The sequence below is a fragment of the Canis lupus genome, chromosome 4 (genome assembly GCF_003254725.2).
Source record: "Canis lupus dingo isolate Sandy chromosome 4, ASM325472v2, whole genome shotgun sequence".
NCBI lineage: Eukaryota > Metazoa > Chordata > Mammalia > Carnivora > Canidae > Canis > Canis lupus.
In genome coordinates, this window is record NC_064246.1 from 9947897 (window position 1) to 10071993 (window position 124097).

Here is a 124097-nt window from a genome sequence, read left to right on the forward strand (position 1 = left end):
ACTGAGTTTTGGGGTGGTTAATTATGCAGCCAAGGCTAACTGAAACAGATTGTGTTCTGCATGTTTCATAGAACTGCATATCGTCATCCCCCCCCCCCGCCAAGTTATTAATATATTTATTAAAATTCTTCTGGTTGCAACCATCTGAAACCAACCCTGGCCAGCTTAAAAAGTGAAAAGCATGAGAAAGTTCTTGGGGGGTATCTCAAGAAACAAATGTAAGGCTGGGAAGAGAAGTCAGGGCTACTGTAGGGAAGTCTACAGTGGGAGTCCACGAAGTGTCTGTCCAGAAAAGTGCCATTAACACTCCAGTGGCAATGACTCCTGGACTGCTAACTTCAAGTTCTCAGGACAGTTTGACCCGTCCCACTTGGGCAACGAGTACCTCTGGATCATTCAGCTACAATGAATGTCTGGGGCAGAGCACGAAGACAGAAGCAAAAATAGTAGGTGAAAAACCATAGTAGGTGAACGGGGGGAAATCCCAATATAGAAGCCAGAACCCAGTAACTCATTCATGGCCTCGGCCTGCTTTTCAACTGCTAATTGATTTTTCAAAGCTTCTTTCAACTCTTTTTGTAAAGACTGTATCGAGGCTCCTTTTTAATAGAGGGTAACAATCTGCGTGGGGTCATTCTTGAAAGTGTAACAACTAGAGCAACACTGTATACCCGCCCAGCGCCGCTGAATCCGCCAAGGTTTCTTGCGCAAAGGTCTCTGAGAGGGTGGGTTGGCGGTTTTAATTAAGTTTAAACATGTTTGGGGTGTGTCGACCAGAAAAGAATTGTGCTAAAACGTAAAAAGGGGTTAAAACCACAGTTAACAGGTGCCGTGAACACAGAAGGGAGGGAGGCAAGAGCCAACGCGTGGACCGCTTTCTGGGAAACGTGAGCGGCGCAGGTGCGTCCGGAGGGGAGCGCCGAGGGTCACGGTCCGGGCCGCCCCTCGGGCCCCAGCTGACGCCTGCGGTGGCGGGCGCGGGGCGGCGCGCACTGGGGACATGGGTGCGCGAGCGCCTGGGCCGGGGGCCGGGGGGCCGGGGGGCCGGGGGGCCGGGGGCCGGGGGCCGGGGGCCGGGCTGGCAGGCGCGCCGCCTCCCCGCGCCTCGCGCTCTGCAGCGAAGCAGCCGCCCCCACGCAGCGGGGCGGGGGCCGGGACCGGGAGCGCGCGGGGGAGGCGTCCGCTCCCGGGGACTGAGGCGGCGCCTCGGGTTCCCGGCTGCCGCAGGGACGCGGGCCGCCGCGCCGTCGGCGACATCTTGCTCGGGAGGAAAGCGCGGGGAGAGCCGGCCGCTCCGAGCTGCTGCGCCGAGCGCACAGAGGGCCGGCCGGGCGCCGCGGCACCCAGGAGGTAAGCCTGCAGGGCGCCCCGCCCCCCCCGGCCTCCCGCGGCCCTGTCACCCGGCCTGCAGCCTCTGGCGGCCCCCCCGGGTGGCCCCCGCGGTCCGGGCCGCTCCGCCAGCCTGCAGGAGTCTCCCGCCCGGCACCCGCCGGGGCTGTCAGGACTGGGTCACCGGACGCTACCTGGCGGTCCTCCCGGGACCCGCCCCTTCCCGGCCCGGCCGCCCCGCGCCCCGCCCCCTCGCCCCCGCCCCTCGCCCCCGCCCCATGCCCCCGCCCCGCCCCATGCCCCCGCCCCGCCCCATGCCCCCGCCCCCATGCCCGCCCCGCGCGGGCGGGGCTCCGGGTTTAAACGTCGCGGCGGGCCGGGCCGGGCCGGCGGGAGGGGCGGGGCTGCCTCCGTCGTGTCCCGGGTTCCGTAGGCGGCGGCGCGGAGCGGCTGGCGCTCGAGCCGGCGGGAGGCACCATGTCCCCGGGCAGCGGGGTGAAGAGCGAGTACATGAAGCGCTACCGGGAGCCGCGCTGGGACGAGTACGGGCCGTGCTACCGCGAGCTGCTGCACTACCGCCTGGGCCGCCGGCTGCTGGAGCAGGCGCACGCGCCCTGGCTTTGGGACGACTGGGGCCCGGCCGGCACCTCGGACGACTCGGCGTCGTCGGCGTCGTCGGGCGCCGCGGGCCCCGCGCCCCCCTGCGCCCCCGCCTCGCCGCCCGCGCAGCCCGCGGCGCGGGAGGGGCCGGAGCGGCGGGCGCGCGGGCCGGCGGAGGAGCAGGGCGCCGAGGCGGCGGAGGCGGCGGAGGCGGCGGAGGCCGAGGAGGCCCGGGACGCGGAGAGCGCGGCGGCGGCGGCGGCGGCTGTGCCAGGTACTGGGCGGAGGGGCTGCGCCCGGGTCCGAGCGGCCCGGCTCCGGGTGTCGCAGCGCGCGAGGCAAGCCCTACCCCCCCCGCCCCCCTCCCCGGGGTAGAGGAAGAATCCACATCCCTTGACAAAATAAGGATGATGTCAGCCCCGCCTCCGCCCTCCCACCCTTGATTTCCGTCATCGGTGGCTCTGGGTTGAGCCAGTTGTGAATTCAGTTGAGGTGCCGCTCAACTGCAGGTCTCCTTCACCCCAGGGCCGTGGTCGCCTTCGTGAGCTCTAAAACCCCATCTATTTATATCTTAGCGCCCCTTTTCCCCGCCGACTAGCCCAGCTTTCACCCGATTCTCCGAGAGCACCTGCGGCGACAGGTTAAGAATCAGAGCCAGGCTTTCAGTCTGGTGATTGGGGCCGCGGTTTTCTCTGTTAACTCTAATCTCGCTGCCTCTTGCCTAAAGAATATTTCGAATTTGTTTACGCAGGCTGTTGCGTAACTCCTAGTTGGGGGGAGAACATTCCTTGCAAGTGCTCGGCCCTCTCCACCCCGGGCCCATCCACCCCAGAAGCGCATCCTGGTGCAGAGGCAGGGCGGCAGCTCTCCGGGGCTGCGTGCCTGGTTTCAGCCGTGGCCCGGCACCTTCTCTCCTGGCCAGACGGCTGCGGAGCTGGGGGCTCCGCTTGAGAGCCGGCTGCATGGTCGCTGCTGGTGCTCAGGGCCAGATTCAGAGCCTCAGGCAGGATACAGCCTGCAGTAACCAGGGTCCTTCCTGCTGCTCCCCAGCCTTGGCCCCACAACCTCTCGCCCTCCACGCCGGGCCGGGGTCCCTCGATTTTAAAAACCCCTCTGGCGATTAAAACAACCAAAAATTATTGAGAGCTTATTATGCCTCCAGTCACTTAGAGGACTTAGAATATGTATTTTCCCATTTAATGTTCAAAATAATTCTAAATGGTGAAATTTTAATCTCAATTTTATAGATGAAGAAATGGAAGCTCGGTAAATGATTAGTGGCATCTTGTTGCTTTAGGGCATTGTGAGTGGCAATTAATCCACTCTTTTCAGGTTGTCCTCCTCGCCTCTCTGTAATAGGCCGAGGAGGAGAGGAGATGTAACCTTTGAGTCAAAGAGCCAGGCTACTGTGCTCTTCAGTTCTTCTCAGTTCAACATCTGTGCCAGAGCTGCGCTCCATCCTCGGGTTCCTTGTAAATTCCCAGAGGTTGCCGAATATCTAGAAGCATGAGTCCTAGCTTCAGGGATCACTGGTAGGAATTCCAATAACAGAAGGTGGTGGGGGTAGGGGAACGGGCCTTCTGGTTTATTCCTGTGGCACAGATCTACCAGCTAAGTTGTGAAATGTACTTTATCAGACGGGACATGCTTTTCTCCTTCTGGCCCTTCCTTTCCATTGTTTGTGAAAGGGGTGTCAATTATTTCTGTGGGTATATAAATGCAATTTTTAGATAGCATTGTAGTATGGATGGTGCCTGTGTTTGCCTGAGTTCCTGATTATTTTGGTTTCCTTAGAGACACTGAATCCTACCAGTGGCTAAGGCCAGTTGTTTCTTCTCTGCTAATATTCTGGTTTAAGGCATCAGGCAGAAGAAAGGATGTTTGCTGAGTCCAGGACTCCTAATTGCAGGATCATTTGCTCTGCTCCCGCCTGATGATTCCTGTGTCTGGTGGGACTGAAAATCCTTGTTTTCAGTGGATGGTTTTATATACTAGAATGATGAGCACTCTTGAGTTTCTGTAGAACATAAACATTTGGTTCGTGTTTTTACCGAAGCCACGTGTGCACATAGGATCCTATAGTTCTGTGTGGCCTATTACAACAATCCAGCAGCTCCCTCGCCAGACACAGACCAATTACCTGTTCCTTAGGGGTCCACTTTCTACTCCTCTGGTTTTTCCCTTGGTGTTGATTTCTGTTTCTCCAAGTAACATGGAGATTGTTACTTGTAAATACCAATAAGTAATTACTATTTGCATTTAATAGTATTGGTACTTAATTTTTTTTTTTACCGGTTTTTAGCATTATTTATTGGCTTTAATTCTTTTTACCCCCTCCTAACCCCTACACATGGCCCCTTCCCACATCTTCGTAATATGTCAGCACAGAGTTTTTAGATTACAATTAGCGTCTGCAGTATGGTGCCTGGAAAATGTTGCTCAAAGCTGCCCAATATTGTTTGCCATGACTCCCTTTTCTCTCTTTCACAATACAACCAACACATCAGGTTCACTATCACTCTCGACATCTTAAGACATCCCTCCCCGGGCCTCTGACCTACTTCCTATTGGCCTGGTTGCTGCTCTTGCAGCCTGCTGCCTGCCAGTTCCATGTTGGGAGGGCTCTTGGCCACCACCCTGCAGACTCCTTGGCTTCTCTCTTGGGTAGGAGCCTTTGTGTGGCCCTTACATCATCTTCCATCTTGCTTCACCCCTCCTGTTGGAGTTGTCTTCTAGTAGCTTCCTGAGAAGAAGAGTACATAAGTTAATTTTCTAAGACCTTGGATGTCAAAAAATAGCATTAATCTGCCCTCATGATTTAGTGGGTTTGTGGCTGAGGATGGAATTCTAGGTTGGAAGTATTGTCTCTAAAAAATCTGGAGGCAGGGGATCCCTGGGTGGCGCAGCAGTTTAGCACCTGCCTTTGGCCCAGGGCGCGATCCCGGAGACCCGGGATCGAATCCCACGTCGGGCTCCCGGTGCATGGAGCCTGCTTCTCCCTCTGCCTATGTCTCTGCCTCTCTTTCTCTCTCTCTCTCTCTGTGACTATCATAAATAAATTTTAAAAATTAAAAAATCTGGAGGCATTGCTCTGTTGTGTTGTAACGTATAGTATTTGCTGTTACAGTCCCAAGTCCTCCTGATTCTTGAGGACATGTCTCCACCCTCAGGAAGCTTTTAGAGTCTTCTCTTTGTCCTTTGCGTCCTGAATTTTTTCCTTGATCTAAGTCTGTTTTCCTCCAGTGTGCTTGGTGAGTCCTTACAGTGAAATTCCTGCTTTGTAATTTTGGTAAGTTTTCTTGGATTGTTTTTGTTATTTCTTTTTTTTTTTTATGCTTTTGTTATTTCTATTTCTGTTCCTGTTCCTTTTTTTCTAAACTCCTTAGTTGGATATTAGACTTCAGGAATTTATCCCCTGATTTTCTAATATGCACCCACCCCCTATTTTCATCTTTTTCTTCTGTTTTTCTGGGTGATATTCTCAATTATATCTTCCAACTCTTCTATTACATTTTTAAAAAAATATTTATTTATTTATTCATGATAGAGAGAGAGAGAGGCAGAGGAGGAGGGAGAAGCAGGCTCCATGCCGGGAGCCTGACACGGGACTCGATCCCGGGACTCCAGGATCGCGCCCTGGGCCAAAGGCAGGCACCAAACCGCTGAGCCACCCAGGGATCCCCTACATTTTTTTCTTTATTGGTGGGATCCTATTTACTTTTAAATTTATTTAATTTTATTCTCTGGACTTGCTTGCTTTCTTCCTGCCCTCTCGCCCCCTCCCTTCCTCTTTTTATTTTTTCTTAAAAAATAGTATTCTGTTCTTGATTCATCCACATAGTATTTTCTGTTATCTTGCGGAGGATATTACTAGAAGTTCTTTGTTTTCTTCTCCGTGAATTTCTATAGCATAGTCTCTGGTTCCCCACCCTATCCCCATTTTTGGTTCTTTTTGCCTATAAACCTTTATTTCATGTTACAGAGTTTTCGCAAATGTCTAGTGATCCTTGACTAAAAAGCTGTCAGGACATTTTTTTGTGTGAGGTAAGGGTGGTAGTCAAAGTGTTTACGGTGACATGCTTTGAAGAGGTCTGGACTGTCTCTAATTCCTTTTTTCATTGTCACATTTCTTTTTAAAATTTTTTTTAAGTTATACATATGCATAATTTTAAAAAATATGCTTAAAATGAAAAAAAAAAAACAATAATTCTGACCTATTTCCCACCCATACCCCTTGCTCTTTTCAGCCTTGGCCGCCCTCTTCTTATCTAGACTTATCTGTCGGCTTTTTTATTTTAAATATTATGTATTGACATCCCATCATGGGAGATGATTCAGCTTAAGATTTTAGCTCTGCCACTTCTACTCCCTGACATATATAGCAGCACCCATTTTGTTCCACATTATTAACTATATGACTATTTTGTTGAAACACTGTGTTTGAATTATGGTGGCTATGTAAAATAGTATTTACATGTGGACCATGTAGTGTATTTAGACTACATTTTCTTTTCATTTATGTTTATCCTGAAGTTAATCATTGTTTCTTTTGTTTGTTTGCTTATATATTTTTTATATTCCCATCACTAATTGAGCTTGAAATAGTCTGGTAGTACTTCAAAATTTGTCATATACTAGACACATTAGGTATTCTATTCATTTAATTTCTTTTCCTTAGAGTTTTTTTTTTTTTTTTTTTTTTGAACCCAATCCTCCTATTCCTATTTAGGCTGCCCACATCTGACACAGCTTCAGTCTGGGTGTTCTCTTCACTGTTTGCCTGAGTATTCCTTTTTTCGCTTACCTCCTTTATCTGATCCATGTCTTATAAATCTCAAATGCGGGGATCCCTGGGTGGCGGTTTGGCGCCTGCCTTTGGCCCAGGGCGCGATCCTGGAGTCCTGGGATCGAGTCCCACGTCGGGCTCCCAGCATGGAGCCTGCTTCTCCCTCCTCCTGTGTCTCTGCCTCTCTCTCTCTCTCTCTCATGAATAAATAAATTAAAAAAAAATAAAAAATAAATAAATCTCAAATGTTCCTTTGTGTTGCTAATCCCTTCCTTTTGGTGTAATCCATACTCCGTAAGTCCTGAGAAATGTTGCATGGGAAGTAATAATTTTGTGACCTTGCATGGCTGAAGATACCTTTATTATATCCAAAGTTGGATTGGTATTTTGCAAGGTGGAAATTTCAGTGTCTTAAGGCATTATTATACTGAATCCTAATTTTTGGTCTGTGTTTTATTATTTTTTAAATTTTTTAAAGATTTTATTTATTTGAGAGAAAGAGATAATGAGAGAGCAAGCAAGAGTGGGGGAGGAGAGGGAGAAGCAGGCTCCCTGCTGAGCCAGGGAGCCCCAGTGGGACTCAATCCCAGGCAGATGCTGAACTGACTGAGCCACCCAGGTGCCCCTGGTCTTGCATTTTACAGTACTGTGCCATTCTGACCCAATGTGGTTTTTTGGGTTTTTTTTTTTTTGTAGCGGGGGCATTTTTTAAGAGATTCTCTTTATCCTAGGTGTTCTAAAATTCTACGTTTTTTGTTTTGTTTTGTTTTTTTGTTGTTGTTTTGTTGTTGTTTTTTTTAATATAAGCTCTATACCCAGTGTAGGGCTTGAACTCCTCACTCTGAGATCAAGAGTTGCATGCTCTACCAACGGAGCCTGCTAGGTACCCGATATGTGTATGTCTTTTATCATTCAGTGAGGGTGACAACTTGGTGGGCCTCTTTAGTCTGGAAAGTTTTCTTACAGTTCAGTAATATTTTCTAGCATTCTTTTAAATAATTTCTTGTGCTCTATTCATTTTTTCTTTCTATAATTTTTGGATGGGGTAATTCCTGGATCAAATCTCTAACATTTTTATTTAAAACTTCTTTGATATTGGAATTTTGAGTTCTGTGTTCTTGGAGAACTCACCAATTTTATCTTCCAAACTTTACACTAAAATTTTTAATTCTAGCATCTAGTTTTAAATTTTGAAGAGATCACATTTTTTTGGTCCCAAGTGTTATTTTTAAAAATTAAAAATAAAAAAATAGCATCCTGTTCTTGGATTTCTTTTAACTCAAAAAAAAAAAAAAAAAAAAAAGAGAAAAAGCCATAAATATCCTTTGAGAGCTCTGTTACATTTCCTAGTCTTTTCTGTATATTTTGGTCTTTTTCTTTTTAGAGGATATACTCACATGCTTGCTCTTAGCCTGTCTCCTCATATATAAGAGTAAGGCTTGAAGAGCTTTTCAGGAACTCTATATGTGGGGGTGCTTATGGACTAGAGGGAAGACTACACAAGAAGTATCTACAACTACATAACAGAATTACCCTGCAAACTAGTGGCTTAAGATTCCCACACTTGTTTATTATTGCCCATGGTTTCTGTGGGTTGAAATTTGGCCTGGGTACAGGGATTTGCCTTGTTTCTACTCTTTGCTGTCTGCAGCCTCTGCTGGAAGGTGCCAGGCCTGGGGGCTGTCTGCTAGGACACTAGTATGTGACATCTTCATGCCCCTGGCCTTTCTCATAACATGCTGGCTGGCCAACAAGGGCATGGGTTCCTGAGAGAGAGCCGGGCAGATGCTGGATTGCTCTTTATGACTTATCACTAGGAGCCTTGTAGCACTCCTTTTACCCCATTCCCTGCTTACAAAAGTCTACGCAGGTTCAAGGGGAAGAACCGTCCACTACCCCAATTCTCAACAAGCATGTTCATATTCTGTTGTCAGAAGAGCATGTGGGCTGGGGCACTGATTAATGCAGGACCTTTGGAAAAGGCAATCTGTTGCTCTAGCCTACTACTTCATTTTCCAGTTCTCTGGGGTTCAGTTTGTGTCCTATGGGGCTTTCTTGTACAGGGAGTTAGGATTCATCCTATTCAATTCTGCAAGGTCACTTCTACATCTTCATCTACTTTCTAGCTTCCAGAATTTTATTGACGCCTGATAAATTGCCTCCCTTGCTTTTTATCCTGTGAGTTCTTCCTTTTTTCCTTCACTCTAGTGGGCTTTTGGGATGAAGGGACCATATGCGCATGTCATTGGTGTATATTTAATCTAAATTCTATTTGTTAGATTTTTACTTATGTTTATTTTTTACTTTTCTTTCCTATCCTTTACTTTCCTTTTTTTTTCTTTTCTTTATTCTTTTCTTTCTTGATCTTGCCAGAAACTTATGAATTCTATTAGTTTTTTTTCCCAAACTAACTCTTGGCTATGTGGATCTTCTTTATTATGTGTTTTTATTAATCCATGATCTTTTTTCCCTTATTTTAATTTTCTTTTTTTTTTTAAAGATTTTATTTATTTATTCATAGAGACACAGAGAGAGAGAGAGAGAGAGAGGCAGAGACACAGGCAGAGGGAGAGGCAGCCTCCATGCAGGAAGCCCGATGTGGGACTTGATCCCAGGTCCCCAGGATCATACCCCGGGCTACAGGCAGAGCTAAACCGCTGTGCCACCGGGGCTGCCCTTTTCTTTTTTTTTCTTAAGATTTTATTTATTTATTTGAGAGAAAGAGAGAGAATGCATGTGCGAGCTGGGGAAGGAGCAGCAGGGGAAGGAGAAGGACAAGCCAACTCTGCACTGAGTGTGGAGCCCAATGAGGGGCTTGATCCCATGACCCTGAGACTATATGACCTGAGCTGAAACCAGGAGTCAGACACTTAACCAACCAAGCCCCCAGGTGTACCCATAATTATGTTTGAAAAATTACTTGCAGGAATAATTTAAGGCCTTGGGTCTCCAGAGAAGAGTGTAGTTTTTTGTGTTGGGTGCCTGTGGACACTCTGGATTATTAATAGCAGCCTTTATTTATCCATGGTGGGGAAGGTTGGTCCAGGAGCCCACTGTTATCAGAACTGAAGTCTCCACTCTGTTCACCCCATAACCCGCTGTGGTCTGGTTCCCTAACCCCATGTTCCCTTCTGTCAGCCATGGGACAGCTTGCTGGCCAAATGCCATGTCCCTTCCTCCTCATCTTACTAACCCTCCCTGTCGTATTTGGCAGTTAATTGCTATCTCCTTTATCTATTTATCTATTGCTATCTTCTTTATCGGTCTTCCTTAGTTGTTCACCTGGTTAGTTTTTATACTTTTCTGGCAATTCTTTTTTCCTTCTTGGGCTGTCCTTCCTCAGCCTGGCTGTTCCTTAAATAATGGTGGCCCCAGGGACCTGACTCTACTCTCCCCTCTGACTGCATTGCTCCTTGGGTAATCTGTTTCACCTTCAAACCTCAGCTCCCACCTGCTCATTCACCACCTTCTCTCCTGGGTCACAGATGAAGTGTCCAGTGGCTGGGTGGCTGCTTGGTTGTTCCAGAAGCATCTCACATCTGAGGCGAGTATCTTTTCCTTATTCTGTGGTGGGCCTTTTCTCGGGGGATGGCCTGACCATCCACTGCAAACACTTGTGGGAGCAGTAGACCCCTCTTTGCTCCCAGTGCTATGTTGTGTCTGTGTTTACCTGTCAGTCTTGCCCAGCATTGCTGGGCTGTCTGCCCTGGAGAGGCTTTGGCACCACCTCCCTGCTGTTCTGATGAGTGTGTAGTTCACAAGTGCCCAGTGAGTCTGAGCACCTGCCAAGCCCAGTGGGTGCCCTCTGGTCCTTTTTTGCCTCTCCACCCTTACCATGACTATTGGTCCCCACTTCCCCCCACTTCCCCCGCAACCTCCAAGCTTTGCCATTATTTGGTAGCTGGCCTTTCTGGCCTCACTTCTCTAACTCATCCTTCACTTTCGCAGGAGGCCTTATTCCTAAAATGCAAATAGGGCATGTCATTTTCCAGCTTAAAATCCTTTAGTGATTCTTCATCATTTTCAGGATAAAATAAAATTCCTGAGTTTGGCATAGAACGTATTTCACCCTTGCTGCCTGCTCCGTGCCTTCATCCATAGACTCTCTGTGTACTTGTCATTTTGAACTATTTATATTCCCTCTTCTCTCCAGGCCTTTGAACAAGACATTCCCCCTTGCTGAGATTCTCTTTTCTATTTTCCTCCTGGCTAGCTTGTCCTTTAAATCATTTTTACCTTCTCTGGGTAGGCTTCTCTGGAAGACCTAGGTTAGTCTCATATGGAGTAGGAGAGGAAGAGGAAGAAGAGAAATGAATCAAGGAAGATGATTTAGATTGTTTTCCTTCTCTTTCTCAGTTCTGTGACTGCACATGCTTTGCCCCCCCCCCTTCTGTTTCCCTTTGTCTTGATCTTGATGGGCTCCTTTCCCCCTCTTCCTAGAGCCAGCAAAGAAGAAAACAAAGATGGACACTTCACTCAGAAATGTTTGAGCAAGGAATGGATTTAGATCTCATGGTAAAATGGAAAATTGGCATCTCAAGTGCTGTGTTTAAAGATATGGCACAGTGGTACAAAGGGTACAGTGGTACTCCAGGGTCAGTGCATTGTTTGTTTCTTAAAATATATAGTAATAAATGAAACAGTCTGGTAGAGTCAAGGTCATTGCTGAAGACAGAAATGACAGATGATCTATTGAGGCTCCTTATACTTCTGCCCTGGGATCAAGATTTCCTTTTCAGGGGCTCACTCTAAAGGGAACATGGACAGAAGCAAGAAAAGAATCACAACTAAAAATAGTAAGGGACAAGGGGCACCTGGGTGTCTCAGTGTTTGAAAGTCTGCCTTTGGCTCAGGGCAAGATGCAGTGTTGAGTCCTGCATTGGGCTCCCCGCGGGGAGCCTGCTTCTCCCTCTGCCTATGTCTCTGGCTGTCTCTGTCTCTTGTGAATGAATGAATGAATAAATAAATAAATAATCTTAAAAAAAAATAGTAAGAGACAAGAGCATGTCCTAAAGAAGTGATGAGGTTTTGGAATAGCAATCTATAAAATCATCAGCTAGAGACAAATTCTGGAGTATCTGAAGTGAGGGGTATCCTTAAGACCTAAACAGCTGGAGTAAATGAAATGGAGCCCTAGATGCATAAGGAGCTCTTATTCAAAATAATAAAACTAGATCACAGTCTTATACCAGACACGAAAAGTAACTCAAGTATATTAAAGACCCGAAACCATGAAATGCCTAGACGAGGACATAGGCAGTAGGCTCCTCATAGCAAGGTGTTTTTTGATCTGATTCCAAAGGCAATGGAAACTAAAGCAAAAATAAATGAGAATACAACAAGCTGAAAACTTCTGCACGGTGAGGGAAACCATCAACAAAAAGGCAACCTATTGAATGGGAGAAGATATTTGCAAATAAGATATCCCATAAGGGGTCAATATCCAAAATACATAGAGAACTCACACAACTCAACAACAAAAAAACCAAACAACTCAAATGAAAAAAAAAAATGAGCAGAGGATCTGAATAGACATTTTTCCAAAGAAGTTATACAGATGCCCAATAGGCATATGAAAAGATGTTAAACATCAGTAATTATCAGGGAAATGCGAATCACCTCACACCTTAGAATTGCTATTACCAAAAAGATAGGATAGAAATCTCAGGTGTTGCAAGGATGTGGAGAAAAGGAAGCCCTCATACACTTGGTAGGAATAGAAGTTGGTACAGCCACTGTGGAAAACAGTTTGGAGATTACTCATAAAAGTAAGAATAGAACTGACCATATGATCCAGCAATTCCACTTCTGGGTATTTATCTGAAGAATACAAAAACACTGATTTGAAAAGACATAGGCAGCCCTATCACAGCATGAGTTACAGTACCCAAGATAAAGAAGCAACCTAAGTGGCCATTGATGGATGCATGGATAAAAAAGGTAAGGCATATATTTACATACAACGGAATATTACTGAGTAGCTACAAAAAAAAAAAAGCCAGGAAATCTTCCATTTGTAACAACATGGGTGTTTGTTTCTTCCTCTCTCTCTTTCTTTCTCTCTTTTTAAAAATTTTTTTACTTATTCATAAGAGACACAGAGACATAGGCAGAGGGAGAAGTAGGTTCCCTGTGGGGAGCCTGATGTGGGACTGGATCCCAGGACCCCGGGATCATGACCTGAGCCGAAGGCAGACGCTCAACCACTGAGCCACCCAGGTGCCCCAATATGGGTGTTTCTAAAAGGTTTCATATTAAGTGAATAAATCTGATGAAGAAAGGCAAATACTATTTGATCTCACCTATATGTAGAATCTAAAAAACAAGACAAATCAATGAACAAAACAAAAGCTCATGGATACAGAGAACAGATTGATGGTTACCAGAGGAGGGCAGAATGGGTGAAGGGGCTCAGTCACACAGTGATGGATGGTAATAGGCTTACAGTGGTGATCACTTTGTAGTGTATTCAAATATTCAAATTATAATGCTGTACACCAAAAATTTATATAATATATACCAATTTTATGTCAATAAAATGTAAATTTAGGCCGAAATGAAACATGAGCTTGCAAAAGGTTTAAACAAAACAGTATAACTTTTATAAAAAGTTTATAAAAAACAACGAAAATCATGGAGGACCTGGGTGGCTCAGTGGTTGAGCATCTGCCTTTGGCTCAGGTTGTAATCCCAGGATCCTGGGATTGAGTTCCGCATCAGGCTTCCCACAGGGAGCCTGCTTCTCCCTCTACCTGTGTCTCTGTGTCTCTGTCTCTCTCATGAATAAATAAAATCTTTAAAAAAAAATGGTAATGAAAATTATAAAAAGTAAGGGAAGTGGGTGTGTTTTAGAGTGTATTCTTAATGTCCAGTGTTCAACCCAGATAGGGCAGTCCCATTTTCCTTCAGAGTTTTTCCCACTCTGCTGACAGAATTTAGGACTGTGTAGACTGTGGATTCTGATTCATTTAGTCATTTCTATTGCAAGTGTTTGTTGGGGAAGCCCTCAGAGCAGGAGCCCTCCTCTCTGGTTCTTCAGGCTGGGAATGCGTAGCTGTGCACCTAGGTAACTATGGAAACCATTCCCTATTGTGACTGAGGACTTTTCAAATTACGGTCACCAGCTCTCTCTCACAAGGAGCATGTTAGAGGTTAGAGGCATAGGGAGCTCTCCATATTCATGGAACATCAAAAAGAAATGACATTGAGCATGTAAGAGCCATCGGGAGCTCTCCCCAATCATAGTGCCGTCAGGAAGAAATGGAATCCTGGAACTCCAGTTGAGTGGCTTAAAAACTAACTTTTACAGCTGCTGAGTGATTACCACAAATCCAGATCTTTATCTGAAGCAAGACATTGATGGCTGGGCCTACTTTGGGGTTGTGGAGAAAGCTGTTAGGCTCTGGTGCTTTCTAGCTTTTAATTTAATTGAGATGCTTAATCTCAGAATATGAATAAATGGGGGTGCCTAGAGCTCTGTTGAGCATCTGACTTGTGATTTTGGCTCAGGCCATGATCTCAGGGTCTTGAGATGGAGCCCTGTGTTGGGTTTTGTGCCAGGATTTGGAGTCTGCTTGGGATATTCTCTCTCTCTCCCCCCCCTCCCCCCCCATGTCTGCACCCCCCCCCCCAAAAAAAAACCGGATCTTTTTTTTTTTTTTTAAATTTTTTTTTTTAATTTTTATTTATTTTATGATAGTCACAGAGAGAGAGAGAGAGAGAGGCAGAGACACAGGCAGAGGGAGAAGCAGGCTCCATGCACCGGGAGCCTGACGTGGGATTCGATCCCGGGTCTCCAGGATCGCGCCCTGGGCCAAAGGCAGGCGCTAAACCACTGCGCCACCCAGGGATCCCAAAAAAACCGGATCTTAAAAAAAATAATAATATGGAGGCACCTGGGTGGCTCAGTTGGTTAAGCATCTGCCTTTGGCTCAGATCATGATCTCAGGGTCCTGGGATCAAGCCCCATGTTGGGCTCTCTGCTCAGTGAGGAGTCTGCTTCTCCATCTCCTTCTGCCTGTGCCTCCCTCTGCTTGTGCTCTCTTCTCTCTCTTGTGCTTTCTCTCTCTCAAATAAATAAAATCTTTTTTAAAAATATGAAAAACATCTGTTCTTTCGAATAGGCTTGGTTCAATCTTGGTGTATTTGTTGATTTTAAAATGGGATAGACTGAAAAGTATGGCACTAACTTGTTTCTGTATTTCTGCTTTCCAGGAAATTGTGAATTGAGCTATCAGTGAAAAAGTTACTGAATTAAGCATTGTGAATTTTACAACCCAAATATTTAAAGTAATTCTATGTAAACATGATTTTACAACATTCTCATTTTGTTTTATCTCCTTTTTTTTTTTTTTTTTTTTAGCACTGGAAGTGAAAGATCTAAAAGAAAAACCTGAACAACAGATCAGAACAAAAGAGACTGACAAGTTACTTAACAGTACTGAACCTCGACAGCAACAAAGTGCCTTACTTGCTAGAGGAAATAGGAAAGCAGTCAAAAGTCCTCAAAGATCATCAAGTAGAATAAAAGAGAACAAGCATCCATTTGCCCTTTACGGGTGGGGAGAAAAACAGATGGATACAGGAAGCCAAAAAACTCACAACGTCTGTGCTTCCGCCTCAGTGCATGAGGTGGGTTCGTGTGCACCCAGCTTCTCTGCCTTTCCCTGGAGGATGGGGGTTGGGCTGTGCTCCTGTAAACAGGTCCTGTGCTCACTGCAATGCTTTGGGTCATGGTAGGTCTAGGGGATGGTGGGGGCAGGTGGGGGACAAGGAAAGCCCAGGACTGGGCATCTCTCTGGGCGTTACCTTCCCAGCAGATTGAGGGATTTTGCTGGGAGTTAGTTGGTGTCTGGAAGGTTTACCCAACTTGGAGCCAGGTGAAGAAGTGGCTGGAGTCAGGGTTTTCAGGTTCCTAGGAGGCCAGTTGGGGCACAGGAGAAGCACAACCAGGGCTGGCAGCTGCCCATCTGGGTTTGCCATGGGCCTCTTGAGAGGTTTCCAGTTCCTTTAGGATTGATCACTGGTATCCCTTGACTCCTTTGTTTTCTCCTGTTAGATGGCTTCTCCTCTCATTCTTGGCATCTGCTATAGACTCCCTTTTGTTCTTTGCATTATATTTGGATGATTATGTTTTCCCCTGCTCATCCACATCCAGTGGCTTTTGCTCCTTGGAACCTTGGTTGTCTCATACTTAGTCCTGAGAACGTGTCTGGCAGGAGGTCTTCATGTGTGGAGCCCCAGAACAGTGATGTATGTTAGTGTCAGCACAGCTCCCACAGCCTAGAGCAAAGAGTGAATGGAATGAAGCAGAAAGTACAAACAATTTGAATTCTGATGAAATACTATAATCAGACTTTTACCGAACATACTTCTGAACGAACCCTAGCAGATGGTGTTTTTTGGAGTGATATTTGAGACAATGAAGCTGTGGTTTAACAAAAGACTATGGTAATTCCATGGGATTAAGTTTAACAGAGTTTTGTTTTGTTTTGTTTTAAGTTTAACAGAGTTTATAGTGTGAAAATGTCTTTTAAGTGGTGAAATCCCTTGAGACTTTTTAAAAAAAAATATATTGCCGTAAAAATACTTAAAGTCTTTTAATGGAATACTTATCCAGGCTTAATGCTCAGCTTTTTCAATAACTTTCCAGAGCCAATTTCTAGGGGCATGTTGCAAATTAGTTGTTTACCATTTCTATCTAAGATTCAGTCCAGTGGACATCTCTTGTGATTGCCTGTCTCTGTCACTTACAGTGGGCAAGGGAACGGCTGTTCCCAAGGAGCTTTTACACACAGGAATGTAAGGAGGCTGGGCTTGCCTCTGCCCTGCTTCGGGTGACCTGGGGGTAGCTTCACTGCAGGAATTCTTGAAAATTATTGCAAATGCCACATAAGTTTTTATACTTTTATTTTGGAAGTAAGAATAATTTTTTACTTGTGACTTAGATTCATGAATCAGCATTACGAGCCAAGAACAGAAGACAGGTGGAAAAAAGGAAACTGGTCACCCAGAGGCAGCGTGCTCACTCCGTGGAGGTGGAGAAGAACAGACGGGTGAAGCCTTCCGCCTCCGAGAACCCGTGGATGACAGAATATATGAGGTGCTATTCAGCACGAGCATAAGCAGACACGGTTGCTGGGACAGCCTCTTTGAAAAGGTATAAAGAAAGAACAAGAGAAAAACCATCAAAAGAAAACAGAGACAGGTTTAAGAAACCAACAGATTATTTAAGGTTTTTCATAGGGAATTTCCTAAAGACTGCTCTGTCTCGACGGATCCTGGTCACCTACCTCAGCCGTAGGGTGACAGTTGAAGCCATAGACATTTGGTTATTTATGGAGATAATTCCCTAAATATTTGATATTCTTATAAGGGTTTTGTTTTAAAGCATCTTAATCTTTTCAGACACCGACACCGAATGCCTTTAAATGGCTACAGATGCTTAACATTCAATATTTTCATCAGTTTAGCCGGAGCCTATTTTCATCCTGTTCTAATAACTTTCAGATTCCATAGCCAGTAAGATCATTCCAACTTGCAGCTTAAGACCCATTTTCCTTATGTGGAGTTTTCTATGTGAAAGAATAGCTTGTTAAAAGTGAGTTTCAACACTAATACTGACTCCTGTGTAGTGAAACCAGAATCTTGGTAGTTCCTGAAAAATTAAACTTATTTGTGTTTCAGATTCGGCATCACGTCACGCAGACTGAATTTAAGAATTATCTGGGTTGGGTTGAGGGTCCTCTTTTCTCTTTAAATTGTCATTGAGGCACTTATTATTTCATAGTTTAATAGATCAAAAGCATTCCAGTGAATGAAGTGCTAGTGCCATGTATTTAGAGTAGTACTGAAGTTTCTTTTGAAACTTTTTTTTTATTATTGCAACTTTTTTTTTTTTAAAACACATAATGGGGAATCATTCCTTGCTGCAGTCTGGCCTTTTGGCACATATGCACTGTGGATTTTTGCCTCTTCTATATATAATAGTTGGCAATGATGTTTAGAACTTACAATGTGAAATTTCATTTAATTATGCTGAGATTGTTTTGCTCACTGGGGATGGGGGACAAATGTTTTGATACCAATTAGAGATGTGGCCCACCCCTCCTTTCTGCACTTCTCCCCTACAGACTCATTTATAACAAAGCCTCAATGATGTACATTATTCAGACTTCTGGCTGAAACACATGACTAGGCAGCAGGTGTTACAGAGAACTTACAGTGGGAGAATGGTGGTGTGTGTCTAGGCACAGATGTGAGTATGTAAACAAAGTGCTCCTTCCCTGGTACAATTGCTTTTGGGGTAGAAAAATGGTTTTAAGAAACCCTTGGTTTCCATCCAGCAGATAGAGAAAAATCTACAGGAAGGTTGAGTGCTAAATTCTCTGTAAGAGACTCCTTTTGACTAGGCCAGGCACCTGGAGATGGGCAGATAAAGTTTGCTGTTAGATGTGAGGTTGAAAATTTCCTTGATATTTTTTACTCTGGATCTTTGAAGTATCATGTTCAGTTTTAACTTTTTTATTTTTATTTTTTATTTTTTATTTTTTTTTTTAAGTAGGCTCCACAACCAACATGGGGCTTGAACTCATGACCCTCAGAGCAAGAGTCACATGCTGTACTGACTGAGCCAGCCAGGTGCCCCCATTGTCAATTTTTAGAACACAGATATGTTTTATTCTACATAAAGTCTTCCCACAGTATCATTGTAATACTGTAGTAAACTTTGAAAACTCACCTAATCATGAGCTTTTAAAAAAGTACTTTTTAAATGTTTGCATCATTTTGAAATGAATTCTTTTACATAGAGAGCTCTCCTAATCTTTGAGATGTATATTTAACAAGAAGTTCTATATGTTGGTCCAAACAACCTTGCTAATAATTCTGGTGATTGTTGCCGTAATTATTGTTCAAGTCCTTAAACACTGCAGGTACCTAACAATCAAAATCATGTGGCATTGTGATGGTGTAGCTGACTGTAAAAACTGTTCCTTTCAAACCACTTCTTGCATGTTTGGTTTTAGCCATGAAGCTCAAGCGTTCCTGTTGCACCTGACAATCTTAGGGAAGCTAGCCTTGGGGGTAGCTTAGGCCCCACGCTGACAGGCTGCCTTAGAAACTCAACTTTCTCTAGGCTTTGACCGAGCCAGACTCTCTCTCTCCTTTAGAGAACAGACTCGTATCTAACATTCTTACTACTGAAAACTCCAGATGGAGATAAAACCTAGGAGGCAATATTGGCCAGTTTCCCCCACCCCCCCCCCTTTTTAAGTAGAGGACAAGTGATCACAATTTTTAGAGTACTTTTAATATGCATGCACAATGAATAAATCAATCTGAATTAATTGTGAGTGCCCTTCCTATGCCCAAGTCATTAGTTAGTTAGGGTGTCTTTTCTTTTTAGAGGTGAAAATTACCTTTTGAGCCCATGATGTTTTTTTAAGTGATAACAATTTGATGGTCTTTTTCCTTCTCACTCTAGAAACTAATGTAGTTTTAATTATGTTTCTAATTCATGGGACAAACTGAAAGACAGTTTAAAATTACCTTTCATGTTGAAAAGTTTGAAACTGTTGAGAATCCAGTGACATTTAAAATGAAAGATAGAATAATTGCTACATAAGACTCTTTTAAATTTTGGTTTTAAAATTAAAACAGTTTGCCATAAACATGTTTTCTGTGTTACCTTTATTAAAAGCAGTAATACAGTATTGAATAACATCTAGCACTCTGCTGGACCAAAGTGAATGAGAAGTAAATAGGAATCTATTCTTTCTTTTAAAACCTAAAAGGCAAATAAAAAAATAAAAAAATAAAAATAAAATAAAACCTAAAAGGCTGCTCTTATTTAGGAGGTATCAAAACACTTGGTACCTCTGGTTTTTTATATATATAAAAATATATATATAAACATATATATATATATATATTTGTTCCTCCATCGCCATAACATTTGTAAGCACACACATATATTTTTTTTAAAGTTTACTAAACACATAATAGGATGTAGGTTATCTTAATTGATCATGATGTAGTACACGCATATTTATGGCACTTCATATGTAATAGCTTTGTCATTGTTACATTAAATAAAAATTGCTAATAACTTGAAAGGTGTGGTTGTGAGATCACTCCAAGTCAGTTAACTAACTTGCATGAAAGGTGTCTGTGAGTTTTTAGAAGTCACCTTCCAAAACAGAATTCGGCACTCTTGGCAGGGTTAAAAAGAATCTGTAGTGATTCCCCTCCTCCTTTAACTTGAAATGCTATACTGAGCGTAAACTTTAAAAATGGAATGTTTATAGTAGTACGTGGTATTTAAAATGTTCAAAAGTATTATTGGCAAAGAGGGAGAGAGGCAAAGCATATGTTAGAAGTGAAAACAACTTTTCTTGTTGACTACTTCAGTAAAAAATAGTTTCATGGATAGTTTTACCCTGGACTAAAGTAAAAATGGTGCTAATGTTTGTTTATCTTGATTCTGTATTTGGTTTGATATTAAAATGCTAATGCCTGACTCATAATGTCCTCACTATAGTCTGGTGATAAGTTCCATAATATGTAAAAAGGAGTCCTAAAAAAATGACCTGATCATTTCAAAATATTTGCATTTGAAATGGATTTTTGTACAACAGAATGAATAGGGAGTTAACCGGTGTAAGTATATGCCTAATACCAAATTCTTTGCAAGGAGCTATGTCTAGATACCCAGATTTGCTCCCTTCAAGCCTATGAGTGTGAGATGGAAATAAGTTGCTTCTTTTAATACTTATTGCCATTTTGAAAGTCAGGACACCTGCATGAAGACATCAGAAGCCTCTCTTTGGATTTCTTTTATAATTAGCAAAACTGTACTTAAGAACAGTCTCCCCCTATAGTTATATGTTTATTTTGAGTACAGACTTCAATTTAACATTCTGAAGGAACAAAGGCTGGGAACCTATAATCACAAAGCTCAGGCAATGAGAATTTTGGGTTGTATTTTCTAAGAACTATGTATTGCTTTTAGCTTATATTTAATATTGCAATTTCTTGGAAAAATGTGAATAAAGTTAATATTACAGACTGAAATTTCTGTTTTGTGGGAAATAATTCTGATTAGAAAAAAATGTATGATCATGTTGACTCCTAAATGGATATTTTAGGAGACAAATGTTTAATAAGATATTTTGTACCCAGGAAAAGATACTTTCTGTATATATACTTTGAGTTGAACTATGAAGTTTTCCTAGTCTTTTCCTCACACTTTCCTATTTTGAAAATTACAAAAGCAATAGTGCCTAGTTAAAATAATTTAAAAGAAACATAGAGTAAAAAAGTGAAATTTCTTTCAGTACCACCCCATGACCAAAGTTCTGCATCCCTTCTTAGAGGAAACCAGTGTTAGGTATGTAAGCTCGCAGACCTTTTCTCTAAACACTTATCTATGGAGTTAGATGAATGTTTTTTGGAGGGTGCACAAGTATGTAATGCCATACATGTTCTATCATATCTTTCTCTTAATATCGTAGAGAAGGTTTGTGTTCCAGATTAGGTGGAGTTAACACACACCTTTTGTTCTCACTGAACATAGCAATAAAACAGAATGGACAGAATGTATGGCACAACCATTGGAAGACTTGAAGAAGTAAACAACACCAAGCAGGTTAGGGAGAACGCCAGAATTCTAAGTACAACTGAAGTGGTGATTTCACCAGTTTGTATTTCCTCTGGTATCTCCCAGCCAGAATGCAACATGGCCCCAAATAGAGAAGTGAGCACAATGGTACAGAGATCCTAGAGAAGCCTGGCTTGTGGCACAAAAACAAGTGCGAGAGCTCAGAAGGAGTGGGGGCAATGCCCTCTTCTTGGTTGCCTCCATTTTTCATGCTGGAGCCCCAGGCCAACAGTAGCCTGCAAGAGCCTTCTGAGGGAAGGGAGTTTCTTTTCCATTTGGTAGAGGCTGTGGTACCAAGGAGTTGGGGCTGGGACTCACTTACTGGAGTGGGGTGGAAGTGTTGGGCTAGAGGACCCAGGAAGTACTGGAGTGAGCATAGGGATTCTACAAAGTTATTTATGAGCTTTACTCACCCATGACCTGCTCACCTGGTTCACACTGTTCACCTGTGGAGCTGACCCCAATTAGCATACCAAACATTTGAGACCTCAGCTGATAGATACCTCCCACATTTCACGTTGATCGCAAGATGGTGACAGATCCAGATCCAAGTAGCACTGGAGAGGGTTTGAAAACTGAACTGGTGTTAGAATCAACACCCAGGGCAGCCCTGGTGGCTTAGCAGTTTAATGCCACCTTCAGCCCGGGGCGTGATCCTGGAGACCTGGGATCGAGTCCCATGTCGGGCTCCCTGTGTGGATCCTGCTGCTCTCTCTGCCTCTCTCCCTCTCTCTCTCTCTGTTTCTCATAAATAAATAAAATATTTTTAAAATCAACACTCACAGAAATTGTGGCCTGAACCCAACCAGATTGCTTGCTAAAACAAAGATATCAATATTCTCCATAGGATTTGCTTGCATCTCCTCATGTAACTTTCAAAATGCCTGGGATACAATCCTGAATTACCCAATATGTAAAACAAACAAACAAACAAAAAAACACATGAAAATAACTCTAATTGAAAAAAAGACAATAGATACCATCATAAACTTTCAGGAAGCGATGATTAAAATGTTCTAATAACTAATCACAAGACACTCTTGAAATACGCATTAAAGTAGAAATTATCAGTAAAGAAATAGATGGTAGATGAACCAAATGAAAATATTGGAACTGAAAAGTACCTAACCAAAATGTTTAAAACCTCACTGGATAGACTCAGTAGCAGAATGGAGATGAAAGAGAAAGATCTAGATCAATACAAGTCATCCAATCTAAACAACATAAAGTTTCAGGATCATGTCATAGGAGTTACAGAATGAGAAGAGAAAGCATAGTGCTTTATTTATTTATTTTATTTTTATATATTTTTTTAGCATAGTGCTTTAAAAACATCTGCAGAAATGATGGCTGACAACTTGCCGAGGCAGCTGAGTGGACAGGAAACAGGTTCAAACCAAAGAAATCCAAGCCCAGACACATCACAGACTGTTGAAATCTAAAAGACATCTTGAAAGCAGCCACAGAAGTGAAATATTACCTATAGGGGATAGTTCCAATAACAGTCCATTTCCTCATCATAATATGAATTTCATTATGCTTGATGAAATTCTCATTTTGCATAATTTTTTTCTCTCACCTGCTCAGCTTTACTACTTTCTATTACTCGGTTTTCCAGGTATTCATTCTTCTGCTTCGTCTAGTAAGTTATTTCATCTAGTGTATTGTTTTTTTTTTAATTTTTATTTATTTATGATAGAGAAAGAGAGAGAGGCAGAGACATAGGCCTCTATGTAGGGAGGCAGGCATAGGGAGAAGCAGGCTCCATGCACCGGGAGCCCGACGTGGGATTCGATCCCAGGTCTCCAGGATCGCGCCCTGGGCCAAAGGCAGGCGCCAAACCGCTGCACCACCCAGGCATCCCAAGTGTATTGTTTATTTCATTTATTATGTTCATCTCTTCTGCTTTTCTATCTCATTGTTAAGGGTCTCACTGATGTCCTCCGCTCTTTTCTCAAGTCCAGTGAGTATCTTTATGATCATTAAATTCCCTATCAAGCATATTATTTCCATTTTACTTAAGTCTCTTGCTATGATTGCTATGATTTTGTCCTGTTTTTTCATTTCGGACATATTCCTCTGTCTCCTCATTTTCGTAACTCTCTGAGTCTGTTTCTCTGTGTTAAGAAAGACAGCTACATTCCCTGCACTTGAAAGTAATGACCTTATGAAGAAGTCCTATAATGTCCTGCTGTGCAGGACCACCAGAACTTGTTGCTTCAGGGGTGTCTTCTATGTATTTTATATGTATTTTATATGCACCCTGCTGTTGTGATTGAGCCACTTTTTCCTTCAGTCTGATTGTCTGCAATGGCTTTCTTTGCCTGTTGGACAATGTTTGGTACCTGTGGTGTTCATGAGCCAGTCTGGGGACACCTTGGTCTTGAGTCAGACCAAGCATTTTCCAGAGATGCAGTAGTACCAAACTGTGGGGTACTTTCCCTGTGTTGTCCTGGGAAGCTTTGGTTGGCGGGTCAGGCTCAAAGTCAGAATAATTGTCTGCCTCCAGTCCATCGCTAGGGCCTCTGACTAGTTTGTATGATGATCTTTTCCTCTACCTGAGGCAGGAGACGCTGTGGAGTGGTGCTGGTCAATGCAGGGGCTGCTTGCACTCTGCCAGGCCTGTGGCAATGCCCTATATAGGCTCTGGTCAAGAGCGTGTTGGAGAGGGCACATGCACCAACACACAGCATGGAGGTGTTGGGGTCGGGGTGTGATGCTAGCCCGCTTCGTGTCCCTGCTGTGCCTGGATTAGGTGGGCTGTCCAGAAGGGTGGATTAGTAGAAGCACAGTGTGTGTATGGGGGGGAGGGGGCAGCAACGCTAGCAAATTAGTGCTTTCATTTGCTTTCGGCAGGTGGCTGTGTGTTTACACTGGGGGGTGGGGGAGGGAAATGGTGCCTGCCAGTTCCTTTGTTCCTAGAGGAGTTCCCCAGGGATTTCTGTCCCTCCTGACAGGTACGTGCTCCAGTGCTCCGAGATTAGTAAACAACTCTCCCTTCTGTTTGCCCCAGGCATTTTTCAAACTGCTGTCCAATCTCCAATCTCCATGGGCGGTTTGTTGTGCTCTTTTTAAAGGTGGGGGTTCCATTTCCTCTCACCCACATGGTCTCCCAGAGCCAAGCCTGCTTTGTTTTTTAAAAAAGATTTTATTTATTATTTATTTATTTATTCATTCATTCATTCATTCATTCATTCATGAGAGACACAGAGAAAGAGGCCGAGACAGAGGCAGAGGGAGGAGAAGTAGGCTCTGTGCAGGAGCCTGATGCGGGACTAGATCCTGGAACTCCAGGATCACATCCTGAGCCAAAGGCAGACCCTCAGCTGCTGAGCCACCCAGGTGTCCCCCAAGCCTGCTCTTTAAAGATTGCAAGTTTAAAGTCCCTCTGGTTGTAAGAACTCATGAAATTTGGCCCCTCTGGTTTTCAAAGGCAAATGTTATGGGGATGCATCTTCCCTCTGTGGGCTCCTTGCTGTGAGGGGGTCTGTTTCTCTCCTCTCCATGCCTGTGCAGCCCCCTGCCTCCCACAGTCCCCAGAGTCCATTTAGTTCCTGAGTCTCCTCACTTCCTACCCTCTTTGGCCTCTTCTCTACTTTTAGTTGTGGAATTTGTTCTGCCAGCCTTCAGACTGTTGTTCTGGGTTATTTACACTGATGTGATCCATGGGATGAGGTGGGCCTGGAGCCTCCCTACTCTGCCATCTTCCTGGAAGTCTGTTTTTTAAAAAACTGAAGTACAGTTGATACACATTACAGTAGTTTCTGGTGTACGACATAGCGATTTGACAAGTCTGTACATTATGCTATACTCACCACAAGCGTCGCCACGGTCAGTCACCATACAATGCCATGACCTTATCATTGACTATATTCCCTGTGTTGTACCTTTCATTCCTGTGGCTTATTCATCCCACAACTAGAAGCCCATATCCTCCCACTCCCTTTCACCCATGTTGCTCACCCTCTCACCCCTTCTCCTCTGACAACCAGTCTATTCTCTGTATTTATGGGACTGTTTCTGCTTTTTGTTTTATTGGATGTTATATTCCACAGATAAGTGAAATAATATGGTATTTGTCTTTTTCTGACTTATTTCACTTAGCATAATACCCTCTGGGTATTATCCAAGTTATTGTCAATGGCAAGATCTCATCCTTTTTTTATGACTGAGTAGTATTCTATTGTGTATACACCATGGATATGTGTATATCCATTCATCTGTAGGTGGAAACTTGGGTTGCTTCCACATCTTGGTTATTGTAAATAATACTGCAATAAGCATAAAGGTTCATATATATTTTTGAATTAGTGTTTTCATGTCTTTTGTGTAAATATCCAAAACTGGAATTACTGGATCATATAGTATTTCTATTTTAAAATTTTTGAGGAACCTCCGAACTGTTTTCCACAGTGGTTGCATTTCCACCAACGGTGTATGAGAGTTCCTTTTTCTCTACATCCTCATCAATACTCGTTATTTCTTGTATTTTTGAGGCTAGCCATTCTGACAGTTATAAGGTGATATCTCACTATGGTTTTAAGTTGTATTCCTTTGATGATTAGTGACATTGACGCTCTAGCAATTTAATAGACCCAAGGAGGGTCATGGAACCTCCAATTTATAGCTGCTCAGACAGAAGCACAGGTAACAATCTGGACTTGTGATCAGCATCTGAAGTGGAAAAGGAGGGTAGTCTTAAGTGACTGAGCCCTTACACTGTGGGGTCTCATGCTGTCTTCAGGTAGGTATTGTCAGAATTGAGTTAAACTGTAGGATACCAGCTGCTGTCACAGAATTGCTTCTGGTGTCAGAAGTGAAGTGGTGTAGTATTGAGAGGAGACACACAGCAGGAGTGAATGTTTCCTTACAACCCAATAACAGTACTTCAGAATATATGTGCTTCTGTCCTAATAGTGCTGTCATGTGCATGTGAGTGTTCCTAAAACCTGGTGAGCTTCTAGAAGAGGTGTGGCAAGGATCATCCCTACAAAAATTACAATGAGCAAGAAGAACAAGAATTCTCTGTATGCCCAGGGAAAGCAGAACTATGACAGGAAACTTAGTGACTATGGTGGGCAGACTAAGTTGATCTTTGAGAAAAAGGCTAAAATTACAAAGAAGATCATGTTTGGGCAAAATATGCAGGAAAATCTGAAGATTGAAAGGAAAATGACAAATTTTCATTTATAGTTGGAGACTTCAACACTATCAGTAATAGAACTAGTAAACAAAAATCAGTGAAGATATAGAAGAGCTAAACAACATCATTGCCATCAAATAACTGGCATTTATAGAACATTCTACCCAACAACAGAAAAACTTTTTTTTTTTTAAGAATTATTTATTCATGAGAAACACAGAGGGGGGGGGGGGGCGCAGAGACACAGGCAGAGGGAGAAGCAGGCTCCATGCAAGAAGCCCGGTGCGGGACTCGATCCCTGGTCTCCAGGATCACACCCTGGGCTGCAGGCGGCGCTGTGCCACCGGGGCTGCCCAGAAAAACATTTTTCAAGTGCATATGGAACATTCATCAAGATCATATCCTATTTATAAATAAACTAACAAATGCAAAATGAAATTATACAAAGTATATTTCTGACTAAAATGGAATTATTATTATTTTTTAATTTATTTATGATAGTCACAGAGAGAGAGAGAGAGGCAGAGACACAGGCAGAGGGAGAAGCAGGCTCCATGCACCAGGAGCCTGATGTGGGACTCGATCCCAGGTCTCCAGGATCGCGCCCTGGGCCAAAGGCAGGCGCCAAACCGCTGCGCCACCCAGGGATCCCCTAAAATGGAATTAAACTGGAAATCAGTACAGAAAGATAACAGGAAAATCCCAAATCAGTTGGAAATCAAACAATACACTCATAAATGATTTCCCAAAGAGGTCTCAATTAAATATTTTAAATGGGAGAAAAATGAAATTACAACATAGCAAAATTTGTGGGCATAGCTAACACAATGTGCTTGAAGGAAATTTATAGCTTTGAGTGCTCATATTAGAAAGTTCTCAGATCAATAATCTAAGCTCCATCTTAAGAACTGGAAAAGGATGAGCAAAATAAACCTACGTCTAGTGGAATGAAAGACAAAGTAAAAAGTAGATATCAATTAAATGGGAAACTAAAATGAAAACAGCTCATTCTTCAAAAAGAACAAAATTGATAAACCTGTAGCAAGACTGGGCACCTGGATGGCTCAAGCATCTGCCTTTAGCTCAGGTTATGATCCCAGAGATCCTGGGATCCAGCTCTGCATAGGGTTCCCTTCCAGCAGGAGCCTGCTTCTTCCTCTACCACTCCCCTTTCTTGTGCTCTCACTCTCTGTCAAATAAGTAAATAAAATCTTAAAAAAAAACAACAACAACCCAAACACCCAAAAAACGTATAGAAAGAAAAAAAAAAAAAAACGTATAGAAAGACTGGCCAACACCCCCCCCCAAAACAAAACAAAACAAAACAAAAACCCACAAACTAGTCTTATATTACCAAAATCAGGAATATTATCTTAATTTGCATTTTACCTGGTAATAGTGAGGTTAGCATCTTTTTCATATTGTTAACCACCTATTTCTTTGATGAATATTCTGTTTGCATACTTGGCCAATCTTTTAAAAATATTTTGGAAAAATTAGAAAAATGCACCTTTTTTTTTTAAGTGCATTCCTGTTTGTGTAGCTTGTTAGGATCTGTATACATCTGGCATCAATTTTCTGTTAAATGTATTGCAAATGTGTTGTCATAGCCCATCGCCAAACTTTATGCTTTCCTTTTTCTTATAGGAAATAAAATAATAATCTGCAGAGTCAAACCTCAAACCTTTTCTTTATAGATGGGGGATTTTGTGTCACCTTTAGAGAGATTCACCTTTTGATCATTAAAAAAATTATGTTCTCCCAATATCTTAAACAAATAAAACGACTGCCTTTTGCTTTCAGTTTTTTAATCCAACTGGAATTAATTTTTTGGTGACTATGAAGTGAAAATTGAATTATTTTTTCTCCCTATTAAATGAGTAGTAGATGGACTTAACACTGTCTAGTGAAGAGCCCCTACCGATATAAGATGTCACATCATCTTTTTTGTAAATTGCCGTAGATTCATGAGGTTTCTAGATGCTGCTCTTCTATGGATCAATTTGATCAACCTGAGCTCATAACACTGTTTAATTTTGTGGTGTACTTTAGTATTTGGTATGGCAAGTCTTTCTATGCCCATCTTGTTCTTTGCTTTTCTTGGCAGTTTTCTTTCTTTGTTTTTATACTTGAATATTAGAATGAACTTACAAATCTATTAAAGTTCCCATTTGGGAGTTTTACTAAATTGCACTGATTTTGCTAATTTTGGAGGACTCACATCTTAATAATACTGAGTCTTTCTATCCCCAAACACAGTAGGTCTCCATTTAAGTTGGTCTCCTTATATTTATTTCAGAAGTTTTCATCAAAAATTTCTTGCACATTTCTTGCTGAATTCTTCTCCCTTTCCATCAAATTTTGTAAATGATTCTTGCCTATATATAGGAAAGGGGTTAAACTGGAAAGAATGTTACTACTTTTTCTGATAAATAGGTTAGGAGAATGTGGTGAAGACTGAGACATTAACAATGCTGTCATTAATTAAATATTTTGGAATTACTTCGAAAGAACCAGAGACTTGGAAATTACCCAGTTGTTAACCAGTAAGGAATGGGTTAAAGAAAACATGGTCTATGCACACAATGGAACATTATGTAGCCTGTACTGAGAAGAAAGCTCTCAATGTACTGAGTGATACTTGCAAAGAGCTCCAAGATACATTATAGCTGGAAAAAAAGATAGTATGTAATATGTTACCTTTTGTTTAAGAAAGGGAAGAGTAATAAAAAAAATCTGTATTTACATCAAGATGCTGGAGGGATATACAAACTTACAAATGGTTATATAGAGAGGTGAGGGAAGGAAGGGAGTATGTGTGTGTGTAGGGGGGAGACTCCAATGTTTATTTTTCATACTGCTTTGATTTTTGAACTGTAAAAATGTATGTTGTTTTTAAAAATCCTAGAGAAAACACAAACTAAATACCCCTCTTCAAAGATATGTCCACCACCTAAAGATTCTTTTGTCTTTTTTAAATTTTAGCCTTTCCATATGTACTGTAGTAGTTATGAGGAAGGTAGACTTTTACTCCACAAACAGTAGTTTCTGGCCACTGTTATGAAGTATACAATGAGATTTTTTAAATTTTATTTTATTCATTCATGAGAGACAGAGAGAGGCAGAGACATAGGCAGAGGGAGAAGCAGGCTCCCTGCAAGGAGCCTGATGTGGGACTCAATCTCAAGACCCTGGGATCATGACCTGAGCTGAAGGCAGACACTCAACCACTGAGCCACCCAGGTGCCCCTACACTGAGATTTTTGAATAGTAAGATATAAATCCTAAAGTTTCACTAAAAAGACTAACTTTTCTACGTTAGTAAAGACAAAGTATAAACCTCATGTTTGTTTTTTAAGTGCAGATTTAAGTCTGGGCCTCTTGCTCTATTAGTGGGAGTATAAATTGGCACAAAATCACTGGAGGGCAGTTTGGCTTTATGAGTCTTAAAAAGGAACACATCTTAACTGGGCAGTTCCACTCCAAGAATTTCCTGATATACCCATGTGTGCAAGTGTGTCCTGACCAAGGGAGTTCAAACCGTGTAGGATAGCGGCAGACTGTGGCCCAACCGCATTGTCTGACTCTAATCATGAGCTAGACCTACAGGGGAGGAATGAAGAATGCAAAATGCAGAACAGTCTTGAAGCATATACAAAACCCAAGTGGAAGCCCTCTTGCTCCACTGATCACCATTGCTAAAGACTCATGGATTCAGGGGGTTGCCTGTGGCAGGAATCTTGCTGTGTGTATAGTTTCAATTTAAATGTAAAACGCTGGTTTTGTTTACTATGAAAGACAGTCCAATCTAGGTAAGAGTAACTACTTGTGAACATTGACTTTACCATTATCTTTTATTGTTTTTTTATGGCCTAGGTGTTGACTAACACCTGTGATGACAACATCAGTTTCTCTTTTTACATTCTTATGGCTTTAGGATTTCAGAACTGGGGAGTCCCTTTGTCTCTGCACTGCTTTCTGGTTATTGAGAGGATCCCTGGGAAGTCAGAACCAAGTGCTTGCTTCTGCCCCAGAGCCTCCTCGAGTGGCTCACCTTGCTCAACTGGCCACTTCCTTCTCCTTCTTCACGGCATCTGGCTCAGCTCCAGGGTCCTTTGTCCCATGCTCATTTCTGGATGCTTCCTGACACTCACCCTTCTTGGTTGCCTTCTATACTTTCTACAACATCCGTTGAACTAGACTTTTACTTTATCCCCAGCAGACTACTCTGCTGTGCAGTGTCACCAGTGACAGAACAGACTTGACACGTGGCTAAAACATTATGTCAACAGAAGAACGTTTTGAGCAAACACCAGACTTGGCCTAAAGTTGAGGCCACTACATGGATCCTGAAATGTAACTACATTTGGTGAAAGTGTGAAGCAACAGGTGATATTTTACTAGCATAAAGCCAAAAATATTCCGGAAATAAAAAGGAGAAAAGAGGGCTACAGTAGAATAATCTGATGGTTACAGATTAAGTTAAAAAAAATTCCAGAGTAAATAATATAATTTTTCTTTTAGTCTTGCTCAAGGACTGAGTTAAATAGAGATGAGAAGCAGCACAGGCCAGGACTAGCCTGGGTCAGCAGTTTATTGCACACATACAACACAGGAATGTGGCCATGGGAAATACGTGCAATGTTGCCATGAGGGATGCAAACCCCAGGGTATAAGGTGAAGCACAATCTCCCCACGAGGGGGGTGACAGCCACTAGCACAGGCCTCACATTCTTACCTTTAACCTTACCGTTTAACTCACAAACAACTTCAGCTCTGGACAGCTTAAAAGCCAACGACAAGAAGATAGTGGCAAGCATTCCAAAAACCAGTTAGCATGCACTTTGAGTCACGCACTTTTAACTTTATACTGTTTTCAATTTACAGAAGGCAGGGACAAAAAGCAAGTTACCAAACTTGCAAGGGTTTTTTTTTTTAAACCAAGACATGGTTTCACGGCGATGAAATCAACATATTTCCCACATCTAACAATTTAACACTAAAGATTATTTTTAGAATAAAAACTACTCTCATTAGTTAAAATAAGAACTTAATAGTTTTAAAAAATTCCAATAAATGTGTGTGTGAAATTTTCATAGTACATTGTGAGGGAAGAAAGGATTCTGGTCAGTAGAAACCCTAGTGCCTTGTCTGACTGCTGAGTGGTGGGGTCCGCAGCCCGCCCCCCACCCCCCACCCCCAGGGCCTCCGGTTCACCTCCTAGGGGTGGCCAGCTCCTACTCTGTCTTCTGGGCCCTCAGTGGTGAGATGGGTCTTGTCATCTGCTCTGTACCACTGCAAAGGGCTGTTTTCAAAGTTGAATCAGGGTTAAATGTGAGAATATTTTTAAGTTGTAAAAAATGCAAAGCCCTTACAAGGTTTTATTATAGACGTTTTAATTGACAGTATTAAAAATGCATTTGTTAAACTAAAAGTTTTCTCGTAATTTCACTAATAAACTGTTTTTTAAAGAATCTGTGGCTATCCCCTTGGCTGCTAGCTATCTGTGGTTTCAGTTACCTGTGGTCAACTCTGGTCCATAATTATTAAATATAAAATTTCAGAAATAAATAATTCATAAGTTTAATTTTTTATTTTTTATTTTTTAAATTAATAAGTTTTAAACTGTGTTCTGTTCTAAGTTGCATCGTGCAAACTTGTGCCAACCTACTCTGTCCCACCCAAGAGACAAATCATCTTTTGTCCAGCGTATCCATGTTGTATGCAATACCTGCCTGTTATCGATAACCTGGCAGACGTGGTTACCAGATTGGCTGTTGTGGTATCATGGTACTTGTGTTCAAGTAACCATTATTTTACTTAATAAAGGCCCCAAAGCACAAGGGTGGTAAGGCTGGCAATTTGGATATTCTCTTATCTAGCTATGTGTGTATAGGAAGAAACTATATATATAGGGCACAGTACTCTCTGCAGTTTCAGGCCTCTTGGGGTCCTGGAGTGTGTATACACCATGGAAGGGGGCGGGCTGCAGTACTTTGATCAGAGACACAGTGGGCAACGAAGCTGCATTCAGCAACTGGATTTCTCCAAGTGCAAAAGTATAGTTCTCATAGCTTAGAGTGAAAGTTTGAAAAATCAGGTAAAAACCTGTATAAACAACTTAAATAGATACAAAGTTCAAGTTTCAGGTGAAATCATTTAATCTTAGTATTACAGTAGAACAACTATTTGCCATTCCATTTGAAAAGACAGCAGTTTCCAAGTTTTCAGGATCTGGCTTCTCCAACATGGGGACTTGTCAACTGTAACAGAGTACGTAATTAACAAAACGGAGAGATTTGACACATTTCACCCCAAGCATTTGTGACCATCATACAATACTTAGATAGCTGAGCACATCTAGGCCTGAAAGCAGAGGCTTATTAATAATCACAACCTCAATTGCTTCTCACAGTCCTCAAGCCTAAATCTCCGTTCTTATAGCAGCAGGTCATGAAGATGGAGAGCATACCTTGAGTACCTGCCTGCCCACGGGTTGTACCCCGAGGTACTAAGAGGCCAACCAAGAGTACAGATAGAACTCCCAAAAAATACTAATCCTAACAAGAAAGGCTCCTCTCCAAATGTCAAAGCTCTTACCCCTAGAATGTAAAATAACTGGGTAACTCTGTTTGTTACCCAACATTTGGAAAAGGAGTATCATATGCATGAGGACATAGAATTTTAGACACTTTTATCATAATGTGTCTTGGAGAAGACAGTTTTGAACTGAAATTTTGGTGTGACTCATCAGCTTCAAGAACTTGGATGTCCAGATGTCTCCCCTGGTTTGGAAAGTTCTCAGTCACTACTTCTTTATTTTTTAAAAAGATTTGAGAGAGTGAGAGAAAGCTCACACAAGTGGCAGGGAGGGGGAGAGGGAGAAGCCTACTCCCCGCTGAGCAGGGAGCTTGATATGGGGCTTGACCCCAGGACCCCGAAATCATGGCCTGAGCCAAAGGCAGCCACGTAACTGTAACCAACTGAGCCACCCAGGCACCCCTGCCACTACTTCTTTAAAAAAGCATTCTTGGGCAGTCTGGGGGTGCTCAGCAGTTTAGCGCCACCTTCACCCCACAGCCTGATCCTGAAGACCCGGGATCAAGTCCCAGGTCAGGCTCCCTGCATGGAGCCTGCTTCTCCCTCTGCCTGTGTCTTTGCCTCTCTCTCTGTGTCTCTCATGAATAAATAGTCTTTAAAAAATAAAAAATAAAAAAGCATTCTCCTCCTTCTCCCTCCCCTTCTTCAGGGACTCCAAAGCCATGTATAGATTTCTTTTTTTAAAAAAAATTTTATTTATTTATTCATGAGAGAGAGAGAGGCAGAGACATAGGCAGAGGGAGAAGCAGGCTCCATGTAGGGAGCCTGATGTGGGACTCGATCCCGGGTCTCCAGGATGCCGTGGGTGGCGCTAAACTGCTGAGCCACCGGGGCTGCCCTAGATTGTCTCTTAATGGTGTCCCATATGTCCCATAGGCTTTCTTCATTCCTTTTCATTGTTTCTTTGCTTCTCTGACTGGGTAATTTCAAACCATCTGCCTTCAAGCTCGTGGATTCTTTCTTCTGTTTCATCCAGTCTGCTGTTGAAGCTCTCTACTGAATTCTTCGTTTTAGTAATTGTATTCTTCAGCTCCAAAATTTGTGGTTATTGTTATCTCAACTCATTTTGTTCTTGTGTTTTTCTGATTTTGTGAAACTGTTCACATTCCCTTGTAGCTCTCTGAGCATTTTCAGAACACTGTTTTTAATTCTTTATCAGGTAATGCATGTATTTCCATTCCTTTGGGGATCAGCTACTGGGAGTTTATGGTGTTCTTTTGGTGCTGTTATGTTCCCCGATTCTCTGTCACCTTGTGTAGGTGTATGTGCATTTTAAGAAGCAGTCACCTCTTCCAGACTTGATGGACTGGCTTCAGTAAGGAAAGACCATCACCTGTGAGTGGGGCCTGCTGGAGCATGCTCTGTCTTCAAGAGCAGTAGCTCAGGGTACCAAGAGCAGGGCAGCATGGCAGCTCCAGGTCTGATGCTGCACTGGTTCAGGCCACTGTGGTCCATAGCATCAACTGTATGATCCTTTGCCAGTGCTGCAGAGGCTTCAAGGGCTATTGGGATCCTCAGTGATGCCTTCAGGTCCAGTGGCTAGGGACCAGGGCAGGCAGCAGTGGTGGCTGTGCACATACCTGGCTGTGGAAGCCAGCCACAGGGGCTGGGGCCAGAGGAAGCAACTAGCGCTGGAGCCAGCTGCAGGCTCACAAGCAAGCAGCTGGGGGACCCTGGCTGTTGGCGTGCACTTCTATGATTGCAGGACTGACCAGGGATTAGAGTCAGGCTGGTGGCTTGCAAGGGCACAGCTGGAGGGGCGAGTGTGCATGTGGCATTGGGGGTCAGGTATGGGGTGTGTGTGTGGGGGGGCTGTCCCAGGCTGGCATCCTGCACTTGTACAGCTGCAGAAGCCTGGGTGAGCTGCCAATGCAGATCTCAGGCTCCCGCAGGGGCACTGGGAGGGAGCAGAAAGGGACTCAGACTTGGTGGTGGGGCAAAAAAGGAATGAAATCTGCAGGGGGGATCCCTGGGTGGCGCAGCGGTTTGGCACCTGCCTTTGGCCCAGGGCGCAATCCTGGAGACCCGGGATGGAGTCCCACATCGGGCTCCCGGTGCATGGAGCCTGCTTCTCCCTCTGCCTGTGTCTCTGCCTCTCTCTCTCTCTGTGACTATCATAAATTAAAAAAAAAAAATAAAATAAATAAAAAATAAATCTGCAGGGGATCCACATGGTGTACCGGCTGTTTATTTCTTCAGTGGTGAAAGGTGTGGGGTCCTCTGCAGAGCAGGTCACTGGCCACCATGGTTGCTCTTGCAGAGTAGCTGCTGTTAGCCCTTGGCCCTCTTCCTTGTTCTTAGTCATACCAAGTTCCCAATGGTATGGTGATTATATAAAATTAAAAACAAATCATTTTCAGAGATGCATAGGTCTCAGCATTGCAAGCCTCTAAGTGGTGTAAAACTGAAGTGGGTCCTTTGTGTGATGCCCCAAAAGGTTAGGGAGACTGGCTGCTCCCCCGACTCTCCTTTCCCTGGTGCTGAAAACTCTTTGTAGCCAGGGAGTTCTCTCGGTGCTGAGCAATGCTGGTCTGCAAGATGAGAGAACACAGGCAGGATGAAGCTGTTTTTCCTTCCCTTTATTTGTGGTTATTCTCAGGTTTTTTGTCTCATTGTGTTGAAGATCTTCAGTGGACTCCTGAGCTGTCTTGGAGCTGATTTAGCAGACAGCTGTCTGATGTTGTCCAAGCTGATCTGTGTGGGGAGTTGGGGGTGGGGGGGCAGAGGCTGGGACCTTCTACTTTACCATCTTGGTGATGTCATCTGGAAAAGGGCTCTAGGAGTTAGAGCCCTGTCTCCCTCCCAGACAGGAAGGGATTTAGCAGGATCATATGACCATCTTTCAGGGATTTTGCAAAAAGGGATCTTGCAGTGCATAGACTGAACATCTGACTATGTTAGAAAGCATTGGGGACAGAACTGACACCTCATCTGTCCTTTCCACAGGTACTCCCATGTACTGGGCATTGGGTGTACAAAAGGCAGCCTGTCCTAGGGAGGTCTCAGCCCATGAGTGAAGACAAATACGGATAACATACAGATAAACGTGACAATATCAAAAGTTAGGAGAATGACAAGAGCAGAATGTGTGGGCCTATGTCCAGGGGTGGGAAGGGGCTCAGAGAAGGCTCCCAGCAGAGAAATTCTACAGTGCAACACCACAAGACAGCAGGGCTGCAGCCTGACAGCCTGGGAGAGCAGGTGGGGTGTATTACAAATGAGGAGAACACACAGTCCACACAAAGCCACAGAGGCAATGGGAAAGAAAGCAGGGGGACATTCAGAGAAGCACGAGTGTCTTATCAGAGCATCACTCTCCCCTGGAAATGGGTATACTATGTACTATGGGGTATGTAATATACACTTATGGCCATGGAAATGAATATGATGACTTTTCTGGAAAAGGGAATAATGTGGGAGACTTACTCTGAATTACTTATATTACAAAAAAAGAGAAAACTCAATGCAAAATTATTGGAGCCCCCCCCGCCCCGCCCCTCAGCCTACAGAAATCAGCATCCTACTTTCACACATAGTTAGCTAGGTCCTTAAATATTTAGTGAACACAATTATCTCCATGATATTTTGGAATGCAAATTTGTTTACTTAACACTAGTTTTCTTTAAAATGAAACTTATCTATGTCGCCCAGAAGTTAGAGAAAGAAGTTGTCAGAGCAGCGGCTTATCTTTTCATTCAGTTCCCCACAGAGGTCTAAGGACAAGGTCTTCTAGCAGAAGCAGCTGAGATTACTGCAAGTTTATGACATGGCTCAACCCACCTCATACTTGGTTAGCGTAAGTCAAAGTTAAATACATTCTTCATAATGTGATACAAACACATTGAGAGGATTTAAATGAAGTATGCTTCTTGTTACTACACTGGCAGAGGTGATACTGAAAATATTTACCAACCAACATTTACCAACCGCTCTGATGCTGTGCTGGCCATGGGTAGCAGGCTGGCTGCCAGGGTGTTCCTGCCGCAGGCACGAGTGTCCCTTGCACCACGGACAGCACTTCTGGTACAATTAGCCACATGCCCCGAAAATACTGTATGAAAGATGTACACTTTGTTTTTTTGTTTGTTTGGTTTTTTTTAAGATGTACACTTTGCTTTCTCGTTATATGCTTGAAAACTTTATGTAACTCCAAGATAAGAGAAACCACCATTCTTGGCTTTGTATCAGTATCTTTTAAGAAGTTCCCAATGGTATGGTGATTATATAAAATTAAAAACAAATTATTTTCAGAGATGCATACCAGATAGTTTTGGGTGCAAGGACAGATGCCTTGGAGGTTTCCAAATGCCACAGAATTGAAAAATGGGGCAAAGGTAGAGCAAACGAAGACACACACACAGATGGCCAGATCCCACTACTGCCTTCTCACAGTAAGCAGTATTTTCTAACTCGATAGGGTGATGGCTAACACTCAGCAATGGGTCTTCCTGAATCTGTTGGGTGTTCTCAAATCCGTTTAAAGGTCTAAAAACAACTCCTTGAAGAATTTAATGCAATTGGGAAGTAACCAAGCAACAACTAGGACAAACTCCGATTATTTGTATATGAACAGGTAGAATAATTAGGAAAGAGGTTCACTTTACAACTGGCACACAAAAAAAATTACTAAGAATTCACAGGTGTTTTAAAGTCCCTCTAAATCTCCCTTCCAAAAAAAGAAAAACAAAAGGATAAATTTGACAGAGAATGAAGAACCACCTACTATGTTGCAGTATGAATTGCTAATGATTTAAATTTCTAATTTTAACATCAGATTCTTCATCACTCCGAATAATACTGATCTGCTAGGAATCAATGTTCCTTAAGATTTCAAAAACTCTTACATAAGTCACAAAAAACAGATTTTCAATAAAACCATGACTGATGTGACATTCTTATTTTCACTAAATACTGGACTTGTAAAAGAATAAACAACTTCAAGTCTAAATGGAGTTTAGAATATTTTTCCAGGAAGACTGAAAAAATACTTTTCTAGAAATGTGAATTAAGAACATCCTGAAAACTTAGTAAGTTGTGGAAAATGTATGCATAACATTTACTGGAGTATGATATAATAACATATACTTGGTTTTTTGTCCCTGATCCCTGGCACAGAGCTAAATTCCTGGGAACCTCAGATTTCTAGCTGGCTGGTCAGAAGCACAGGTAACTTGCTTGTTACTGACGCCTGAAGTGTGTATGTGTGTTAAGGGGCAGGGCAGACAAAGCCTGTAACCTGCGGAATCTGATACTATCTCCAGGTAGAAAATGTCAGAATTGAATTGTAGGCCACCTCGCTAGCATCTCTAGAGACTCAGAGAATTGGTTGAGGGTGTTGGAAAACACTCCACTGACCAATACTAAATTATCCTCCTTCATTTCTCCTAAAGGCCTTTATTAAGAACCACCATAGTTTGGTTCTCCAGCAACTTTTATTGGTCAAAAGATGTGGAATTATATGCAGTACCTGTGGTTTAATTAATAGGCTCATTTATAAACCAACTTAACATCTTATTTTAAAAATTCTTGCTTTTGAATAATCCACTGTGGTAGAATAGACATGCTTCTATCCCATGCAAAAAGCTGTTCAAAAATGAGCAGTCTGCAAAACTACCATAAATGAGACATTGAATCGAACGTTCTTCCAGTGAGGTCCAAGAAGTAGTTCAGTCTGAGTATTTCCTTCATATTCTGACTTTTCAAAAGAAGATATCCAAAGCATTAAAAAAAGCAAAATTAAAAATACCTAAAACAGATACATACTGATATTTTTATCCAAGTCACTTTCCAGAGTTTGTAGCGCCACTGTGCTCTGTTGATAACTAAAACAACGAAAGCAGTGGGCAGCTTCTAACTGAAAGGCAATGAAATCTACCAATCAGTCTGCAGCTAAAAGTCACAGTGAAAGAACATACAGATGGTGAAGAATGCTTTTTAACCATTTAGCCTTAAATAATACTGTATTTCAACTTTAAAGAAAAGTTCTATTACATGTTTTTTGCATCAACATTTTAAAATATTAGAACAAGTCTTTGTAATACAATATATATTATACTTCAATATACCTTAGGTGAATTAAAAACATGTCAACTTGATAACTGTAGTAAGGCATTTAAGTATTCAGCGAAAGCTATACAGAAATTTCTTAATGAGTGGTATTCCTTTAATATTAACTTCATTTAGTGGGCTTCCTTAAAATGAAAACATAATAAAAGACTTAAAAAAGAAGCAATGACATCATACACTGAATCCCAGGAAAAGCACAGTAACAAACAAGTTTTCCAACAGGGAGACCAGATAGAGCAGCAAACCAGCAACAGGTGAGCAGCTCCAAATTACACGGTTCATTGCATTTACAGACAGCTGAAAGCAGAATCAATTCCTTAGTAGTAAGTTTGGGTAAAGATAACAGAATCCTTGGTGCTGATCACAGTGCCTAAAACACAGCAGGTACTCAGGCTATGTTTCCTGAATTGGTCTGGGTGAAGATACTTTAAAATCAACAGAGTGCTGGACAGTGTAAAGTTCATGGAAAAGCTTTACTTTTCATTTTATTTCCATACACGAGTAACTACTGATCTAGTATTTCAAGGGTGGATTATGTAAACACTGTGTGGACTGTGGTAGACGGAATTAAATAAGCACTGCACTGGCCATCAATGCCAGTCTTTGAATATCAGGTCATAAATATAACCAACTGTGCAATATACCTGACATGATGATCAAAGTACACCTCACCATTAACAGATTTCAGTTCATATGATTAAAAAAAATAAAATTTTAGACTGCATTTAGAGCAACATTCTATCATATCCTACATCAGATACCATGCTGTGGAGACGTATTGAGCAAGAGTATATATACAGCACACAGTCAGGATTTAAACCAAAAGTGAAAGGGAAATATGGAACAGAAAATTTTTACATACATGTATACATCTAATGGTACTGTCCATTTAACGAGATTTATTGTTATATGATTTGCTGTGCCACATCTACTAGCTTGTGTAACACCCCAAATTATTTTTCTTCACACAAATATCTACTTCTGTATAAAGTAGAAAAAGATGGTGGTAAAAAAACTTCTTCTTCAAGCTCCAACAATTGTCCCAAATACCACTGTATGAACACCTAAAAAATATTAAGAACAATTTAGAAATATGCAGAACTATAAATGTACAAATACAGCTCAAAGTTCCATAGGGACTTAGTGAATGTATCTTCCAACTTTACTTAAACTTACCTACCCCTGTTAGATAATGTGGTAGGTACATAAAAAAGTCCACTGTGGTAAATGAAAAAAACAAAAGCTTTAGAAAGGTAAACTCTCCATTTGCAAATTTTATAAATAAGCCTTCTATTTTAGCAACAGACATATTTAGACTTCAATTTACCACAAAAAAGTCTCCTTATGGATAAAAAGCAGAAAAATCTCTAACCCAATTACTCTCATCACCTACCACTCTTCTCTCTTTCTGACCAAGAACCCAAGAACCCAAGGATTTCCTATAAAGTTTAAATTCTTTCAAGCAGAACATCTTTTTTAATCGGTTTAATCTACCATTTCCTATTTGATCTGTTCTTTACTCCTTTCCTCCTCTTGCCTTCTTCTTATTCAAATTATATGTTTATTCTGTTTAAATTCTTATGTTGGCTTAATAGCCCAAACTCTTTGTGATGTTGCTTTAAGACTTTTTTCTTATTAAGATTTTATTTTTATTTTTTTGAGCAATTTTAGGTTCATAGCACAGGTGAGGGAAAAGTCCCTAGATTTGCCATATGCTCCTGCCTTCACACATGCAGAGCCTCCCCCATTATCAACACCTGGGACCAGAGAGGTACATCTGATGAAGCTACAATGACACATCACCATCATTACCCAAAGACTGTTATTTACATCGTGGTTCACTCCTGATGCCATACATTGGACAAATATATAATGACATATATCCACCATTATGGTATTATAGAGTACTTTCACTGCCCCAAATATCCTCCATGCTCTGCCTATTCATCCTTCCCATCCCCAACCCCTGACCACCAGGGGGTTTCTTTTTTTTATTGTCCTCGTTTTGCCTTTCCAGAGTGTCATATTGTTGGAATCATACAGCATATCGCCTTTTCTTCAGATTGGCATCATTCATTTAGTAATATGCATTGAAAGTTCAATTCCTCTCTGCTTTTTCATGGCTTGATAGCTCATATCTTTTCAGCACCGAATAATCCATTGCTTGGATGTACAGTTTTGTTATCCATTTGCTAAAGGCCATCTTACTTGCTTCCAATTTTGAGCAATTATGAATAAAGCTGCTATAAACATCCATGTGCAGATTTTTATGTTTTCTTTTTTTTCTTTTTGCATAGACTCCATGCCCAATGTGGGGCTTGAACTCATGACCCTGAGAGTAAGAGGCACACGTTCTACCAGCCAGCCAGGCACCCAGACTTTTGTTTCCAACTCCCTTGGATAAATACCAAGGAGTGAGACTGCTGGATCATATTTACAGAGCATGTTTAGTTTTGTAAGAAGCTGCCACACTGTCTTCCAAAGTGGCTGTACCATTTTTGCATTCCCACCAGCAATCAATGACAGTTCCTACTGCTCCACATTCTTGCTCACATTTGGTGTTGTCAGTGTCTTGTATTGTGCCTATTCTAATAAGTATGTTGTAGTGGTACCTCATTGTTGCTTTAATTTGGATTTTCCTGTCAACATACGATGTGGAGTATCTTTTCACATACTTACTGCCATCTATAGTTAGTATGCCTTCTTTGGTGAGGTGTCTGTTATAGTCTTTGGCCCATTTTTAAATTGAGTTATTTTCTTATTGTTAAATTTTAAGGGTTCTTTATATAGTTGAATAACAACCCTTCATTTGGTATCTTTTAGAAATATTTTCTCCCATTTTGTGGCTTGTCTTCTCTATCTTGTTGTCTTTCCTCGAGCAGAAGTTTTATAATGGAGTCTAGCTTATCAATTATGTTTTTAGTGGATTGTGCCTTCCATGTTGTATCATTATACCCAAGGTCATCTAGGTTTTACATCTGGGTCTATGATCCATTTTGAGTTAATATTTATGAAGGGTATAAGGTATGTGTCTAGATTTTTTTTTTTAATGCGGATTGCACAGTTGTTCTAGCACCTTTTGTTGAAAGGACTATCTTTGCTCCATTGCCTCATCTCTGCTCCTTATGCAAAGATCAGTTGACTATATTTATGAATGTATTTCTGGGCTCTCTATTCTGTTCTACTGATATATTTGTTTCTTCGTTTGTCTCTACCAAACTGTCTTGACTACCATAGCTATATGGTGTCTTGGAAGTCCAGCAGCCACAGTCCTCCAATTTTGTTCTTCTTCAATCCTGTTCTTCTTCAATCCTTCAATCCTTTTGCCACTCCATATAAACTTTAGAATCAGTTTGGTTTTCCTCATATAGATCTTGTACAATTTTGTCAGAATTATACCTAAATTTTTTTTAAAGATTTTTAATTTATTTATTCATAGAGACACAGAGAGAGAGAGAGAGAGAGGCAGAGACACAGCCAGAGGGAGAAGCAGGCACGATGCAGAGAGCCTGACATGGGACTTGATCCAGAGTCTCCAGGATCACACCCTAGGCTGCAGGCGGCGCTAAACCGCTGCGCCACCGGGGCTGCCCCCTAAAATTTTTTTGAATGCCAATGTAAACAGTATTGTGTTTTTAATTTCAAACTGCACTTGTTCATTGCTGGTATATAGAAAAGTGATTGACTTTGTATACCAACCTATATCCTGCTATATATAATCTTGCTGTATGATTGCTTAGGGAGGAGTTTGTGGATTCTTTGAGACTTTCTACGTAGAGAACCATGCCGACTGTGAACAAAGACAGTTAATTTCTTCCTTCCCTATCTGTATACCTTTTATTTCCTTTTCTTATCTTACTGCATTAGCTAGAACTTCCAGTATGATATTGAAAAGGGGTGGTGAGAGGGGATATCCTCACCCCACTTCTTCTATTAGCAAGAAAGCTTCAAGTCTGAAGATGTTAGTGGTAGTTTTCTGTAGATGATCTTTACCAAGCTGAGGAAATTCCCCTCTAGTCCTAGTTTACTGAGAATTTTCATCATGAATGGGTGTTGGATTTTGTCAAATGGTTTTTCTCTTGATAGAACCATATGATTTTTCTTCTTTAGCCCATTGCTGTGATGGATTACACTAACTGATTTTGGAATGTTGAACTAGCCTTGCAAACCTGGGATAAATCCCACTTGAAAGTGGTTTATAATTCTTTTTGTACATTGCTGGATTTGATTTGCTAGTATTTTATTGAGGATTTTTGCATCTATATTCATGAGATATTGGTCTGTAGTTTTCTTGCAATGTCTTTGTCTGGTTTTGGAATTAGGGTAATGCTGGCTTCATAGAATGAGGTAGGAAGAATTCAATCTGCTTCTCTCCTGTGAAAGAGATTGTAGAGAAATGGTGTAATTTCTTCCTTAGATGTTTGGTAGAATTCACCAGGGAACCCATGTGGGCCCAGTACTTTGTTTTGGAAGATTGTTAATTATTGGTTCAATTTCTTTAATAGATGTAGACCTCTTCAAATTGTCTATTTTTTCTTGAATTTTGGCAAATCATGTCTTTCAAAGAATTTGTCTGTTTCTCATCTATGTTATTAAATTTGGGGGCATAGAATTATTCATAGTGTTCCTTTATTAATCTTTTAAAGTCCGTAGGATCTACAGTGATGTACCTTCTTTCATTTCTGATAATAGTAATTTATGTTTCCCCTTTTTCTTAATTAGCCTGGTTACAGGCTTATTGGTTTTATTGATCTTTTCAAAATATCAGCTTTGATTTTATTGATTTTTCTCTGTTGATTTTCTGGTTTTAATTTCATTAATTTCTGCTGTATTTTTTGTTTTTTCTTCTGCCTACTTTGAATTTAATTTGCTCTTCTTTTTATAATAGCGTATGATGGACACTTAGATAACTGATTTTAGAGCTTTCTTCTTCTTCTTCTTTTTTTTTTTTTTAAAGATTTTATTTATTCATTCATGAGACACACAGAGAGGAGAAAGGCAGAGACACAGGCAAAGGAAGAGGCAGGCTCCATGCAGGGAGCCCGACGTGGGACTCGACCCCGGGACTCCAGGATCACGCCCTGGGCCAAAGGCAGGCGCTAAACTGCTGAGCCACCCAGGGTTCCCCGCTTTCTTCTTTTCTAAGTATGCATTCAACATTATACATTGTCCTCTAAGCACCGAGAATGTGGGGCATCCCCCCACATTTTGGTATGTTGTGTTTTGATTTTCATTTAGTTCAAAATGTTTTTAAGTTCCTCTTGAGATTTCTTCTTTGACCCATGACTTATTTATAGGATGTTGTTTAACTTCCACATATTTTGGATTTTCCAGTTATCTTTCTGTTACTGACTTCTAGTTTAATTCCATTGTGGTCTAAGAGAAGACATTGTATGATTTCTATTCTTTTAAATTTGTTAAAGTGTGTTTTATAGCCCAGAATGTGGTATATCTTGGTGAATGTTCCATGTGAGCTTGAGAAGAATGGGTATTCCACTGTTGTTGAAAATATCTGACTTTTAATTATACAATCACCTCTGGGTTTCATAATGTAGCTACAAAAAGCACTAACAGCTTTACATTAAGCATGTGTAGAAATACTGAGTAATGAACATAGTTTAGGGTAAGAGAGCCAGCAAAGATGCTATGATAAGAGCACCTACCTGTATACTCTCATCCTGCTTCTAACAACCACATTCCTGAGCACTTGGGGCCTGTGCACGACGTGGTGACCGTAACTGTCTCAAGGCAGCATCTCCATACTGAATACCAGAGCCCATTCTTTCTGGGTCCAGCTCACCTGAGGACCAAGCAAATATATATATATATTTAAAGATTTTATTAATTTATTCATGAAAGACATAGAGAGAAAGAGAGGCAGAGACACAGGCAGAGGGAGAAGCAGGCTCCATGCAGGGAGCCTGATGTGGGACTCGATCCCAGGGCTCTAGGATCACGCCGGCTGACAGGCGCTAAACCGCAGCCACTCAGGGATTCCCCTTAAAAAAGTTTTTATGTTTCTGTGATCCCAAAAATATATTAAGTGAAAAAAGCAAAGTGTGGTACATGTGTATAAAAAATGTTTTGAATAAAGAGGAAAAAATATATACATAGGTTTTCTTATATGGGCATAAGAACATCTTTGGAAGGAGACATAAAAAAGTGAGAATAACAGTTGACTTCAAAAAGGAGTTTTAGATGGGTTGGGGCCAGGAGATAGGTAATGGAGGGAGACTTTTACTATATCTGCTTTTATATTTTTTTAATTTGGGATTATATGAATATATTATGTATACAAAGATAAATTAATAAAATTAAACTACAAAGACACCATTTCCTACCTACTCAGACTGGTATGATACCCTGTGGGCATGGCTTCAGTGAAATAACCCCTTTTATTCATTATAGTGGGATTATAAATTGCTACAACCAAAATAGAAGGAATTTGACAGCCTTTACCTAAATTCTAAATGCTTATGTTCTTTAACCTAGCAATTCCACTTTTGGTAACTTATCCTGTACATACACTTCACACATAGACTGGTTAAATAAATTATGGCAATATAAATAACTGAATATTAACTATACAAATGTACACATGTATATGTATGTACATATGTATACATATGTATATGGAAGTCTCTATATGTTGATGTGTAATGATCTGTAGACCCAGTAGGTATAAAAGCAAGGTACAGTAGAATTTATAGCATGCTAACTTTTGTGCAAAAAAATGAGAGGAGGAGGGGTGCCTGGGTGGCCCAGTTGGTTAACCGACTGACTCTTGATTTTTGGCTCAGGTCATGATCTCAGGGTGGTGAGACTGACCCCCGCATCGGGCTCCACTCTCAGTGAGCAGTCTGCTTCTCTCCTTTTCCCTCTCTCTCTGCCTTTTCCTTTGCTCACATGCATACACACTCTCTCATTCTCTCTCTCTTTAATAAATAAATCTTTAAAAAAAAAAAGAGGAAATAATGGTTTTTGAATCATATGAATGTGCAGCTTATTCAGAAAATTTAAAGTACTGCTGAAATACTTCAACTTAACTTAGATGTAATTATGATTTTGATCATCTCAAAAGAAATATATCTTGCAAGTTTCATTATGAGTCAATTTATATGTACTATATCCATGGATGCAATATTAAGGTAGCAAGGTAATTAAATAAAACTTCATGCCAAGATTAATAATAAGCATAAAAATTAATAACAATTTTGTACCAAATTTAGTAAAAAAATTTTTTTTTGTTTTCAGACCAATAAAATCCAGGATGAACTGTCTCTGTTTTCCATCTGGGTTCCTAACCCTCTCTCCCTGCACCTCACCCAGCACCCTAGTGTCTCTGTGATCTCCTCTCCACCCTCTTCTCCTTCCCCTTCCACCTTGTTTTATCTCTCAGCATTCATACATGCTAACATTTCTTCCATCACCAAAACGTCTTTATTTTTTTTAGGATTTTATTTATTTATTCATAACAGACAGAGAGAGAGAGGCAGAGACATAGGTAGAGGGAGAAGCAGGCTCCCCCTGGGGAGCCCGATGTGAGACTGGATCAGAGGACCCTGAGGATTATAATCTGAGGATCTGAACCAAAGGCAGACACTCAACCACTGAGCCACCCAGGTGCCCCACCAAAACCTCTTTAAATTAACCCTTTATACCCTACACTACCAGCACTTTCCTTCTCAAGAGAGGAGTCAACACTCAACTCTGCTTTCTCACCTCCTTTTCATTCCTCACTTGCTGCCTTCTATTTTCATAATTCTACTGGAGCTGTTTTTTTTTTTTAAATATTTTATTTATTTATGAGAGACACACAGAGAGAGAGAGGCACAGATACAGGCAGAGGCAGAGGGAGAAGCAGGCTCCATGCAGGGAGCCTGATGTGGGACTCGATCTGGGGTCTCCAGGATCACACCCTGGGCTGAAGGCGGCGCTAAACCACTGAGCCACCGGGGCTGCCCTACTGGAGCTGTTCTTGATAAAGACACCCAATGACTTCCTATTTACCCACCCCAGTGGGTATTTTTTTTAGCGTAGTTCTTAGCTGAGGAGACTGTTCTCTATTGCGCTGATAGTGAACAAGTCTTTGACTCATCATTTTGGCTGAAATGATGCCCACTTTCCCCTGGCTCTTTCCATACATCTCTAATAATTTCCTTCTCTTTCTCTTTTGTAGGTTCCTCTTCTTCTCACTCTGTCTCCAAGATTCCACTTTGATCACTGTTTTTCTCACTTTTACCTGCTCTCAGATTATCATATTTCTTCCATAGTTTCAACTACTCCTATATCCTGATGGCTCCCAATGTGTTCCACCAGTCCAGACTTCTCCCCAGAGCTTAGGAAATAATTCCATGGGCTTGTGCCAGTGGTACTGCAAAGGGAACACATCCAAAACAGAAACATCCATATTCCCTTGAACCTACTTATCCTCTGGTTCAATGACATTTCTTTACCGAATTACCCTAGTGTGACATCTAGCTACCCATGGTTCCTCATGCCTTCCTGACCCCACCTCCTTACCACTTCCCATCTCAAAACCAACTGCTCTGCCCTACTATTTAGCATATGAGTTATATGATGCTACTACCAAAATATTTCTTAGACTTATCTGTATCTTTTCATCTCTAATTCACATCCTCCTTAAAGCTCTAATCAGTCTTTTACTTGGATTATTAAAAAACGCCTTAATTGCCATCCTGGTCTCCAGTCTTGGTTCTTTCAATCTGTCTTCAACATGGCCACCAACATACATGATTTATCTCAAGTTCCAACCTGACTATATCAGTCACTGCTTACCATCCTTGAATAGCTTTCTGCCCTCTACAGCAGTGGTTCTCAGTCTTGGATTAACAGTAAAATCAGTCACAGAAGAGGGCTTTTATTATTTATTTATTTATTTATTTTTAAAGATTTTATTTATTTATTCAGGAGAGACACACACGGAGAGAGGCAGAGACACAGGCAGAGGGAGAAGCAGGCTCCAAGCAGGGAACCCGACATGGGACTCGATCCGGGGACTCCAGGATCATGCCCTGGGCCACAGGCAGGTGCTAAACCCCCAGAAGAGGGCTTTTAGAAATGCTGATGCCTAGACCATACTTCAGCCCAATTAATCAGCATCTTGAGAGGTGGGGGCTGGGATCTGAATTTTCATACATCCCAGGAGACTCTAGTGTACAGCCAGGGTTAAGACTCAGTAACCCACAAGATAAAGTTCCAGATCCTTGATGAGGATCACTAGCCTGGCTTCTGCTTCTCTCCAACCTTCTCATCGGCCATCCCTCACCGTAGTCTCTCTGTTCTAGTGATTTCAATTTTCCAGTCATTTTCTGCCAGCCTCAAATCATGCTATCCCCCCCTCTGGAGGACTACCCTCTCCTCCTCACTCCCTCAGCCAGCTCACTCTTCCTTACACTGTCAAAGATGAGTTCAGCTGTCACCTCCTCTTGGAACTCTGCCTGACACTACCTCTGTGACCTGGCTGGGCAGGTTCCCCTTCTCTGTGTCACCCAGGATCCAATGACCCCCTCAATTACTGTATCTTTTTTTTTTAAGATTTATTTATTTATTCATGATAGACACAGAGAGAGAGAGAGAGGCAGAGACACAGGCAGAGGGAGAAGCAGGCTCCATGCAGGGAGCCCAACGTGGGACTCGATCCCTGGTCTCCAGGGTTGCACCCTGGGCCAAAGGCAGGCGCTAAACCACTGTGCCACCCAGGGATCCCTCAATTACTGTATCTACCACACCGTATTATAATTATCTTTTGATGTCTCCCATGAAAGACAGTTTCTTGAGGGCAAGGGTTACAATTAAATCATTTTTGTATCCCAGCACCTGACAAGAACAGATATTCAGATATTTAAGTGCATCAATTAAAAAGTGAATGTCCAGGGAGCTTGGGTGGCTCAGTGGCATCTGCCATCAGCTCACGTCATGATCTCAGGGTCCTGGGATCAGGGTCCTGGGATCTAGCCTGCTTTCCCTCTGCTCGTGCTTACTCTTGTTATCTCTCTCTCAAATAAGTAAATAAATAAATGTATATCTCAAATAATTAAGCAAGTAAGTAAGTAAATAAATAAATAAATACCTTTAAACAACAACAAAGTTAATGTCCACATATAATTTTGGTAATATTTAAAGAAGACTCAACTTTAATAAATGACAATTATATAGTACTGTCAGCTGTCTAGATTAGGGTTATTTTAAATTTATTTTTACTGAAGCAACAAATATAATAACAAGACAGGTTATTACTGAGGCATGCTCAGCTGGCTTCAGAAATAATTTCTTCATGATGCCCAAGCTGTAAGTACCAGCATCACATATGTACCCATAATTTCCTTAACGTCACACAGGCAGGTCCCCATCAGGCCACAGAACCACTGGCCCAGCAGGGCTAGCAAGCTGCTGACAGAGAGTGGACAAAGATCCAATCATCCTCCTCTAAGCGATGGATCCATGAAAGGCCATGGTTCTAAAAGCATACCCTCCCTGAAACCCTGTCTGTCCATCCTTTCACCAGTGGCTCATGGAGGGGTGGGCTTTCACCTCTGCCATGTAGATAAGACCTTCAAAACCATAAGTGACCATTTTAGGTTGGCAGGTGAAGAGAGAAATGCTCTTTGACCAAATCACTCCTAAAAAATTAAAAAGTGATACTTAGCTAGAGAGTAAAATATGCTGAAGAAAAGTTTATTAATGGAAAGCCTTTTACCTGATTCAATTTTGTTAAGTATTTTTCTTGCACATTGTACAAAGGCCTCTTCCACATTCTCCCCCGTTAGTGCACTTGTTTCCAAAAACATCAGTTCTAAAAGTGACATCAAATAAAATGTGAAGGCATGTTGAAGATAATCACAACTGAAGTACTGACAGCCTGTTTAGTATTCTCTTCAAATAGCAGGCAAAATGGAATTTATTACTTAAAAACCACATATTTCTGTAAATACAGAATCAATAAATGTCAGTATATTTTTTTAACTGTTAGGAGAATTCTCAGCCTTTCTAAAAAGTGATGGGTATCTTGTGCTGGCACTTAAGTCTATTGGAAGGAAGTACTGGTATTAAATCCTGGTAAGGAAGCAGGCTGCCTGAAGCAGCTCAGCTGTCGATCCAAGATGAATATTTTCCACTCTTCATGTCACCACAAATACAACTGACAAGTTTATCATTTTAGGAGAGGGACTACACTGCAGGTTGTCATTCTGATGGTGAAGAGGTCCTCTATGAATTAATACTTTCCTTATCTACCACTGTACTTAATAACCCAGCAGAAAGGCTGACTCTCCTTGCTTCTGTATTTCTAAATGGCTTCTTTACAAATTCATAGTGGCTTATGTTTTTGTCACATGCTTATTTTCCTAGCATAAAACCAGTCAATTTGTAAGAATATAATCTGGTAGTCCTAGAGTCCAACTGAAAATTGATACTAGGATATTTTAGTTCTTGACTGGTTCTAAAAATTAAAATTGTTTAAAATGTCTGAATTCCGATCATTCTGTTATCTATAAGCAACCATTAATTTTATGTGTCATCCTCTGGTATTCCATATGAAAATTCAGAGAATTTTCAAAGGCATATAATCAAATAACTTAAATTTAATGTAAGTAAAATAAAACCAATAAGCCCAGTATTTCTTCCACTGCTTTCCCCTTCTATTTAGATCTAACATTTCACCAACTTAGCTCCATATTATATTAGAAAAAAGACAGGACATCATGCAATTAGGACCTTTAAAAATTATTATTATAAACTTCACTTTAGATCAAAGCCTGTGTAATTCAAAGGCCCTACACCAAAAAGTCACTATAGGATATTGGTACATTTGCTTTTATCATCATAATAACTTTGGTAGGTGGCCTGCAATATAGTGAAAATATGTTGAATAAGTCTAATCGCATTCAACACAACAGGAAATTTCACATTTCTTAAAAATGGTTTTAATCTTAAAATTCTAGTAGCTGTTATAAACTCAAAGCAATGTTATTATCCTCAAATCAGCCCATTTGAAAAGCAGTAATAGGTAAAAAATCACTTGCCATTTTCTTGGGCAAATCTGGAGGCTTCTAAGAAAGTAACTTCACGATCTGCGTCCAGGTCCTTCTTGTTTCCACAGAGGATGATCACGATGTTCTGACTTGCTAGCATTCTGGCATCTGTTAACCAATTAGTAAGCGCATTGTAGGTTTCTCGGCTGCGTAATATAAGATTGTGAAAATAGCACATGTATTTTATAAAACTAGCAATTCTTTCCAGTCATTCACACTACTCACACTGCTTTTACATACGTCAGGGTAACGTCGACAACCTTTAGGGTGACTCAGGTAACTTGCATGCCCAGTTTACACCATACCACAGGGTTTGTTGGTTTTGTTTACAGAAAAATGAAACAGCAAGTCAGATATTTAGCTGTTTGTTTTTGCCCAATTGGGGTGCCAAAAGGAAACAGAAGTTCCTTAATTTGTTTTGCAAATATTTATTGAGCTCTTAAGTCTTAGCTCAATTATGTGCAACACGGGTAAGCAAGATCTAACACCTAACTGTTGCCATTTAGCAGATCTGTGCAATATGGTGGTACTCTGTTTTGTAGGAATTTATCACATTCTTTATAAGGACTCTGTGACACAGAATCTATCTCCCTTTTCCATGAGAAACCTGAACCCAGAGAGCTTAATTAAGTTGCCCAGCCATACCAGCAGCCAGTGGCACAGCCAGGCAGGACTTAACCAGGTCTATCTAACTCGAGGACCAACTCTGAGATCTGCTGTTTTCAGCTCTGATACATTCAGTATATGTATTCTGCAGTATGCTTAGACAGCCTAAGGACTTCATACATTAACAAGCTGAGCCTTTCACACTGTGAGCAAGTACAGCAGGGCTGGGCCAGGAGCTGCACACCTTCTTGCCACAGTGCCTCATCCCGAACACGCAGACTGGGTGTGTGTTGCAGCAACAGAGTAACACCCTCTCAGCTCTGCAAGTTTCCAACCCAGAGAGAGCCACCAGATGGTGGAGTGTAGATGACATTTTAACACTGAGATCAGCGCTGTCTGAGGGACTTCCACAAGGACAAGAATGTGCCGTAACCCATAGTGTCCAATACAGTAGCCACCAACCACATGTGGCTGAGTGCTCAAGATGGGGCAAGTGAGACCAAGGAACTAAGTTTTTTATTTAATTCCTGATATGTGGATGATAGCTACACACAGAAGAGTGCACTCAGATTCTTAGGATGTGCCAAGAGCTTTATATTAACCAATTTAATAACCAGAAAATCTCATGAGTATAACACGATCATCATTATTCCAGGTAACAGATAAGGAAACAAAAGTCCAGATGGCTAGAGCACGTTGCCCGGGGACACCACACAGCTAGTGATCTGGAACTGAGGTTTGAACCTAGGCAAACAAGGCCCACAGCCTGTGCCCTCAACTTTCATCAATGTCAATTACTTCTAATAATTTATCACATGTAAACTTTCACTTTGTGAACCGTGAGAAACATGTCAAAGTATCATGCTAAAAAAAATAATGAAACACTAGGGATGCTTTATATATCTAAAGCCTCACCAGCAGATTTCCTTACACAGTTAAGTAGTACTAGGGGTTAGCTCGAACTCCTCTCAGACCCCAAATGAAAGGGCTGAGGGGATTCCAGATTCCCAGCCATACTGCCTAGCCTGACACACAAAACACACACCACATGTAGGTGAGCCTTGGGAAGATCAGACTCTGTGGGCACAGCCCCAAGCTGCTTCTTCCATGGGGGACTTCATATTACCTGGTGATGTCATAGACGAGGAGAGCTCCTGCAGCACCTCTGTAGTAACTTCTCGTCACAGACCTGAAAGAATTACACTGCTTTTACTTTCAGCCAATTGAGATCCTTTACTACTGAGCACCGTCATCTACTTTGTAAATCTCGACATGGGGACAGGCATTGCTTAAAACAGAAATGAATCAGACATTGGAATATATGTATGAGGGGCTCTTCTGTCTGAAATCATGTCACAGAAACACTGGGTAGCACTGGGGAGGTGGGGACATTAGGCCGAGGCATGAGGCATGTATGACATTTTCTAGCAGGTAAATGAAGCTCTCCCACAGAACTTAAGATTATCTTGAATTTACAAAGAGGGGTAAAGTGTCTTAAGAGAGCTAGATGGACACTAAGCATTTAGCAATCCCACTCTGCTTCCTCTGGGGGTTCCAGACCTTCCCCATGCCCCTGCAGAACTGCCCCTGCTCTTTCTCAGGGAACAGGAATGCCCTTGGATGGGAATACACTCATCTTCCAACAGAGAACCATAGATATCCTGCCCTGTACTCACCTTCTGCTCCTTCCCACTCCTAACGAGGAAGCACAGCTTTGTGCACCTTCCCTATTTTACCTATCTCCACTAAGGACCTCAGAAGACCTAGCCATTCTCACAGTCGTGCGGATTAGTAACACTTTCTCCCCTGTATTATCAGTCTCTTCTTCTTGGCTAGATCTTTTCCCATTAGCAACATAAAATGTGCTCTGGTACTTCCCATCTTAAAAAACAAGAAGCTATGCAGCACGATCCTTCAGAGCTCGTTTCTGCATCCACGTTCCACCAAAGAGTTGTCTTTGCCAGCTGTTTTCTCTGCTCTGCTGTGTCCTCTATGCCGTGTCTCTGAGTCCAGCGGCATTTCTTGGTTCTCATCCCCTCACCTTGCCTTGTCCCTCCCTGAATGTCTCCCTTTGCTTTGCTTCTGCAGCCACAACCTCCTCCTCTCTCACTGGTCAGCTCTCCTTCTACAGCCCTGGGTCATTCTCCAGAGCCTGCCCTCTTTGTACTGCAGTTCCTCAGTGCTAGGGCTCAGTCCTGGGTTTTCTTTTCTACTCATACCTTAAATTAAATGTAATCTTTGGCTCAGACTACTTCCTTGTAAAACTACTTATAAGATTCAGCTGCTGCCCCAATATCTCCATGTGACTGCCTACTGAACATATCCTACTTAATATTTGTAAGACAGAGTATTTTGGTTTCCAGATTGCAGGTCTATCCTGGTTTGGGGACCATGGCCTCACCATGCCTCTATTTGTACAGCCAGAAAGCTCTGCTCCTCACCTCCTCTTTTGCCCATCTCCATACTGGACCCATCAGTCAGGTTTTATCTCGCTAACTGAATATATCCTATATTGTGCATGTCCTTCCATCTTTACTGGTACCATCATAATCCAAATCACCAAGTCTCTGCCTGGACCCTTGCAGTCACCTATAGCTGGTATCCCCACTGCCATGTATGTTCCCACTACCACCTATGTCCCTTGGTCCATTTTCCTGAGCAACCAAACTCCTTATTAAGAACTACAAGGCTCCCCTCCCTGTGCTCAGGGGCTAGACATTGAGTTCAATTGCCCATAGGCAATGATTTAATCAATCCTGCTTACCTATTGAAACCTCCATAAGAAACACTAAATGATGGAGTTCTGAGAGCTTCTGAGTTCATGAACATGTGGAGGTGCTGGGAGGGTAGTACACCCACAGAGGGCATGGGAGCTCAGCACTCAATTCCAATATCCATTGCCCGATGTATCTCTTCCATTTGGCTATTCCTGGGTTGTATCCTTTATAATAAACTGGCAAGAGTATATACAGTGCTTTTCTAAATTCAGTGAGTCATTCCAACAATTTATTGAATCTGAGAGATGGGTCATGGGAACCTGTGAATTTGCAAAAGTGAGCGTGGCCTGGACACCAACTTTGTGACTGGTGTATGAAGTGGGAAGAGATCTGATGCTAATACCAGAGAGTCAGAATTGAGGTGAATTACTGGACACAAAGCTGGTGCTGGAGAATTGGAGAACTGGTATGGAAAACCCCGCCCCCCTCCATTTGGTGTCAGCTAACAGGTACCACAGAACATTGTCTACTCAGGGCAAAAAGGAAACTGGGGACCTTATCAAAAATAAACAAAAGGATGCATTATAACTTTGATACTTTGAAAAGGGCAGCTATTTTCAAATGTATTTTTAGTTCCTAAAACTCCCAAGGCAGATGGGTAGCCTGAAGCTTCCCCTTGCTACGTTTAGACTGCTCTGCAGATGGGCACGTGCTTTCAGAAATGGGAGAGAGGTGTAGCCTGAGAAGGATCAGGTCATTCGTTCTTCCTGGGGTCATCTCTCTGAATGGGGGGAGGCCTCTTTTCCACATATGTTAAGAAGCAAATCTTTTCCTATTTTAGTTTCTAGGAACTACCTAGTATCAAGTTTCTAGAGAAAGAGGTATGTAAGAGTTCTTCTCGAGATAAACTAAATTATATCTACTGCTGAATCACTTATTTTAAAACACTGTAACTTGACATATGGTGCCTAACAAATTATTCAAGTATACAATTTAAGCTAAATGCTCAATAAGAATACTTTTTTGAGTTATTTAATTTTCTCAAAAGTAATTTTATTTTTTTATTATTTTTTTAAACAGCACATTTTATTTTATTTATTTATTTATGATAGTCACACACAGAGAGAGAGAGAGAGAGAGAGAGAGAGAGAGAGGCAGAGACACAGGCAGAGGGAGAAGCAGGCTCCATGCACTGGAAGCCTGACGTGGGATTCGATCCCGGGTCTCCAGGATTGTGCCCTGGGCCAAAGGCAGGCACCAAACCGCTGTGCCATCCAGGGACCCCTCAAAAGTAATTTTAACCAGAGTAATACAAGTACATAGTTTGAAAATATTGCCAACAGGCTCAACATGAAAGTCTGCAGTGTCCTGCCCCACTCTTCCCTGGAAGCCCCACTCCCAAGGCCTTCGAATTTTATTTTTTCCCCTGAATGAAGTTATTAACACAATACACGCTGAATATCTATGTGCTAGATTCTACTCTGGGCTTTGGAGAACAAAAAAATAAAAACATCCCTACTTTCGTGGAACTTAGTTTCATTTTTTTGGTATATGCTTCCATATTTCTATAAAATGCTTATGAAACTCTTTCAGGGCTCTCTGCTTACCTGCTTTGATAAGAATCTAGCTCGCTCACACCCTCCCAGGCCCCTCCCTCCATCTCCTCCTCCTCCTGTCAGCTGCACCCTCTCCTGAGGGCCACCCTGTGACACTTGTCCTTTCTCTTCTCCCTAGCCGGGGCCATCTGGCTGGACTGCATCGTCCTCTTTCAGGCTTTACCTCCTTATATTGAAGAAGTATATCCTCCTGAAGTTTCTAAGAAAGAATATGTGAAAGATAAACTTTGTTTCCCCTATTCTAGAATATCTAAAGGTTTTCTGACTTTATTCTCACATTTGATTGATAGTTTGGCTAAGTTGAGTATTTAAGGTTGGAAAGGAACTTTTCATGCTGAGTTAGAAAGGCAAGGCTTCAGTATCTTCTAGCTTCCTGAAGTTGCTATTGAATGGTAAAATGCAATTCCTCTTTCTATCCTTCAAAGTGACTGGTTTTCCTTCTTAGGATCTTTTTGCATCTTTACTTCATCTTTGTCCTCTTGAAATTTTACATGACATAAATAAGTGAGATTTCCCCCCATTCATTTGTATTTGGTGTAAGGTGGGCCCAATATATCTGGGATCTCATTTCTTTGGTAGAAAATTCCAGAGATTGGGCTCTTTTACTGGGGAAGCTAATACATTAGTATATTTAGACCTTTCCTCTGGAGCTCTTCATTTTTCCGTAGAGAGAAACTGTTTCTCCTGAGAGTATGTATACCCCTGGCTGCCAGCAACCAGGGTGTGTGTGTTGTGGGGGTGTGGGGGTGGGTCAGGAGTCACAGACTTGCACTAACGTCCCTCTTTTCAGTCCTTCCTTCATCCCTGTCCTCTGCTGCTGTGCCTTTGGACTTTGTGTCTTGACCCTGTTTCAACTCAGATACTGAACTTCTCACAACGTGGGTGTGTGCACACACATATGTAAACACCTTCACCCTTCCTCCTGCAGAACCTAATTCTTCCACATCCTGACCTCTTCCAGGATGCAGAAGAACTGACCTCCAGCTCACTGGCCTTCCCCCTTCACAGATACTTAAAATGCAGCTCCCTCAGCACTCAGGCAGTCACCATTCACATCTTATCTCTAACATAGCTCTGAAATCTCTTCATCGTAATTATGGAGTCTCCCTTTCTGGGTCTTTGTGAGTTATGTTGTTTTATAATCATTTCAGGGAGGATTAGAAAACATTTAAGTCTGGACTGAATCCACAATGTTCAATCAGTGGTTCCAGAGTGGTTTTCATATTTAAAAATTTTCAAAGCAAATAGTTATTGAACATTTCAAATATAATATATACCTGATTTTAATGCTATAAGTGAGAGTGAGTTTTACTTAACTAAAATTTAAAACTGTGGGGCAGCCCTGGTGGCTCAGCGGTTTAGCGCCGCCTTCAGCCCAGGGCCTGATCCTGGAGACCCAGGATCGAGTCCCACGTCGGGCTCCCTGCATGGAGCCTGCTTCTCCCTCTGCCTGTGTCTCTGCCTCTCTCTTTCTCTCTGTGTCTCTCATGAATAAATAAATAAAATCTTAAAAAAAAAAAAACTCTCTTAAAAAAAATTTAAACCTGTGAATATCTGTTCTTTTTTGATTTTGTGTATTTGTTCAAAAAACACAACTAGAATATTAATCCATTTTCTTGCTTTAGTAATTACAGTCTATTAAACATGTAACCTCATCTGCAGTGATCTGGGGTCATCGCTCCAAACATTGATTATGACTGCAGTATAATAAAACTGTGCAGGAGAGAGTATCTGGTGGAATGTATATCAACCATCAGAACATGCTCTAGTTAATATAAAACAAAAGAAAACCCCAAAAGAGATTTTAAAAATTCTCCTTTAAAAATCAGAGAAGGGCAGCCCCGGTGGCGCAGTGGTTTAGCGCCGCCTACAGCCTGGAGTGTGATCCTGGAGACCTGGGATGGAGTCCCAAGTCAGGCTCCCTGCATGGAGCCTGCTTCTCCCTCTGTCTGTGTCTCTGTCCCACCCCCCTGAATAAATGAATAAATCTTTAAAAAAATAAAAATAAAAATCAAAGAGAAAAACGGTTTTACTATTTGTTTGCCTTAATTTTAATCTAAAAGTATTCTGTAGAATAAGCAATGCCACATCCTCCTAATGTACTCACTAGTCCCAAAGAATAAATTAGCCTCTACATTAGGGTGTGTTCACTCAAAAGAGATTCTAATGCATTTTTCTAATGCTGCAAAGAGACTTTTAGCTTGTGTTAAAGCTTCCAGAGGTGAAGTTTTTGAAATGTGTGCAGGGGAGGAGGAGACTATATATATGAAGAGACTATAATTGATTATTTCAAATCCAATTTTCAAATATTTTTATTAAATTAGAGAGAAAGCTACCTGAATCGTTCTTGGCCTGCTGTATCCCATATCTGTAACTTTACATATTTACCACCAACATTTATTATCTTTGAACCAAATTCCACTCCTATTGTATGATTTGAGTCATCTTTGACTGAAAAAGAAAAAGAACAAGATATTTAATTTCAGAACATTAAAAAAACACTTACAGACTTAAACAAATAAAATCATGGGTTAAAGTCAATGGAAATGTAATTTACTGTAGCCTTTCATTCTCCAATAGTGAGTTGATAAGAAGCACTCACTGTTTTAAACAGAACACACACACAGTTCCTACTCTGAAAGAGACAATAAGGCTCTTTCACAAAACCCCTGAAGCAAACCATTCATTTTATTTTTATTTTTTTTTAAACATTCATTTTAAAGCCTAAGCTTGGAAGTGGCTATGGCACATGAGAACCAGATCTACCTGACCACTGTTAGAGTACTGACATATGGGGGCTGCATAAAATACCTGGGTGCCATCCTGAAGGGATGCCCAGTAACAGACTTGCAACTTGGTCAGGAATGAGGTGGTGATTGTTTCTAATATTTGAATGGATAAATATTCAAGAGAAATAAAAGGGAAGGAAAAGCACTGTAGGCCCAAAAAGAAACTTGATAGACACCAAAGATTAAGGGGAAAAGAGGAAAAGATAAATAAAATAAAATGAAACCAAACCAAACAAAAACCAAAAATTCTATCCATATTATAGCTATTGAGTTTCCATGAATTTTAGTATTGTGTAGCAATAATTTTGAATGAATTTGCTGGAGAAGTCAATACTATCTGTACTGGGAGGCTGGCAAAGTAAGTAGCTCACTAAACCTACCTGGGATGAGCTGTCTGTGAAAAAACACTTCTGTGGTGATGAAGAGCTGGGCTAGCAGCTAATATTATGGCTATACAGCCCATGACTGACTTATACTTTATAACCTTAGGGCAGAATCCAAGTGTGCTAGAAATCATGAATGCTACTTGACGGTGTGTTGAGGGTTTCCTGGGGGTGGGAGGTGAAGGTGATGATAGGTTAATACTGACCACACCAGCCTGTCTCAGATGATGTGGAACTAGTGTGGACATTCTAGAATCAAGCTACCGAGAAACCGCAGAGTAAAAGTCTCAAAGGGTGATTGCTGAAGTCCAAGGGTGTCCTGATGACAGCATGACCACAAAAGGAATAAAGTGAAGTCCTTCCCATCATGCTATAGACCATGCAGACTAACCCAACACACATACCCATCTCTGTGGTGAGGAGTTAGGGGAGGACTGTCAAGGGAGAGCTCACACAAAGATTAATAAATGGGCAGGTTCTGGGCCCAATGTCCTCAGGGCATCCTTTCCTGAGTGAATACTTGTTACATTCAGTAAGGACTGGCTCTGTGTCACTGGACAGTGGTACCAATAAGCTCTTGGATAATGAAAACGGAAGTTGCAGAATACATTTCTACAATTTTATTCTTCAAAGCTCCTTGCCAAAGCCTTCCTCTACTCTTTCTCTATTTTGCCCACCATCACTTACACACACATGCTTCAGATGCACTGCAGTAAGTAAAATTGTTTTTGTGCCTTCACCCGACTGCCATAAAACAGATCATCCTCCATAATTCTTTCCGTTATTATAAAAGCACTGTTTATTTAAAGGGGCTTTCAAACTTACAAGTCTTTTACAACACTTTGGAATAAAAAATTCAACTTCCCTTATAAAAACAATGCAAGTCAATGGCAAAAAGATGGGTCTGTGGTCAACCAATTCTAGGTGACCATCCCAAGAGTACACATCCCACTTCTCTAAACCTGCAAAACAGAACTGATGACAGTTGATGACAATAACTGCCTTCACTATAATACAAGGCCACTGAGGATCCAACATGGCTGTTTTATCTACAATGTACTACTACTCAGGCTTCTTGGGCAGCTCCCTGTCAGGAAAGGAAATTCCTCTGCACCTTCCATCTCACCATGTTGTACTTCAATATCTAGAATGTATTTTAGTATCTGGAAAATGTATAGTAGAATAATATATTGAATAATGAACGACTATAAAACTGAAATAACTTAAAAATGCAATCATGCTGCTAGAAGTTTAATATAACAAATTAATATTATTTTAACAAACTTTTAAACTATAACTTTTTTCTTGAAATAATATTCAGGAAATATTATCTGCTATAAACAAATCTGAGCAAAAGATGACTCTCAGGGGAAGACATGCATAAAAACACTGACCATCTGATGTCACTTACATTTTTTTTCAATAAACTGATGAAGCAAGCAGGACTTGCCAGTTCCTGCATTTCCAATAACCAAGAACTTAAACAAAAAATCTGAAAAACAAAAAGAGACTATGAAAAATAACTTTAAAACTTGTGCTACAAATTTATTCTTACACTATGACCAAAAAAAGTTAATAAAAATCTTACTTGTTAATACAACAGAAAAAAGGGTAACTATTTTGTGAAAACAACAATAAACATGTCAACTTACCTTTTCACCTTTTTTGATATTTGGCTCACATGTCAATTCAGTGGTTTTCCAAACAGTGCTCTTGGGACAATTTCATTTGATGTTGGAAGTCTGAAGACTATTAAATAAAATTTGTTCTTTTGCTAGTCATTATTCAAAGAAATATGCAAAGCAGTGACAAAAATAGTTTAGAAATTTCAAGTGTTTTCTGCACAAGAGAAAAACGCTGGGAAACTTCTAGGCTTTGAGAAGTCCACTCCCTTCTCATTTTTATTTATTTCATTTTATTTTTTTAAAGATATTATTTATTCATGAGAGACACAGAGAGAGAAAGAGAGAGAGAGAAAGGCAGAGACACAGGTAGAGGGAGAAGCAGGCTCCACGCAGGGAGCCTGACATGGGACTCGATCCCAGGTCTCCAGGATCACACCCTGGGCTGAAGGCGGTGCTAAACTGCTGAGCCACCCGGGCTGCCCCCCTTTTTATTTTTAAAAATAAGTATGTTTCCCCTGCCCCTGCAGATTTCTGTGGTCTTGCTTCTATTCCCTTATCTATAACTTGTGGGAAAGAAGGCTTAAGCCAAGTTTGGGTCAGTATTCGAAGTGTGAAATTTGTCTCATTAGATGTAAAAAGAATTCTTCATTTCTTCTTTACACAGAGTAATATATTTATTTTGGAAGATTATTCTCCATACAATGGAAATGAAGACTCTCCAATGGAAACTTATTAATTAACTTAGCACGATGTAGCCTCAGTAGCCCCATGCTGCCTTAATGGTTAATTTTGCTTTTCCTGTTAGCTAAGAACTTTAGTTCTGCTGAGCCCAGGAACTGCAGAGCACCACCCTCCTCCACCCCTCACCCTTTGATCAGAGCCCACCACTGCTAACCCCCGTGCTGCTGGACTCATTTTGTGGCCCTAAAGGCCCGCTGTGTTCCTAGTTCCCTGGTTTGCACCTTTGCAAGTATTCCCTCCACACACCTTTTCCAAACTCAGACCAAGCACTCCTAGCCCTGGCTCCTTCTCTTTCCCCGGGTAAGTCCAAATAGCCTATTTCTTTGCTGCCACAGCCCCGCCCTGTCTCTTAGGACTATATTCATCATCACTCAAAGGTGAAAGCCTATTCAACCTTTCATGATTTTCACATGGTTATAGGCAATAAACTTATAAGATAATGCTATTAGAATTTTAAAATATCAAATTTTATGCATCTCACCACATGTTTTAAAAGCATGCCACACTCATGTTCACAGCAGCATTACTCACAGGAGCCAAAAAGAAGCAACCCAAGTACCCATTTTTAGACAAATGGATAAACAAAATATAGTGTAAACATACACTGGAATATTGTTCAATCTTGAAAATGAGGAAATTCTGACATGTTTCAACATGGATGACTCTCAAAGATATTATGCTAAGGGAAACAATCCAGTCATGAAAGGAGAAATACTATAGGATTCCATTTATATAACGTACCTACAGTAGTCAGATTCAGAGACAGAAAGAATCATGGCTGCCAATGACTGGGGCAGAAGGGAAATGAAGAGGTATTGTTTAAAACATATGAGTATCAGTGTGGATGAAAAATTTCTGGAGACAGATTGTGGCAATAACTGTCAATGTGAATGTACTTAATGCAAATAAACTGTAGATTTTAAAATGAGGAAAATGGCAAATTTTATATAATTTTACTACACACACACAAAATAAAACATACCAAATCTCAAATCTAATCATTTTCATTGAACAGCTTTTATAAGCTAAGAAATCAAAGGTTAAGACTGCCAGGTTAAAATGAAAATACTGGGATTTCTCAGTCTTGTTCAATATTTTCTTCTATTTAAAATATAAAGCCCAGGGATCCCTGGGTGGCGCAGCGGTTTGGCGCCTGCCGTTGGCCCAGGGCACGATCCTGGAGACCCGGGATCGAATCCCACATCGGGATCCTGGTGCATGGAGCCTGCTTCTCCCTCTGCCTGTGTCTCTGCCTCTCTTTCTCTGTGTGTGACTATCATAAATAAATAAAAAAATTAAAAAATTAAAATAAAATAAAATATAAAGCCCAATACATTGTATAGCTAACCCTTGAATGACTGTGTGGGTCCAGTTATATGTGGAATTTTTCACATTACAGTACTGTAAATGTATTTTCTCTTCCTTGTGATTTTTTTAAATAAGATTTATTTCAGAGAAAGAGAGCATGTGTGTGCAAAGGGAGAAGGAGAGAGACTCTCAAGCAGATTCTGCGCTGAGTGTGGAGCCTGACGTGGGGATCAGATCTCACTACCCTGAGATCATAACCTGAGCCAAAACCAAGAGTTGGACGCTTAACCAACTAAACCATGCAGGCACCCCACCTTGTGATTTTCTTTAAAGATTTTATTTATTTGAGAGAGAGGGCATGAACAGGGAGGAGCAACGAGGGAGAGAGAAAGAATCTGAAGCAGACTCTGCACTGAGTGTGTAGGCCCACTCAAGGCTCGATCCCATGACCACAAGATCATGACCTGCACTGAAACCAAGAGCTGCATGCTTAACCAACTGAGCCACCCAGGTACCCTGCTCCTTGTGATTTTTTAAAAAAATTTTATTTATTTATTCATGAGAGACACAGAGAGAGAGAGAGAGAGAGAGAGAGAGAGAGAGAGGCGAGACACAGGCAGAGGGAGAAGCAGGCTCCATACATGGAGCCTGATGCGGGACTTGATACCAGGACTCCAGGATCACATCCTGGGCCCAAGGCAGATGCTAAACCACTAAGCCATCCACAGATCCCCTCCTTGTGATTTTCTTAACATTTTCTTTTCTCTAGCTTGTTTTATTGTAAGAATATGGTATATAATACATATAATATAGAAAATACATGTTATCAGTAAGGCTCCAGCCAATAGTAGGATATTAGTGGTTAAGTTTTCAGGAAGTCACAATTTATATGTGGGTTTTCAACTGTGCAGAGGGTTGGCACCCTTAATCCCTTTGTTGTTCAAGAGTCACCCATATAAGTTGTAAAGAGAAAAAGGTGAGAGCCAAATAAAGATGCTGCTAATATTGTAGGTAACAGTAAATAATGCTGAGAAAGAGAATAATTTGTATATGCAAACTGAAATGTCCTGGAACAAAAACTCATATCTAAACATAGACTTTGATATGATTCTCTTTCCATTTTTATTTTCTGCTTTGGAAGTTTTGCTTAAATGTATTTTATTATGCTGTTATCTAGATTGTACCATAGCTCCAACAGGCAAAAGGGTAACATATCCACTGAACTGCACCTTTCTGGACAAAAGACAAGTAAAATATGAAATTTCCATATGTAAAAATTCCTCAACAAACTCTTCATACTCCACATCTTTAGTTAAGCAAAGTATTCATATTTTAGTAGAAAACCTTTTTGGGTCAAACATCTAGAAACGGTGGATAAAATGGATCACAGTTTCAAAAAAAAAAATTGCACTGATGAGGTTTTAGGAAAGAAAGGAAAATTCTAGATGCTTGGGAAAAAGCAGCAGCAGAAAAAAGCAGTAGGGGCCTAAACGTGGGACTGTCAGTATGGAGTTTTAATACATGTATGGGACAGAACATAAGAGCTTGTAAAGAAGGAGCAGAGAGCTAAATTTGAGGGTTTTTTTTTTTTCAAGGCTAGGCCTAAAGTCAAAGGGTAGTCTGGAGTAAAAAATCTATTCATTAACTCAGAGAGATGAGGAGCCTTCTTTCACTCTGCCTGGCTTCTGAGTGAATGGGAAAAACATTTCCCTTTGAAGATTAATCATGGGCTGGTATGTCAGGTGGGTTTGAAATTCAAATTTAAATAACCACATGGACAATGAACCTCCATATTAAGAAGTGAGCAACAATAAAATGAAAGTGCCTGGAAGGATTTCTTTGGAAGGACAAATCCTCAGCCCAAGAAACACAGGATTCTCACGTTTACAGCTCCTCGAAGATGAGCTCACAATCTAAAATTACAAAACACTTTTTTTTTTGTTGTTTTTTTTTTTTTAATTTTTTATTTATTTATGATAGTCACAGAGAGAGAGAGAGAGAGAGAGAGAGGCAGAGACACAGGCAGAGGGAGAAGTAGGCTCCATGCACTGGGAGCCCGACGTGGGATTCGATCCCAGGTCTCCAGGATCGCGCCCTGGGCCAAAGGCAGGCGCCAAACCGCTGCGCCACCCAGGGATCCCTAAAATTACAAAACACTTAAGAAAACACTCTATCCCAAGTGAGTCAGTGATCTGCAGATAGATCACACTTCTAAGAATTTGATTAAAAAAAAAAAAAAGAACCTAATACAGTATAGTTGTTAGAGGCACTGACACTACTCCATTCCCCATCCCATGTTGTGCAGTTGAAAATCCATATTAAATGTTTAACTCCGTAAATACTTAACTACTAAGAGTCTACTGTTGATTGGAAGCCTTACTGATAACATAAATCATAGATTGACACATATTTTCTATGTTATATGTATTACATACTGTATTGTCACAATAAAGCAAGCCATAAAAAAGAAAGTGTTACTAAGAAAATCATAAGGAAAAGAAATACATTTATATCACTGTACTGTAAAAAAAAATTCATGTATAAGTGGACCTGCACAGTTCAAGCCTGTGTTGTTCATGGATCAAGTGTAAACTCATGATGAATACCATAAAAGAGGAACTCAATTTATAGGAATAAAATAAATGAAAGAACAGGTAGATTTCTAGAATGTGTCCAGAAATAAAAATTGCAATCTTTAAAATTAAATTGTGAATGGATGAGTCAAAAAGAGGCATCAATCAAAATGAGGAGAAAATTGATGAACTGGAATAGAGACTAAAGAAAATTACCAGAAGGCAGAAGAGAAGAGTTGAGAGGAGAGGAAACTATGTGACTTTAAGAAACATGGAGGGGATCCCTGGGTGGCGCAGTGGTTTGGCGCCTGCCTTTGGCCCAGGGCGCGATCCTGGAGACCCGGGATCGAATCCCACATGGGGCTCCTGGTGCATGGAGCCTGCTTCTCCCTCTGCCTGTGTCTCTGCGCCTCTCTCTCTCTCTGTGACTATCATAAATAAATAAAAATTAAAAAAAAAAAAAAGAAACATGGAGGATTAAAGCAAAAGGTCTCATAGGTATCTTGGAATGAAAACATAGAGAATGAGTATAGAGCCAATATTAAAAGAAATTATGAATGAGAATTTCAACAGAATTAAAATAAAAGAAATTGTCAGGATCAAAAATAACTGTGAACCATGATAAGGATAAATAAGAGTAAGTCCACACTTAAACACATCACCATCATAGTGAAATGGAAGAACACAGAACTATAAGGCTGTCAGGAAGAATGGAAAGTTTGCTTATAAAGAAACTAGGTTCCTGACCCCAAAGGCTAGAAGGCAGTGAGATTAACATCTTCACAGTGTTGAAGGAAGGAGCACAAAACCAAAAACTGATATAGAATGCAATGTACAAAAAAAATCATACTCAATGCCAAGATATACCTCTGCTTCTAAGAAGCTGGAATAGAAGTGCTTTTCCCTATTCCTCCCACTCAGTACAACCTAAAACCCTAGTCAAGTATGTATCAAAGAAACATAAGGAAACTTTGAAAAGTGTAATAAAAAAGACAGACTGGCCAGGTACCTTGGGGCATGAGGAAGGATGCAGTGGTGACGTTCCTTGGGTTTTCCTTTCACCTCACACACCCCAGACTTGGAGCTGAACAAGCTGGCAATCTGGAAATGGCAATGATGCAGATTTTAAAAAGCACCAACAAAAGTCTGCTCTGTCTAGCCACATGGCTGAGTAAGGGCAGCCCAGCAAGTGATATAACTTCTACACATTAATGGCTCTACTCCAGCCAAACAGCATAGAAAAATCTGTGATTCACTCCCACCATCTATTCCAGCAAAGGCTGAGAGGGCACCCAGACATAGCCCAGTGAGACTGGAGAACCTCATTACAGCAGGGTGGTGTCAGAAAAGACCAAGTGTGGAGTTGAGACTCTCATCCCTGGTAGCTAGTTATGAGCTGCCCCCAGCCCTCAGCACAGTGTCAGTGGAGACCTTGGTGGTGGTGATGTGGGAGACACAGAACACTGAAGTCCTCATCCTTCCTAGCAGGAACAAGAGCACTCCCTCCACCTAGATGTCAAGGGAGTTGAGCAAGGAATATGGACTTCTACCTCCACCTGGAGGGTAACAAGGCTGTGCCCAAGAGTGGAAACCAGTGAAGATTTAAATAAATATCTAAAATATCATAACATAATTAAAAATGTACAGGTTTCAAGTTTTATGTTTTTTAATTTTTTTTTTAAATTTATTTATGATAGTCACATTGAGAGAGAGAGAGAGGCAGAGACAAAGGCAGAGGGAGAAGCAGGCTCCATGCACTGGGAGCCTGATGTGGGATTCGATCCCGGGTCTCCAGGATCGCGCCCTGGGCCAAAGGCAGGCGCCAAACCGCTGCGCCACCCAGGGATCCAAATGTACAGGTTTCAAGTGAAAATCACTCATCATATTGAGAATGCGGAAGATCTCAAACTGAAAGAAAAAAGATAATCAATAGATTCCAATGCCAAGATGACAGAAATATCAGAAATGCATGACAAAAATTTTAAAGCAATTTAAAAAATCTTTTAAAAGGTTTTTAAACATAAAAATGTTTCAACAATACAAATATGCTTGAAACAAATAAAAAACAAATCTTTAGCAAAAACAAAGTCTTATCAAAGAAATAAAAGATAAAAAGAACCAAACAAATTTTAGAATTGAAAAATACAGTAACTGAAGTATAAAGCTCAATGAATGGGCTCAATAGCAAAACGGAAGGGACAGGAGAAACCATCAGTGAACAGTATGACAAAATGATAGAAAATATCCAATCTGAACAACAAAGAGAAAACAGACTAAAAATACACAAGCAGAGAGCTTCATGGACCTTTGAAACTATAAAAAAAGCTCTAATATTTGTGTCACTGGAGCCAGGAAAGAAGAGAAAAATGAGAAGGAGGTTGCAAAAGTACTCAAAGAAACAATGGCTGAAAACTTTCTCAATTTGGCAAGAGTCATAAATCCAGATTCAAAAAGCTGAGGATGAATCCAAATAAATCCATGCCAATAGGTATCATAACTCAACTTCTGAAAACTAAAGACAAAAAATCCTGAAAAGCAGTCAGAGAAAATGACAGGCTAGAGAAAATGACAGTTTGCCTAAAGAAAAAAAAAATAATCCAAATGACAGCAGATTTTTCATCAAAAACCACAGAGGCCAGAAGGAAGTGGCACAACATTTTTCAAGGGCTGACAGAGAACTCTCTATCCAGAATCTTCCATCTAGTGGAAATGATCCTCTAAAATGAAGGGGCAATCAAGACATCCTTGGGAGTGGTCAGAGGGACTCTTACAGAATTTGTCAGCAAGAGACCTATCCTAAAAGCATGAGTAAAAGAAATAAGGAAGTTTTCTCAATAGAAAATCAATGATAGGGATCCCTGGGTGGCGCAGCGGTTTGGCGCCTGCCTTTGGCCCAGGGCGCGATCCTGGAGACCCAGGATCGAGTCCCACATCGGGCTCCCGGTGCATGGAGCCTGCTTCTCCCTCTGCCTGTGTCTCTGTGCCTCTCTCTCTCTGTGACTATCATAAATAAATAAAAATTAAAAAAAAAAAAAAGAGATACGGATTTTTAAAAAAAAAAAAAAAAAAAAGAAAATCAATGATAGAAGGAGCCTTGGAACATCAGGAGGAATGAAAGAACATGGCAAACAAAAACATGTATAAATAAGGGGCGCCTGACTGGGTCAGTCAGAAGAGCTTACAACTCTTGATCTCAGGGTCATGAGTTTGAGCCCCATGTTGGGTGTAGAGATGGCTTAAATAAAAATTTCAAAAAAAAAAAGGCTAAATACAATAGGCTTTTATTCTTCTCCTGTTGTGCTTTCTAAATTATGTCTGGCTGTTAAGCAAAAATGATAACACTGTCTTATATGAGTCTAAATATGATTAGAGGAAGCATTTAAAATAATTATATTAAAGGTGGGGCAGACTAAAGGGATGTAAAAGATGGTAAGGTTTTTATATTTCCTTCAAATGGAGAAAATGACATCAGTAGACTGTGATATATTTATATATATATATATATATATACACACAATGTATATACAATGCAATACATAGAGCAATCCCTAAAAAAGCTATACTAAAGAGATATACTCAAAAATATTATAGATAAATCAAATAGAATTCTTAAAAATATTCACATAAACCATAGGAACACCAGAAAAAGAGATAAATGAAAAACAGAACAGAATTTTAAAAATGGCAAAATAAGTCCTAATATATTAATAATTACAATAAATAGAAACTGTATAAATATACCAATTAAAAGACAAAAATTGGCAGATTAGATAAAAAACATGACATGTTGATATGCTGTCAACAAAAAACTCATTTTGATTATACTGATATAGGCAGGGTGAAAGTGAAAGGATGGAAAAAGTTCTATCATGCAAACATTAGTCAAAGGAAAGCATTATTATCATCAGATAAAACAGACTTCATAGTAAGGGAAATTGCCTGAGACCAAAAGGGTTATTCCATAATGATAAAAGAATAAATCTACCAGTAAGATGTACGAATCCATACCTGAAACTAATATAATGTCAATTATACCTCAAAAAAAAAAAAAAAAAAAGACCTAGGATTCCGAAGCGTGTGCACCAAGTAATAGAGCTTATAAAGTATATGTCTAGCAAAAATTGATAGAACTAAAAGGAGACACAGACAACCCCAACCATTAAGGTTGGAGACTTCAACACCTCTCTCTCTACAACCAAGAGAACTAGACACAAAATCAGCAAGCATACAGAACAAAAACAAAGTAAACCAACATGATCTAGCTGACATTTACAGAATATTCCACCCAACAAGGGCAGAGCATTCTTTTCAAGGACCCAGAGACATATTCAAGTTAGACTATATCCTGGGCCATAAAACAAACCCCAACAATTGTTTTTTAAAGATTTTATTTATTTATTCATGAGAGAGACACACACACACACAGAGGCAGAGACAGAGGCAGAGGGAGAAACAGGCTCCATGCAGGGAGCCGGACATGAGACTCGATCCCGGGTCTCCAGGATCACGCCCTGGGCTGAAGGCAGCGCTAAACCGCTGAGCCACCCCAGGCTGCCCAAACCCCAACAATTTTAAAAGAATTGAAATCACACAGAATGTGTTCTCCAACCAAACATAATCAAACTAGAAATCTGATAACATGAAGACAACGGAAAAATCTCCAAATACTTTTGAGTAATCCACTTCTAAATAATCTATGATATAAAGAAGTCTCATGAGAAATTAAATATTTGGGCTGAATGTAAAAGAAAATATAACCCATCAAAATTTGTGGTATAAAAAAAAATTTGTGGTATAAAAGTAAAGTAGTGCTGAGAGGAAAATTTAGAGCACTAAATGCATACATTAGGAAAAAAGAAAGTCTCAGTGATCTACCCTCCTACCTCAAGCACCTAGAAAAAGAGTACAATAAATGTAAAGCAAGCAGAAGGAAGGAAGTAATAAAGAGCAGAAATCAATGAAACTCTGAAAATAGAAGAACAAAGGGAAAAAAATCCATGAAACTAAACCTGGCCCCTTGAAAAGATCAATAAAATTGATAAACTTCTAGCAAAACTGGGATGAGTTCAAGAATTAGGGGCCAATCCAAGAAAAAGACAGGACTATGAGATGGCACAATCCAATTTCTCTGGGCAGCACTTTGACAGGTTGCATTGGAGGGGACATCTCTCACAGCAGGAGAGCTGCCAGACAAGGTGCCCAGAAGGGGAACAGGGCAAGGCGACTTTGTGGGGGAAAGGGGATTTATGTGTCCAGATGATGTCACTCAGTAGGCTGGTGGGCAGCCAGCAGCTTGAGGTCTTTTAAAGCCCCCGAGTTCGTTTATCAAAGGTTACCAGATGGTGAGTGTAATTTCACAGAGTATGCAAAGCAGGAAGTCTCTAAATGGCTAAAAATATGCTTATTTGGGCTGTATTTTAAGCAACTGAGTGTGTAAGAATTGGAGTTCAGTGCTGGTAGATTTTGAACTAATGTCTCAGCTTGCAGTGAAGAAGAACACAGGGGACAACATAAAGGGCCATCTTTAATCCACTTATATAACAAAGACTGACAAAGGAAAGGAGAGGACAACAAATAGTCCATTTCAGGAATTAAAGAGGGCATATCACTACAGACCCTGCAGACATCAAAAAGATAACAAAAGAATAACATGAACAACTCTACACATAATTTCAACAACTTAGATGAGACGGACCAATTTTTTTTCAGTTTTTTAAATAAATATTTTCGAAATATTTATTTTTTATTCTTTTAATATTTTATTCTAATGTTTATTCTTTTTAAATTTAAATTCAAATAATTACCATATAATGTATTATTAGTTTCAGAGGTAGAGTTCATTGATTCATCAGTCTTATATAAGACCCAGTGCTCATTATATCATATGCCCTCCTTAATATCCATCTCTCAGTTACCTCACCTCCAACAACCCTGTTTGTTTCCTATGATTAAGAGTCTCTTATAATTTGTCTCCCTCTTTGATTTCATCATGTTTTATTTTTCCCTCTTTCCCTATGATCCTCTTTTGTTTCTTAAATTCCATGTATGGGGGCAGCCCGGGTGGCTTAGCAGTTTAAGCGCCGCCTTCAGCCCAGGCTGTGATCCTGGAGACAGACCCAGGATCGAGTCCCATGTCAAACTCCCTGCACGGAGCCTGCTTCTCCCTCTGCCTGTGTCTCTGCGCCTCTCTTTCTCTGTGTGTGTGTGTGTCTCTCATGAATAAATAAAATTTAAAAAAATACTGTTTTAAATTCCATGTATGTGTGAGATCACATGATAATTCTTTCTCTGACTTATTTCACTTAAATAATACCCTCTAGTTCCATCCATGTCATTGCAAATGGCAAGATTTCATTTTTTGATGGCTGAGCATTATTCCATTGTGTGTGTGTGTGTGTATCCCTCCCACATCTTCTTTATTCATTCATCTCTCAACAGACATCTGGGCTCTTTCCATAGTTTGACTATTGTGGACATTGATGCTATAAATATTGGGGTGTAGGTGCTCCTTCTGATCACTACATTTGTATCTTTCGGGTAAATTCCTGGTAGTGCAATTGCTGGGTCGTAGAGTAGCTCTATTTTCAACTTTTTGAGGAACCTCCATACTGTTTTCCAAAGTAGTTCAACCAGCTTGCATTCCTACCAACAGTGTAAGAGGGTTCCCATTTCTCTGTATCCTCACCAACATCTGCTGTTTCCTGACTTGTTAATTTTAGCCATTCTGACGACTGGTGTGAGGTGGTATCTTGTTGTGGTTTTGATTTGTATTTCCCTGATGCCGAGTGATACTGAACATTTTTTCATGTGTCTGTTGGACATTTGTATGTCTTCTTTGGAGAAATGTCTATTTATGTCTTCTGCTCATTTCTTGATTGGATTACTTGTTCTTTGTGCCTTAGGTTTGATAAGTTCTTTATAGATTTTGGATACTAGCCCTTTATCTGATAAGTCATTTGCAAATATCTTCTCCCATTCTGTTGGTTGTTTTTTGGTTTTGTCGACTGTTTCCTCTGCTATGCAAAAGCTTTTTATTTTGATAAAATCCCAATAGTTCATTTTTACCTTTGTTTTCCTTGCCTTTGCAGACCTGTCTAGCAAGAAGTTCCTGAGGCTGAGGTTAGAGAGGTTGTACCAGTGTTCTTACCCAGGATTTTGATGGTTTCCTGTCTCATATTTAGGTCTTTCAACCATTTCGATTTCTTTTTTGTATGGTGAGAGAAAGTGATCCAGTTTCATTCTTCTGCATGTGGCCAGTTTTCCATAAACCATTTGTTGAAAAGACTCTCTTTTCTCCATTGGATATTCTTTCCTATTTTGTCGAAGATTAGTTGATGATAGAATTGAGGGTCCATTTCTGGGTTCTCTCTTCTGTTCCATGGATTTATGTGTCTGTTTTTATGCCAGTATGATACTAGTTGATGATGACAGCTTTGTAATAGAGCTAGAAGGAGATGGATCAATTCTTTGAAAATACGAAGTACCACAACTCACCCAACATTAAACAGACAATTTGAATAGCCCCAGAGCAATTAATGAAATTGAATTTGTAATTTTAAAACTCATAAAAAAGAAATATTCAGGCTGAGGTAGTTTCACTAGAGAATTCTACAAAATATTTTTTTTTTTTTAAGATTTTTATTTATTTATTCATGATAGTCACAGAGAGAGAGAGAGAGAGAGAGAGGCAGAGACACAGGCAGAGGGAGAAGCAGGCTCCATGCACCGGGGGCCCGATGTGGGATTCGATCCCGGGTCTCCAGGATCGCGCCCTGGGCCAAAGGCAGGCGCCAAACCGCTGCGCCACCCAGGGATCCCTACAAAATATTTTAAAAAGAACACAATTCTATATAACCTCTTTGAGAAAACAGATAAGGGAACCCTTCCTAAGTCATTTTAGGAAGCTGACATTTATTATTACCTGATTTATTATATATTTTTATTTATTTAAATATTTTAATGTTATATATTTAACATACTAAATGTTTTATATATTCTATGTAATATATTAACATAAGTATTTATTAAATACAGATTTCTAAATATGTAATTGCATATTATAGCATAAAAATATTTTAAATTTTTGTTTACATACTTATATTTATTATTATACTGACACCAAACCAGAAGACAGCACTGAAACAAAACAAACTACAGAACAATATCTCTCAAAAAAAAAAAAAAAAAAGAACAATATCTCTCATGAATACTTAATAAAATACTAGCAAATAGAATTCAGTAGTATTTATATTTATAAACATAAATACAATTATACATATGACCAAGTGGGCTTTATTTCAGGGATGAAAGGCTGGCTCAATGTTTCAAAATCAATGTCACTATTAATAGGCTAAGAAAGAAAAGTCAGATGACTCATCAATTGGTACAGAAAAGGCATTTCACAAGAGTCAACACTTGCTTGTAATAAAACTCCCCCCCCCAAAAAAAAAAATAGAGGGGAACTTCCTTAACTCGATAAAGAATATTTTAAAAATTGAACAGCTAAAAAAAAAAATAAAAAAATAAAAAATAAAAAAATAAAAATTGAACAGCTAACCTTATACTTAAGATTCATGAAGGACTACTTTCTCCCTAAGACTGGGAACATAGTAAGGATGTCAGCTCTCACCACTATTATTTAATACCACATAGGAAGTTCCAGCCAGCACAATAAGACATGAAAAGGAAACAAAGGCACACAGATCACAAAGGAAGAAATAAAACTGTTCATATTGGCAGGTGATATATGACTGTATACAAAGAAAATTCAAGGAATCTCAAAAACAAAACAAAGTAAAAAATCTCCTCCAAAGAATAAGTGAATTCATTAAGGTAAAGATCACAGAATACAAAAACCAACTGTATTTCTAATACTAGCAACAAATATATGGGCATCAAAATTAAAAATGTAATGCCACTCACAGTCACTCAAAAAATATACTTAGGTGTCAATCTAACAAAATATGAGAAGAACTTCTATGCTAATAAGTAAGTACACATTACTGATGGAAAAAAAACAAAGAAAATCTAAATAAAGGGAGAGATATATTGTACTCATGGATTAGAAGACTAGAAATAGTAAAGATGTCAATCCTCTGCAAACTGACAGACATTTATAAAGTTTCTCTTTTTTTTAAGATTTTATTTATTTATTCATGAGAGACACAGAGAGAGGGGCACAGACACAGGCAGAGGGAGAAGCAGGTTCCATGCAAGGAGCCCGATGTGGGACTCAATCCTGGACTCCAGGATCATGCCCCAGGCCAAAGGCAGATGCTCAACCGCGAGCCACCCAGCTGTCTCTAAAGTTTCTATTACAATTCTGACAAGGCTTTTTGGTATAGACAAGCTTATTCTAAAGTTTATGGAAAGGCAAAGGAACTAGAATAGCTAAAACAGTTTTGAAAAAGAAGAATAAAGTAAAAGGAATCACTTTACCTGATTTAAAGACTTATGTAGCTACAGCAATCATGTCTGTATGATATTGACATGTAAAGACACATAGATCAATAGAACAAAGAACCCAGAAGACCTACACTAAGTCAACCAACAGATTTTAAAACTGCAAAAACAATTCAACACCAGAAAGTTAGCCTTCTCAACAAATGGTGCTGCAGCAATTGGACATGTACGGGGAAAAATGACATGGGACTCATATCTTATGCAAAGTTAACTCAATATACATCAGAGACTTAAAGGTAAAACATTATACTATAAAATTTTTGGAAAAATTAGGGGAAAATCTTTAAGATTTATGGAAAAGCAAAGCTTTCTTAGACTTGACTCTAAAAACAAGCCAGAAAAAGAAGAACTGATAAACTGGACTTCATCAAAATGGAAAATTTTTGCTTTGTAGAAAATTTTGGGGGCACCTGGGTGGCACCATCAGCTAGGCATTTACCTCGTGGTTTTGTCTTAGGTCATGATCTTGGGGTCATGAAATCAAGCCCCACATCAGGCTCCGTGGTTGGCACAGTCTGTTTAAGATTCTCTCTCCCTTTCCCACTCTATATGCTGCTCATGTGCTCGCTCTCAAATAAATAAATAAATCTTAAAAAAAGAAGAGAGAAAATTTTGTTAGGAGAATGAAAAGATAAGCTACAGAGTGGAAGGAAAGACTGAAAAAAATATATACATCCAGCAAAGAACTAGCATCTAGATTATATACATTTTAAAAAAACCCTCAAAACTCCACAGTGTAAACTGAAACAATCCAACTGGAAAATGGTCATGACGTGGAAAGACAGTCATTGAAAAACATAGGCAAATGGCAAATAAACATGTGAAAATATGTTTAACATCATTAGCCAATAATCAGGGAAATGCAAATTAAAACCATAATGAGAAATCACTATATACCTACCAGAATGGCTACAATAAAAAATAGTGACAACACCAAATGATGGCAAGGATGCTCAGAAATCATATCACTTACACACTGCTGGTAGAAATATACTTTTGGAAAATAGTTCAGCAGTTTCTTAAAAAAACTAAACATGCAACTACCATATGACTCAGCAATTGCACTCCTAGGCATTTATCCCAGAAAAATTTTTATGTTCACAAAAGCCTCTGTACACTAACATTTATAGTAGTTTTATTCACAGTAGCCCCAAACTGGAAACAACCCATATGCTCTCCAACAGGTGAACCAACTCTAGTATACTCATACCAAGGAATCCTACTGAGCAGAAAAAAGGAATGAACTGTCGGTATTTGAAGCAACTTGGAGGAATCTCCAGAGAAACAATCAAACTCAAAAGATTATGCAATGCATGATTTCATTTAAGAACACTCATTGGTGAAATGGCAAGATTATAGAAATGAAGAACAGATTAGTAGTTGCTTGGGTCTACGGAGGGGTGGGGGTAGAAAGGAAGAGTGTGTGCCTATAAAAGGGCAAGAGGAGAGATCTTTGTGGTGACAGAAATGTTCTGTTTTTGCAGCTGTGGCAACATCGATATTCTGGTAGCAGAGTTTTATGAGAGTTCTGCATGATGTTACCAGTAGGGAAAACAGGTACATAAGATCTGTTTTTTCTTAAAACTGTATATGAATCTATAATTATCTCAAAATAAAAAGCTTTATAAAAATTTAAAAATAGGTGATAGTATCAAACAATGACTCCGTAGGTTTACTAGGCACAGTCCTACATTGGAAGATTACCAAAGCATGTGCTTCAAGAAGGAAGGAGGGCAGGTAAGAAGCTAAGCTGTCCAGTATGCTATTTTCTGTCTGGAGACATCTGTACTTGGCTAACACTGACAAAACCAAGCACCATAATGGCTGATGAACTATTCCTTATATGTGAGAAGAATCCAACTCTAGGAGTTTTAGTTGATACCCCTCATTTATGAGGGGATTCAGAGTTCACACACCTCCTTGTAGCTGAGTGCCAGGAGACGGGAGCCCCATGCATTCATCTTCAACCTAGGGGTCAAGAGGACAGCCTGATGTTCTGTCTTCAGAGAGGGAGCATTTGAGGTTTGCTGGCCTCATGCCCCCATCGCTGTGGGTATGGTAGCATGTGTGTTGATTCTACTGACTGACTTTGTTTTTTATAATCTGTGGGCTTTATTTTCTTTTTCTCTTTCCTTGCTTGAAGTTGAATGACATACATCAGATATAAAGCATATGTTTCATATGTCAAATGTACAGTGCTTAACAGCTATGAAAGGGTTTGGAAGCAGGTAAATAACCATATTACAGAGTAAGGCAAGAAAACTAGATTGTATAAGTGTATAAGAAGATAACCTAATGCAAACTAGTTAAATAATTATGTATACTTATATCAGATTTAGTGTGGTTTCATTATACAGGTATTTTGCATCCAATTTATGATGACTGCATTCACCTGATGAGGGTTTCCTCAGCATGAATTAAGCTTGAAGGTGGGGAAAGACCATATCCCAAAATACAAAATCTAAAATGAATATATGCTACTAATGTGCTTTTAATTTTTCATGAGAAATTTAAATGAGATAATAGGAAAAGTATCAAATAAATAGAAATCAGTTTCTACTTAAAAGTTAACCATTCAGGAACACAGGCAAAATACAGAGCAGGAACAAATGGGCTCCAAGCTAAATGAAACAGCTAACACAGCCAAAAGATTAAGTCTACAGGAGAAACCTCATTCATTTGGAACTTACTGATTTGTCTTTACATTCATTTCAAGGAACGTCTAACTCCCCAGACCATAGCAGATGAGAAGCATGTACTTAGAACTGTAAGCTACGGGTACAATGACAATCAAATGCTGACAGCAAAGGCAACTACTGACCAGGAAACAAGCCAGAAAGGGACCTGAATAGCACAGTAAAGTTGTTCAGCAATTGGTTATCAACGACGACCTTGAATCTTCCAGAAGATTAGGTCATAGTGAGTAGACAAGATGGCCTTTGCCATCCTAGTTTCTCCCATGAACAGTGGCCTGGCTTTTAAGATTTCCAAAGGTCAGATAGGAGGCAAAGGTGGGTGGCCTTGACTGCAGGATTCCTTCCATGTTTCATTTCCTTGCAGAAGAATGTGGTGTGAATTCATCCTCGCCTGATGTGACAGCAAAATCAGCCAGCTGAAGATTTAAGAAGCAGGATGCTACAGATAAAAAGTACTGACAATCCTTACAAGAAGCTTGGCTGTAATGGAAAGAAGTGGTGGAGTGTTCAGGGGAATTAGAGTGTAAGGCAAACAAAATGGAAGTTACCAGGAGCAAAAGAAAGGATGGTTGGTGGTTAAGTCTGAAAACTTGAGGGATGAGGTCCAAAGAGGAAGGCAGGGACTGGTCTTAGAAGAAGAGAGGCCTCTTTTCCTCCAACACCCTAAGAGAAGGATCAAGGCTGAGTGTGGAGGTAAGTAACTTCACAGGCTGGAGAAGGGAAGGGGAAGAGAGGTAGTTTCCTCAGCAGAGAGAGCATGTTCTTCTTTCCTCTCATGCTGGACATGAGAAAATGGGCTTGAACAGATTAGTGATGGCTTAAAACAGCAGATGGAGCGAAAGGGCAGGATGACCAGGATAAGAGAGAGGATAGCTAAGCACTACTGAGTGTCCCTTGAGGGCAGACCATAAATCCATAGCGAACTTAATGGAAAGAGCTCTGTCTGTACAGCAGCAGGCAAGACAGGTTGGGAAGCCAGGGATGGGAATTTGCAAAGCACATACAGCTGAAGGACGAAGAAGGAAGAGGTGGAAGGAAAGGCTGATGGTGTCCTCCTCTCTGGAGAGGGAGCAGCTCATCACCTGACAGAAGGTGGGGGGTGGTGCCCAGGAGGCTCCAGTTCTAGTGAAGACTGGGTGGGAGTGAGCAGAATGGGACATTTGACCAGCCAGGGAAGTAAGTACCTCGGGTAGGGGCAGAAGAGAAGGTGCCTAGAGATGAAGTTAGGAACCAGACACTAAGCTGCTGACTGGCTTCTCTGCATGGATACAGTAGTCACCCAGGAGCAGGGAGGAGCTGGAGCAGAGGGTAAGATCCTATGCCAGGTGAACGTGTAGAATAAGGAATAACCCCCAGATCAGCAAGTAACCAGCAATGAGAAGGAGCTCACAGAGCTCAGAACATAAGACGGCAAACACTTCAAAGAAAAAAAAAATGTTCTGGTACACTGGTCAGAGAGGAATTAAGCTTCAAAGAGCTTGGTGACATGTTGGCCTAGGAGAGGGCCTAGGAGAGGGAGACGGTTTGGGCAGCGGAAGAACATGTGATCTGTGGAGGGCAGGTAAAATGAGGAAAGGCAGGTGGGAAAGACAATAAGGCCTAACTCTAGGACTCCATTGGCCTGCCCGAGCCTCGATGAAATGCCAGCAGAGAGGATCTGTGACATCTGTGGATTTCACATTTGCAGCACAGACTCTGATGACTGCTCAAGGTCTGGGATAGAATCTGTGATTTTGCTGAAGAGCTCACCTGGATCAAACCTACTATGGGTCAGGTGTGTGGACACAAGTAGTTTGCAGGTGAGTGAGTCTAGCTAGACACCCGCCCTCGAAACTGCAAGTTCTCAGTTGCTTTCTACATGATATAATCACATACAAAAAAGAAGTAATTCTCCTAAAGTGGAAAACTGTCCAAAAAAAGAAGTCAGTGGCCAGGGCAGTGCACACAAAGAGACCTAATAAAAACAATCACCCTTAAGTGTGCAACAAGTTTTGGATACTTCAAAGAGTAGGATGTCCCATTTGATTTTGATACAAGAGAATAAAATTATATTAAGAAGGACAAGTCGTTTGTGAAATGTTTCCGAGAACACTATAACTAGTGTAATTCAAAGAGAGAAGTTGAACGGTTGATTGTTTGAGAATACATATACAAAATACTGTCTTTCTGAACTGTCTGACTCTGAGCCAGACTTAAATACTACAGTATTTGAAATTTTAGAGATTACACAGATCTGTGAAAGCATCCCTTGTAAATGTTAAAGGTCTTCCGCATTAGTTTGGGAGGTATGAGCTTTGGTCCCTGCTACTCTCCCCCTTTATGCTGAGTTCAGAGAAAGATTTTGACTCATATTAAATGTCCCATAGACATGACTCCAAAACTGGAGACAGATTTTGGTTGTCTAGAACATGCGCTAGAGTAATGACATCCAGTGGGAATGTTTCTTCTGGGTCACCACTGACCCGAGGTTTTATGGAGGAGATTTCTGTATAAGACAGAGAAGCAGAGTTAAAAACCTGACTGCCCTTGAGAATGTGATGCAAGGCAAAGCTGATTCCAAATTCTGGCTCTCCATCTCCCAGTTTTGGGACTTGAGGCAGAGTACCAAACCTCTGTTTCCTCACCCAGAAGAGGGCCCCAGTGAGGATCCGAGACACTGGACACAAAGTACTCTGTGTACACTATTCTAACTTCACCCTTTATCTAGAGTAAGAGTTAGCATTCAGCCTTGGGACACCAATGAGGAAAAATTTCCCAGTATAATCATGGAAACAGAACAATAGGTTAATACCAGAAGAATCTTCAACCAGTACACACCCAACAAACTTCTTTAGTCATGCAATAGCTAGAAATAATACCGTTCTTGGGAAAATGTAATAGGGAAAATGAACTTTGTTATTATATAATACACACCAGAGGAAATACTCTAATTCATAATGCTTTTATAGTTGTAAACATTAAAGGATCTTATTTGCATAATAACAAAAGACACCTTAATATCAATATGGACTTTATTCTTATAAAGGTGTAGTATCCTATGTTATGTACATATTTATGACAAGTTACTCAAGGTGCTAATATATGAGAAGTGGAAAAATAGCAATGGGCACCAAATAGCCAAGTTCCATTTGCTCCCAAAGTATTACCATGGTCACAGTGACTCTGAAAAGGAATGTCAGGGACAGCCTCGGTGGCTCAGCGGTTTAGCGCCTGCCTTTGGCCCGGGGTGTGATCCTGGAGATCCAGGATCGAGTCCCATGTCAGGCTCCCAGCATGGAGCCTGCTTCTCCATCTGTCTGTGTCTCTGACTCTCTCTTTCTATCAAGAATAAATAAAATCTTAAAAAAAAAAAAGAAAAGGAATGTCAGTCTTCAAAACACCAAGTATTTTTAGCACATTCACCAAACAATAAGAACTAAAGACAAGTGTAAGTTACCGTGTTTGCAAAATGACAAGAGAAATTTCAATTTTTCTAAGAAGACAAGGGATTCTAATGTGTGTGCGTATGGCCGACATAGACAGACACCATGCTCTCTCTCCTACTGTGCTGCTTTCTCTCACTACTTCCTCACTGGAGAAGCAAAGGCCTTGAAGAACATTTAAGTCCATCATCTTCAGGAAGATCACTGCCTGGAACAAATGATTGAAACTGAATTGTAGCTTACATTTTTTGGAGACTGTAGTAGGCACTGTTGTAGTAAATATTCTGCCTAACAGCTACTCCCCAAGAAGCCAAAGTAACAGGTAGACATGACCCCAAAACTGGAGACAGACTTTGGTTATTTAAGCCAATTATGGTCATTCTGAGCCAGAGACTTGATCAGAAATACATACAAACTTAAGCTACACAGTGCGAAGTATTACCCTGGCCACATAATTGGTCCAGGGTCAGGCTCTTGACCCAACATGGCCCACCCAGATGGAGAGGAAGGACTTTGACTCCATAAATGCAGGGAAGAACTCCTTTTTTCCCCATGGATATTGTAAGAAAGCACACCCTGATTACAAAGAGTAGTCATTTTATGACTCTGAGGGGGATGAGACCAACAGTGCCAGCTGGAGGAGAGAGATGGGAAGCATTTAGGTCCTAGCTGACACAGCTGAGCTTCTGAATCGCCAACCCTGAAACCTCCTCATCTATAATTATTTGGAAAAAAACTCTTTTCATATTACCTATAGCATTTTGAGTTGGGTTTTCTGCCACTTGCAGCCGGAAGCATTCTACCTGATAAAATGACCAAAGAACTAATCATCTATTAAACAGAAATTCTGTTAATTTTAAAAATTCATTTATTCTTAGTCACATAAAATCAATTTACAAAGAGGAGGTTGTTAAGTAAGAGGGACTTAGAACAACGGGAGTTCATTTAACCACTGTTTACTTGGTAACTATCAAATGCCAGACATTTGAATGTTTAGTGACCACAGATTCAAATCATCTGATACATCGGCCACCACAATAGGGTTACTTTGGCCCCTAAAAGCCCCCTGGCTACTGCGTAGGGTGCCAGTCTCCTCCCCCAAAGTGCTTGATGGATACACCTGCCTTCAAAGCTTATTTACTTCCATAGTTGACCAACTTCCACTTGATCACCATGTTCTCTCCTTAGGTACATTTAAGTGGGCAGCAGTCAGGCCCTTCAACTCCAGAAAGCAGTGAAAGTACCTCCACAAGTCTCTGCTCCCATGCACTGTGAACTGATTTAGGAATCGAAGTCTCAGAAGGAAAATCTATTTCCTAAAGGATGTATTGTGTGACCTCTTTAATTCAAGCAAATGTGATCTGTGGAAGAGGTTTTAATTAGAGCTGCAATTACACTACCCACAATGTAAAAATTGACTTCTACCATAAAGAAAACTATGCCTTAAAGTGGGGTTTTCTATTAACCTGGCCTTTCGTTTCATATTCTGTAACTTAGAAGAAAAACACCACCCTCAAATGGAATCAACAGTGCTTTCAGCAGTCCCTGAGGCTGTGTCCAGAAACCATTCACAGCACCAGGGACAGAATGTCACCCTAGCAGTCCACTGCTTTTAAAGGGCTTATGGTCTCATCTTGAAAGAAAAATGTTCTTTGTCATAACTGAGATTTGACCAAATTATAAAATAGATATGTAAAGTCCCTAGGTGTCTGGCTGGCTCAGTCAGTAAAGCATGTGACTCCTGATCTCAGGGTTGTGGGTTCAAGGCCCACACCGGGTGTAGAGAGTTAAAAATAAAACTTAAAATAAAATATGCAAAGTCCCCACAGGCAGGGCAAAGATGTAGTACTCATTTTATGAGGACTCCTATAATAATAATCAGAAGCTAATGAACAAGAAAAATGGTATTAAAACTAAGGGAGCACACTACATATAATATTTTAAATTATAACACAAGAGAGAAAAATACTTTGTTTTTAAGTTCCCAATTTTTTCTGCATGATTAAAATTTCATATTTGAAAAATTACAAACCTCTACAATACATCCACTCATTCATAATTTATTAGCATTTTATGAATAGTGTACCCTAGCTCCATATCTAAATATTGTTAGCTGCTTTGAAGACTAAAATGCAAAAGACACAGCACATAAGAGAAACAGAAACAAAAGACTGATGTAACTAAGTATTGCCATACAAGAGTTTACCATTCTGAGTAGCATAGGGCAGAGCCACAAAGCATTCTTTCTCCAGGTATCACAGCCATCATTATGGGATTCATTTCTGTTGGTCAAATCTCTTCAATATAAACTTATTTTGGTTTGGAAAGCTTTGAGGGGGATTACAAAGGAAGAAAATCTGTAGCTATATAGTGCTTATTTCATTTATGTGTTATAGTGCCATTCATTACACTTGTCTTACTTTATCCATACCTTACATGTCATTTTAGCTTTTAAATCATACAGCTACAGAGAAGCAAAAAAAAATGTATTTTTCAAACATATAGAGCGTAGTCCTTTATCAAGATGAGACTGATAGAGAAGCAGGGACAGAGACAAGCATTACAGAACACAGAGGATTCAAAGGTTTTCCCTCAAACTAGTTTCACTGGCATGTATCCTAATGGGGTTTTCAGGAATGGGGGAAAAAAAAATCCATGACAGCAGTCTAACCAATCTCTAGGGGATGGTTTATGAGAAGAAATTCAAGAAATATCAGCTTTCTTCTTATTCCAAAGAAATATTCAGAGCAAAGAACATCAACACACTAGCTTGCTTATATACAGGTACAAGTGACCACTATAGTATTGAACCTTACAAAAGAATTCTATAATAGCTAGTTCATACAAAGGGCCCAAAGTGCAAGTTACTTTTCAAAAAACATTGGCGATATGGTCCTTAACAAAGGAGACCTTACCATTATTATTATTATTAGAAGTAAAGTGCACATTTATGCTGACACATAATCATCTTTCAAGGAGCACAACCATTTACTTAAATCATTATGATATTCCTATGAAGCTGTGGCACATGTTACCAATAGTCTGGGTCCCCAAATAAATTTGACCAAGACCCCTTCCAACACACCCCTACCAGAAACCACCAAGTCCATCCTTGCCCAGTGAGTTCATGCCAACTATTGATGCTGCTTAAGCAGTTACATGGCTGCCATGCCACGAGTGGTAGCAACTAGCATCGCTGCTCAAGTCACTGTGATGAAGAACCTTGGGATGATGGTTTTTTTTTCCTTATAATCCACTAATCTGACCCCAACGTCATCTTCCCTTGTCTCTTCTAGGGTAAATGGTAGCTTGAACTATGTTAAGGGGTCAGTTTAAAAAGACAGAAACCAACTGGACTCAGGAGACAGGATGATGAAGAATTAAAACTGGACTAACTTTCTCCTTAGGCAAATGGATACATCAGACAAATAGAAGGTTGGGGAGTAGTAGGTAATCAGTTGGGTCTGGGACACATTGTGTTAGGATACCCCAGGCCATCCAAATGGAATAGTTAGGTACAGAGTTTAATATAAGATATTAAACCTGAGTGAATGTGACTGGAAATAAAGGTTTAGGAGTGAGACATTCATAGGTAAGGACTGAAATGCTTTATAGTTTAAATGACCATGAAAAATTATCACAAACTTTTACTTTTCTAAAGAACAATGTTTTCAAAAGTCTATGGTATTGGAGCCATTGTACAGTATAGGGCCCTGAACCAACAAACAGTACCTGTCTGGCCTGGGAGCTGATCAGGTGTGGAACCTCCATCCATTCCACATCTACTGTATCAGAACCCACACCTTCACACACCAGGGGGCTCAGAGGCCCATCAGTTCCAGACCCATTGGTGTAGTGTTCCCCAAACTCTGGTTCTTAAAATGTTCACCAATTTTCAGCAAATGAGAAAAAGAAAAATACAAACATTAAACATAATAAATGTATTCAATTTATAGAAATGTCCTTTATCCTGATGTTATATGCTTCCTTCATTAACCTTGTTTACATGCCCTGTCTTTTACTAAAATTTTTTTAAAGATTTTATTTGAGAGAGCACTACAAAATTTTTTTTAAAGATTTTATTTGAGAGAGAGAGCACACAGACAGAAAGCATACACACACACACACACACACACACACACACACACACACACAGAAAGAAGCAAATTCCCTGATGAGGAGGGAGCCCAATGTGGGGCTTGATCCCAGGACCCTGGGATCATGACCCAGGCCAAAAGCAGACGCTTAACCAACTGAGCCACCCAGATGCCCCTCTTTCAAGAAATTAACAAGGTAACGGTTATCTTGGTGATTTCTCTAACAGTAAGTTATTTTATACTTTATTGGTACCACATAACTTTAGAGATGTTATTTCCTTTGCCTGAAATAACCTCCTAACTCTACCTCTCCTAATAAGCCCCAATTTCTCTATGAATCGTATTCTAACTACCAAAGCCTATGTATTAGTTTTTTGGGGCTGCCATAACAAAATACCACAGACTGGATGGTATAAAAGTAGAGAAATTTATTGTCTAACAGTTCTAGAGGCTAAAAGTCCAAAATCAGAGGTCAGTAGGGCCATGCTTTCCCAGAGGCTCCAGGAAAGGATCCTTCCTTGCCTCTTTCTAGCTTCTGGTGGTTGCCGGAGATTCTTGGTGATTCTTGGCTTGTAGATACATCACTCCAATCTCAGCCTGCATCTTTGTATCCCATTCTCTCTGCATTATCTATGCAGATTTCTCTCATTTTATAAGAATATCAGTCACTGGATTAGGGCTTACCCTTATCCAATAGGACCTGTCTTGACCTGATTACATTACGTCTATTTCCAAATAAGGTCACATTCACAGGTCCTTGGGGTTAGGACCTAAATATGCCTTTTGGGAGATACAATTCAACCAACAACAGTCTATAATGATATATTTTTAAAAGAAGATATCTTGATAATTCTCCAAATTAGGTGGTAAATATTTTAATACTGTGCTTTCAAAGTAAGGCACAAGGGCAGCCCGGGTGGCTCAGCGGTTTAGCGCCACCTTCAGCCCGGGGCATGGTCCTGGAGACCTGGGATCGAGTCCCACGTCAGGCTCCCTGCATGGAGCCTGCTTCTCCCTCTGCCTGTGTCTCTGCCTCTCTCTCTCTCTCTCTCTCATGAATAAATAAAATCTTAAAAAAACAAAAACAAAGTAAGGCACAAAATAAAAATAGTAAGACTATATTGTAATAAAAATCAGCATAAGACTAAGAATTTGTAATGTTTCTGTTTCACAAACTGTATTTACTATAGAAACCATGAACTCCAAAGTGTAGAGATTTATCTTAGATGTTTCCTCAGTGGTAGACTGCTTTACTCCTTATTATTTTTTTTCTGGCATTTCAGGCACCACTTACTTTTTAGCTCCTTTCTGATCATTACTGCTTGGTACTACCTATTCAGTTTGTTAATTCTGTCTCACAAGTCTTGGTGTTAGGCATTACTTACAGCCGATTTCTGACTTCCCAAGTCTTGGATGGTTGGAGTTCCTCAGGAAGTTATAAGCCATACTAACTGGTCAAGGCTTTAAGAATGCTGTAAATCTAACAATATTTAGGAAACACTGTTTCAGTTTAGAGATATTAAAATCCAGGGTTTCAATCTGAAACCTGTTTAAAATTTCAACTTTGTATTACAATGTTATATACAGTATTCAATATTATATACAGTATGTGGTATATTACATGCACAGTATATATTATATACAGTATGTGGTATTGGTTTCAGGGCAGCAAAATGTTAAAAACTACTCAGTCTCTGGAAGGTGAAACATTGCCTTAATATGCTAAAAAGCAGGTAGATGTAGCTAATTAGTGGTACTCTGTGTAAGCACTGGCTCTTTATTTTTCATCCTATCCCTGTCAAGCTACACAGAGACTTCTTTTCTGGAGGAGAAAAATGAGCGTAGAGCATGAAGGAGTTTAAAGGTTAGGCACACATTCCTTTACTAGCTATCAAAGAGGCAAATGTCTGGAAGCCGGAACCTGATTGTTTTACTTTTGGGGAACAATGCTATGCAAATACAGTCAATGATAAATGAAGGTGACAGTTTAGGACTTTTGGTTGATTCTTGTTTTAGGTTCACAATTTCAACTGCTACTTTTGCTGTTTCAAAAACGAATTTTCTATTCCATTAGTTTTCTCTAATTGCCTCTACTAGAGAAAAGATGAAATTGTGAGTAAAAACAGCAAAAACATATTTGGGAAGTATCATGACATTAGAATACTATTGGTGAAAGCCTTTTGATCATCATTTAATCAGTTAATCTGTGATGCTCAAAAGTTCAATTAACTGTGTCTAAAGTGAAGCAGAGATATGCAGTATTTTATCAAGGCTATTTCATACTAGACAAATGAAAACTCAAGTCCTTCCTTACTAACTCATTATCCCCATTTGGTTTTATTTTGACTTTTCACCCCTATCTAATGCTACTTATCCAGGTTCAAGAAATAAAGCGTACGGGGTAAGGAGCACTTGAAAATAAAGAAAAGCAAAAGTACAGCCAAAAAATTGCTAGAGAAATGTATTTTCTTCACAAAATCTCCGTGGTTATCTAAAGGGAGAAGCAGACCACGTGGATGCACAGGACCATTTGCAGCTCTGACAACACTTAAAGCACCATGGACTTCCTGGAGGATTTCCCAAGCCTTCTAGGAATAGATGTAATGCCCCAAGTAGCCCCAAGAATGGGGCAAACACAAGTCATAGGAGGGGCTGAAGGTGAAGCAAATGTGCTGTGACCTCATACCTCTGAGGAGAAAGGTGGAAACCTGCCAAAGGCCCTCTCCACCACACCCTCACCCCTGCTCCACTGTTTAGGCTCCCCTTGTTGGAACTCCACCTCTCTCCCATCCAGGCCTGGGCATCTGCTGTTCTGCTATGCTGACCAGCTACTAACTACCTCCTGGGTTCCCCAGTCTGAGCCAGGTTTCCTTCCAACATACTTTCCTAGAGCACACTCCTTCAGAACTCCAGCCTGGAGCTTTAACTACTCATTCTGTAGTACCACGATGGCATTAGCTCTGTATCCTCCACTAGACTGCATGCTCCATGAGACCAGAACCACGCCTGTTGTGTCGCCTGCAGCACTGACAGCGCCTCCCAGCACCCTGCCTGCTCCATCAGGCCCTTCCACCTATGTTGCCAGAGCAGCAGGCCAGCACAAGTGATCTAAGTTCAGGTACATACTTTTGAACTTGAACCTCTCCCTGGGATTGTAAAACTCCCAATCTAAGGGTTAATCTGAGAATGCACACATCTGAACAAGTGATTAGTGACTGGTAAACATCTCAAGCCTGGCAAAGTAGACATGTACGATATTATTTATTTTTTTACCTCGCAGGGCTAAAACACCACAAACCCAAAAACAGTCTATGAATTGGAAAGGCTTTCGATTACTCGAAAAATTATCTGTGGAGACCCCTCTAGGGGTGGGTGCTTCAGGGGAAGCAAAGATTAAACAGAGCTCTGCTTCCAGGGTGTTTATGGTTTTAAAAAGGCACATTTATAAATAGCCATAATGCAACCCAGAAAGGACTAAAAGCCCGAGAGATTGAGAAACAGAAATAAAGGAGGCAAGAGGTCTCCGCAGGAAGACATGGATTAGTCTATTGATTACTTCTCATTGTAATCCCAGGGCAAAGAAAGGAATTCCAAACCAGGAAAGGTCAAGCTGGAATATTCGAGGAACACACAGGAATGCAGGCGTCGCCCTAAGTCCTTCCCATCCCTCGTTGGGGACAACATCGCAGAGCAAAGTCCTGAACTGGCTTCCCAAACCCTGAGCTAATGAAACTGGACCAGGAAAGGGAAAACCCTCCTGGTGTGAGCGCGGGGAAAAACAGGAGAAAACTTGAAAAAGCAGCTCACGTAAGTGGGCTCCACATCGCCCGGCCGGCGCCCCCGGCCCCCGCCGCGCCCCCGGCCCCGCGCCCCCCGCGCCCCCCGCGCCCCCCGCGCCCCGCCGGCCTCGTACCGTAGGTTTCGGACATGGCCGTCTGCGACATCTTGGGAGCGGCACCGCCTCTCGCCGGGTCACCGGCTGCAGCTCCGGCCCCGCGGGCGGGAGGGGAGGGCCGGGGTCGTCCTCGGCGCCTCGGCGGGATTGGCTCGGGGCGGGGGACCGGAGCAGGGAGGGGCCCGCCGTCCCCACGGCAACCGCCGGCCACCCCGCGGCTGCGGCCCTGCCGGACTGCCGGCTCCGCGCAGGCGCACGGCCTCCGCCCCCGCCCCCGCCCCCGCCCCCGCCCCCGCCCCCCGCCGGGCCGGGCGCCGACCGCGAGGAGGAGGAGGAGGAGGAGGAGGAGGAGAGGGGGTGAGGCCCGGCCCCCGCCAGGGTAGCGCGTGCGCGCGCAGCTCGCGGCGGGTCCTCGGATCCCGAAGGCCTGGCGGGGGCGGGGGCGGGGGCGGGGGCCTCGGGGCGCGGGGCTGGATGCGGGCGCGGCTGGAGGGGCGCAGCTGGCCAAAGTCGAGTGGCAGAGGAGGGCCCTGCGGTCGGCAGGCGTGGGGTGACGGAGCGTAGGGGACGCCGAGATCCAGCTCCTGGGCAGGGGCGGCAGAGCGCCTGCGGTGGGAAGACGGCCCCGCCCGGGTGGCTCTCCGCAGCCGGCCTCGTCGTCGTCCGTAGCAGTTCGAAGGCCGGAAGAGACTTCTAAGCTGTCCTGATCGCCCGGGCAGGAGGTTAATGTATAACCCGGAGGCTGTAGCCCCAGCTGTCCTGCTAGAGACCAGCCCTGTGGGCCAGGAGCCTGGCTTGCCTGCGGTGGAAACTGAGCTTTCGCCCGCACCTCCCGGGCCTCTCCTGTAGGGCTAGGCTGGTGTCTGCGGAAAACCGTCCGCAGCTTAAGGAGCGCTTGTGGAACACCCTAGGGTGGCCCCTCTGCCTCCCACTGTAGGGGAGTCTGGCTTACGGGCAGGAAGCATCTCTTGGTTCTCAACTAACGTTAGGAGTTTTGATTTAAGGGGCAAAACTGAATTCAGAATCCCCTTCTGCTGGACATGCAGAGATAAACATATATTACGAAGAGAATTTTGCTTGGGAGTTTGCTCTATCTAAGCATGATCAGGGCCACATCATAAGACCCAACTTCATTCAAAAGATATAGTAGAATACTAAAAATATGCCTTGGCTAAGCTCCTAAGTAACTTGGACTATGGGAAATGCTAGTAAATACATTTTTTTTTCAAGTCCATTTGGCTCCATCCTCCATATAAATTGGCATCAGATTTCACTGAGGCCTTTCCCCTCTTCCCCAATGGCCATTTGGCTCTACATTTTGTTCTTCTTTCTGATCCTAATAGCAAATAAACACATCCTGGCTTCTAAATCACAGAGAAGGTCCCATGCTGAAATATTGTGAAAATGATAATTTCCTAGAATTATTTTGTATATATTTCTTGTTCAATGGCTGAGATACTTTGTTGCTGTCTTATTTGGTTTTCTGCCTGTTAGTTTTGATTTACCCTACTGAGTATAGCAGGCTAACCTGATGGAAGCTATTTCAGAAGAAAGACAGGGATGCCATTCTTTAGATCTAAGTTTTCTTCCTGCCAGAACCTTCTGTGGGTAAGAAAGGAATCACTGGATTACAGTGATTGCTTGGGTTATTGACTGAAACCGGACCTCAAGATCTCTGAAATCTGGACAGAGTGATAGAAATAAAAATTAAGCTGCTATTTCAAAGTTGAGAACAGTTTTCTATTCTGTGGACCATGAAGAGACTTAGACCTTTGAGGAAAACTATTTGTTTTGGAAAAATTACCCAAAGAAGTCATTTCATTTGCAAATAAAAGCCAGATATCGCCAACTGAAAAGGAAATACTCAAGCTGAGATTTGAAGGAACTGTTTTTTGAATAATAATGTGAAAGGTCCTTCGCATCCTAGTAACTTTGCATCTTTGAGAGAAAATAAATTTCTGGGGATCCCTGGGTGGCGCAGCGGTTTGGCGCCTGCCTTTGGCCCAGGGCGCGATCCTGGAGACCCGGGATCGAATCCCACGTCGGGCTCCCGGTGCATGGAGCCTGCTTCTCCCTCTGCCTGTGTCTCTGCCTCTCTCTCTCTCTCTCTCTCTCTCTCTCTCTCTCTGTGACTATCATAAATAAAAAAATAAATAAATAAATTTCTTCTAAAAACCCTCAGAGACCACTTTCATTCTGAGGTGCTGTTGATTGTGTGAAAAGAAAGCTTACTGCAAAATTAGTGTTTTCTCCAGTTATTTTCTCCTTTCTTTTTAGAGGAGGTTTGTGATAGAGTAAAAGTAGATTTCCAAAAGCCTAAGCACATTGAAGATTTGTCTACAGGAAATGAAGGGAGAAAGATTTCTTCCAAAATAGATCTACTCTTCCTATCCACTCTTCCTCAGGACAGTGGGTCCTGCAAGTAGCTGGTACTCTCTCTCCTCCCTGGCAGTGCTTCACATTTAATGACTGATTAGGAACTTCAGGGGGCTGCCAGCCTCACAACAATTTCTGTTCCCCAGGACTGGTAGAGAGGACCACATGGGTTGGGACAGTGGTCTCTCTGTAGAGACAGTGGGCATATAACAATGACTGAAGAGCCTTTCAGACGCCTATGCATAGGGTTGGACCCAGAAAGGTGATCCAGTCCCTTGGAAGGGAGTTCTAAAAAGGCCTAGAAAGAGAAAGCAGTGGCACTGGGAATGAAAAGACATGGCATCCTTGGCAGAGCTAAACTTGGTAGAGAGCACAACAGTCTGTGAGGCATGGTGACTTTACTTGGTGGCTAGAGTTGAAGAACCTAAGCCAATTTGTGTCTGAGTCCTTGAGGACTCAGAAATATCTAGGTGTTACTTTGAGAAGGAGCCAAGTTCTACCCAGGTAGGTAGAGGCTTGAAAAGGTGACCTTGTTAAATACCTGTGACACACAACTCTTCAGGTTGGAAGAGACCTCAGAGGCCAGTGGACCAGTCTGCCTTCTAAGGCCATCCAAAACTACACCTCTGTAATCGGACACGTCTGCTAGGGAACGTTTAGTCAGGATGGGCTAAGTTATCTGCAGTGAAAAAGATCTCCCAACATGCCTGTAACTAACACAGTGAAGTTCATCTCTCACTCAGACCCACCTGCCCCACTCATGCTGGCTCCATTGTGAGCACTCAGCACCCAGGTTGACCCAAGTCTCATAGGCACACGCACTCCCACCGTCACTTGGACAGGAAAAGGAACCAGCGCTAATTGTGCATTAGCTCATGATGATCCCATCAGGAGTGAGTAGAATCACTTCCATCTATATTGTACAGGCCAAAGCAACTGATGTGCCCAGACCCGTTTTCAAAGAGAACAGAGTGCAATCTTGTTATGTCCCAGAAGGAAAAGAGGAGAGGATATATTTGGAAAGATGTGGTGACTACTACAGAGCTTTGTACCTGCCCAGGCAGCTCATTCTGCTTTGATTTTAAACAGCTTCATTGAAGTGTAATTGCCATAGTTGCACATATCTCAAGTATTCACATGTTAATTTATGCTGTAGATGTATACCTGTGCTTGCTGCTACTGGGATGTCACTACTTTTGGCCTTTTCAGTGGACAGAGACATTTTCTATCGATTCTGTTTTTATCTTCTCTGTTGCCGATTAGGAATACCTTCTTGTAAGGTTATTTTTGTGGTTGTTTTAGCATTTATGGTATAGGTTTTTAACTTGTCACATGGTGCACCTACATGTGCTGTGCCTTTGTGTAAAGTATAAGAACCTCACAACACATTTACCTCCATCCTCCCCATTAACCATGCTGTGGAAGTCCTACTTCTACATTCGTTGTATACCTCACATACTATGCGGTTATTTTTGCTTTAAGCAGCCAATTCTCTTTTTAAAAATTGTGGTAAAATATGCATAACATGAAATTTACCATCTCAACCTTCTTCACGTGTGCAGTTCAGTAGCATCAAGCACACTCACATTGTTGTGCAACCATGCACCTCCAGAACTCTTTTCATCTTGCAAAAATGAAACTGTCTCCCTTAAATACCAAATCTTTGTTCCCCCTTCTCCCAGGTCCTGCAACCACCACCCTATTTGCTCTCCCTATGATTTCGATACTCTGGGTACCTCAATATGAATGGAATCATACAGTATCTGTTCTTTAGTGACTGACTTATTTCCCTTAGCATTATGTCCTTAGGGTTCATCCATGTTGTAGCATGTGTCAGGATAGCCTTCCTTTTCAAAGATGAATAATATTCCCCTGTACATATATATAACATATATATATTCCTTTGTACACAGTGGATTTTGTTTTTCTAGTCTCTGCCTTTTTTTTTTAAGATTTTATTTATTTATTTATTTATCCATTAAACTCCCTTGGCCTGTGAATTTAGTTTTCATCAGATTTTTTTTCAGCCACTATTTCTTCAAATATATTTTCTGCCCCTCCCCCTCTTCTCCTCTGGTGATTCCATCACACATGTATCAGGCAACTTGAATTTACCCCATAGCTAACTGATGCTCTGTTCAATATTTTTTTTTCTTCCTGTGTGTCATTTTAGATAATTTCTATTGCTATGTCTTTATTTTTTATTTTTTAAAAATTTTTATTTTTTCATGAGAGACACAGAAAGAGAGGCAGAGACATAGGCAGAGGGAGAAGCAGACTCCCTTAGGGGAGCCCGATGTAGGACTGGATCTCAGGACTCCGGGATCACAACCTGAGCCAAAGGCAGACACTCAACCACAGCCACCCAGGCATCCCTATTGCCATGTCCTTAAATTGACTAATCATTTCTAAAATATTTAATCTGTTAATCCTATCCATTATATTTTCCCTTTCAGACATTGCAACTTCCTATCTAGAAGTTCAATTTGTATATATGTATATCACATTCAGAACTATTTTCATTCTCTCCCTTAGCTTCTTGAACATATAGAATATGTTGTAATAATGATTTTAATGTCATTTTCTTTTTTTTTTTTCATTTTTTACTAATTTTGTCATCTGAGGAATTTCTGAGACCATTTCCATTGATTGGCTTTTCTCCTTGTTGTGAGTGATATTTTCCTATTTTACAATGCAAGGTAATTTTTGATGCCAGACATTGAGAAGTTGACTTTGTTTAAGTGTATATATAATATATAAGGATTAGGGATTCTTCTGGACCTTGTGTGTGTGCTGAGGACTGATGTAAAAATTAGAGGGGATTCTTTACCAAGCCCTGGGTACTTTCCACACGCTCCTACACTGACCAGCAGGTGAGGGCTTGAAGGGAACCCTTTGTGAATCTCTGGCCACTCTCTCTGTGCACAGCATCCATCTCTCCTTTTGGGTCCTGAGGACTCTAGCTACCTCTCAGCCTCCCTGCCTCCCTGCTCTGTTCCTTGGTCTCTCCAGCTCAGGGAGTGCTACCTCCTCCTCCTGTCAGCAACCCCAGAGCTCAGTCTGTGGATCTCTTGTCCACATTCAGTTACTCCTTAGTGGATCTCATCCAGTTGTGAGGCTTTAAATACCATCTAAAGCTAATGCTTCCTAAAGCTCTCTCTTGCCTAGTCTTCTGCATACAGTTGTTTATTTCATATCTTCATTTGAACACCTGTTAGGCTTCTTAATACTAAGAATAAAAAGCAAACATCCAAATTCCTCAACTGAACCTGTGTCGTCTGCAATCTTTCCTATCTCAGTGAGTGGCAGTTTGTGCAGACAAAATCTTGGAGTCCTCCTTGACTCCTCACTGCCACTCATGCCTACATTTGGTCCATCAGCAAGTTCTCTGCCTTTAAACATCCAGAACACAGCTACTTCATCCCTGTGCTATTCCCTTTTGGTCCAAGCCTGCCTCACTTCTCTCTGCATGAAGATCCTAATTGGCCTTCCTGCTCCTGTCCTTGTCTCCTGGTAGTCTATTCTCAACACAGCTGCCAGTGATCCTATTAAATGTAAGTAAACAAAAACAAACCTTAAAAGAACAATACCCCTTTAGAGCAGCCAGTACTGGGGGCAAGTAGGTGGGTGGAGAGAGGAGGGGAGAGGAATATAAGTTCCATCATGCTGCTCTGCTCAAAACCCTTCATCTCATTTACTTACCCTGGATAGTCTATGGTCTGACTCCCCTCTGACTTCTCTCCTTCCACCTTCCCCCTTATTCTCTTGGCTCTGACAACATAGGCCTTCTTGTGTTTTGAACATATCAAGAAGATTTCAGCCTCAGGGCCTTTGCATGTGCTCTTTCCTCAGCCTGGAATGCTCTTGTCTCAGATGTCTATATGACTTGTGCCCTCATAGCCTTTGTGCTTTCTGCTTATATGGCATTTCATCAGTGAGGCCTTCCTTTCAGATATAAAATAGTGATTACCCCCACCCAGCATTTCATACACTCTCTACTTTGGGTGCCCCCTTATAGCATTTACCACCACCTAACACACATATCATTTATTACCATAGTATCCACCGCCCCCCCCGCAAGATGGTAAGGTTTATAAGAGAGGGATTGTATCTGTCTTATGTCTCTGCTCTATCCTCATTCCTAACATAGTATTTGGCATACCAAACCCTCAATAATTAAATAGTTGTTGAATGACCAGATGAATGAAATAAAACTCAGCAGCTCTCTATTTAATACGGATTTAATTTAGTGTAATCAACTTAATTTTAAACTTGTTGATTTATGGGAAATTTAAGTTGATCTTTTAAATTCCACCATGTAATTGTGGAAAGGCTGTAATAAAACCATTTGAAAGTATCATCTAATATTAGTGTGATTTATTGAGTACTTAATAGATACTAGGTATAGTGCTAAGTGCTTTACATGTAATATTGTAAAACCTAGTCCTTACCACAGACCCATGAGGTAGGTATTATCCCATTTTATAGATGAGGAAACAAAGGTCCAGGTGTATTACATATTTTGCCCCAGTTCTCAGGGCTACTGTGTATCAACATTGGGATTTTTCTCTAAAACCACACTAAACTAGGCCCTTCTCCTTTTCATCTATAATGTGTAACAGGAAAAATATGCAGTATGAAAACTTACAAAACAAGTGTGACTTCATAAGGCATCAGACTGTTCAATGTAAGGGAACATAAGGACAAAGTGCCCTGGGGGCCATGCCCTGTTATGGGTGCTATATGTAAGTTCCCTTGACTCTCACTGACAAGTGGCTTTCCTCACCCTCCTTTTACAGGTGAGGATGGCTCCAAACCAGGGGTCTGTACTGTTCTATGATGCTAAGTATGGAAATGGGAGTGGGAAGATGTTTCCAGGAGCAAAACTTCCCTGAGCACCTTTGTAAATTAAGCTGAAGCTCAAGCTACTAGCTCTAAGCTGAACATAACCCTGAAGGTAACATCCAATTCACTAATACTAAACTTAAGTCTTTCAATCTATTTCTAAAGACAGTCTTCTGTTTATTCAAGAATATGCTACGAATGTCCCACGGAACAGTATGCACTCTGAGGCTAGAGTTGTAGACACATTTCTTAGTTCAGTGATGTGATAATTCTTCATCTTCATTCTTTAATTTGAAAGTTACCAGCAAATCTTATTCCTTCTAATGGGAATGCTTCTCTGCATTATTTCTCCATTTAACAACATTTATACTCAGGGATTTTTTTTCATGAGTCCTTTTAATTTTTGTTCTGCCTTCAGTAGCAAGGATTTTCTGGTTCCTCTTTTAATCATGTTTCAGAAATCAGATTAACTATCTGACTGAAAATACTCGAATACATGTGTTCTCTTTCCACTTTCTGGTAAAAGTAAGTAGTGTTTTAAATCAAATGGCCTATTTTCAGTCTGGTTTCTGGTTAAGAAGATTGCAAAATGAATTTTTTTGGTCTTTGTTTTTGGATTTTCCTCCTATCACCAAATATATTTAGCTGGAATTTTCTGTTAGGGGATGATTTTTTAAATCAGTTTTATTGAGGTATAGTTTATATATAAAATTCAACCATTTTAAAGTGTGTAATTTCATACTAATTTTTGACAAATTTTACAGTTGAGCAACAAACTACAACACAATCATGTTATAGAACCTGTAGATTACCCCCAAACTTCTTTTATACCCTTTTGAAATGCCCTCTGGACTGACTTTTTGTTTTTTTTTAAGATTTGTTTATTTTTTAAAGAGAGAGAAAGCATGAGCAGAGGGAGGAGTAGAGAGAGACAGGGAATCCTCAAGAAGATTCCCCACTAACTGTGGAACCTGAAACACCCCCGACTCCAGGATCCTGAGATCGTGACCTGAGTCAGAACCAAGAGTCAGAGGCTTAGCCAACTGAGCTCCCCCCCACCAGGTGCCCCACTCTGGGCTGACTTTTAAGAACCTTTATGGAGGATTACTGGTGTCACATGAGAAAATATAGCATGTCCTATGAGGTTGGCTGGGAATTTTCCCACTACAAAGAACAGCCACCCTTTCCTCCATCTACAGACATCTGTCAGCCTTCCCTTCTCCCTATTTTAATCTCTCATGTTTGTGTTAGCCACCAGCTCTTTTTCTGGGCCCAAACAGTAGTCAATACTACAATTCCAGGGCAGCCCCGGTGGCACAGCGGTTTAGCGCCGCCTGCAGCCGAGGGTGTGATCCTGGAGACTCAGGATCGAGTCCCACGTCGGGCTCCCCATGTGGAGCCTGCTTCTCTCTCTGCCTGTGTCACTCATGAATAAATAAAGAAAATATTAAAAAAAGAAATGTCTTTGAAAAGTGACTCACCTTTAAAAAAATACTACAATTCCATAGTCAATATTACCATTTCCATCAATCAGTTGGGTGGAATGTGCTTCTTAATGGAAGACTAATGAGACCTCAGAAGAGACACTTCTTGGGTTTATGGGTGCTCCATATGACTTTACAGTGGTGAGACTTTTAAGTCCGAAGGAACTTCCCTTCCTTCCCATAAAGTGGTATAGACTTGGCCAGTAGGCATGTAGTAAAACACTGTGTAGTGTTTGTACCTTGCTACCTTTATTCATTTGCTAGGGCTACTGTAACAAATACCATGGACTGCATGGCTCAAACAACAGGAATGTGTGGCCTCCCAGTCCTGCAGGCTAGAAGTCCAGTGTGGAGGTGAAGGCAGGGTTTGGTTCCTTTCCTTGGGCTGCGAAGGAGCATCTGTTCCGGGCCTCCCTCCTAGCTTCTACTAGAAGCTGGTTTGCTGCTTTGCTGGCCATCTCTGGCCTTCCAAAAGCATCACCCTGACCTGCTTTCATCTGCTTTCTTTTTTTTTTGTTTTTAAATTTTTATTTATTTATGATAGTCACAGAGAGAGAGAGAGAGAGAGAGAGAGAGAGAGAGAGAGGCAGAGACACAGGCAGAGACACAGGCAGAGGGAGAAGCAGGCTCCATGCACCGGGAGCCCGACGTGGGACTCGATCCCGGGTCTCCAGGATCGCGCCCTGGGCCAAAGGCAGGCGCCAAACCGCTGCGCCACCCAGGGATCCCCTCATCTGCTTTCATCTCCAGATGGCATGCTCCCTGTGTGTGAGCCTGTGTTCAAATTTCCCCGTTTTAGAAGGACACCAGTAATATTGGTTAAGGCCCAGCCCAATGACTTCTTAATTAATTACACCTGCAACTACCGTGTTTCCAAATGAGGTAATTTTCTGAGGTCCTTGGGGTTTAGGACTTCAATGTATGAATTTTGAGAGGGAAACACAATTCAACCCTTAACACTTTTCATCATCCAAATGTCCCACAAAAATCATAAATGCAGTACAGCAATTATGCCTCACATTGGTATAGACCCTGATGTCTTCTCAGAAATGAAATGCAGACTCCTGCAGGTTTTTTTTTAATCCAATTAGCCAACATATAGTATATCATTAGTTTCAGATGACTCCCGCAGAGTCTTAAACTGTAGAGCATACGTGAACACCTGGGGACCTGTGAGAAACACAGATTTCTAGATCTCATCTCTGGAGGGTCTGATGAATGAGTCTGGACCAGAGCCCAGGAATCCATCTTGTTTAACAAGCACCGTGAGTGTTTCTAATGCAGCAGGTCCTCACATTGGAAGAAGTCCTGATGTGGGCTGGAAAGGGCTGTATTGCTGAAGGATCCTGGCTCCAGCTGCTTGTGGAAAATGCAATGGAGAGACGCAGAACCTGAGTTGAATATTAAACGTGGTGAGTGGCAGGATCTTTACGTCTGAGTAGTGAAGACATATGCTCAGAGATCCTTCTCTGACACCTAATCCACTTAGAAATATGAATGGGGATCCCTGGGTGGCGCAGCGGTTTGGCGCCTGCCTTTGGCCCAGGGCGCGATCCTGGAGACCCGGGATCGAATCCCACATCAGGCTCCCGGTGCATGGAGCCTGCTTCTCCCTCTGCCTGTGTCTCTGCCTCTCTCTCTCTCTCTCTGTGTGACTATCATAAATAAATAAATAAATAAGTAAATAAACAAAGAAATATGAATGGGTTAGAGATACACGATGGGCTAAATTTTAAGCTATATATCTGAATCAGTCCTTCCTGTTCAGGGGTCATCCGTCATTCCTCCAGTCAGCCAGAGCTTTCTATATCAGGGAAGCAGCCAACATTCAGCAAGAGCTGCCTTCAAAAGCTGGTGGGGTAGGGGGGCTTTGCAATGTGCCCTCCCCTTCCCTGGATCTCACCATCTCTCTTGCCTTTTCTTACCTTTCTTAAGGAAGATCTTGGCTCAAGGACTTTCCCTCAATCTTCTTGAGATGGTTGATTTCCTTATTAAAGCACAATCTGTTTGGTTTCTTTCTCTTCCTCTGCCTATTGCCATAATTTAGCAATAATAGTTTTGTATTCACTGAGCAATTTGCCTCTGACACTAGAATGTAAACGCTAAGGGCAGAGACTTGACCTTCATTGTTCTCAGTCTTTTTCAGACACTAGCACCTACCCTAGAGCCAGGCACATTTCAGATACCTCAAAATGTTTGTGGAATTAATTGAATGACTGAATGGTGAATGCTGGTACCACCTGTGAGCAGTAAAGATGACCATAGAGACCATCTGGAGCATTTAAACAATTTCAGCTGAGTCCACATTAAGGCTGTGTGAAGGCTAAGTGCCAGAATACCAAGGAACATGTGAGTCACTTGGGGTAGGGTTCAGGGATTGTTTTTACTGAGACTCTTTCTATGGATTTTCCTCCTGGCTTCCTTTTTCACTCAGCTTAAACATTTTCACATTGCATTTGAGGAAAGCGGAGGCTTTCCTTACTATTGAGCTTAAGTGAATGGAAATTTTGTTTGTGGGAGAAGTAGTCTTGGAACTTGAGGGGCTCTTTGGGAACCAATGTGCAACGGGGTTTTGGAGCAAGCTTGTTAGACCATGTGTCTGAATGGAAGAAGCGGTGGAGAGATGGGGCCAACAAGGAAGTGGCAGCCTAATGCAGGCTCTTCCTGGGCAGCTTTGCCTAGAGTTGAAAATTACCTCAGAGAGAAAGAAGTTGATCCAGCTCATGGCCATCATACCCTTCAACTTATTTATTGATGCATGATTTCACTTGAATCTTGGGTCCAGTGGGAGATCCTGGCCCCTCTAATTGAGCTCTTCTGGAATCCCCAGAGGGTGCCCTGTGCTAAGGACTGTGAGGAGCTACTTCTCTCTTCCTCAAGAATCTACCATCGCAGCTCAGACTCTATGGCTCACCAATAGGAACAATGAGGTTTAAAGCTACTTAGAAATCATCGTTGGAAAAATCAGGAAATCCTTGAATCTGTCTGGGCTATCAAATTTGAAGATCTTAATTTAAGAAATAAAGTGAAGAAACAAATTCAGTAAGGAATTTAACAGGACCACGGGTATTTTTGTCACTTTCCTGGTCAAGTGGTGCCCCCTTGTGTGTACTTTGATGTACTCACCAGGATGCCGGGCTCTAGCAAAGCAAGGCAGGCTGTGACGACAATCCCAAGAACGGATAGTTTAGGCCCAGTCGATGGTTCTCTGTGGATTGTCTACTACACAAGAATGTAACTTATGAGAGTGGTGTGGGCTGATATGTGTCCCTTCCCCTCCCCCCCAAAGATATGGTGGTACCTGTGAATATGACTTTATTTGAAAATAGAGTCTTTGCAGATATAATTAAGGAATAAGTAAAGATCAGGCCAGTAGAGTGGGTTCTTCATTCAATATGACTGGTGCCCCTGTAAGAAGAGGAGAGGCACATGGGGGGAGAGAAGGCCATGTGGGGACAGAGGCAGACATTGAAGTGATGCAGCTATAAGCCCAGGAAAGTGCAAGATTGCCAGCCTCAGCAGAAGCTTGAATGGGGCATGAGACTGAGATTCTCTCTCAGAGCCCCCCAGAAGGAACCAGTTGTGTGGACACTTTGTTTTTGGACACCTATAGGGCTGTGAGAGCATAAGTGTCTACTGTTGGAAAGCATTCAGGTTGTGCTACTTTGTTATAATAGCCTCAGCGAATGAATGCGGAAAGAGTCTGTGATTCTGAGTCCAGGTACTAGCTACCACTTAAAGGTTGTATAGCCTTGGACAAGTCACTGCAGTGTCATTGAGCCTCAGGTTTATTAAGTACATAATGGAAACATGCAAACGTAAGAGTTCCTCTACCCTGAGGTTCCTGTGAGGATGAAGTGTGATCATGTATGTAAGCACATTTTGTTAATTGTAGAGCACTGTGCAAATGTTATATTATTATGTAGTAAGGCAGTGTTATAGTGTGGTGGCTAAGAGCGGGTCCTGAAGTTAGTTTGCCTGGGTCCATGTGTGGAAATATCATAAAGGAGAATATCGTGAAAGCTTGATTCTCAAATAAGCCAAAGGCAGTGATGCCCAGGAATGGAGTTGGAGTGCATTGGAGGATCAATAAATCATTGTTATGTAACAAATTACCCCAAAACTTACTGTCTTAAAACAATGAACACTTCTTATTTTACATAATTTCTGTGGGCCAAGAATTTGAAGCAATTTAACTTGGTGCTTCTGGTTTGGGGTTTCTTATAAGGATGCGGTAAAGAAGTTGGCTGGGGCTGGGGGACCCACTTCCAAGATGGTGCACTCACACAGCTATTGGCAGGAGGCCTTAGTCTTTACTTACCACGTGGTCCCCTCCATGGGTCACCTTGAGTATTTTCATGATGTGCCATCTCCTCATTCCTCTCACCTTCCCTGCCTGCTTATCTCACTATGTTCTTCCCTTGGCAGTGGTTCTGAGGCCACAAAACCTAAAACACTAAAGAGGATTAGGGACCCTCCCTCAAGTAAAACACACATATACAACTATACAGACTATCCCAGATAGAATTTCAAGAGATTCTAAGGTCAAGTGCCATTTGTCCATAGATCTCTGTCAAACACAAATCTTTTTTTTTTTTTTTTTTAATTTATTTATGATAGTCACACACACAGAGAGAGAGGCAGAGACATAGGCAGAGGGAGAAGCAGGCTCCATGCACCGGGAGCCCGATGTGGGACTCGATCCCGGGTCTCCAGGATCGCGCCCTGGGCCAAAGGCAGGTGCTAAACCGCTGGGCCACCCAGGGTTCCCTATATTCTTTCTAATCCTTAGAAGAACCCTATAAGGAGTGAGTTTTATTCTTGGTGTTTTGGAGATAAGGAACATCTCAAAGATGAGATGTAGTGGGTCCAAGTCCCCACTGAGTTTTGCTAACTCTAAAGGTGGCATCCCTCTGTCAGGCTCACTGCCTCACTGTGTGTCCCATCTGCTGCTGGACACACTATACACTCCTTCCTTTGGTGCTTCAGAACAACTGATAATTTCCAGAACGCTGTGGGTTTCTGCATGTGTGGTTTTCTCTTCTTCAAAGTTCTTTCCTCTTCTCTCACTGTCTCTCTTCTCCAACCTTCATCCCTCATCATTGTGTTCTGGTATCCTGTTCTTTCTTCAAGACTTGGAGTATCACTTCTTTCATGAAGCTTTCTGTGGACTCCCCAGAATGACTCCCACCATTGACTTTCTAGTGACTTATCACATATTCTACAACCATCACCGGGCTGTGTTGTAATTTCTAATTTATTTGCCTATCTGCTACCATAAGACTGAGTTCCTAGAAGGTAGGCATCAGGCATCTCTCTAACCTTGTTCTCCTCAGCACTTGGCACAGGATGGCTGAGGTATATTTGCTGAGTGAGAGAATGAATGAATGAGTACATGAGTGGCATTTTCTGCAAGAACACCTAACTAGCATGTAAATCACCCAGCTTTTGAATCCATGTGGCAGGAACCTCAACAGTTCCTGAGGTTTCAGCAGTTTTTAGACTGTCTCTAGTAAGCTGGGGGTGGCCAGGAGATGTCACACCTGGAAGTATTCTATCACTCCTTTCTTGACAATTCAGCGCCCAAAGGGAGAGGCCAGAGCAGTAATTTGTGCCTGCCTGTTGAAGCCATGTAATCCCTCTGAACAAAAAGGGTATCTGAGGTTCCAAACAATTACAGTGTCTCATCCAGACGTCCTATCATGTAATGCTCTGCTGACTGGGGACCAGGATCCAGGTGTGAGTCCATGTCTTGGGGCATTTTCCCGAAATATACTACATTTGGTACAGGAAAAGTGAGAGCCTCCTTTGAGAACTTGTGAAGGCTCTATTGTCTGTGGAATCATGCATGTTAAGGAAAAAAAGCATATGTCAATCAGACTTCAAGCAGTTTGACATGGTTCCATTTTAATAAGAAAAGTATAAATATATGTATATGTGTATAAGTATGTATATGGTAAAAGGTATATCAAAAAGGTATATCAATAATTGTGATCTTCGGGTTGTAGGATTTTGAATTATTTTTCTTTCCTTTTTTATGTTTTCTAATTTTTGTATAAGGTGTATGATTTGCTCATGTGATTTAAAAAGTCTTCTAGTTGTCAAAATAATAATGACCTGCAATAAGATAAGCTCTCATTGCAAGTTATCACTTTTCTTTCTTACTTTTTTTTCTCACTTTTCTTTCTTTTTTTTTTTAATTTTTATTTATTTATGATAGTCACACACAGAGAGAGAGAGAGAGAGAGAGAGAGAGAGGCAGAGACATAGGCAGAGGGAGAAGCAGGCTCCATGCAGGGAGCCCGATGTGGGATTCGATCCCGGGTCTCCAGGATCGCGCCCTGGGCCAAAGGCAGGCGCCAAACCGCTGCGCCACCCAGGGATCCCTCACTTTTCTTTCTTAACACAGATAAAATCACATATAGTTGGGTGCCTGCGTGGCTCAGTCGGTTAAGTGTCTGCCTTCGGTCATGATCTCAGGGTCCTGGGAATGAACCCGGAGTTGGGCTTCTTTTTTTTTTTTTTTAATTTTTAAATTTATTTATGATAGTCACACACACACACACAGAGAGAGAGAGAGAGAGGCAGAGACACAGGCAGAGGGAGAGGGAGAAGCAGGCTCCATGCACCGGGAGCCCGACGTGGGATTCGATCCTAGGTCTCCAGGATCGCGCCCTGGGCCAAAGGCAGGCGCCAAACCGCTGCGCCACCCAGGGATCCCCTGGAGTTGGGCTTCTTAAGTGGGGAGTCTGCTTCTCCCTCTGCCCTTTTCCCTCTACCCCTACTCCTTGCTCTCTTTCTCTCCTCTCTCTAAAATAAGTAAATAAATCTTAAAAAAAAAAAAATCACACATAGTCTGCGCATAACAAAGGAAGTGGTTTCTAGAGCAGCAGAAAGACCAGGTGACTTTAATATGAAGGCAACTTTTATGAAGTCTATATTTATAAAAGTTCAGTTCAGTGAAATAGTTAACTTGGTTGCTTATTGTTTAGATCTAACATCTTTAAAGAATGTCAGGAAGCCTAGAGGTGGAAGATGTAGGGTATTTTCTGAATATTTTACTCAATATTGAGTGTGTCCAGCAGTAAGGAAGATCCCTTCATATTTGCGTTGTTGTTAGCTTGTTGGTGGATTTTCTTTTAAGGAAGTTAAATTGTGTTGTATTATCTATTTAAAAAAATCTAAGGGAAACAAGTTAGCTGAAACAAAGGCGGGGCTCTTCTGCTTCATTGCCTCTGTGTTGACAGTTTCCTTTGGTGCTGGTTTCAAAATCATTCATTCATTCGATTTCTTCATTCATTGATTCATCCAGGTTCCAGTTCTGTTGTAGTTCCTGGGAATGCAGCAATGAACAAAGCAAAGTTCTTGTCCTCACGAAGCAGACTTGCTTGTGGGAGGAGACAGAGCATGAACAAATAAATATGTAATATGTCAGGAGTGATATATACATGGAAGAACAGGTGGTGGTCTAGTGTGCTGGGGAGGGGTGGGGCAGGGGAAATGCCATTTTTTTTGTAGCCCGACAATGGGTTTCTTTGATAAGGAGACATTTGAGTAGAAATCTGAAGGGGGAGAGAAGGAGCAACCCTAGGTGTTGGGCCGGCGGGATCAAGGGGGATCCGGAGGAACCAACAAAATGGCGGCAGACCCTCCATCTTGTTACCCCGCCTCGGGACATCCCCGCCAGCAGCCCACCGCCCAAGGACCGTCATCAGGGGGAGACAGGGCCTATGCGGGAAGCCTGAACCGCGCCTCACCCAGACCCCATGTAAGAGCAGAAGCAGTTACCGCCCCGCAGTAACATGCCCTAATACCTATCGCTCCGTATAGACGCACAACCCCTTACCCCTCCCCCTTAAAAAAAAAGCCCGCTGTTGTCCCCTGGGCGCCACTTCCCCGGCCTGAGACTTACCAGGCTTCACTCCCTTGCGGGGCTGCGGAACCTTGCCCAGAGTGCGTCCGTTAAAAACCTGTTTTGACCAACTTTTGCCTGGCCTCTCTATTTCATTTCACTACCAATCAGATTAAACCTGACAATAAGTAAGGGCAAAGACCTAAGATGAAACTGTGCTGGGCATTTGGGGACACAGCTGGAGGGGCTGGGGGACCATGCATTAATGAGTCAGCAAAGGGTGAGGGCAGCATATGGGGTCTTATAGACCGCTGAGAAGAGATTGGCTCTTATTCTGAGTGAATTAGTCAGAAGAGACTCTCTGAGACTGTTAAAGGCTGTTGGAGACTAGGCCTTAGAGGGACCACAGGGGGGCTATTTAGAGAGTGTTAGAATAGCCGTGGGAGATGATGGAGGCGTAGATGGGAGAACAGTGAAGCAATGGGAAGTGAATGGGTTCTGGATATATTTTGAAAGCAAAATCATCTGGGTTTACTGATAAATGAGATGTGGGATGTGAAAGAAATGAATCTGGGTTTTTGGCCTGAGCAATGGGGTGGATAGTGGTTCTACTATCTAAGAGAGGGATGATGGGAGGAGAAGTAGGTTTGGGGGTGTTTCTAACTATCTATTGCCTAGTAACAAACCATCCCAAACTTGGGGCTTGAAACATCAACCATCGTTAATTCTCACAAATCTGCCATATGGACAAAGCTCAGTAGGGACTTAGTGGGTGCAGGTGGTATTAGTTGGAGCACCCAGATGCTGGCTGGAACTATTTCAGATTTCATCAATCCCATGAAGCAGTTGATGCTGCCTGTTGGTTGGGTCCTCTGCTGGGACTGTTGGCCAGCACACCTCACCTCTCCATGTGGCTGGTGGCTCTCTCACAGCATGGTGGCCGGGCTCCAAGAGTGAGCCTTCCAAAAACAAGGTGGAAGTGCATGACAATTTTATGCCCTAGCATAGGAAGTCTCACCACCTCATTTCTACTGTTCTCTATGAGCGAGTCACAAAGATCAGTCCGGTTTCAAGGAGAGGGGATATAGGCTTGGTGGGAAGTGTCAGCATCACATTGCAGAAGATGGGATGGAAGGTACTGTGATTCTCATCTTCAGAAAATACAATCTGCCACCAGAAGAGTCAAGGTTTGTAAAATGTGAGTGGGGATGTTGAGTGGGCAGGTAGATGTATGAGTCCAGAGAGCTCAGAGTCAGGGAAATACAATCTGAAGGCTTTAGGATATTGCTGGTATTTAAAGCCATCTAGAATAAACAGGGAGAGGGAGAGGGAGATTATTAAGCATTACATTATTTATTGAGTGGTTATATACTCAGCATTGTGGGAGATTGTGGATACCACGGGGAAGAGCTCACTCCCGTGAAGGTAGAATTCAGCTCAGTTTCTGACTCTCACATTTTTCTCTTGCTCCCATTGCTCACAGAGGGGGAGCCCATGATTAGATCTAACAAGCCTCTTTTGTCCTCAGGAAGCTGACCTCTCTGCAGAGCTTGGAGTGCCCTCAGGCTTTCCCTGAATAACAATAGCCAAAAGTATTCAGATTTTTAAAAAACCAAAAAAACCTTCAAAAGGGCAATATTGAGAAATAAAGAGCTGAATTATTCCATTGTTAGGCAACTCATGTCCGGGTGAGAGAGAACAAGAAATTATGGTGGTTAAAGTATTCACTGAAGGTTAAAAAAAAGAAAAAAGAAACTAGCAAGCCACTTTTCATCCTTAAGAGATCTGATGAAGTTTAGAACCAAGGCTCTAGTTAAGATCTTTGCTTTATGATCAGACTAAATGCCAGATGGTCGGAAAAGGGTAAACCATAGCTTCTGAGTATGGCACATAGAAGCTTTCATAACCTGGTCCTTTCCTTTCCAACCTTATTATATTACATTATATTCTGGTCACTCCACTCCCAAATCCCCTAAACGTGCTACACTTATTTACCTCTGCCTGGTTTTGTTCCCCTATTTGATTCCTGGCAAACTCCTACTCATCCTTCAAAGTCATCTGTTCTACAAAGCAGGGGGTTGCAATCACCCTTCTGAGTGCTCCTGTAGGCTTTTGTAGTGCTATATTGTTTATCATCGAGCAGACAGCCAGTTCCTTAAGGGCAGAAGCTCCAGGCGCTTTCTTGGCAGCTCAAGTACCCAGTAATGCTAGGCACAGAACTGATTATTTATGTGGGAAACAAAGGTAGAAGGAAATGTAGATAAAATTAAATTTCCTTATAACCTGTAGCCCATTGACAAATACTTGAAGTGGGCAGAGGATAACATTCCCCCAGGAAACTCATGACTGTCTCACTGTTAATGCTTTGTTAGAGGGAAAAACAACCTTAGCTTGGCAATAGCAAGGCCACTGGGATCCCGTGATTCTTCTTCAGTATACAAAAGTCCTTCTGGAAACCTCCCTTGTCTTTATCTTTCCCACCTTCATTAGTATATAGTCAGTTGCTCCTCACAATCCTGGGGCACCCATGATTCTGCCCTGGGGTGGGTCCTGTCCCTGTGCTTTCACAAAACCACATTTTTGCACCAAAGACTTCTCAAGAATTCCTTCTTGGCCATCTGCTCTGAACCCCCACCAGCATTACCATGTTAATAATCACTACATTTTTTCTGGTTTTGGAATGATATACTAAAACTTTAACAATGCTCTTTAGTGTAGAAAAGCCTTTAGGTTCTGTTCCCATTTCCTGGGTCTTGCTTCTTGACATGCCTGAGTGGCTCATCAGGCAGGATTTTCACTGTGGAGAAGTCTCTTGCTTGGAAAGAAGACCCATGGCTTGGACAGGAGGACAGTGTTATCGTAAAATCCTGGGGCTTGGTTTCTGCCTACTTCACAAATAGGGGTTAGGGAGCCCTATGGTCTCACTGATTTACTTAGGAGTTTGTCTTTTATCCTGAACCACCCTAGCACAATTATCTGTTGCCTTCCCTTATAAAATCTAAAATGTCAGGAATCAATTGGGCTTAACAAATCATTTTGATTACCTAAACGCACTGGCTATAGAAGCTGGTCCTAATGCAATTTTCGAAGCTTGAAGAAGCTTGAAGAACAAGGGCAGAGGGATGTAGACTGTACTATTTGTAAAGGTGACACAGTTGTTTGAACAGAGCTTGTCTTTTGGAAGCTCTGTGATAGCATAGGAGATAATAGAAGAAGTCCCTGCAGGTCTATTGCAGACAGTTACTTCCAGGGCTTACGGATAATAATATCTGGTTGTGAATGAGTGGGGTGAGTGTCCCTAGAATGCTGAAGATTTTGGGGAAGTAACTGATGTACCAGAAATTCCCTCTCTGTGTCCCTCAGTGGCTGTCACTACTAAGAAATAAAGAAAAATCCTTCTATCGGAACAACAATAAACGTTCTCCTCTTCTGTTGTTATACAAAACATAGTGAGGTTGTTGTTTGAGGTACGTAAACTTTATAACAATGCTAACCGGTCTCAAACCAGACATGGATGTGGAAGGTCCTGGCATAGGTGATGAGTTCAGGTAAGTCTACCTTCCATTCCAGTCTACTCACCTCCTGAGCTCTCAGGAGATCTTGAGATTTTCTCTGGAACCTCGGTGGCCCTTCTTCCCTGGGGGCATGTGGCTCCCTGGTGGGGAATTACCAACCACCAAAACTAGAGATGCCACAACCTTAGTCACGAGAACAGTTATCACATGCACAGTTATCACATGTGGTGCTAGGAAGCCAAGGTCCAAGTGAAGGGGAGGGAGAGTGAATCTGGGAGAAGAAACTGGGAAGAAGCTGGAGGAAGGGAGTGAAGGAAAGAGGGTGATGGAGCCAGTACTTGGACCCAGGGAGGTCAGATCCATTAAGAGAGAGTGGGAACCAAAGGGGTCGTGTTGAAAGGCTGCTCAGGATTCATTTGCTATGTCTTGATGCTCCATCTGGGACTGACAAGCAGAAGGAACAGCCTTGGTTTACTGTGCTGGGGTAGCCAGTACTGTTGTTGCTGTTCAGGTGCAGCTTCATCTTTCCTCCTTAGTAGCACCTTGAACTGAAATATACAACAATAGGTGTGTAGACCTGAGCAGGGCTGGGGAGAGTATCTCAGATGCAGGAGATGAATGGGTGGGGCTATGTGTGCTTTGGGGTGCTGTGGTGGGAAGAGAGGTAACGAGCAGGCTGGATGCTGGGTCTTTCTGTGAATTTTCTTCACTAAGTCCTTGGAAGGATCTCTGTCTCCAAAAAGACACTGTGATTGACTTCTGACCTAGAAAATAAAACGTGCTTGCCTTTCTACTGCTATGGAGCCCTATTTGAATCAAGCAGCACTAGCAGTTGAGACTTCCATCCTGAAATCTAACATTTTAAAAAAAGATTTTATTTATTTATTCATGAGAGACACAGAGAGAGGCAGATACATAGGCAGAGAGATAAGCAGGCTCCCTGAGGAGAGCCTGATGTGGAACTCGATCCCAGGATCCTAGGATCATGACCTTAGCCAGAGGCAGACCCTCAACCACCAAGCCACCCAGGTGCCCCAGGCTTTTATTTTTATATTTAACTTATTTATGCCTTTATATTTAAAGTGTTTTTTCTTTTTTTTTTGTAGACAGTATAGATTGAGACTTGCTCTGTTAAAAAAATCTGCCTGACAATCTTTGCCTTTTAATTGGAGTGTTTAGACTACTACTTTAACATAATTCTTGATGCAGTTGGGTTCAATCTACTGTCTTGAATTTTTTACCTATTTGTTCTATCCATTCTTTATTTCTTTTTTCCTTTCCTTTCCTTTCCTTTTTTTGCCTTCTTTTGGATTAATTCAGTACATCTTACAGGTCTCTTTATCTCTGCTCTTGGTTTGTTAGTATATCTCTTTGTTTTAATATTATTGTTATTATTTTAAAAGACTTATTTATTTATTTTAGAGAGAGAGAGAGAACATGAGTGGGAGGGGCAGTGAGGAGAGAGGATCTCAAACAGACTCTGTGCTGAGTGTGGAGCTTGACACGGGACTGGATCTTACAACCCTGAGGTCATGACCTGAGCTGAAACCAAGAGTCAAACGTTTAACTGACTGTGCCATCCAGGTGCCCCTGTTTTATTATTATTCTTTAGTGATTATTCAAAGGTATGAAATATACCTCTTTAACTTATCACAGTATAGTACATATGATGTGAGAACCATACAACAGTATACTTTCATTTCTGCCTCCCATCCTTTGTCTTATTGTTGTCATACATTTAATGCCTACATATGTTATAAACTTTGTAATATCTTGGAGTTTTTTAGCTTTAGATCAGAGGTTGGCAAACTTTTTGTGTAAAGTTCCAAATAGCAAATATTTTAGATTTTGAGGGCCATACAGTCTCTATTGCAATTACTTAACCCAGCCATTGTAGCACAATAACAACACAAATAGTAAATAATGAACATGACTGTGTTTCAATAAGCTGTATTTACAAAAACAGGCAGCAGGCAGGATTTGTGAACTCTGCTTTGAATAATAAATTATATATTACAAAACAAGATGTTTTTTAAAAAACTTATTTGTTTGAGAGAGAGAGAGTGCATGAGTGGTGGGGAGGGGCAGAAGGAGAGGGAGAGAGAATCCTCAAGCAGACTCCCCACCGAATAAAGATCCCAACACAGGATTTGATCCCAGGACCTGAAGATGATGACTTGAGCCAAAAGCAAGAGTCAACCACTCAACTGGCTGAGCCACCCAGGTGCCCCAAAAAACAAGATGTTTTTAATTTTGACCCATGTTACCATGTCTGTCACTCTTCTCTCCCCTACCTTTTTGAGATTGCAAATTCCATTTGACATTATTTTCCTTCTGCCTGAATAATTTTAACATTTCTTGAAGAGCAGATATGCCTGCAGTACATCATCTTAGCTTTTGTCTGAAAAGTCTTTGTTTTGCCTTTATTTTTGAAAGACATTTTTGCTTGGCATAGAATTCTAAATTGACAGGTTTTTTTTTCTTTCATTGCTATAAAGATATGTCTACTTTGTCTTCTGGCTTCTATGGTTTTAGTCAAGAAATCAGCTATAATTATTATTTTTTACCTTATATAAGTCATTTTTTCCCCGTCTGTATTCATGATTTCTCTCTTTGAGTTTTCAGTAATGTGACTATGATGTGGCAGGTGTTTTCCTTTGCATTGGTCCTGCATGGGGTTCTCTCAACTTCTTGGATCTGTAAAAATTCTTGGACATTATGTCTTCAGATATTTCTTCTGCTCCATTCTCTTTTTACTTCTTCTGGGATTCCAATTGCATATATGTTAGACTGTTTGAAATTTTTCTATGGTACTTGGATTTTACCATCATTACCACTACTACCATCATCACCTCTACCATCTCTATCACCACCTCTTTATCCTTCACCCCTACACATCATGACCATCTCCACCACCACCACCTCCATTTCTACCACCTCCACCTCTATTTTTACCTCTACCATTACCTTCATTACTACCACGATCATCATTTCCACATATAGTTTTTACTAAGGGGCAGGTATTATTCTAAGTGCTATTAACTCTTTTAATCATCACATCAAATCTATAATATATCTATATACATACTACTAGTATCTAAATTTTACAGGACTTGGGAGAGGTGTCTGTACTAAAATGGAGGAAAATAACACAAAGAAAATAATAATAAGGCTCTCTAAAGCCTTAGTCTATGATATTGAAAAGTTGTTCTAATACTGAATCTAGTGACTCTGTTTCAGAAAAATTCCTTCAACCAATCATTCCCTCATCAAACAGTATGGGATGACTACTATGTGACACAAAGGGACACAGATGAATAGCCAACAAAGATTGGTAACACCTGCCCCTCCCTGCATCTTTCTCTTTCCTCTCTTTAGTCAACAGACAAGAAGGGTTTGAAGAATCAGTTGCCACCACTCTACCCATATATCTAATAATATAAGCTTTCAGCTTTGGGCCTGGGCCCCTCTGGAGGTCAAGATTGCCTGTGGGTTTCAGAGTGCCTTTGACCACAGGTGTTGCTTCCCTACCTCTACTTCTTACCCTCTTCAGAACTCTTCCTGCTTTGGAAGTCCAAATGATAGGTTGATGGGTGAATCACTTTGTGGTCCTAGGCTTGGAACTGGGCAGCTAAGCTACTTCCTAGGATTCTAGGCTTGTGAGGTTTCTTTTCTCTGTCTTCTACATTCCAAAGTCCCAAGAAATAAGTTTGGTGGTATTGGACTTGCTAAAAATCATATAAACTAAAGTTTTCTCTCTGGAATACAGTTTTTAAAGTGAGAATTAATGTGTGCCCAGGACAGTTCTGGTTCACACCTATTGTCTGAGTGTAACTATTAGTTGCATCCCCATTCACTCACAAAAAGTTACATGGTCATCTGAAGTTAAGAGACCTCCAATCCAGTGTTGTGACAGCTTAATCTATTTTCTCATCTGTTAAGTGAGTCTAACAACAATTCTCATAAATGTTATGAAGGCAAATGAAAGATGAAAAGGGAGTGCTTTGAACTTGCTAAAAGAAAGACATTCTAGAAATCCAAGGTGGTTTATAATTCCTATTATAATTTTTATTATGCCTGCTGGCTGTAACAGATGTACTCCAACTTAGGCAATAGCTAAAACTTTCATGCTGGGATCATAATTTTGCAACTTTAATGGTATATTCTTATGAATTTATATATTTTTTTCAGATGCTTTCTCTTTTTCTGAAGGTCTTAAATTGTCTTTACCTCTCTCTCACTTGTTTCTTCCCAAAACTCTCTATCCCTCAATCCTTCTGTACCTCTCTCCAAAAAGCAGTGGACTGCTTTTGTGATGTGGATGTTGGGGTATCTAATGGGAGCCATGTCTGGGCAATAGGATGGGCTCCAGTATCTCTGCATTGTCTAGACCAGGGGTGGGTAAATTTTTTCTGTAAAGGGCTAGATAGTAACTATTTTAGACTTTGCAGGCCATATGGACTCTGTTGCAACTACTCAATTCTGTCTTTGTAGCACAAAAGCAGCCATAGATGATAGTGAAGGTGTTTGTATTTCAATAAAATTTTATTTATAAAAAGATCCTTGAGTCATAGTTTGCTGGCCTTCTACTCTAGAGGACTATTTGAGGGATTTAACCTGGGATCTCATCTTAATAAGCTATTCTAAACCAGATGTAGGAGACATGTTAACATTTAAAGGAGGCCTCAGGGATTAATAAGCCATTCTAAACCAGATGTAGGAGACATGTTAACATTTAAAGGAGGCCTCAGGGATTCCATCTTCAGGGGCTAAATAATAACTCCCTTCTGTCTTTTGAGAAAAGGAGTTTTCTTAGAATGATGATAGGTCAGTATAGGTTTATTCATTATCAGACATTTAAGGAAATTAAGATCTTAAGTATTGACCAGGCAATACTGGTCTCAGTGACTGACAGTCACTGAGAAAATTTAAGTGATTGGTTTACCAGGCCATGCCAAATACTTGTGGTGGGCAGAGAACTCCACTGCACAGATCTCTTTTCACCTATTTTTTCACTTTCACACTGCTATCCACCTCATTTCCGTATTTACCTCCTTTGGAGAAAAAAATAAAAATGTCTTTGTTTTTATATGGATGAGTGGTCTTGCAAGAGCCACTCAAAGGAGGTAGAAGGGTGGTTTCAGATATCAAATAATTGAAGGTAAATATTGCAACTCTGCAAGAATGATTGGAAACCTATAGCATGGTTTAGCTCAAACTAGGCTTCTTCTGCTCCTAGTTATGGGTGCTGACTTCAGGATGGCTTTGCCAGTCAATGCACAAAGCCTCCTGAGACAACAGCCCCAATGGGGTCATGTGGTTTCATCGTTGCATTAAGTATCTCTGGTGAGGTGATGATTAGCACAGAGTAAATGAGCCCTTATGTCTACTAGTCTCAGAGAGCTGAAAGGTCAGTGAGCACTCATTGATTCTGTTGTAATGCAGTTATGGATCTTCTTTCTAGGCTCTGGGTTTCTATCACAGGACCCTGCTGAGGGCCATGCAAGAGGTGGCCATTGGCAACAGGACCTTTGAGAGCAGCTCTTCCTGGAGGAATCATAGTTCTCAATTTATGTGTATGTTAGGTACCAAGAATTGTTAATAAGTTAGTTGTTTGGAACCTGGAATATACTCTCATGGAAACAATGTCATGTATTGTGGTAAGGTGGACACCAGCTTACTTATTTAAACCCTTGTGAACTGACCTATTAATACTGCAAAACCTGACCAGTGTGTATAGAGAGCGTTGGGGGACCAGCAGATATTGGTGGGATCATATCCCCCCGTCCTCAGGAGTATCAGAAGCTCCCTCCCTTCCTGCCCCATCCACCCTTGCAGACACTCACTCACTGTGGGTTTCAAGGCCTGAGAAACCCAGGGGGCAGGAGGAGGAAGAGCTGACTCTGGGCCCCAGGGCAGTGGGTAGGGGCAGTTACAGGTGTACAGTGTTTCTGCGTAGGAACCACAGGCTGCATCTACTTCCAGTTGACTCCTTTATATTACTAAATATTATAATAATGTTTATTGTTTGTCTTAATCCATCAGTAATGAGAATTCATTTTAGAAAACTTAGAACATGTAGATAAGCAGAAGGAAGGAAATGTAAAGGCTCATTTGTCATCGATTTGGTATACCGACTTCTAGTGTTTTTCTATAAATGTGTATATACACATATATTCTTATATTCTGCATAATATTTGTAGCTTATTCTTCATTTAATAATACATTGTGAACACTTTTTGTATCATTAAATATTTTTCTACTGCATTTCAAAATGGGTGGATATACACCATAATGTATTTAACCAACCTTCTACTGTTGGACTACTAGACTTTTCTATCAAAAAATCATCCGTGATGAAGCCCTTGGAGTTGTGATCATCACAAAGATCCACTATTTTTTCCTTTGGATAATTCTGAAAGAGGTCAAAAGGTGTGTTGAGTTAAGACCTTTAATAACTTACTGTCAAAGTAACTTCTGTCCCCAGTTTGTAAGAAAACTTACCTCCACCTTTCTAATACTTGATAGTAAAAAATTTAAAAACTCTTTGCTAAATTGATAAAACATAATAATAGGTTTGGTCACAATTTTCTTTCTTTCTTTCTTTCTTTCTTTCTTTCTTTCTTTCTTTCTTTCTTTCTTTCCTTTCTTTCTTAGAGTATTGGTGAGCTTCTACATTTTTACATGCTTATGAGCCCTTTTGTGAATTGACTGCTTTTTTCTTTAAATCACAACATTGGTGTCTCTGGATTGTTAGGGCCCTATGGAACAGAAGTGAATGGATTCAGGTTTTATTACCCTTTGAAATGTAAACACACACAAACCTTTCCAGGGTAATTAATTCTGTCTCTACCTCCCAAGTCTTGTCTTCATTCTCTCATACTCTGACCCATGCTGCCCTCACAGTCAGAATTACCAACATATTCACATGGTTTCCTATCATACCCACACGGGGCCCAGTGTAGTGAAGTTTCGTCTATTTGGAACTGTGAGCTTTTACAGTAATAGGAACAGAGAATGAAATTGGAGTAAGTAAGACAACAGGGATCCATGGAAGGCCTTAAAGCCAGGAAACAATGCATCTGTTATGACTGGACATTTGGGTTGTTTCTAGTTGTTGGCTACAGTAAATAAACTTGCTAGAAATGCTTAGGTATTTGGAGGGTACATACACCTGTTTTGACTTGGGTATTTATTTAGGAGTGGAACTGTGGGTCCCAGTGTAGGTGTATGCTTAGCTAGTAATAGTAATAGTATGTTTAGCTAGTATTTAGTAGTAAATAATGTTAACCAACTTTCAAAAAAATCCCCAATTTACACTTCAACCAGGCAGAAGATGAGAGTTCCAGGTGCTTTAAATTTTTACTGACTTTTGATATTTTTAGACTTCTAATTTTAAGTTATTCTGGAAGGCTTAATATTTTTTTTTAAGATTTTATTTATTTATTTAAGGTGGGGAGAGAGCACAGAGGGAGAGGGATAAGCAGACTCCCTGCTGAGCATATATCCTGATGGCAGGGCTTGGTTCTAGGTAGGACCCTGAGATCATGACCAGAGCCAAAGGCAGAAGCTTAACCAGCTGAGCCACCCAGGTGCCCCCATATTTCTTTTAATAAACTAACGTGATACCACATATAATTTGTATTTTTACTTTGTCGATTTTCATTCATTTTAGTTTTAACATAGATCTTTTAATTTCTCTAATCTAGACACCATATTTTGTAGAAACACTTCAAGATTTTATTTAACACTTTCTAATAAAATTCTAGGTATATTTATTACTTTATGATTAATTTGCTCCTTTTGTACTATCTATAAATAAAGATTGACTTAGGCTCATATCCTGCCCGTACAACTTATTAGCTGTGTGACCTTGGGCAAATCTCTGAGAGCTTTGGGTTCCCCACCTGTGGAGTAGGAATAAAAAAATCTACATCTTAGGATTGTTGGAATGATAAATGAGATACCATATGTAAAGTGTCTAACATGTAATACATACTCAGTAAATATTAGTTTCCTTCTGTGTTGGAGGCAAAGACATCAGGTGCCTCTTTAGTATTCTTGCCTCATTAGTTCACAAAGCTATTAAAAATGGGCACTGCCTTGCTTATCTGCTAACTATACCTAACCAGTTGGAAAGAAACCTAAACCATTAAGCACTGCCTTGACTTCATTTTACTTTTGGTTTGCCCTGCACCCCATATGAATCTAAACACCCTTTATGACATTCCTGATCTTGCTCCAGGACACAAATATAATATGAATCAATATAAAACTTGATCTTTTGATGCTCAGAATGTCATCAGACAAAATGATCTTGCATTTGTGATTTTGAGAGACTTCCACAGATTTGTCAGTTGGAATACTATCTCTCTCTCTCTCTCTCTCTCTCTCTCGCTACATTTTGTGCATATTACTTCAGCACTTGACATTTATATCCGTCTTCTAGATGGTTGGACTGCTGGCTCCCCAGTTTAGTTAGAACTTTGCCAAGTAGCTTGGAAGAGGGGACCCACTTTATATTCTGGAGCCAACTTCATGCTCACTGACCAGAGATCCATCTCTGCCACCAGATGAAGATGCTGGCACCCAGTCCACTAGACTCCTGATCCTACTTATTAATGCAAACACTTTGAAAATGGATGGCTAAATAATAGAGGATGAAAAATTCAGGATGCTCAAAAATGCTAATGACTACCAGAAAAAAGGTAGCTTGTGCTTGGTGCCTTGGAAATTCTCAACACTTTCCTTGTTGTCTTTGCTCCCTCCCTCTCACCAGTGTGCACACACAGGCTAAGAAAAGCTGGCATCAAGAAGGGGCTGGCTTGCTTAGTAAGGAGAAGTCATTGTCCGTCAAGGGTTCAAATACAGACTCAATAGAGAAAAGGGACACTTTTTCTTCCCAAGGTTAAGCGCAATGCCATTTGGAACAAGGAATTCCAGGGGAGAGTGAGAGAGTAGGATTTAGTTTCTTTTTGGAGGCTGTCTAGGAACATCCTGTACTGTGACTGAAGCCCATTGAATAGTCCTGAATAAGGCACGCCCTCTCAGTCTCTTTGGAAAGCATTCCTGATCTCTACCATTGTGATTGTCACCTGGGTTTCCAACTCCTCTTCTCCCCTGAGCTACAGTGCCAGGTTGTCAGTGGCCCCAAGCCAATGCTTCTTGGGGTGTTCATTAAACTTTCCAAAATGAATTAATCATGTTACTTCCCTTGCTGGTTTTTCTCCTGTTCCTCTTGTTTCTGTTAATGGTACCATGATTTTCTTGGGCCATTCTTTCTACACTGCTCAAAAAAGGTGTGATTTATTGCTTTAGGTAAAGTGGTTCCATAACAGTAAACAGCAGACGAATTCCCAATATCTATTAATCTCTTCTTTCACAGTAATAGGATTTTCACTTGAGTTGTCCAGGATCAAGACTCCATTTCTTTTAGATTTTAGATTTAGATTTCTTTGCCCCTGGGTATGAACATATTAAGTTCTGACCAAAGGGCTGTGTAACTTCTATGTCATATCCTTAAAGGGAAAGACTGATTTCCTTCTACCCCTTCCTCCATCCTGCTGCATAGACCATGGAGGAAGTGGAGTGAGCCAGCTGGGAGAACACCAACAAGGACAACTATAAGGATGACAGAGCAGCTGGAAAGGAAGAACCTTGTCTTAGACCCATGAGGCTGCCATATAAGCCTTAGGTTCTCACATGTGCAAACTATTACAGGAGAGAGAAATCAATGTCTACTTTAAGTCCTAATTATTTTAGTTCTCTGTTAGAATACTTGAAATTTATCCCAATGAAAACTGCCACCAGAGAGGCCCAGTTACCACCAAGCTCTGCCTCAGAGCTCAGTCCACTTGTAAGATCAGGCTCTGATTGGAAGGCAGAATTTGGATGCCAACAATAGTGGCAGCTAGGGGAGCTTTGATGGAAAATCCTAGCATGTTAGTTGGAAATACGGAGGCTCAAAATCTCCACATTGTGTCCTCTTCTATCTTCTATAACCACCCAGACAGTGAATCTTGTCTCTTCTGATGTCGAGTGTCTCTTGTATTATACACTCCTTTCTGTCTCCAGTTGCTCAGGGCTTTGGGTCTGGGTGACATTAGGGCTTTCCTAGAACCTTTCTCTGCCTTTCTTCTTTCTGTGCTCCTATCCATTCTATATTTTGGTGTCAGATTAATCTTTGTAAAATAGTCCAATGTCTTGATTTCCCCTCACAAATCTTTAATGACCCATATATTATTATTAAAAATTTTTTTTTAAAGATTTTATTTATTTGACAGGAAGAGAGAACAGAAACAGGGGTAGCAGCAGGCAGAGGGAGAGGGAGAAGAAGCAGGCTTCCTGCTGACCTGAGAGCTGGATGCAGGGCTTGATCCCAGGACCCTGGGATCATGACCCAAGCAGAAGGCAGATGCTTAACTGACTGAACCACCCAGGTACCCCGACCCCTATATTATTGTTAACTTTATCCTACCTCATCTGCCATCTCTCCCTTAAGTGAACTTTCCTTTTCTACTGTGTTAGACACACTTGTCAGAAACCTGTTAGTTCTGTTCCTTCTTGTCTTTGCTCGTAGAACCTATTGACTATGGTGACTTCCTTTTGCTTTTGCTCTCCAAAGTTGACCCAGTCCTACAGTGAGAAGGCCAAGTTTGCTCCTGCTCACTCTGACCTCTGCTTTGTGTGAAGTCCCCATGTCACCTAAAGTTGGTCATTTAATTATTCTCGGTCTGAGGCGTCTCTTCCTAATTCCACTAGAACTAGTTCATAGAATTGTTAGAATTTTGGAATTGTCAATGATTTCAGGTGTGTTTTACCCCAGCTAGAATATATATTCAGATAGCCCTAATCAGACCCCCTTTTTACCACGTGCCCTCCCCCTACTACTGTTTCAATCATATTAGAACAAAACTCAAAGTCAAACTCCACTGGGGGCAATCACGTACCACACTATTTATAATAGTGTTATTCACGCAGCCTGTTTTACACCTTCACCTTCAGGCAATCTAAGCCCCCCCACACCCCCGCACCCTTTGAAGTAAATCACAACCCTCACTTCCTGTTTGTAGTTTTGGGGAGAACAGTGATGTGAAGACTCACTGTACATAAAGCAAGTAGGAGGGCGTCCGAGCCAAGATCACAGGATCCTGAGTTTTGCCCTTGAGGTGAATCAACAGATGACAGTGTATCCCTGGCCTCCATGTGCCAGAAACAGAATCTCTCTGTCATAAGAAGCAGGGCCGGAAAGGCCACATAGGCAATCTGGATGATTTAGATTTATAAGGGTGGATTTCTTTCTCTAGAAGAGCCTGGATAAACTCAGAAATGACTTCTAATTCCAACATAATGACAAGCATGTAGTGGGAGCATAATAAATGCTTACTGGCTATCTGACTACTGAATGAATGGCTCACCTTAAGTTTAGCAGTGGAATGCAGCTCTGATCTCAGAGACAAAATCATCTGCAACTTGCTCTTTTCCTTGTCATATTGCTTCCTAAAGTCTTTCTCCAATTTCTGGCTAGCCTGGTTTTCATTTCCTGCCTACCTCAGACTTCTACCTACTTTGTTTTTGTGCGTTTGACTATAGCTACCATATGGTAGAGCAAGCTACTGTGGTACCCTCAAAAATAATAAGGCTTTCTAGTGTGCTGTGGTTTTTATTTTATTATTATTATTTTTTTTTTTTTCAAGAAGCAGTGGACTTCAAAGGTTTGGTCTAGCATTTAAAAGTGAGGTGGAAATAATGGGTGCTCAGATGCCTTGGGCAATTCCAAAACTCCTCTAGCCTAGCAAGAGTTAAGTGGTGTGGTAAAATTTGTTTAGAAAAAGAACTTAGGTATTTTAGTAATTTAGCATTTATTTTGTTGATGGTAGCAGGTGTTTGCTTTGAAGCTTAGCAATAATAAGGTAAGGGTGAGTCATAATGTCAATACATTTATTTCTAACTTTGGTAGTTTTTTTTTTTTTTCAGTTGAAGGAGCTTCTCAGTCAGTGAAAAGAAAGTCACTGCTCTGCTGATTATCTGATTGAGCAGACAGCCAGAGGGGAGCAGGAACTGGGAGTGTGGTTTGGAGCAGGTTGGGGTGTCAAGTGCAGGGCCCAGGAGAACAGCGTGCCAGCCTGCGGGGCCCCGGAAGCCCTTGACTGGTCAAAGTGCCTGCAGGGCTGTCACCATGATTTAAAGCTCTGAGAATATAAATTAGCAGGAGGTAGGTTGAGGGTGGATGGTGTCATTCTGGCCCTGAAAGGCCTTCATAAATCAGTGACAGTGGAGCCCCAGCCAACTCCCTTCCAGCTGGTTTCCGGAGGCCCTCCTTCCCAACTCTGCTCAGACAAGTGGAAAGAAGTGATTCTTGAGTGGGTGGGCTATTGGCCTCCCCTCTCCCTAGCTCCGAGACCTGAGCACCTGGGTTTTCGCTGCTCCCTGATGGTGAAACCACAGGCTCCTTGCTCCAGTGGTGGGACTCAGATTCAGGTCTTGGGCGGGATTTGCCTCTGACAGTGGGGGTGATGAGGGTGTCTTTCTGTCCTGTTGGAGAAACACAATAGAGCTCTCTCTGAACAAGAATGGTTTGTTCCTTCCTTCTACCCTTTGTGCTTTGTTAACAGAACGTCCCTGGCACATCTGTGCTCCAGCGTGCTGCCAAAAGCTTAGCTCTGTCCTTGCACAATACTGGGGGACACTGTCAGAAGGTCAGCTGTAAGTTCCTCATCTAGAGGCAGATGGAAGAGCTAAAACCCTGCCAAGATCCTTAGGATGTTTATTTTCAGTTCTAAGGTCTGAACTCATTCCCTGCAGCCATCCTCTACCTCCACACCAACCCATCAACTCCTCCCTCTAGCTAGGGTGGAGATCTGGGGTTCAGAGTGTCTATAGCGCCCCTCTGGAAAGCAAGAGCACCCAGCCATTGACACCAGGTGCCGCATTATTGCTCTTTGGTCTCTTTGGTTCTGTGCTGCAGGAGGCTTTATATTTTACGGAAGAACCAAGAGTCCCACGGAGGTCAGCTGTAGTCAACTTCCCCCCACCTCCCCAACTCACTTACCTCTCCTGTTAAGCACGTAGGCCCAACGTCATCTTGTCATCTCATAGTAGAAAACAGAATGGGAAAAATGACCTGTAAGCATCTCTTAAGAACTGAGGAATAAGATTCAGATATCTCTCTGCATTTGGACAGTTTGCTTTCTTCTCTTCCCTGGAATGCCAAACTCCTTTTACAAACCGTGAGAGGTGACTTACTGTATGGCAGTTGGCCGAGCCTAGGATTCCTGACCTCACCCCTGTTGTCTCTGCAGGCTGCTCAGCTCAGGGGGTGAAGGAATATTTTCAAGGTGCCAGGGCAGGGTGTCTCCTTCTGGAACGAAAGTGTGTGTGGCCAGACATGGACCACCTTAACTTTCGGACACACAAATGCTTTGTTGTTTGGTCATCAGGGATATAAGGACAGGGAGCGATAGATCAAGTACCTGGAAATACTATTATTGCACACATAGGGGAGGGCAGAACGACCATGCCTCCCACCAGCCTTTTGCTCCATGTAGCTACCCCGGCTCTGCTGCTCTCTGGCCGTGTGACCTTTTCAAATGACTTTACATCTCTGTGCCCCATTTTCCACCTCTGATAAATACATTTACTACAAATCAACAAATCAATAGAAATTAGTCAACAAGTTAATGAATAAAAATACTATTCTCTCAGGGTCGCTGTTAAGATCAAATGAGGTCGTGACCGCGAAGCTGCCGGCAGGGTGCCATGGCGCAGGGAGCTCAGGGCGTTCTACATCCGCGGCCGGTCTACCGACGGCTTTTATTATCGTGGTTAGCTCTGGACAAGCGCCGGCTCTCAGGTCGTGCGTTTCGAATTCCGGCCGTGTGACCGCAAGCCACCTGCCGACAGCTCTCTGGGGCGACGGCTCGCTGGCCTCTTAGGAGCGACCGCGGGAAGCCGCGGCTCCCGGGCCCAGCATGGCTGCCGCGTCCGCCTCCTTTGTGCGCGGCCTTGCGGCGCCGGCGCCCGCGTTGCCATCCCACGGGCAGCGCGTGCTCGCGGAGCGGCCAGCAGGGGGAGCTACGCGGCTGTCCCCGAGCTCTGCGCCCGCTCGGCTCCTCCCAGGACCAGCGGACCGGCGGGGCCCGGCCTGGGCATCTTGACGTTGGGAAGAGGGGAACCGCGCCTGGCGGAGGAGATCAGGGCTTCTAAGGGTCCGGGCTCAGCTTGGCTTGGGGAAACCTTCAGGTCTGGGTTGACACAGGTGATTTGGTTTGGTTTGGGGCACATGTGGAAGTCTCCATGTGTCCTGTCCCCTGAATCTCAAATGAGGCTGGGTGTCTTCTGCAACTAGAGGGCTGGTCTCATTGCTCTCGGTCCTCGGGGACAGATTTCCTTTGTTTCCATCTGAAACTCTGGGTCTCTTATGGAGGGATAAAAGCCCTGTGGGTAGAATGAGCAATTTGTTTTAGCCCTGAAAGTCCTGCGTCCTGGCAAACTCCTTAGTCACAGCTGGGGTTGGCCACTTTGTGGGATGTAGCACATGAAACACTACTCTGAGGCAGGACATCTCTGGAGGAGAGCTCCGTGGCCCTAGGGGGCACCAGGGAAGACAGGAAAAAATAACTGCCATTTCCTCCCACCACCGGAATTGATGTTGGCCTTCCTCAGGCATCTCTCACAACACCTAATGAATGGGGCATCCAGGCCAAGCCAGTCTCTTCCAGAATTCAGCAGTGACAGGGGTCAAAGGTGGACTTATTCCCGAGGACCACACCTTGGAATGGCCTCCTGGCTCTGTGCCTCACAGCCCTCAGGACCAGGTCACTGGAGCCTTGGCCACTGGGCCCGGGGGCCCCTGAGGCA

At 41.5% G+C, this 124097-nt stretch overlaps 2 protein-coding genes and 3 long non-coding RNA genes across 10 annotated transcripts; 1 reads left to right on the forward strand and 4 right to left on the reverse strand.

Annotated features, from left to right (window-relative positions):
* Positions 1-1768: 1768 nt before the first annotated feature.
* Positions 1769-20788, forward strand: LOC112660826 (centriole, cilia and spindle associated protein). Its single transcript, XM_049108767.1, has 3 exons — positions 1769-2203; positions 15078-15346; positions 16663-20788. The coding sequence occupies exons 1-3, from the start codon at positions 1807-1809 to the stop codon at positions 16837-16839; spliced, it is 843 nt and encodes a 280-aa protein (XP_048964724.1). The 5' UTR covers positions 1769-1806; the 3' UTR covers positions 16840-20788.
* Positions 20789-38530: 17742 nt separating this feature from the next.
* RAB4A (RAB4A, member RAS oncogene family) lies at positions 38531-89434 on the reverse strand. 5 transcript variants are annotated; one of them, XM_035715542.2, is made up of 10 exons: positions 89185-89343; positions 81189-81382; positions 61000-61096; positions 60759-60839; positions 58512-58626; positions 52969-53031; positions 51228-51344; positions 49904-49999; positions 44847-44983; positions 38531-40247 (listed from the first exon to the last, which is right to left on the reverse strand). In XM_035715542.2, the coding sequence occupies exons 6-9, from the start codon at positions 52979-52981 to the stop codon at positions 44868-44870; spliced, it is 342 nt and encodes a 113-aa protein (XP_035571435.1). In that variant the 5' UTR covers positions 52982-53031; positions 58512-58626; positions 60759-60839; positions 61000-61096; positions 81189-81382; positions 89185-89343; the 3' UTR covers positions 38531-40247; positions 44847-44867. The 5 variants fall into 5 exon arrangements, with proteins under 5 accessions (XP_035571435.1, XP_025304234.1, XP_025304236.1 ...); XM_025448449.3 differs by lacking the exons at positions 61000-61096; positions 81189-81382 and adding an exon at positions 86657-86751 and having other exon boundaries at positions 51228-51382; positions 89185-89374; XM_025448451.3 differs by lacking the exons at positions 61000-61096; positions 81189-81382 and having other exon boundaries at positions 51228-51382; positions 89185-89434.
* Positions 89435-98607: 9173 nt separating this feature from the next.
* On the reverse strand, positions 98608-101993 carry LOC118354588 (uncharacterized). Its single transcript, XR_004815392.2, has 3 exons — positions 101173-101993; positions 100998-101093; positions 98608-99262 (listed from the first exon to the last, which is right to left on the reverse strand). It is a non-coding gene; the product is annotated as an uncharacterized LOC118354588 (long non-coding RNA).
* A 2740-nt stretch (positions 101994-104733) lies between these two features.
* On the reverse strand, positions 104734-112886 carry LOC112660908 (uncharacterized). Its single transcript, XR_003137305.3, has 4 exons — positions 112783-112886; positions 111806-112000; positions 105784-107027; positions 104734-105258 (listed from the first exon to the last, which is right to left on the reverse strand). It is a non-coding gene; the product is annotated as an uncharacterized LOC112660908 (long non-coding RNA).
* Positions 112887-121151: 8265 nt separating this feature from the next.
* Positions 121152-123254, reverse strand: LOC112660868 (uncharacterized). Of its 2 annotated transcripts, XR_003137277.3 has the most exons (4): positions 122711-123254; positions 122484-122598; positions 122290-122329; positions 121152-121772 (listed from the first exon to the last, which is right to left on the reverse strand). It is a non-coding gene; the product is annotated as an uncharacterized LOC112660868 (long non-coding RNA). The 2 variants fall into 2 exon arrangements; XR_003137276.3 differs by having other exon boundaries at positions 122484-123253.
* Between the last annotated feature and the right edge of the window lie 843 nt (positions 123255-124097).

What these genes read in the sequence shown, in the direction of transcription:
- RAB4A (XM_025448449.3), bottom strand. Translation starts at nt 86,717, where the DNA reads ATGGCTTATAACTTCCTGAGGAACTCCAACCATCCAAGACTTGGGAAG. An exon ending in TCAGTTTATTGAAAAAAAAT is followed by an intron (nt 58,627 to 60,758) that starts GTAAGTGACATC and finishes TTTCTTTTTCAG; the next exon opens with TCAAAGATGACTCAAATCAT. An exon ending in GCAGGCCAAGAACGATTCAG is followed by an intron (nt 53,032 to 58,511) that starts GTAGCTTTCTCT and finishes TAATTCTTTCAG; the next exon opens with GTCTGTGACGAGAAGTTACT.
- LOC112660826 (XM_049108767.1), top strand. Translation starts at nt 1,807, where the DNA reads ATGTCCCCGGGCAGCGGGGTGAAGAGCGAGTACATGAAGCGCTACCGG. An exon ending in GGCGGCGGCGGCTGTGCCAG is followed by an intron (nt 2,204 to 15,077) that starts GTACTGGGCGGA and finishes TTTTTTTTTTAG; the next exon opens with CACTGGAAGTGAAAGATCTA. An exon ending in CTTCCGCCTCAGTGCATGAG is followed by an intron (nt 15,347 to 16,662) that starts GTGGGTTCGTGT and finishes CTTGTGACTTAG; the next exon opens with ATTCATGAATCAGCATTACG.